This window comes from Typopeltis vanoorti, chromosome 2 (genome assembly GCF_054136105.1).
Source record: "Typopeltis vanoorti isolate ZY-2024b chromosome 2, IOZ_Tvanoo_1.0, whole genome shotgun sequence".
In the NCBI taxonomy this organism is placed as follows: Eukaryota; Metazoa; Arthropoda; class Arachnida; order Uropygi; family Thelyphonidae; genus Typopeltis; species Typopeltis vanoorti.
The window spans coordinates 141,602,995-141,747,173 of NC_143550.1; the positions used below are offsets into that span (position 1 = coordinate 141,602,995).

A 144,179-nucleotide genomic window follows, 5' to 3' on the forward strand; every position below is an offset into this window, starting at 1 on the left:
TGGGCATATTACATCCTAGGCCACCTATAGTATGCCTATAGAGGGCGCACCACATAGATAGGACTTTAATTTCGCTCACTATTGTATATTTTGTGTGTTCATTGTTACAAAAAGTTTTTTGTAATCCCTGAAGATATCTCTGTGACTGATACGAAATATTAGAAGTATAAATTAGTTTTAATCCTTTCTCAATACTGATAATATTCCATTAAACCTCCAACATGAACTATAAATTGCCTAGAAGTGTTTTCGATTACGAGATGTTAATATCTTCTTCTTCTTTTCTTCTCGAGTATTCTGTAATTGAGCAGGTTCTTCTCTTAGTAACAAGGTTGTGTACCTGTCTCCATTCAGCATGCCATCTAGCATTGTTTTCCTTACTCTTCTTCTGGGTCTTTTTCCTTCTATTTTTCCTTCGATGGCATCTCTGATGATTCCATTCCCTCTCAGAATATGTCCGATCCAGTTTCCCATTCTTCTTTTTATCCTCCTTAACAGACTTCTTTCTTCTTCTACTCTTTTTAAGACCTCTTCATTAGTTATTTTATCTGTCCATTTGATTTTTTCCATCCTTCTCCAAATCCACATCTCAAAGCTTTCCAAAATCTTACTTTCTTCTTTCTTTAATGTCAAAGTTTCAGCTGCATAGAGGGCAACATTCCACACATGCCATTTTATTAGTCTTTTCTTTAGGTTTCTATCCATTTTACTTCTGAATAAATTCCATTTTCTATTAAAGGCATTTCATCTCTTCCCATCGCTATTCTTGCTATTATGTCACTTTTACATCTTTTATCAGTGCTAATCTCATTTCCTAGATATTTAAATGTCTTTACTTGATTCAATTTTCCCCCCATTTATTCTGATATCCATATTTGCCTCTTTCCTTGCTAGTTTCATTGCCTTTGTTTTTCTGGTGTTAATTTTCATTCCATAATTAATACAGGATTCCAGTAATCTGTTCAACAGATGTTGTAGTCCAGTTTCAGTATTTGATAATAATGGCTTGTCATGTTAACGCCATATTATTTCATTAATAACAATAGCAATTATCTGGAATAAAAACGTTCGAAGTTAGAAACTTCAACACCAAAATTGAAAACAGAATGAATAAAAATGATATTCAAAGTAAAATGAAATAAAATGAAAACCAATCTAAATCAAATAGTGTTTAAGAGTACTAATTGAGTTTATGACTTCCCTATGGGGACGAGTTATATTGGTTTTCATTTTATTTAATTTTACTTTGAATGTCATATTTATTTATTTTGTTTTCAATTTTGGTCTTTAAGTTCTTAACGTCGAACGTTTTTATTCCAGATTATTGCTATCGTTATTAATGAAATATATGTCTATATGTATCTCTTTTAGTACAACAGACTTCACTGTTTGCACATAAGTAGCGAAATGCATCATAGATGCAGTGTTATGAATCAAAACAATTATTGCTCTCCAGATTATCGATATTACGCCTGTTTTAAATTTGCTTACTCATCTTGACTACTTTACATTGTCCATTTAGCATTACCACGGCACTGTAGATGTTTTGTTAATGGAATTTTATATTTACAATATAATTTGTAGATTTAACTGCTGCTGGAAAAGATGTGAATGACCTAACATGTTATTAGGAATATGGACGCCTCATTATTTGTTGAAATATAAGATTGTTAGGATAAGCAATGTGTGTGTGTGTGTGTATGTGTGTCGGATGAAATGATACGATTATAGGTATAAATATAAGATATTTATATCATATTCGGAAAAGTAGTGAAGACAGGAGAGAAAAAGAAGATGGCTGTCGCTCACTCAGGAATTATGTCCGTCGAATGTGGAGTAATCTTAAAAGAGAAGAGGGTAGCTGCGAATGTGAACCTATTTTTGAGATGGAGACGAACAGGATGAATGACTTGTTTTGTTCTGAGTAAGGACACGTTTTTATATGAGATCATAGACTGGGACAATAACAGCAGATCGGAAAAAATCACACAGTTTGTAGAACTGTTAAGGTCGGGGCAGTTATCTTAATGAACTTCGTGGGATGAAGAGGATAAGGGCAATAAGAGCGTTAATGAAAGCATCAGGGGATTTGATAATAAATGAAGGAATCATTGAAGAGCAATGGTACTGTACTCGGCTAGAGAGTAATAAGTCGTACAGAAGTTTTTTTTCATGTATAGATTATGTAACTGCAATGCAAGTAATTATAAATAATGCTAGGATAAACTTGGAAGAATAATATGGAATGAACAGAAAATCCCAGGGAATTTTCTGTTTATATACACATACCGGCCACTGAATTAGAAACCTTTATGTGTATATCACTTACGCAGCATATGCAAAATACTTGGTCATGCGTCACCACGTCTTCTAGACAACTATTTAAGAATGATGCTGATCAATAATCGTCTATAGTGTTGACCACAATGGGAAAACCAAACTTTAGGAGTTCGATAAAGGACTTATTGTGGGTGCCCGTCTAGCTACAGCCACGATTTTGAAAACAGCAGATCTGAGTGCTTTCTCAAAAGGTGAGATATCCCGAGTGTTTAATCAGTGAAAAAATAACCCACATTGCTTGTCTAAGAGGCGTAATTGTGGTCCTAAGACATTCTTTCAGGAACGAGATCGCCGTTGTCTAGAAGGATTTGTATGGACAAGCAGAACTTCCTGTGTGCAGCAACTGATCAAATTATTTAATGAAGTCCGTTCCTGACCCATATCTCACCGAACTCTGAGCAGGGAATTAAAGAGGGTCGGTATTGGCAGTCGCCTCCCTATACGTAAAATAAAAGTTTCTAGTTCAGTGGCCAACATGTGTACCAATAAAAGAGAGAATGACTATATTGAATAATTTTTATAAGTGGAGATACTAGAAACTTAACTACGAAAACCTAATCTAACGTTTGATAAAGTACGTTGTTTAGACGAAAATAACGAAAAACATCATAGTGCTATGTTTTTTTTTTAATTAATAAAATGCGCTTTTCATAATTGTTCACGACAGTGTTTCTCAAACTTCAGACATCCGCGTACCCCTTCTTAAATTTTCATTATTACCAAGTACCCCCTAATTAATTAAAAATAAATTCATTTATTAATTAAAAATAAATAAATAAATTAATTAAAATTAATAAATTAATTTAAAATATTAATTTAAATTAAATATCTATTTTATTTGAATTGATATGTTAATGCAAACAAAAAATATGATTTATTTTTAAATTTTGGTTCTCTAGAGATGTCAGACGACACACTCATCAATTGCATTTGATCCGGATGCAATATCAACGTTTTCTTGTTGCCTACAGCTACTTGTATTTGCTATATCTCTCTTTGGGGGGTTTTATAAATCCAATCTTTAACCAATGATCCATACGTAAGAATTTGAAAGCTTAAAAAAAAAATACTGTATTTACTCGAATATAACTCTAACTTTTTTCCCAAAATTAAAGCTAAAAAATCGTGTTGCGAGATACGTGCGGGAATTTTCGGAAACTAAAGTTTTCAGAAAAAAACTGAAAATTGTGTGACTTATCAAGAAGCTCCTACTCGCTATCACTACTTTTGGCATCGAGAACAGTTTCTTTTTTTGCATCGTCAAAGTCATCTACCCAAATAGCGTCATCTTCTTTCCCATCATTTCAAGCAAAAATTACCAGTAATTTACAAGACTTGAGATACGTAGAGCAGCGAAGATCTGCACATGATTGGTGTGGTATTAACAAAAGATCACGCGAACCAAAGACAAATTAGCATTTCAACAGTTGAGTTGAAATGCTAATTCCCTTCAACCGAATTCCATAATATCTGAAACACATTCACTATATATTTTTAGTTTTAACACGTTAAAGACGGGGGTGGTGTCAAGCAAAACCATATATTCCACGGGCAACATATGGTTTTGCTTGGTGTATAAAGCAGTTTCTGTTGGGGAAGGGATGTGATTCATTAGTTAGTGCCGTTTTATCCCGGTTGTCTCTAATTGCACTGTTTGTTGAAAAATATAATGACTTCTTTAATTATGCATAGCCTAAAATTGCCACTTTCCCCCTAACGACCTTTCGCGTACCCACGGGGATTCGCGTACCACACTTTGAGAAACACTGGTTTAGGAGAAATGAACACTACCATAATATTACCGAATCAGATGTGGCTTTGGTTCGTTGGAATTGTTGCCAAAAAAATTAAGATAGTGAGACTAGTCTATTATGTATGTTAACTGCATGTTTTCTGAAGCCAGTTTATTTGTTTTGCGGAAAATAAATAAACATGAAAAAAAAAAGAGTTGACCACAGATTGAGGTACTAAATTACTGAACACTTTACATTTGGCGTTAAAATTTAAAGATACCAGTTAGGACTAGAATTTTAAAATTGTTCAATAGGAATATGAACTGGGGTGAAGCAAATTGTTTTAAATAGCATATAGTTGTAAATTAAAGATACCAAGAAATTATATACTTGGTTTAATCCATTATCCAAGCGTAAATAAACAAAGTTTTCGCCGAAGTATCTTTCAGGACTGGGGAAACTCGTGGCAAAGGTGGTATGAGTTCACATCACTTGCCTTAGTATCCCATAATGCAAAGCACATCTCCTTGCGGACATGTATTGTGCTATGCATTATACATACATGTACATGTATGTACATATACGTAAATGTACATTATACATGTACCTGTACCATTTTTACTTGTATCAGGAAAAAGAGGAAAAATTTAGTAGAAAACGATGAATAAAAGGGGAAAAAAGCAGAAAGAGAGAAATTCTGGTTGATGATGTGAGAGTGTGAATAGATTTTGGGGGAATATCATAAGAGTAAAATAAAATGTAACACGAAAACAAAAAATAGTACCAATTTTTGTTTTGCTTTCCCTCAATCTTTATTTTGCTTTAGTTCTTTATTATTTTTAATGCTCATTCTTATTAAAAGCAGAAGCTACCATAAATGGCGGCAGTTAAAGAGTAAATGATTTTGTGCAGGCTGCTGGGGAAAATTATAACTCAGTTATTTTGCATTTGTTTTAACTGTTTCTGAAAAGGCCCAGATGCGTTGGACAAAGGTAATGCATACATAGTGGTATATTTAGAATTTCCTAAAATCTTTGGTAGATTTCCACATGACAAGATGCCAATTAAATTGCAACAGATGGGATTGCATAGAAGATAATGACAGTAGAGTGGAGTTTGGCGGCTGTCTGGTAGGTATCAGCAAGTCGTGTATGGAGTGGTGTGTGTGTGGGGGGGGGTGATTTCCCAGAAGAAAAAAGTTACTGGATCTGTCCAAAGGATCTGTTTTGGGGTGGTGCTGTTTAATTTGTATGTAAATGATGTTAAGATGGATTTGAATGGTGATATAGTTGTATGCCAATGATGTGAAATAGGGAGCAGGCGAGACGGGTTTAGCACTATCTAACTTTTGGAGACTGAGCAGGCAGTTCAATCTCCACTGGTAGTCAATCAGAGATAGCTGGCCCAAGACTACCACTAATTAAGCGGCAGAGACGGCTCAACAAGTGAAGAGACGGCTCAATAAGTGCCGCCATTTCGTGGTCTCTAATCCTAACACAATATATTTAATGTCTAAAATAGTGTGGGTTCTACGGTCCATTTTCTTGAGTTTACGAGATGAAAAACCTGAGTTTCAGGGAGAGAGAAAACCTGCTTGCCTGTGCCTAAAATCGACTAACTCGGGAACCGATCGAAAAAAGGCTTAGAAAAATTCCCTCTAGTCGTTGATTAGATTTGAAACCAAGTCTTCCTTCGTGCTGTCAAGCGCCGTGGTGTGCAGAAGCTACATACACTGAGATACACAGGCTCTATGTAGCAAAGTCTAAAGTTTTAAAATTCGGGAAGAATAGGTGGAATGCAGAGTATAATATTGGTGGGAATACCTTATACCTTTCTAATACATGTGTTGCACAATGCTGAGGGCATTCATTTTTTTAAAATACAGCAATACCTCGCATAGTCCGGGTATTCGGTTTCACCGATATCCCGGACTGTTTGAAACGGGACTAATCGAGGAACTAAATACATACAAAAAATGATAATTGGTTCCAAAAAAAAAAAAAAAAAACCTCTCTGTTTTTCAATAAATAAAACGAGATTAATAAATTCAAATGTCTTTATCAAAAATAATTAAATCAAAAAATGCATGTTTTCGTAATTCATTTTTTATTCTCTAAAAAATTGCAACATCGATGTCTGCACATTTTTATTCTTTGGTTTTTTTCTCTTCATACATTTCTTTGTAGCAACGAACTGCATTGTTTATCGTTCGGCGAATTGATCCCAATATAGAACGTAAGGCTACGTTCTATATTGGGATCGACTTCCATAATATGCTCTGACAAGGTTTCGACCATTACCATAATTTTTCATAGTTGTTCAACTGTTAATTCTCGTGCAGGCACTTCAACACAGTCGTCGTTGTCTTAGTTGTCCTCCCGGTCTTCATAAGCTCGTTGTTCATCCATGTTAATAAGTGTTTAATTATCCAGTTCATTAGTGTTCGATTCAATGCACTCAACTACATTGACGGAATCTAACTCTTTGAAACCAAGTTGCTGTCCAATTTCCACTATGTTATTAGTGCCTTCAGCAAAATGAGTTTCAAACCAATGAACTCATTTGCGCAATGTGGTATGATATGTTTCCATACTGCTCTCATATTGCTTACTGTTAATTCATGCCACGCTTCGCCTATATTTTCGATAACGTTTCTGATGTTGTAGCTCTTCCAAAATTCCGTTAAAGTAGGCGCATTTTCTCCTGTTGTAGCTTTTATGGCTTGCGAAAAAGTGCGGCGCAAATAATAGGACTTAAATGTCGCAATGACACCGTGATCCATTGGTTGGATCACCGACGTTGTATTTGGTGGATGATGAAAAGTTATTTGTACATTTTCGTTTAAACCACAAAGACCAGTCCGAATGACCGGGGGCATTATATAAGATCAATAAAATCTTAAAATCTAATCCTTTTTCTCTGCAATAACGTTCTGTTGCAGGGCAAAAACAGTTGGCGAACCAATTTTCAAATAAAACTTTTGTGACCCATGCTTTGTGAATACCAGTTCGTTGCTTAAAACGAAAAAAACCACTCATGACTTGCCGTAAAATTTTCACTAGTTCCCTCACCTTGCGATTTGTATTGATCTTTTTTTTTTTTTTAATAAGTTTTCGAACTGATGATTCGTCCATTTCTTTTTCACGGCCTGTTTTAGCAAAGGATGCACCTTCTTCATGAAGCTTGATTATGTCGAGCTTTTGTTCTAAAGCGAGCCATTTACGTTTCTTGGTGAGAGAATCACTTTCACATTTTCTTTTTTTTGCACTCATTATGTAGTTTTTTTTTTAAATGGGATTAAAATTTAATTATCAGAAATTCAACATTAAAGTTCACAAACGTCCACTGCTTACTCGTACTATACATAGCTTACATATTAAGACGTTGAACATAATGCAGTTTACATTCTCGCCGAGTCTAGGTACATACACATACAACGGGGAACTCCCGAAAAAAATGAAATATCGTATTAGCTCAGTGGAAGTGGCGCTTGTGTCCTCTGCGCTTGGCTGCTTGAAGTTAGACATAGGTTCTAGTCTAGTCGCTGACTGGAGGAACTTTTTCTAAGTCTATCTTCGACCGGTTCCCGAGTTAGTCGATCTCTGGCACAGGAAAGCGGGTTTTTCCTCCCGGAAACTCGGCTTTTTCGTCCCGTAAACTCAAGAAAATCGTCCGTAGTACCCACATTATTTCAGACAGTGACATATCTTGTTAGGGTTAGGCACCAAGAGATGGCAGCACTTGTTTGCCAGCCTCTTCATCGGTGGCTGCTATAATTAGTGATAGACATGGGCCAGCTCTCTCTGATTGGCTACCGGTGGAGATTGAACTGCTCACTCAGTCTCCAAAAGCTAGATAGGGTATAAAGGCCTCGCCTACTCCCTATTAGGCAATAAAAGGCGTTTAGTTGATTATATATATATATATATATATATATATATATATATATATATATATATATATGTAGAAAGTATTTTACCTTGGGTATAATTAAAGATACCAAGCTATTTTAAACGTGGTTTTACTCCATTTCCCAAGTAAGCAAACAGACAAACAAGTCAAGTTTGCGCTTGCAAGTGTTGCAAGTCTAGCTGACCCTAGACGTAGTGCAAGACCAAGGCAACTCATGGTAAAAGTAGAATAAGCTCTGATCACTAATCTTAATATTTACCCTTAATACAAAGCACATCTCCTGGAGGAGATGTATGATGCTTTTTATTAAAGGCAAGGGGCCACTACCCAGACCGGTTTCGACCTTTATTGAGGTCTCATTAGTGGGAGCCAGTCTTGCACTACATGTAGGGTCCGCTAGACTTGCAACACGTGCAGGCGCAAACTTGACTTGTTTGTCTGTTTGATTACTTGGGAAATGGAGTAAAACCAGGTTTAAAATAGCTTGGTATCTTTAACATTTATTATACCCAAGGTAAAATACTTTCTACATTACATCTCCTCCTGAGATTTTTATTTAATAAGGTTAAAACACCTTATGGTAACGTGTTCTGGTAAAATACTTATAAGTTCTGTATTACTAAAATCTTGGTATTTCTATTTCTAGCCTGGCTCCCACTTATGAGACCACGATAGGGGTCGGAAACTGGTGGGGGCTGGCCTAGAGAGGCTCTGCTTCGGGATAGGCTTTTGTCTGTCTCTGAGTAGGGCCACAGCTGAGATTATGGCTCTGGCTTGTGTGGGGTGAGCCTGCCACTGGGTAGAGCCACCGCTGAGAAGTTCTTCTCGGTGACGGAGTGAGCCTATCACTGAGTGGAACAACGCTGAGTTGGTCTTTCGGCCACTATGGAGTGGTCTAGGGATCGTCCTAATTTTTAGCGAGGTCTTTACTTATTAAATACACCTCAATAAAGGTCGATACCAGTCTGGGTAGTGGTCCCTTGCCTTTATTACAAAGCATTATACATCTCCTCCAGGAGATGTATAATGCTTTGTATTAAAGACACATACATATTGTATTAAAGACACACACATATAATGCTTTGCATTAAGGGTAAATATTAAGATTAGTGATCAGAGCTTATTCTACTTTTACCATGAGTTGCCTTGGTCTTGCACTACGTATGAAGAAGAATGTGTTATTACAGTATATAATTAGACTACTAATAGTTGTTTTGTTGTTTTGGCTACTTTAATATTAGGCATTTTTATTGCTGCGTGTTGATTATAAGTATCACAAAGCACTCTTTAAAGCAGCACATGAAGTTCGGTTCTTTATATTGTATAGAAGTTTATTTTCAGAGGCTTCTATACAATAGAAGGTCTTATAGAAATAAATAAATATACAAAAGAAGCTCTCAGATAGTCTTTATTTATGGCAACTTCAACTATGTTGTCGAAGGCATCAAAATAAGTTGCTTGTTATTCTTCTATGAGAAGCTCTGAGCCCCTACCTCTTTGATCTGGTCATGGATGTACTAGTGAAGGACGTCAAGAAGGTGGCGCCAGGGAGCATGATGTTTGCCGATGATATTGTTCTCTGCGAATCATCCTGATAGAAGTTTGAAAAGACCCTGGAAGAGTGGAGAAAGATATTGGAGGAGAGAGGCATGAAAATTAACCGAGTAAAGACCGAATATATGTCAACGGAGAGTGACGAGGATATGATCATACGACTCCAGGGTGAAAGGTTAACTTCAGTAAAGAAATTCAAGTACCTTGGGTCGGTCGTCGAGAGGAATAGTGACCTGGATGAGGAAATACAGCACCGAATAACATGCGGCTGGATGAACTGGAGGAAGATTAGCGGGGTCCTGTGCGACAAGAGAGTGAGTTGTAAGATGAAAGGAAAGCTGTATAAGATGGTGGTGAGGTCGGCGATACTCCATGGCGCGGAGACGTGGCCTATAACAAAGGCACACGAGAGGAAGATGTGGTGGCGGAGATGCGGATGTTGAGATGGATGAGTGGTGTGACAAAGAAGGACAGGATAAGGAATGACTACATCAGAGGGACGATCAAGGTAGGACCGATCGGTAAGAAGGTACAAGAAAGCAGGCTGAGGTGGTTCGATCATGTAGAGAGAAGGAGTGAGGAGTATGTTGGTAAACGAGTGGAGCGTATGGAGGTGGAGGGAAGAAAGAAAAGAGGCAGGCCCAAACTCAGATGGAGGGATAAGGTGGCAGAGGATCTTAGGGGGAAAGGATGGAGTCGGGAAGATGCCCTGGACCGGAGAATCTGGAAGAAGAAGATTAAACATGCGATCGCCGACCCCGTTTAACATGGGATAAGGCATAGCAAAAGAAGACACTTATTTAATATGTTTGGTGCATAGAACTGACGGGTTGATTTTCCATATGCATTGTTATAATTACTGTAACGTATGTTATATGGTTATATGAGGCCAAATTTTATATGAAATTTTTACTGTTGTTCGGTATTTTTTTGAAAAAGTAGTGTCTTAGCATGATAATGTAATGTCTACGATTTGGCATAGTTAGAAGTCGATTGTTCGTATATGTAGATGGATGAATAAGAGCGGTACTATTTTGGCATTCCTGAGCTGTTGTTGTCATCAGTCTGTTAGTATTTTCATATAACACATGTAATTGCACCTTTTACTAAATTTAGCTTTCAGTCCTTTTAGTCCATGATATGTTTTAACCCAATTTTGTATATTTTAGCTCATCTGGTTATCCATTGACATTTCTGAATATTCATGTATTACACCTTTCTGTTTTTATTTGATTATTCATTTAATAAAACTGATTTATTGGGAACACTAAGTATATTCTGTATAAACTTCTTGACTTCTGAATACAAAGCTATTTATGCTTGGATTGTTGAGATAATTATGGTTTATTCTCATTCACTCCTGTTGCATGTTCTCCGATTTTTTCGTAGATATTCCGCCATCACAGCTATGTGTGGAATGGTGACCTGGATGTCATGTACTGTCATTTGACTCAGGAGAAATCACGGTATGGCTTCCAATCTTGGTTACAGCAGAATAATTCGCAGAGGGGAACCTACTGTTATAGCGGAAGTGAGATATCACGGGAGAAATCTTCATAGTGCAGTCCTCAAGATATTAGGGCTGGCCTCTTATTATCTCAAAATGATTAGTTAAAAATATTTTATAAAGAGCGATATGCTCTGTAATTTCTTTAGTAGAGAAACACTTAGCTTTGGAACTTGCATTATTTTTCTGAATACTTCTGACTTAAAAATTAAGAATACGAGCACGAATCCATTTTGAAATAAGAGTTGCTTAGAATCAAACTTTACATACAAATCAAATTATAATACTACATTCAATAATGTTGGTGCATAATGTGGAAATACGTCTATAAATATGAATGAATCTCATATAAAAAAATAAAAATAAATATGACAAATCTCAGAGCAAACAAACTATCATTTGGGTTTTCTCACATTAAAGGTTTTGCACAATATTTTCAATGAATTTGCCTTGGTTAGTTTAGGTAATTATTTTTCTCTCTATCACATTCAGTTTGGAGACATTAACATATTTTTCAAGATAGGCGCTTTGCTTAAGTTATTAACGTGACCTTTGTTTTCCTGGCAATGGTCAGGCTGTATGGAGGAATTGGTTGAGCTTCACGGAAAAACTGCTTCAGGATATGGTAGCATGGCTACTTTTAATGTAGCCGTACCACCTTATCGTGGTGCTACAACATATTTTCAATTACAGACAAGTATATATATATATATATATATATATATAAATTTTGTGCAAAAGTTGGACATAGAGATGAATAAAAGGTCCGATGGCCAAAGGTTAGTTGTCGATCGATACCAGCAAGTTTTTTGTTTACTTTCCTTTTCTGAAGCAAGCTTTTGTAAAAGGTAAATAACGTCGCATGTCACAGAAGACTATTCTTGGAAGGGCTGCTTAACTTATTTGTTAATCCCATATCATGTAGATTGATAGGGATGTTCAGTTGTCTACTGATGATGCAAAGTTGGTGACATTGAGTTGAAGCATTGCTTCAGCTCAAGATAGAGGAATATTTTGAATAGTTTTAGCTTGGAGGGATTAGTGAAGTTTGTCGTTTTTATATTAATAAGTACAGCTTTGCACTTTGGATTTCAGAGATGTAGGGCTGAGCTGTATTGTGGAAATGTGCATTAGAAGGTGGAAGAATTCGGGATCTAAGACCGACAGAAGCTTGATATTGGAAGTGTTGCAAGGGCTGCGCAGTGCACTGCTGCAGTAATACGAAGAACACTATAAAAAACCTTGAACAGAAAAGTGAAGATATCTGTGAAATGTTGCGCACAGGTTTAGTCATTTACACTGTGAGGATGAAATTCTAAAAAGGATACAGAGTCAAGTAAGGTGATACTGAATGCTTGAGCAATTCAGTCTGAATGCTTGATATAGGATGAAGTTGTAGAAATGTACAGTGTAGTATTTAGTGAATAGACAGAAAAAACAGGTGATATAATCAGACGTTTGCATCACGTAGGGTGCTCATAATTTTTTTGGGAAAAAATCGGGATTTTGTTGAGGCAATCAAGAATTCAATAATAATAATAATAATAATAATAATAATAATAATAATAATCAAAAATTATTTTCAACAATCTAAAATTCACTGTTTTGACTACAAAGAAACTGTTTGGCTACTGTTTTGACTACAAAGAAAATGGAACAAATGTAGCCTATTTAAAAGATACTTTCGTTCGCCTGCTCTGATATTTTAATATTATTATTATTAGGTGACAACTCCAGGGAGTCCAAAGACTCATCGAGGGACGACACCTACTCTACAATTCATTGCCTCCACTACTACAACTACAACGAACAGCTACTACCATTATCTACACCAACGCCATCTACCGCCCACCACTAGTATTTTCAAAATCATAAACATCCATGCCCTTGTCGGGATTCGAACCCGCAACCTTTTGGCAGGAGAGCGGATATGCCAATCACTCGGCCAACCAGACCGGCGATAATATAAAGTAACTGGGTTTGTAGCAGCTAGTAAAGTAATTGTAATTAACAAATAACTAGTAAATAAAACAAAAAATTCAATTGGCATTAATTTTAATAATAATAAGAAGAAAGTGTAAGTGAAACAAGAAAAAAAATACATAACAAATCTTTCAAAATTTACCCGCTTGTTGCACTTGAAGTTCTAGAGCTTTGTTCCTTAGATTCTTTGCAATAGCAGTGCAGTCTAACATGTTTTTGCCTTTTAATATTATTTTCAGGAGAATGTAACTTTTTAAAATATTCTTTCTTTATGCACAAACCTAAAAATATCGCATCTCATTTTTTTAAAATAGATTTTATAATTATAATTGATTTTACTGTCAATATGCCATGGATTACTGTCCTTGCTTCATAATGAACTTCACTATAGTGAAACGCTTTCAATTGAAGGAATTGGGAGCATTTCACAAGTTTTCATATTCTCAATAAAAAAAAATCACTATGAATGTGTTTGAAAATTGTTGGGAAAAAAAGGGTGAAAAAGCCTAACATTTTGATAATAGAAATAAAGCCATATTTGACTTATAAGTTATCAGAATATAATCATATTTCTGCAACAGTTATATATTTTAGAAATGTTAAATGAAAATAAAACTTCATGTTGGAAACGGAAAAATATACATAATGGCACTCCGAAAGCATGTCTAAGGACACTTAACAGTTTTTTTTTTTTTTGAAAATGGGACAGATGAGCATCCTAATATGTGGGAACAGTGTGAGAGAGGAAGAATGATAGGTAAAGCTGAAAATTGTTTAAACATATGAGTACGAAGTTGATTTTTTTTACATGAAGAATAGTGGATGATTAGAATGCATTGTCGAATATGATACGAATGCTAACAGCGGAATGAGATTCAAGTTTCTGTGTGATGGATATATTGCTAGTCGAATTGACCTCTCGCGTGAGTCTATTGACTGCATGTTTTTGTTTTTTTATGTTTAAGTGCAATATAACAATATAAATGCACTATCCTGTTAGGATTAGGTACGAGATGGCAGCAATTTTTTGCCGGTCTCTTCATCGGTGGCTCCTATAATTAGTGATAGACATGAGCCAACTATCTCTGATTAGCTACCGGCGGAGATTAAACTGCCCACTCAGTCTCGAAAAGCTAGATAGGGTTTAATTGGTCTCGCCTACTCCCTATAAGGGAATGTAAAGGTTAGCATAGCTAGCTAGCTTAAAAAGAAAAAAATGCTATTGACTTTTTATTGGCCAAATGAAGTAGACGTTAGCCTTAAGTAAATATTGGAAACTGGGGAAATTATTTAATTATTTATAGTCATAGGATTTCCATATCTAAAAACCCTGTTGATATAGGATTTATAATAAAATAAATAAATCGTTTCTCTGATGCAACTTAAAAGACTGAGAGTGTCAGTAATTTTGTACATTTGTTACATCATTGATAATTAGCATTTATTTTCCTCCATATAAATGTCAGGAATGTTTAATTTCATATTTCTGCACACGCGCTGTAATTCATTATTAGCAACAAAACAGGTAGTAATTTTAGTTTATTCGACTTAAGTATACTAAAATTAGTTATATGGACATTGGCGAAATTGGCTTCTTATTATAACTTGTATCACATAGCGTGCCCGCTAGGTTCTGTATTTCTTAAAATGGCGCTTTCGGTGAATTTGGTGTGTAGGGCTGTGTGTTGTGTTAAGAAATTAAATCCCCATTATGGAACAGTTAAGACAATTAGGTAATTCAAAACTGTTTTATTATTCATGTTAAATTGTATAATAAAGTGTAATTATTTGATTCTCTAGTATATAAGTTTTGTTATTAAAATTAAGTATCCATCCTTAATGCAAGAAAGTACGCTTGTCTATTGCATCATCTGCATCCAGTAGTAAATGTGCTATATTTCATTAAGTGAGAAAAGAAATATTACTTTTAAATACATATTACTACAACGAAGAAAATATCAGGATGTTTGATGGATAACGTGTTGTTTTCATTGTAAAAGATTAGTTGATTAAGCTGCCTAGAGAATAAAAAAAAAAAAATATTTTAATAAATAATTGTGTTTTCAGTATTATTATTTTTACCCTCTACATTTCAGAGTCTCTCTGAGGCCATCTGTAGGAGTATTATTATTATTATTTGACACCTCCAGGGAGTCCAAAGACTCATCGAGGAAGAGTGTGGCAACAGCATCGAACGATTGAATCCCTTCCAACTACTAACCATGCTCAAACTTGCTTAACGTTTTGCGTGAGCCATTAATAGTAAAGGCTCTACCGATCGACCAACCTTTGCTGGCAAGTATATGAGTATATATACAGAAATACACGCTTGATTGTAGCAAAGTAACCAGTAAACTGTGATAATTCTCTTTACTAACTAAGATTGGTCCTGGTTGGGAGGATTGTTTAATTCAGATTCCTTCTATTCCTGTTGGCTGAATAGACAATAAACAAAATAAAAATATTAATTGAATATTATCCTTGAAAAAAAAATGAACATATTCATGACTGATGTTTACACCAGGAATCTAGTTTTAGCAACAAATGAGAAACTTGAGAGCTTGGTAGAGAAGAACATGTTAATGCTACCAGTTCATAAACTGTTAACGTGTATTATTAACAGACCCTAAACTGTTAGGAACCAATTATTTGCTATGTAAAATATATATTAATGGAAGTTTTTTCACTTGGCTATGCTACCAATTATATATTTGGTTTAATCCTTTATTCAAGTGTAAGCAAACAAAGTTTCCACCTGAAGTGTTTTCAGGACTGGGGCAACTCGTGGCAAAGGTGGTATAACTTCTCATCACTTTCCATAGTATCCTATAATGCAAAGCACATCTCCTTGCAGACATGTATAATGCTATTCATTAAGGGAAGGGTCACTACACCCAGACCGGTTTCAATTGAGGTCTCATCAGTGGGAGCCAGACCCAGAGGTGGTGATACTAAGGTGGAAGTAATGGAGACATCATATTTCTATATACCAGTTGTCAAAAGATGTCACACCTTATTATTAAAATTCTCTGATTAGAAATAAGTTGATGGAAGTTTTTTCACTTAGCTATGCTACCAATTATATATTTGGTTTAATTCTTTATATATAATTGGTAGCATAGCTAAGTGAAAAAACTTCCATCAACTTATCTCTAATCCAGAGAATTTATATATAATTGGTAAAATATATATTATTGAAGATGACACTTACCTTGAACACTTCATGAGTTGTCATTATGCTGACTGGAGTCTTGTAATATATGGAGCAGTTGTAAGGGATTGGGTCAGATAGTAGCTGACCAAATTCTTGAGGTCATTGTGTTTATTAAAGTTGGTGAAAATTGAAAATGGCTTTTATATATATATATATATTATTTTATTTAAAAGTTTTTAATGACTAGAACCGAGATTTAAATAAAAAAAACTTTAATTACACACTATAGTTTCGTCTAAATCAAGACTTCATCAGGTTTGAGAAAAAACCAATTCCTTTAGATTGGTTACTGGCATTTATGTTTTTTCTCACACCTAGTGAAGTCTTGATTTAGACGAAACTAGTAGTGTGTAATTGAAGATTTGTATTTAAACCTTGGTTCTAGTCATTAAAAACTTTTAAATATGATATCTTGCTGAGTAAATATTCAATCAAACATATATATATATATATATATATATATATAATAAATTTTCTACAAAACAAGAAAACTGGGTTCAGGAAACGGTCACTTTACTGATTAAACAGATAATTTATATGCTCAGCTTAGCTGACAATATCCCATCATTGGCCTAGATGTTTGTGAATGTATTTGGATGGTGGATGAATTTCATTACCTGATGTTAGGTTGGATGAAAAAATTCCAAGTTTGGTCTTTAGAACAAAAATTTTTAGGTTATCTTCACCTTAGCCCACTGTCAGTACTGACGTATTGACATCAGTACTGACAGTGGGATTATACGATATACGTATAATCCCGTTATACGTACGATATTATAGGCTTACAGCTTTTATTATACGATATTATAGGCTTACAGCTTTTTATAGGTGGGATTTACAATTTTTTTTTAAATGAAGACATAATATGCTTGCCTTATAGCTTAGTTTCTTTAGCCATAAGTCTGATCAAACTAAACCAAATTAAATGTGCCATTGCCTTTTTGTGTGTGGGTGTGTTTGTGTGTAAGTTCTTGATATGATGCTAGATAAGGAGTTGAAGTTCAGGAAACATGTACAAGTGACATGTAAAATACAGATAAAGTACGATGATCAAAATGACTTGCAGAAGCAGAGGTAGACAAATATCAATTTTATAAAGCCTTGGTCAGGTGACTTATGGATAAACTGCCTTGCATAGATTTAGTTGCTTGGATTTTGTGGACAGGAGAAGGCTCAGCAAAATTTCCAGTGGCAAATAATAACAGAGATAATATTGATTCTATGTATGGTTACTTTATCAGAAAATGTCATCTACAATACAGTAATCTGCTATATATCCAACCTTCAAAACAATCACCCTTCATGTTGAAAGTTTTTTCACTTGATTATGTTATAAATTAAAGTTGCCAACAAAGTATATTCTTGGTTTCATCCTTTATCCAAGTATAAGCAAACAAAGTTTGAGCATGAAGTAACTGGACTACTTGTATACTTCATATCAATTGCTAAATACTTCATATCAATTGCCTTTGCATCCCATAATGCAAGGCACATATCCTTATGGACATGTATAATGCTGTGCATTATAGGAAGGGTCACTACCCAGACTAGTTTCGAACTTTATTGAACTCTCATCAGTGGGAGCCAGACCCAGAAAGTTGAAGTAATTTATAATGATACTTCATTTAACTGACTCTTGTATGTCAGCTGCCTTCTGGTAGAACACTGTATAATTGTACTTCAATTATTTTTTTCAATATTGGAATACCATGAATGGGTTTATATAATAACAAAAAACTATAAAATTAATATAGTTTTTATATAGTCTAGTCTATATAGTCTATAAAAAATTAAAATTATAAATAGCAAATTACTGTAGTTGGAAATAGGAGAATAAGGGAATGGGTTTATAGGTTTATCCCTAGAAATAGTATGAAGGCATAGTGAGCAAGGGAATAAGTAGTAAATCTTTTATCATCATCATCAAATTCCTGACATGTACCTCAAAGGGTGTATATAGGATATGATAGTACTACATGAAAAATTTACATCATTGCTAACTTCCTATCTACAATTTTTCTTCAATTTTCCTCCAAATCAGTCTGTTACCTGTCAAGACTCCAACATTATCAGATCTTATATTTCTGTCTTCCTGTTGGTCTTTTTCCTGCTAACCTGGCAGAAAACACTTGTTTTGCTAATCTTTCCTCTCCCATTCTGTTAAGTGACCATATTACCTGAGATTAGCTCTGCTAACGCATTTCTGAATGCTGACAATGTCAAGTTCTAATATTCTCATTTTATTTAATATGATATTGCTATTGATGATCTGTTCATTCCCCTAATCTTTCTCAGGACTCATATCTGCGGTCTCAAGTCTTTGGTCAAGCGTTTTACTTCTGACCCAGTTCTCAGATCCATAAGTTAAAATTGGTTTGAACACTGTGTTGTATAAAACTAATTTAGTGTTTTGACTAATTTCTCTCTTTTATATGGTAAATCCTTTATATGAAGAGTAAAAGTATGACAGGTTTTCTTTTAATGGTGATCCCATACATGAGAGTTTGTCACCCTATAGTAGGTTAGTACCATAAATGGGCAGTTATGTGTAGTTAGATTATATCTTCTTCCTCATGTTTATGCTTTGTAAATTGTTAGGATTTAACTACATTATTGACATCTTATTATTATTAATTATATTATTACCCCATTAATATTATTATATTAATTATTAATATAATCCAATTATATTAATAACAGGAAAAAAAGATATGTTGAATGTAGATATGTAAAACAGCTGGCCATGCTATAGGGTCATGTAAACATCCATATAAAAATTAACCATATCCTAGCAGTCTGCAGAATCAATTCTGTTTTGATTAGGCATGTCACACTTCAGCTGATGCTTTTGCATTCTCTCAAATTTATACTAAATATAAAAATGCTTAGCTTTTTTTCAGCATATAAGAATATATATTTATGCTTTTTTTTTCTTTTTTACAAACTAACTTTGCAATTTGTGCTAAATGTTTACCATGTCACCATAAGAAGTGAGTACTATCATTACCCATTTCTTAACTCTGTACAGATAATATCATACTATTTAACAGTTCCCTCAAATATCCAAGACCTGTTAATTAAAATGAATGATGGCTATAATAATGATTTGATATTAAAATCAGTAGTAAAAGACATGCAGTGAGGAGTGGTGACCCAGCTGCATTAATTAGCTGTAATCCCCCTTCCCTTCATTAGGGGGGGAGAACTCGACCCATCTTAGGTTGGATGGATGATGGGCCTACAATACCCTATATACCAAGTATATACATATGACTTAGATATAAAATCCATATCAGTTAATGTGGAAAAAGTTTTTAGTAAGTTAATTGCTTGATATGGTTATTCTAGTTTACGAAATGTAATGTTTAAGACACAGAAGAAAATGTGGAAGAGGATTTGCCATGCTGATAAAATTGGAGGAGTATGTGGAATCCTCCTCTAATTTTATCAGAGAAAAGTAACACCTATTTCATATTGCAATTAACAGTACATTGCCAGTATATGGAACAAACAGGCATGTCAAAGAGACAAGAATACAAGGTAAATACAACAGTTAGTTGAACATTGAAACAGTAGCCACATGAAAGAGGAATAATGTTAAAATTATTTCTGATATTCGTAAGATGAGAATCTTCCAAACTTGCAGGAAAAGGAAGCAGTCATTCCAATTCAAATTCATTCCAGTGTAAAAGTGTTTCACGGCTTTATTTGAAGAGATGTTCATATCTAAAACTACTTATATTCCTTTCTCTTGGAATTGCTAGTTTGTTTTGCACCCTGATGATATACTATTAATTTGATTACAAAATATTTGTCTATTTTTATTAAAGTTTTTTACTGTGTTTAACATGTTTGTCTCTCCTGGTTGTTATGTTACAAGCGCCTTTTAAAGATCAGTGGAATCGAACTGACTATTTTGATTGGTGACTTGCTTTCATCACGTATTGTTGCTGGGAGAAGGCCTATGTTCAAATTCCATTTGTTATAAAAGTAACTTTAGTAAAGATTTTGCTTTACTAAAGCAAAACAGATAAACCATTCTGTGCATACACACTTTCAGTAAACTTTGTGACATGACTTGTCCACCTTATTCTGTTAATTGGTTGAATGATCTCAACTTCTTGAGTTACATTTAGTATTTACTAATAAGCAGAGGAACATAAATGCACTACACCAGTGGTGGCGAACCTATGGCACTCCCGAGAATTTTGCTGGCACGTCAATGATTTGCATGTGATATCCTTTTATACGCTTATAAATTATTCAGCCCTTTTTTTTTAATTGTTACTATACATACAAGTTAAATTTTGTCTTACAGAAGAGAGCAGCTATGAAGATATGAATTTGATTGGTGCAGTATTAACAAAAGATCACGCGACCCAAAGACAAATGGAACCGACAATTTTTGAGTTGAAATGCTAATTCTCTTCAACCGAATTCCATAACATCTGCAACTGTCATAACAACATTCGCTATATATTTCTTAGTTTTAAGACATTCACGACGGGGTGTCGTTTATCATTCCGACAGAGACAGAACTCTCATTACCGGCAGGCTCAACTCACGCAAAGTTTCAACCCATGATTGGTTTTTATCGCCTTGTTTGTGTTTGAGCTGGAAGGGGAACTCACACAAGCATTATATGGCATGTTTCAATTCGTGGTAGAATTTTATTTGAAGTTAACCTCTGTGATCTGTCATAATGACATCGAGAATTTCAAATGCAATCAGACAAACACTTATTTCATGTAATTGAAAAATTGGACAATAATTTTAGTTAGATACTGTGTTTCCAGTGCAACATATGGTTTTGCTTGACTATTCAGCATAGTTTCTGTGAGAAGGGACATGTGATTCATTAGTTAGGCACCGTTTTTATTCCAGCTGTCTCTAATTGCACTATTTGTTGAGAAATATATTACACAGACTGCAAAAGCCTCTGTACCTTATTCAGGGATACAACAAAACTATTTTTTTTCTTGCATCTACAGTATATAATGGCTGTTAGGGAGGGCATGTTGTTTTTTGTTGGGCAGTATATATGCAAAACCTATATCCAATATCTTCTAAATGAAATGGCGCACCCTTAGCATCCATCATGCTCTGACAGTCCTTTTGAATATGCAGTTATTTGACAATGGATTGGACAAATGGTTCTGTAGCTTGGCCTGCATGGTGACTGTCAGGTGAAAATAAGAAGAGAATAGTGAAGTTTTTTTATTTATAGCAATTCTGCATTTGATAAGTACATATTCATAATTTAGTACACTTCGTAATACTACACTGAATTACATATATATATTCACACTCTTCTTCTCTTGCCTTAGCAGTGTTAACTGATATGTTTGATTATATTAACTTTTTTTGTTATTTACTTTCAGGTTTTACTGTGTCAAGTCACAACATCCAGGTAGTAAATATGTAAAACCACTTCAGGGCATTAAGCAGTATATAGTACAGAAGTATTTGCGAGTTGTTACTGGATATGAAAAAGTCCTACAGACTAAATTTCCAAAAGCATTTCGTATATATCAAGTCTTTTCAGTAGGTAAGTATAATGTATTATTTATTTATTTTGAATAACATTTTTTTTTTCTTTAGCAAAATTATACCAAGTTTTGCAGTAATATTTTGATTCTCTAGGGAGAAAAAAAAAGCTGATGTTTCTTGAGAATTCCTATAAAGATAATGAATTGTTCACTTTTTGGAGACTATTGTGAATGTTGCAAGTTTTGTTTGACGATCCTCTAGTTTGTTATGGTTTCATTATCATTGCTTTTATGATAAGACTACTTTAGGATAAATGTTTCAGAAAGCAAAAATTCATTTTAACAGTCTGTAAACATTTATTTATTTTTTCAACAGCTTACTTTCTTAATCAGAATTACAATTAGAACTACCTTATTTTGATTGAAAAGATAAGTTTGTATTTGCTTGTTTTAATTGCTTTTACACACTTACATGCTGAAAAAAAATGCGTAGAAAGAGAGAGAATGTTTTGCAGATTATCTTGATCATTATATTCAGATAAAATTTGACTGATAGTTACATAATAATTATTATTATTATTAGCATCATCATCCCAGACATATAACACCTTGGATTTTTCCTCAGCAGTTTGCACAGCACTATAAAATCAATATAATATAATCTTAATATAATATATTAAGATATATACAATATAGTAAATCCTATCTCATCCATCCATCCAAGGACAGGTTGAGTCCCCCCTCTCTCTAATGAGGAGGCTTATGACTAGTTATTGCAGTTAGGTCATCACTCCTTGCTGTATTCCCTAAGGGCAGTATTTCTGGCTGTAATATGTGTGTGTTCATGGGGCTGGTTTTCCTGCTCTGGGGGACAAAAAAAAACATTACCTTATTTTAAAGAAATCTCAGAACAAATAGTAAGTATTCTTCATAAATTCAATCTATATGCTTCCTTCAAACCACTTTGGAAACCGTCTTCCTTCTTACCATCTACAAATGAGGGGAGAAAACGTGCATGCATGCTATTAAACTTTGAAGTTAGCAAATTGAAACTATAATAATTATATGAAGAGCCAAAGGCTTCAATTCTATACAGCTACAGGTTTTATTGAAGAGGTCTGGCCTTGCTTCTTGTGCTGTTGACACTAGGCACACAGTTCTTTGGAACCAGATAAAACTTTATTCCATCAAGTTCAAATTTGATTGTCTTTTCCTTGAAATGTGAAATGCTATGAAATCATCTGAACCTGAATCTATCAGACTGCATTCCAATAATCCAAGTTTTGGAAAATGATCACTATTAATTGTTCATAATTATTTTTTTTTTAATTTGATCTACACAACTTTCTACAACTGTTTCTTTGAACTGTATAGTATAATATATACTTCAGCTATGAATCATTGTGATTCATGTTTTGAATGTAGTTAATGGTTTGTCTTCCTGAAGAAGTCCATGTAACGTTGAATGAAATATGTGGGCGTTTTTGAATAAAATTCTATATAATTTTTGTTACATGTGTAAACCGTGAAAGTTATTTAAAAAAATATTCTTGTTGGTAGTTCACATATTGTTCATCATTTATTAACTTAAAATTGGCCTTGGAATTTCACTAGATTGTGTTGACTCACTGCTTGTTCCAGTATTTGTAGGTTATTTCTATTTATAGGTGTGTTTCCCAAGCTACAAATTTTGTTGATAGACATCAGCTTGTTTTTTATACAAATTAAAGAAGTATAAAGTTTGCTTTTCCAGAAACAAAATTGTTAATTTTGGCTAATTCTTATATTTCCTCAGCTTATACATCATAAGTGATCATCTGTTGTATGATGATGACAGCTTTTCTCAAGAGAAAATTTTTTTTGTTAAAGATATCAGATAGATTATATACAGCTGATATTCATTATATAGCAAATTTGTTAGGGATCACAGAAATACAGGTGGTTCCTGGGTTACAAACAACCCGACTTATGGCGTTCCATACTTACAAACATACTCCCCATGATAATTAATAATTCAGGAACTAGTTTCTTTCATGCATGTAAACAAACCCACACTTTGCTGCATTATTAAAGCAACTCTTCTTGTTATTTGGAAGTCAAATTTAAGAGTCTGGGTCACACTTGCCATGTTTGAAGATTGGTTCTTAAACTATTTTATTCTTGCAGTGGAACATTATTGTTCGTAAAAGAAAATTTTATTTAAAATTCTGCTTGTGCTGGAGAATGCTCCTGGACATCCAATCTTTAGATGACCTTCACCCTAATGTAAAGGTCATATTTTTACCACCCAACACTACATCGTTACTACAGCCAATGGACCAGGGAGTCATTTCTGCATTTAAGGCTTGTTACTTACAGCGTACATTCCCACAAGCATTCAGGGCTACGGAAGATGATGTGATGATCTTGGAGAGTTCTGAAAGAATTATAACATGATTCCATCAAAAACATTGCTGATTCTTGGGAGGAAGTAAAGCAATCAACAATTAAAGGGGTGTGTAACAAACTGTGCCTTTAATTCTGTGATGATTTTCATGGCTTCTCAGAAGATATCGCCGAAGCCAAAAAAACTGTGGTAGATAGTGGCAATGCACTGCAATTGGACATCAATGAAAATGATGTCATTGACTTACTAGAGTCCCATTCACAAGAATTAATAAAATTCTTGTGAATTTTATTAATTCTTGAAAAGAAAAAATAAAAGGAGAATCCATTTCGACAATAAGGTAATCAATCCGTCTTCTGGGATGAGTTTGTTTATTATTACCCGTCAGAAAATCTAGCTTTTCTTTTACGTACATTGTAGTTTTTAAAGTGTAACTATTTTGCTTGTATAACAGTTGGAAAATTGTACATAGAGTATTAACAAAATTAAAAAAAAGGTATAGCATAAAACAAAAATTTAACGAAATTTATTTTTAAGAGTCTTCTATGAAATAAAAATAATTATACAGAAAAACAGAAATTTTTTTCAAATGAACTTAGATATTCTAAACTTACAGTTGAGAGAACTGAGACACTTTAATGTCCTAAACAGATTAATTATTTATGACTTGTGACTCTTTTAACAAACACATGCAAAAAAAAAGTTGGAAAAAAATACCATTATCGAATCTTTTAATCTTCATAGTCATCTGAATCGGTTTCTGAATCGCCATCACTTGCACTTAAACTGATCACCAAAGGTTCGCATAATTCTCTGATAATTCTGTCTCTGTCCCAATACATATTTTCCAATGAGGTGACATGAGAGAAATATTTTCCTCAGTTTTGAACTGTAATACTTTCAATCACCTGTTCTGAAAGCTTAAAAAGTTTCGACATGACAATATCCCCAGTTAAGTTGCGATGGCGAATGAAACTTTCACTTCTGCCCAAACATATTCAATAGCATTAATATAGCAATAGCATTAAAACTACTCAATAGCATGAAAACAAAATCCTATTTCATGAAATATTTTCCTTAAAGTTTCTCTTTTTAAAGGAAAGTTAATTTTTTTCTTTAAGCACAGGAATCAACTTCAGAACAGTTGGCACTCTTTTCTCGACCACTTAAAATTCGTGAATAGTTCTTCTTATAACATCAAAATCATTATCATTCAAATCTACGGTTTCGATGGTTTTCTTTCTCTGACGCTTTTTTTAGGAGATTTAAATTTTGGCTTACCTTCACCTTTCGATTCTCTACGAATTCTTTTAACAGTCGACCCCAGTACGCCCGCAATTGCACTTACACGTTTTATGACTTGAGAAAGGGGAACAAGGAAACTGCCTTTTAACAATTCTTTTTCGCATAATGTCAGCGCATTATTTAATATTGTTTTGCAAGAGCTACTGAAACGTTTAACAATAGAACTTGTTGACTGTACTGGATCCATCATACAAATTAATAATAAAAAAATAATGCAAAAAAGCGACAACAAAAATCAAGTTAGCAATAGACAAGAAAGCACGTGATTTTGCATTGACGATCAATTCGTACATCCTTCATTTCTTTCTCCCCTTCAGCATGAATCGACTATTCTTGACAAAACGCCAAGCAGAGATCTACAAACGGTGGGCTTACTATATCATGAGCGTGCAGTTTTCTGTGCCAATCTGGCAAGTGGCATCATCCTGTATGAACTGGTTCGTTGTTCTGGCTGCTTTTTTGTTATACTTGCAAGCAATTTTTTTGATTTTGTGATGGCTGACCAAAAGAAACAGAGAGTATGCGTGTTATTCTCATGGATAAAGAAAACCATGAAAGTACAGCGATTTTTTGATGTGGACAAAGTGAAAGAAAAGTTGCTGTAGGTCATAAACAGTACCGTTCAACTGTTTCCAGTTGAACAGTTTCAGAACTGTTTCCAGCAGTGCAAAAAAACATTGGGACAAGTGCATTGACTCACATGGAGAGTACTTGGAAGGAGACTAGAAATGGTATTATAAACTTTAATAAAAAAAATAATTCTGGTAATTTTTGGGAACCCCTTTGTGTGTGTGTGTGTGTGTGTGTGTGTGTGTGTGTGTGTGTGTGTGTGTGTGTGTGTGTGTGTGTGTGTGTGTTAAAGATACCAAGAAATTTTATATTCTTAGCTTTAATCCTTTTTTCCCAAGCAAGCAAGCCAAGTTTGCGCCTGAAATATTTTCGAATCTGAGGCAACTCGTGGTAAAGCTCTGATCACCTGCCTAAGTATCGCATAATACAAATCACATATCTTTATGGACATGTATAATGTTAAGCATTATGGGACGGATCACTACCTAGACTGGTTTCAACCTTTATTGAGGTCTTGTCAGTGGGAGCCAGACCCAAAGGTGGTGATACCAAGGTTGAAGTAATGCAGAACTTATACGAGTCGCCACAAGGTGCTTTGACATTATTAAATAAAAATCTCAGGATGAGAGAAAGAGATTAAAACCAAGTGTATAAAATTTCTTGGTATCTTGAACTTTCTACATCTTTCTCTCATCCTGAGATTTTTATTTAATAAGGTCAAAGCACCTTGTGGCAACTCGTATAGGTAAATATAAGTTCTGCATTACTTCAACCTTGGTATCACTACCTCTGGGTCAGGCTCCCACTAATGAGACCTCTTGGTCGAAACTGGTTGGATGCTGGGTGGTGGATAGCAATGCTATAGCCAATGAAGTTTACTGAGGTACGGCTGTTGCTGCTACCCAGGTGGGGGGATAATAAATGGCAATTCTGGTAGCCCATAAAGCTAACTGAGGCACAGCTGTTGCTGTTACCCCTCAGATGAAATATGAGCAGCTCTGCTCGGTGGTGGGGTGAGCCTGCCACAGGGTAGAGCCAATGCTGAGAGTTCTTCTCGGTGACAGGGTGAGCCTGTTACTGAGGGGAACAATGCAGAGTTTTTGATCTTGCAGGTCACTCATTATTGGGTGATCCGGGGATCCCACGAGTTTTTGGAGAGGTAACCCTGCACTTATTACAGGGAAACCGGTCTGGGTAGTGACCCTTCCCATAATACAAAGCATTATACATGTCCGTAAGGATATGTGCTTTGTGTTATGGGATGCTTAGGCAAGTGATCAGAACTTATGCCACCTTTACCACGAGTTGCCTCATACCTGAAAATACTTCAGGCGCAAACTTGGCTTGCTTACTTGGGAAAAAAAAGGATTAAAACCAAGTATATAAAATTCTTGCTATCTTTAACGTATAGTACACCCAAGGTAAAAAACTTTCTACATATATATATATATATATATATATAAAGCAAGATATTTTTATCCACTAAGATAATGTAATGAATAATTATATGCATCTAACAGATACACATAATGGTTTAGACCTTTGTTTTCCAAACTAAGAAGTTTTATTCTTGGAGGATGGGGGGTGGGGGGTCAAGGAGGAAACAAAGTATTACCAAATACTAACACTTTGCAGAACAGTACTTGTTGCAGTACACAGTGTACATCAGTCATTCATTCATTTCGTATGGTGATTCAACGGCCGTGAGCCCCGTTTTACGGGGAGGTACGGCACCACCTCAGTACCTGCCTATTTTTATCTCGGCTCGGGATTGCCATAGCTGACAATTCAGACCTATGGCTGGAGGGATTGTCTTAAGTATTCCTGACTGTATCCGTGTGTGTGTGTTCACTGGGCCGGTTTGCCTGCTTGAGGGATGAAAAACCCCAGATAAACTGGGGGAAAAACCCTGCTGTCCATCCCCAAGACTGGCTAACTTGGCTATGGCTGAGAAAGATGCTCAAGTTCCTCACGTCGTCGACGGGAATCGAACCTCGGACACTCCTTCCCCAGGCATATGGTTGCGAAGCGCACAGCCACTAGGCTAACCGCACGGACTATACATCACTTGAAATGTTTAAATATTTATTCATGAATGTCATTTACATTAAACAACTATTTAAGTTAAAAGCAGGCAAACTCTAAGTACATTAAGTACTATAAATTGACATATAAGTTGTAAATATATTATTTTTGATGCAGTTTTTATACAACAGAATTGCTGCAAATCATTATTTTGATTTGAAAGATATAGATTGAAATTTCAAATCCTGACTGTGATGCTATGAATCTTTTGTAGTGCTTTTCAACTAAAGGTGAGTTGATTTCATTCAGAGGTGATAATTTATTCTCTCACTGCAAAACAGCCAAACCGGTAGAGAAATGTGCAAATAACAAACATAAAACATTGGTTTTGTATCCTTAATTACCCAAAACAATTTCATATGACAGATTTCTTTAATCTACAAGCTAAGCGATTACCTCACACTAACTTTTGCTGAATGATATACTCCCCTCATATGAATCTGATTACTGTTAGCATTACATTCCAATCTTTATTCCCTAGCTAGGACTTGACAAATTAGGCTAATCCTACTTATCACACAAAAGATGTACTTTCCTAAGACCCATTTTTTAAATGATTTCTCAATAAATCAATAGGTGTTCCATAAAGTGTTTAATGGCATTGCATTGTTATCAATGTTGTTTCCTTATTTTATTATGATTTATTAAGCATTATTTAGGTAGGGGACATTATTCTCTGGTTTCCTCTTTATATGCCCTTTCGATACTCAAACTACCAATCAATTCTGTGGCCGTCACTTAGATTGCTCATGTGTGCAAATTCGATAAACAAAGAAACTGCCCCTGGATAGAGCCAATTCCTTTATTGAAAATCTGGAGTTGTCTCCTCGTTGGGTTCTGGAAAATTTGTTTGTTAATGCAGCGCCATCCAGAACCCTTAGATCAGAAAAAGCTTCTTAATCAAGGAGTGAACTCCCAGAGTAACACACTGTTATACAATTTATATAATAACAGTTCCCAAGTTAGCTAAATCCCTTATTTTAAACTCTCGTTGCAGTTATGGTCTTCCCCAGTTAATTACTTTCGCTCAGGTTCTACTTGATGAATGGTGCATTGGATTCATACATCAGGCAATTTGTTAGATAAAAGAAAAAGGGTTTATTCATCAAACTATCACAATACAAATTTACAAGACTTGTCATATGACTAAAGTAAAACTTTCTCCTAAGTTAACAGACTTAACTACACAATACTTCAGTATTCCTAGTTGAATTCTACCACGAGACAATATTAATTATAAATCAATTCACTGATTTCTAACAATCGGATCTACAATTTCTCTCAATGTTTAACTTATCAAACTTCAAGCATTACTAAACTATAACATTCTATATACAAATTATCACCACACTATATCAGAATTCACTCTCAGAGATAAAACATTCTGCTATCAGACTAAGCCCTAAAGTCCTGTTTCATATCTTATATAGGTCTCACTAATATTTCTTGCACATTGATACACACAAAGGAAAATAAAAGATTCGTACGTTACCAGGACCTTCGGACTTCGTCGGGTCTATCTCTCAATCCTTACAATTCTTTCCACAGCTCATTCTTCTTCCTTACAGTTATCTTTCCGATGGGCCGGCCTGGAACTCGCAATCATGAATTATCCTCTCCGATGTAGACGAGAACAGCTCTGCTTACGTTGGTCCACATGGTCTAGCATGACGGTCAGCTTGCGTTGATTTTCCTGCTTTACCGACGAAATGCCCACACTTGGCTGTGTAACTGCATCTAGACATCGTTCTGTTGACCACTCTCACCTATTCATCTCGGGGAATAACTCGAGCTGGGTCCCTCGAGTGACCTACGCCAAAGTTGAGAGAGAAGCAACCAAACTGAAGAGCATTGAGAGTAAGAGCCTACGAGAGAGAGAGAGCGCAAGCTAGTGGTTTCAAGCTTTTTATATCGTACCTTGAGTGGCACTCCTACAGCATCATACCTTTCCGCTTAGTACTACTTCTTTGCATGCGGTTCCGGTCCTTCTCCTCGCATCTCCCAGGAAACTCCTGTACGCAACTTACTCCATACGTACGTGACTGCCATGGGGCATATTACTAATCCGAATGTCTCATTTACGAACTTTGAACTCACCTTTACATACTAACATAATTCTCATCAATTTTTCTTCCATTGTTAAATTTACAAGAACAGGTAATATTATCTTACATAGAACAGTCCAATATTAAAAGTGTTTATTTAAAAAATTTTCAAGCAATTAACATCTCCATTTATATACAAGTCTTTCTCTCAGTGATTGATGCTTGTTAAATTCTGAATGAGATTTTTCACAATGAAATCTCTTCATGCTAGATTTAACAGCATCTGTAATTTTTAAATTAATAAAAATGTTTAAAAAGTTATATTTTTATCAAATAAAAATATTCAGTTTTGTCCATTCTGTAGCTACTTATGGGTGAGTGGACAAGCATATTTGTTGAGCTCTACTGATTGCATACTTCTGATCTCAAATAATATTTCTCAGTTCCTTATCATTAACAGCTATAGAAAATAAACAGAATTGCTGTTTGATATGTTTAATTTTGCTTCAACATGAATTTAAGTTCTGTTACTATAAGGCTTCCATTCTCTCACTTTATCACTGCTAACTTGCCACTATATATCAGGCAATGAAGTGAGAAGAAACCATTTCTTCTTTGTGCATATGAACTGAGATACCAAACATACTGGGTGCATTTGGTTTTGCCAATTCAGCAGATGATGTAATCATTTTGTATATATTTAGATTTTGAAATTTGTTACAAACAATTATTCTGTTTGCCTATAATGATAATTTGTAACATCATGCTACAGCCAGTTGGAATACCCAGGTGTAATAATTTTATATATATTATGATTTTGTTGTCATTTCATTATAGATGATAATTCAGCAACCAAATGTTCTCTCTTCAAAGTACCATATTCACTTTTAAAACTGAGCAATTTTCTGCAAAATAATCAGTTTGTTCCTTTAAATTTCATCTGATGTATATTAGAGTATCAAGAATTAAACTTTTTTACTCTCTAATGACACAATTGTGTGTGTTTTAAATTAATTAAATTTCCAGTAACCAAAAATAAAATCAAGCATTAAATTTGCAAAATAAAATCAATAACTTTTTTTTTATTGCATGAGCACCGATGTGCAAAAACTATCACATGCAAAATTAGTGTTACATAATTGCATTACTTTCAGACAAAAAAGAAATAATGTGGTTACATCACTCAGTTTCTTTAGGAACTAGGACTCTGTGTATGTGTGTGTGTGAAAATTTGAAGTCTTAAATATAATATATTTGTTTAAAACAGTAACACTTGAATTTGGCATATTTAGAAATCTATACAAATCTGGCCTTGTATACATCTTCGCCATTTTACATTTTTAATGGAAACTTGTGTATTTAACATATTTTTGCAGTACATTTCATTTAGGTAATAATGCATTTCTTATACCTGTAGAATTATATAATAATTATATTATAATAACTTGTTTCCTTTATCAGGAATCGTTGAATTATATCGTGATATCAGAGAATATTTGAGAATATCACAGGAACTGATGTTCAGTAAATCTGTAGGGGATCTGACAAGGAAGGAACTGGAAAAATATTTTCTGGTATGTTTTAATCAGTATACTTTTGACCATCTTTAATTAATTGCTGAGGGAATGGTGCCTTCTAATCAGAAATTTGCAATGGCCATTTGAGTTCATAAAGCATGGTTCATCACATAGATGAGAGAGAATTGCAGATAGTCTTATTAGTGTTACAGAAAAAGCAATGGAAAAAATAATTACAAATCATATCTAGCATAGCGTTCATAAGGGTCACTTATTGAGCAAGGTACAGCATGATTTCATTAAGGAAAGTTGATGGATTATAATAAATCTGCTTGCTTTTCGTGAATGGGGTCAGAAGAAATAGTCCATAACTAGAATGTGATTTATTTGAATTTCAATAAAGCCTTTGAGAGTGTTTCATATATATTCCTGCGCATTAAAATGTGCCAAATGGATATTGACTCACATATTTCACTAAATACACATCACTATCCAGGAAGTACAGGAAATGAGTGTTAAGAGGAGGTAGTGTTTAGTGGACTTTTCTAACAGTCAGATGGTTAGGAGTGGAGTACTCCACTCCAGCGTTCACTATTAGAACTCTGTTGTTTATTCATTATCATCAAATTCCTGACATATACTTATTAGGGTAGGGCAGGTGCAGGAGCTTTATGATAGTACTACATGAAAAGTTGCATCATTACTAACTTTCTATCAACAATTTTCCTTGAGATTAGCCTGCTATCTGTCAATATTTGAATATTATCAGATCTTATATTTCTGTCTTCTAAGGCACTTTTTACTGTATTACCTACATCTTAGTCTTCCTCTGGTGGCAAGAACACTTGTTTAGATAATCTCTTCCATTCTATTTAAAGTGGCCATACCACCTGAGATTAGCTCTGCTAACACATTCCTGAATGCCTAACAATCAAGTTCTATCCTAATACCCTCATTTTTAATATGATACTGCCATTGAAGACATCTGTTCAGTCCCTTAATCTTTCTCAGGACTCATATCTGTGGTCTGTGATCGAGAGTTTTATTTCTAACTCAGCTCTGAGATCTGTAAATTAAAATTAGTTTGAACACTGTCTTGTATACAGCTTATTTAATGTTTTGACTAATCTCTCTCTCTTATATGGAATAAAAGAGAGATTAGTCAAATTTATTCAGTTGACTTCTTATCATACCAGCTTTGCTACTTGTGCTGTCTATTTCCAAATTTAATTTGCTCTTCACTAAAAATTGTGCCTAAATAGCTGAAATATTTTACTTGTTTTATAGGTTCTCCATTCAGGATGCAGTTGGTGTTTTCAAAATGCAAACTTTTATTACAACAGTTATTCAATTTAGTAAAAATCTTGCAAACTTGTTCTGGATTTATTTAGGAGGATTTATTTAGGAATAAAGAGCTGAGATTAACATCTCCAATTTTTATGTCAGTTTGTTAATATTGTTATTAGGTATACTCTTTCATCTTCTAATCTTTTACTGCTTAACCATTTATGATATGCTTCTTTTTTTCATTTTAATTCTTTCTTTCATAGAGTCATCCCATATCTTCAGTTTTTTTTTTCATTTTATTGAATTTTTTTGCTCTTTCCTAAACTTTCATTTGCTGCTGTATTTAGTATCGTTTTTATATTAAGCCTTTCTATTTCTTCATTTCATTTTATCTAAATATTGGTTAATTCTTTGTTCATATAAATCATTGTATATTTGTCATTTAATAAACTAGTTTTATAAAAAAAAATTTCTTTCTGTTCTTGTTATTTGTAGCCATTTAGATAGTAATCTTAATTATATTTTAACAAGGAAGTGGGCACTATTTATTTCATACTTTCTGTGCACTGTTAATCCATGGAAAACTTTGAAAAGATGTTGAAAGTTTATTTTTCACTTGGTTAGACTATAATAAATTTAGTTTAATCCTTTATCCAAGTGTGAGCAAACAAAGTTTGCGCCTGAAAGTATCTTCAGGACTGGAGTAAGGTGGTCCAACACCGGACAACTCGTTGCAAAGGTGGAGCAAGCTAACATCACTCCTATCTCAGTATCTCCCATAATGCAAAACACATCTCCTTGCAGATATGTATAATGTTATATATTAAAGGAAGGGCCACTACCCAGACTAGTTTCAACCTTTATTGAGGTCTCTTCAGTAGGAGCCAGGCCCGAGTGAAGATACCAGGCAGAAGCATTAGCAAGTTCATCTCTACCTATAGGAGTTGCCAAACGGTGTGCCACCTTTTTATTAAATTACTCTGGATTTAGAGAAATATGTTGAAAGTTTATTTTTCACTTGGTTAGACTATAATAAATTTAGTTTAATCCTTTATCCAAGTGTGAGCAACAAAGTTTGTGCCTGAAAGTATCTTCAGGACTGGGGTAAGGTGGTACAAGTCCTGAAGATACGAGTCACCCACGTGTTTCACTTAGTGTTGTGTTGTATTTACTGTGTGTTACAAGAGTTTGTAATCCCTGAAGATGTCTCAGTGATGACTGAGATGAAATATTGGAAGCATTAAAATTAGTGTTTAATCCTTTCCTAGTGCTGTAAATATTCCATTAAATCTCCAACATACTGTAATAGACTATTGAGCTTAATACATTTAAGGTGTGTTCCAAAGTGTAGAGCACATTCTCCTCAACAGAAGATTGCACAGTGAAAATATGGTAATGTCAATAACATAATTTTCAACACAGTATAGTATACATTCTTATGCTTCATCAGCCATTTTCTGTCTATGGCTAGATGAAAGCATCCCCTAAAATCCTCCATTCAATCCTATCTTGCACTTTTCTATACCACTGAGTTCCAGCCATCTCTTTAATTTCATCCTCTTACCATTTCTTTGGTCTTCTTGTAGCTCTTTTTCTGTCTCTGTGATACCATTCTGATATCAACTTTTGTCCATTTTTGAATGTTACTTCTTGCAACAGGATCTGCCTATTGCAATTTGGATCTTTTAATGGCCTATAATGTCTCTCACTCTAGTCTGAGCTCTGACTCAAGTATTGCACTTTATATCCAGAATGGTAATACTGAATGATGATCTTTCCATTTTCTTCTGAGTAATCCTCAACTTGTTGATCAATTTTTCAGTCCATGTTTCACTTTGATATGTCATGACTGGAAGTATACAACTGTCGAATATTTTTCTTTTTAGGCAGATTAGGATGTTTTCTTTGAGTGCTTCACAGTGTTTTACAAAGGCTATCTGATAAGTTGAATTCTCATATAATTTCTTCTTCACAGCTGCTCTCTCTCTTTCTCTCGATCTTTTGTCCTAGGTAAACATAAGAGGTTATTATATCAATCTCCTAGTGTTCTATTTGTACTGGCTCTTTGGCAATGTATTTATCATGCATTATTTTTGTTTTGTCTTTGTTTATATATAGTCCTTTCTTTTTACTTTCTGCATTCAATTCATTGATTACACTGTCCAACACAATTTTTGCTGACTTTTATATGAGACTTGTTTTTTACTAATTTGGGTGCGCTGATTTCAAATATCAAACCCATTTTTCTCTATCACGTCAAGTTTTTCCTCTATGGCATTTTCTTTTTGCTAATTTGTAATTTTTTGATAGTTTTAAGGAGGCAGTACTATTTAGAGGATCAAAAAAATCGATTTTTTAATATTATTTTCTGAAAATATGTACTTTTAAAAATCTGTTCCTAACTTTTTATCAAGAAATTTGAAAAATTCCCGAAGATATAGCTTATTATTCAAAGTGGTGCGCAGATCAGAATCGGAGCGCTCACCGCTCTCGCTTGTTAGTAAACGAATAAATGCGTAAGAACCTGCAACGGCATGTGCTGGCGCTTTGAATGCGAGAGAGGCTGATAATTAGATACATAACTACTTAACAATGTTCATTAAAAATTACAGGAATATTTATAAAAAAATAACAATTTTACTTATTCCCTGAAACATGAGTTTCAGGGAATAAATTTTTGTTTGTAGCAATTTCTGCTGTGTGTTCTGTTTTGGCAATCCCTTTGAATACTCCAACAGTAGTCGGCCATCATGTGAGAATCCCATCTTCCTTGGTACCGATCTTCCATAGTTTTTAAGTCTTAATGAAATCTTTTGCCTTGTTCATCACTTACAGCACCTAAATTCTCGGGAAATCTATCAAGATGACTGTATAGGAAATGAAGCTTTATGCTCATGTTGCAACCTAGGCGCTGGAAATTTTCAAGCATTGTTTCCACTAGATCTTTGTAATTGCACGCTTTTTTGTTTCCAAGAAAATTATTCGCAACCATCGTAAATGAAGTCCAGGCCTCTTTCTCAATTTCGTTCATAGTTGATGAAATTTGGGTCTCTCATTAAAGTTCTAATTTGCAGTCCATCAAATACACCGGCTTTAATCTTTTCATAACTAAGTCGTGGAAATTTTTCCCATATGTATTGGAAACAGTCACCTTGTAAATCTAAAACTTTAACATACTGCTTCATAAGACCTAGTTTGATGTGTAGAGGTGGAAAAATGATTTTTTTCTCTGTCGATTAAAGGTTGATTTATAACATTCTGTTCTCCAACATTTAAGGATATTCTAAGAGGCCAATGTTTCTGACTCCAGTGTTGGTTTCTAGCTTGACTATCCCAGAAGCATAGAAAACATGGAAACTTTGTATATCCTCTTTGAAAGCCAAGTAAAAAGTTCACAATTTTAAAATCCACACAGATGATCCAGTTATGGTCTGTATATTTTAATAACTTCAGAACCTTTTTAATGTCCTCATATGTTTCCTTTAAGTGGACTGAATAGCCAATTGGAATTGATCCATATACATTCCCATTGTGTAGTAAGACACACTTGAGACTTCTGCTTGAACTGTCGATAAATAAACGCCACTCATTTGGATGACATTGTACAACACTCATTTCAGTTAGTAAACCTGACACATTGTTACAGTAAACCAACCCACACTCGTTTTAAAATATTGTACAAGATTACTTTCCCTGCTACGATAAAAAGTTATCTTCGTATCTTGCTCCAGTAAGTTTTTTTCATTTAATCTTGAAGCTAACAATTCCGATGATTTCTTTGATAGGCCCAAATCTCTTACTAAGTCATTCAATTCCGCTTGAGTAAAACGTTGCAGTCCAGAACTAGAAATTAAATTTTCATTGTCTAAATCAACATCGGGTCTTGCTCCTCAAGAACATCTGGCATATCCCGATCATGCTTGTTCTCAAGTAAAGGAAGTCCTTTATAAATTGGCACGGCTATTTCATTGGAATGAGCAACTGGCTGAATTGCTGAGTCGAGATTTGGATACACAATTTTTTTCTTATTCTTCTTATTATAACCAGAAGTCTGAACTAAACAAAAATAGCAATCATCTAAGTGATTTTTCGGTTCATGCCAAATCATTGGAATGCCAAAAGCTAATTTTTGGCGTTTTTCCTTGCTCCACTGTCGTAAATTTTCTGCAAATGACTTGCACACTTTATTTGGAGCCCATGAATTGTCCTGATCTGCAAGTTTTATGTCAAAGTATGCAAAGTACACTTTCTTAACGAAATCAGTGATATTTGTCCTTTGACTGGGAACAGTAAAGCTGCCACAAATGTAGCAGAAGGAATCTACACTATTGACAATTTCGAGTAGTAGACATGATGTATTTTCTTCACTGCCGACTAACATGCAATTAATAAGACAAAAAAAACCAGAGACTTTATTGAAACGTTATAAGCGCTCATCATACTTTCACGATCGATTAATGATTGACTGATTTCGATCATTCTTTGTCCGCTATGACGCATATAGCATTCATTTGTTTTAGGCAGTTGTCATCGCCTAAATGTATTAGGTCGGTTATCGGCCTCTCTCGCATTCAAAGCGCCAGTACATGCTGTTGCAGGTTCTTACGCATTTATTCGTTTACTAACAAGCGAGAGCGGTGAGCGCTCCGATTCTGATCTGCACACCGCTTTGAATAATAGGCTATATCTTCAGGAATTTTTCGAATTTCTTGATAAAAAGTTAGGAACAGATTTTTAAAAGTACATACTTTCAGAAAATAATATTAAAATATCGATTTTTTTGATCCTCTAAATAGTACTGCCTCCTTAAAACTATCAAAAACTTACAAATTAGCAAAAAGAAAATGCCATAGAGGAAAACCCTGACGTGATAGAGAAAAATGGGTTTGATATTTAAAATCAGCGCACCCAAATTAGTAAAAAACAAGTGTCAGATCATAATCAGCAGAAGAAAAAAAATTTTTTTGTTGGCCAGTGTTATTTGTTGAAGTTTTTCTTCAGTTTCTTATAAGAATAGTTTAATCATCAATTCATAGATGATGTAGTTCCTTCCCTTTTACTATAATTCCTCTTTTTCCAATCCAGATTTTTAAAAATTTCTTCTATGGTTGCTATAAATAATTTAGGTAAATGGTATATTTCAGTTTAACTCTTTTTTTTTTAATAGGAAATTTCATATTTCTTCCTGATTTTATAGGTGCAGTTGAATTTTTATATATATGACTTAAATATATCAATGTAAGTTTCTTCAATTCCTTGATTTCTTTTTTGAAATAGCTATCATTGAAATTGAATCAAATGCCTTTTCAAAATCAATAAATGTCAGATCTGAGTGTTAGGTATTCTTTTGTATTTTCATCCCCCCCCTGTCTTATTACATATATGTGATCAGTAGTGCTGTAGTTTTTTCTGAATCCTGCTTATTCTGGAGGTTGGCAATAATAACTGTAATAATCACAATCACTTGCTTTGTATTTAAACATTTTCTTGTATAATGACACTTGTCAAGTATCCATACCACAGTAAAATTAAATTTATTATGTAGCTATTTTGTATTACATATCGTAAGATAACATCAGTTCAAACAGTGAACAACACTAAGGAATTGAATAAAGAAATAGTAGAGAGCATGTATTAAATTGGAATCCCTCTCGAATACAGTTGCGTGTTCATGGGTTAAAACTATTGGGGTGAGAATAATTAAAATAGATTAGTTAAAATAAAATATACAGGATTACAAATTTCCCACACTTTTCGAACAGTGAGGCATTCATTATGATTGGGGTTAGGTCAATTAGGTACTTTCTTTGTATGAACGTTCATGTTTTTATATGGATCTATGCAGCAGCTTGGTATTTTTCCATTGGATCTGCGGCTAGTGTTTTCAATTCCATGTTATGCAAGGCCAAATTTGTGATATTTGATAAGTTAAATGTGGTTTTGTTGTTGTTCAGAGTTATGTTTATTTACAGATCTTCCTGTTTATCTATAGTAAGACAAGTTGCATGAACATGGTACTTGATATATGCCAGGTAGCATCAGTGGTGAGAGTTTTTTAGAAAAGTTAGTGGGTTATGAATTTGGTTGATGGGTTTATAGGTAGTGATGAGTTGATGTTTTTTCATAATTTTTACCACACATTCAGAGATGCTTTTAACCTCCCAGCTGACCATGACGTCTATAGACGTCAAGCTAAATCTGGATACGATTCTATAACATCCATTGAATAACATGGATAAGATGTGCAATTTGGTCTCATTATTTCATCCACCTCGCCAGTAGGGAGGTTAATACATGGTATAGGAGTCCTGTGGGCCTCTTCTTGTCTGGGTTGCTGTGTAGGCAGAGGCGTAGCTAGGAGGGGGGGGGTCCACCCCAGGCAGCACTTTGAACCTTTTTGAACTTTTGCTGTTAATTCTAAAATACAGTCTGGAGAACTCAGTTCCAAATATTATAATACTGTGAATTTTCTTCACAATTGCTGTAAGTGTTGCTAGTTGTGAGAGGAGTTTTTCTAAATAAAATTGATTAAGAATTGCCTGCATTACTATACAATAGACTTCGCCAATATTATTGATTTTGCTAACAGAAAAGCAAGAAAAATAGCATTTTAGAATGTTGAAATTAAAGTTTTACTTCAAAAATAAACATAGTGTTTAAATTTATTTCCCTATACGTTTGACTTTTTGTAGTATTTTTGGTGTATTGAGAGGGCGGCAAAAGCTCTAGCTACACCACTATGTGTAGGACAGTGGTTAATTATTTTTTGAGTTATTCGTGGATTATATCTATTTAGAAATTCTTCAGAAATTTAGATTTATTAAATTCTTTCTTACTAAATAGCTTAACGAAATTACAGTGGTATCTCACTAATCCGAACTAATAAATACTGTGCTCGTTCGGATTAGCAAAAAGTTGGGATTGGCAAATTTTTCCCCAAAGAGACAACAATAACTAGCTTTTAAGACAAAAATAATGAGATTCTAATGGTATATCAATTCAATTTATTTACTATAAATAAATGAAATATCTGATAGAAAAAAAAGCTACTATGCTGTAATGTAAAACTTAAAAAATAATTCAGTACACAAGTTTATTTTAGAAAAAAATTTAGTTTGTATGTACCTGTATTGTTGAGGATTCTGATTTAATAAAATTGCATAGTTCACTTCCTTGTACACAACACAAAAAAAGTTTCACAAAATAACACACAAAAAAAGTTTTTTATTTCTTTGTAAAAAAGTCACTGATTTTCTTTTGCTTCTTGGAAGCTAAACTTTTCAAATGTGTCTTCTTGGAGCTGCATTAGCAATAAAATTTTGTGGAATGGTGTATCATTCTGCTTAGCCCATTCTATACACACATTAAAACTGTCAACTGCCTCTTGATGTTTTACTTTTTTTTTTTTTCGAGTTCTTTATCGTCATAATCATCTTCTAATTCATTCTGTAGCGTCATATTTATAATTTCGGCATTTGATTTGATTTCGAATTCACTTTTGGGTTCTACCTGTAATTGATTCCATGATATCTGTTTGTGAAATTTCAACATGTAGATTTATAATTTTAACCAAATTATGCACATTTTGAATTTCCTCTTTTTGTGTATCACCGTAGTTATTATTATTATTATTATTACCACGGGCTACTCCAGGAGTCCTTAGACTCATCGAGGGAGGCCCTAAACATCATGTTCACACAGCTGTTCAACATTCTCACAGTATCTATCATACCTTGCCTTGAACTCGCTCACTGTCATAGCACCCACAACAGACTCTGGCAGCTTATTCCACTCATTTACCACTCTAAAAGTAAAGAACCCAGCTCTAACACCCCTGCTAACCACGCTCTTGCCCAGCTTCCATGGGTGTCCCCTAGTTCTCCCACCACCAGTCCTGATCTCAAAAATATCATCTGAATTAATCCTATAGAATCCTTTTAGCAATTTGAATGTCTCAATCATATCTCCCCTTTTTCGCCTATCAACTAGTTTCTGCAACCCACAAATCTTCAACCTGTTCTCATATGGTGCATTCCATAGACCTGCTATCATCTTAGTCACTCGCCTCTGGATCCTCTCAACCTCCTCCCCATCAAGAAGGAACCGAGGTGACCAAATCTGGGCACAGTAGTCGAGATGAGGTCTTATCAGGGCTCGGTACAGAGGTACAATAACTTGTTTTTCTCTGCTCGTCAAGGTATTTTTCAACAACCAAGTGAGTTGATGAGCTGATTTAGCTACTTTCGCAATGTGCCCCCTAAACTTCATCTCCCTATCCACCAACACTCCCAAGTCCCTGGCCTCATCAATCTCTTGGAGTACAGTTCCACCAATGTGGTATACTGCTGCTAATCTTTTCACTCCGAAATGCATAACCTTACATTTTGTCACATTAAATTGACATCCATTCTCCTTAGTCCAGAACTCCAATCTATCTAAGTCATCTTGCAAGACTTTGACATCTTCTGCATTCACTATCGCCCTACCCAACTTTGCATCATCAGCGAACAAATGAACTGTCCCACTTAGACCATTCCCTATATCGTTAATGAACAGATTAAACAGCAGTGGTCCAAGAACAGAACCTTGTGGCACACCACTAGTCACAGGCCGTTTTTTGGACTCTACTCCTGAATAAACTACTCTTTGATATCTCTCCATCAACCACCCAGCTATCCATCTCACCAACCCTATATCCATTCCCATATGTTGTAGTTTACGGATTAGAATTCCATGTGGTATCCTGTCAAACGCCTTTGCCTTGCAGTATCACTGTAAACCCATTTCCCTTATCCAGTTCAGCCGTCACCCTGTTATAAAACTTGAGCAAGTTACTGAGGCATGATCTACCCTTCACAAAGCCATGCTGTCCTCTGTACAGTATCTCATTTTCATCAATCCATTCCTGTATTTTTCCCTTGACTACTTTCTCCAAGAACTTGACAACGACTCCTGATATGCTGATCGGTCGGTAATTTGCAACCATAATCTTGGATCCTCCTTTATGCAGTGGAACTATTTTCCCCTCTTTCCACGCCTTCGGGACTAAGCCAGACCTGAGACTCAGATTAAACAACATGGTCAAGGGCACTGATAATTCATTAGCCGCTTCATGCAAGACCCGTGCCGGTATACCATCCAATCCCACAGATGTATTCACATTAAGGTTCTGTAATAGACTATTCACCTCCACTTCATTCATCACAATTCCCATATAAACTAATGGTTCCTTCATTTTTTCAACGTCACCACCTGGATGATATACTTTTGCAAAGTGCGCGCTCAGTAACTCCACTATATCGACTGGTTCAGTGAACTCTTTACCATCGTCATTCCTTAAAATCATTTTGCCATGTACAGTTTTTTTCTTGCTTGCAGCATATTGAAAGAACTGTTTGGGATTCTCTTTTGCTTGCATAGCTAGTTTCCTTTCATAATCGGCTTTTGCTGTTTTTACCACACTTGTTACCGTTCGTGTGCCTGCAGGTCACCCCTTTCTTTAAATTCCCTCCATAGTTGTTTCTTTTTTTTGCAGCTCAAGCTTAATGGTGTTATTCATCCATTTAACCCCTACTTGTTTCACTATTCGGACCTTAGGTATACAATCAGCCATAACCTCTTGTAAATGCTCTTTGATCACTTCCCATGCTCTATCGACGTCCAGCCCTTGCAGTTGTACATGCCATGGCACTGATCCAAGCAATCTCCTAAGCTTGTCATACTTGCCAGCACGGTAATTCCACATATACCCTGTCTTAATCACAAATTTCACACCTTTAGCCACCTCCCAGGTCAAGACCTTATGATCACTCTCACCAATAGGTGGCAACATGGTCATATTCATTACAGTCAAATTCTCAGATACTATTACCAGGTCAAGTCTCACACCCCTAGTATTTTCAATTACATGCTGTTTCAGATAGTTATCCCTTAATAATTGAATAAAATCCATTTCCTTCCTCACATGTGTCCTCTCCTCCTTCCAATCAATGTTACCATAGTTGAAATCCCCCATAATAATTACCCTCCTTCCACTCATTTCATCAATTTGTTTATGCATACCATCTCCACCATCTATTCCATCACCTGGTCTATAGCAGCACCCAACTGTATATTTTATTCTGCCAGTATCAATCTCACACCAAATAGCCTCAAATGAGCTCCTTTCACTATCCTGCAATACTTCAATTCTCCTTGGCTGCAGTTCATCAGCTATCATCAATAACACCCCTCCCCCAATTTTATTCTCTCTGTCCCTCCTAAACATACTATAACCTACACATTCTATCCCACTAACTATATCATCTTCCGTCAGCCATGTTTCACTAATGCCAATAACCTGTGGCCAGGAAGAGCCAATCAAGGCCAAAAATTCTTCCTTCTTGTTCCTAATACTCCTGGCATTAGTATACATGAATTGCAGTGTTACCTTTGTCCCACCCCTATCTTGATGCGTTATTCTAAATATCCCATTCCCATTTTTTGTCCTTATTGCTGGCTCAGGTACATTATATACATTTTTACACTCAACTGTCTCAATGATGTCTGGATATCCACTTCCCCCCTCCTTGGTAGTTCTAGTTTCCCTGGTTCCGCACACCAAGTCCATTCAAATGCAGTCCATCCATCTTGTATAAGTCCTTTCGCCCATCAAACTCATTCCACATGTCCATAAATTCCACACCACACCGTCCGCATAACCTGCGCATAATATCATTTGCGATTATGGCCCTCCTTCTAACCTCCTCTCTGTCATACCGCAGTAACAGACTCACCATTCTAACTCTGTCACTCTTTTCTTTCGCTACCTTTAACAATACTTTCAAGTCCTCTCTCATAAAAAATTTCCCACCCCCCCCCCCCCCCACCCCCCCCCCCCCCCACCCCCCCCCCCCCCCACCCCCCCCCCCCCCCACCCCCCCCCCCCCCCACCCCCCCCCCCCCCCACCCCCCCCCCCCCCCACCCCCCCCCCCCCCCACCCCCCCCCCCCCCCACCCCCCCCCCCCCCCACCCCCCCCCCCCCCCACCCCCCCCCCCCCCCACCCCCCCCCCCCCCCACCCCCCCCCCCCCCCACCCCCCCCCCCCCCCACCCCCCCCCCCCCCCACCCCCCCCCCCCCCCACCCCCCCCCCCCCCCACCCCCCCCCCCCCCCACCCCCCCCCCCCCCCACCCCCCCCCCCCCCCACCCCCCCCCCCCCCCACCCCCCCCCCCCCCCACCCCCCCCCCCCCCCACCCCCCCCCCCCCCCACCCCCCCCCCCCCCCACCCCCCCCCCCCCCCACCCCCCCCCCCCCCCACCCCCCCCCCCCCCCACCCCCCCCCCCCCCCACCCCCCCCCCCCCCCAACTAAGAAACAATCCAAACCTCAACAAATTTGGTTGCATGAGACTGCCCCAAATTTGGGAAACCTACATCAGAAGACCTTCAGCCCAATCAGCCAAGAATACTAACATTGCCCGTTAGGGGTGGGGGGGGGGGCACCATCAGGACTTTTAGGAGAAAGAATAGCCTCCTGCTTCGTTCCTCATTTACTGTGTGTGTTGTGCTTGCATGCACGTGTTTTGTATTTAAGTTCCTGTGATAATGGCAACGTGACGTTGCCAAAATATTGGAAGTGTATTAAAATTTATTTTAATGTATATTCTATTGTACATTGTAATTTCCTTAAGCTATTTAGTAAGAATGTATAAACAATATCTAAGCTTTTCTGCAAGAATTTATTAAATTCATTTAGGACTTTTATAAAACGAAAACAATGGCATTTTGTGACAAACTCCAGTTAGAAGTAAAATAGTTAATAATAAAATAATAGAACAGATAATTACTTTCAGTTATCTTGGATGTGAAATATCATATGAAGGAGAAAAAAGACATAAAATTAAGCACTTCAAAATTTTTACAGATTATAGGCCTGATAAATAGAACACTCAATCCAAATATAGTACAAAAAGAAACACGCTTGAAAATATACGATACTTTAGCAGTGCTCACATTATTATATGGATTATTCATTATTATTCGAAATTTGGGCAATAAACAAAGAATAAAAACAAGTGAAATGAGATTTATGAGAAGAACTGTTAAATACACATTATTATACCAAAAAAGAACCAAAGATATTTTAAAAGAACTAGAAACTTACAACAAAATCAATACAAATAAAACTAAACAATTATAAACAAAAATGGATTGAACATGTAAACCAAATGGCCAACACCCGATATCCTAAATAAATAATAAAATATAAACCAATCAGAAAGAGAAGGCCGGTAGACCTCAGAAAAGGATATTATATGGATAACAAGACTGGAACAAACCAATATGGTCTATATCTGTAATTAGCATTATGATGATGAAATTCTTCAGAGGAATAAATCTGGTGCACTCTTAATACTAGGGATTTTATTATGCCATATTTTTGAGATGGATGGTGGGCTGAGGTATTGTGGATATAATGAGCTGAAAAAGTTTGTTTTCAGTAAACAGAAGTGGAAATAGATCCATCTTGCTTTTGCTGGGAAGTTAAAAAAAATAAATAAATAAATCCCTCTATATACCGTATTTTCCGGTGTATAAGACGCACTTTTTTGCCTTAAAAATTCATCTTAAAAAGATGGGGTATGTGTTATATAATGAAGGTAAAGATTGTTTCCTCTTTTCAAAGTCATGCGCACTCCCTTTTATATTCCAAGATCTTTGTAGGCGGTTAATGGTGCAATCAAATTGATGCGTGACCTTCACGTGACTTCTAACGCGTCATTGGCTAAGAACGGGGAGTCCCTATTCAAGTTTCATAATATCTTATCCGAGTAATCAGTTACCGATGTTTATCAGTATTGAGTTGACGTGTTGAGATATTGTGTGTTAGGTTTTAGGTTTTTTCCTGAAAATTGTATTAAATTTCTTGAGTGCGTCTTATACACCGGAAAATACGGTATATAAGATGCATGAACATGCATCTGTATATATAGAGTCCTTCCAATTTAACAGATGCTCTCTACTATTTCTTTATTCAATTCCTTAGTGTTGTTTGCTGTTTAAACTGATGATGTCTTATGAAAAGTAAGACAAAATAGCTACATAATAAATTTCATTTTTACTGTGGTATGGATACTCCAAAAGTGTTATTATACAAAAAAAATGTTGAATTACAAAGCAAATGATTATGACAAGCTACGGAGTCAGCTTTCAACAGTGCCATGGCATAAGAATTTAGAGAGGAGAGATGTTGATAGTGCATAGGAGGTGGTCAAGGGTTATGATGCTAACAATGTCAAGTTCTTTCCTAATATCCTCTTTTTTAATATAATATTATCACTGATGCCATCTGTTCATGCCCCTCATATCTGTGGTGTCTAGTGTTTTATTTCTAACCCAGCTCTCAGATCCATAAGTTAAAATTAGTTTGAATACTGTCTCGTACACAGCTAATTTAGTGTTTTGACAAATTTCTCTCTTATTCCATATAAATTTATTAAATTTACTTCCTATCATACTAGATTTGTTGATTCTGTTGTCTATTTCCATATTTAATTTACCATCTTCACTAAAAACTATGCCTAGCTAGCTGAATGAGGTAAAATATTTTACTTGTCCTATAGGTTCTCCAATCACAATGCAGTTGATATTTTCAATGCATCTGCCTATTTTCATTTGTCTTTCTTTTGTTATTGCTTACTTTCATACCAAATCTATTATAACAGTTATTCAATTAAGTCGGAGAATTTTGCAGACTTTTACCAGATTTATTTAAAAGTATAACATCATCTGCATAAAGTAAAGAGCTAAGATTAACATCTCCAATTTTGATATCAGGTTTAACACCACTTGCCTTCATTACGTGATCCATATAGATAATAATAGAGGGGATAATGTACATCCTTATGTGACTCCAGATTTAACATTAAACCATCTTCTTGTACTTCCTTCAATTTTAACTGCTGACTTACACTCAAATAAAGACTAAGCATTGCTTGATATAATGCCCCATTGACATCATATAATTTTAGCGTTTTGAATAGCTTTTATCTTGACACCTTGTCATATGTGTTCTCCAGATCTATAAAACTTAAATACATATCTTTGTTATATTTTCATGATTTCTCAACTATTTGTCATAAAGTGAAAATCTGATCCTGACAGCCTCTTATTTAGACTGAATCCAGCATGCTCTTCACCAAGCTTCAATTCCACAATCCTTCTCCAATCTTTTCTCAAGTATACTTGCAATAAATCTTACCAGAAAGTAGGAAAATACCTCTGTAACTCTCACATTCAGTTTTATTTACCTTTTTTTATATATGGGTACTATGAGAGCTCTACTCTAATCATCAGGAATTCGTCCCTCTGTCCAGGCCTTCTGAACTATGCAGTACCTCCATACTTGAGCATTTCTGGTTGAATATCATCTACTCCTGCTGCCTTTCCACATTTCAGGCTTTTGATCGATTTTTCTACTTCAAGTATGGATATGTATTCCTGACTGCATGCCTGGTCAGTGTTTTCTTACCACTGTGCTTTCATCACTGCTTGTTTCGTTTAGCAATTTTTCGGAGTAATTACTCCATATTTCAAGGATATCTTTTTATCCGATTCTCATGTCACCTTTATCATCTCTAATTCCTTTTACAGCACTATTTCCTCTATTCCTGAGCTTTTTCAACAGTCTCTAGAATATCTTGCCACCTTCCTGATATTTATTTTTTATGTTCTTACCAAAGTCTTCTCATGACTTTTGTTTAGCTAGTTTTACACAGTGTTTAGCTTTATTACATTTGTCTCTGTATTCTCTAAGTGCGCAAGCTGACTTATTGGCCAGAAAATTTTGATATGCTTTCTTCTTTTCCTTCACTGCCTCTTTAACTTCCTGTGTCCACATTGGAGTTCTGATTTTTCTATCCTTTCAGACAATCTCACCACATGCCTCTCTGGCTGAATCAATCAATGTTTTCTTCAGGGCTTGCCACTGAATCTCCAAGGGTTGGTTCCTCTTCTCAAACTCTTTCATTTTTTTATTCAATAACGTTTGTGTATTTTAGTCTACAGTTCACATCTGAGAGCTGCTCAACTTTTATTTACTTTAAAACTTTCTTACATGTTATTCTTTACAATATGAAATTCAATTTTATCTTACTCAAATCTCTGTACACTCTTGTGCCTGCACCATGAGAAAACATCACTATCAACAATAACATAGTCAATGAGACTTTCTTATTCCTTGCATCTTATGTGAATTTATGCAAATTTTTATGTTGGAACATTGTGTTAGTAATAACCAGTCCATGTCCTGAGCAGAAATCCAACAGGTATTTGCCATTATTATTAGCTTTGCGCTTTTCTCAAAATTTTCCCAAAATATTTTTGTATGTCTGACAATCATTTCCTACTCTGCTATTTAGATCCCCAACAAAGACCAACTTTTCCTTTTTCATTGTGTCAGTTGCTTTTTCTAAAGCATCAAAAACTTCTTCCACTTCTACCTTAGTAGAAACTTCTGTGGGACCATAGGCACAAATAAGTCTCATTGTCCAGTTCCTCATTTTGATATTTGCCCAGATCACTCTACCTGCCATTCAAGATTATCCTTGTATTTAGGGTTGAATACTATAGCTACTTCTTCTTTTCCCTGACGGTTATTGCCTGAATATAACATTTTGTATTTATTGCTTAGAAAGATCTCACCAATTTTTTTCTTTTTTGTTTCAGTTACCCATATTATACTGATCTGGTACTTTATCGAATTCCTCAGCTAGCTCCATTTCTTTGCCATTCAAGCTTCTTATGTTGATATTACCGATCTTGAACTCTGGTGATGGTGAATTGGGGTGTGTTTTAGGATTTGTTCCAGTAGCTGACTTTTAGCTGTTTGACCTTGTTCCCTGGCAAAAACAATGGGGGTCTTGTTTAACTGGGTGATGCCCTAACCGGCATGAAATTCTGTCATGTTGTTACCATCATTTTACATTGTGGTTTAAGCCAATAAGAATACTTTTTGGTAGGCTAAATCGCAAATTTCCAGCCCATCCTCATTCATTCAGTATCCAGGTAGTTACTGAATGAATGAGGTGAGGATTATCATCAATCAGAGATCTTCAGTAAGTCAGAAGCCCTGTTCTGTTTTCTGAAGGCTATGTGGAGGTCTCCTCTCAGTTACAACTTTGACTCTTAAGCCCCCCCCCCCCCCCCACACACACACAGAGGCTTCATTGTATTAATTTTTGCTTAGATAAATGCATCATAATTTTTCAGTTTATAAAGTAAATGTCAAGTCATTCACTTCGGCATGATTAGATATTCAATGTCGTATTATATTGGTGGGATTAGGCTAGAAGAAACTGATGAGGCTAGGGATCTTAGAGTGTTAATAGATAGGAAGTTGAAATTTAGGGGCCTTGTGGCAAAGATTGCAAATACAACTCAAAAGATAATTGCAATGCTGAAATGAATGTTCACATGTAAAGATAAGGATGTTATTTTGCCTCTTCACAAGGCATTGATAACACCTCACTTGGACTATAGTGTGCAGGTCTGGTCTCCTGGTTTCCATTGTGATTCTGATGTATTGGAGAGAGAGTACAAAGGAGAATGTTAAAAATGATATCAGGATTGTGGAATACTGATTATGAAGACAGATTGAGAATTTGTAAACTGCAGACAGGAGAAAGAGGGGTGATATGGTTGAGACCTACAAATTTCTGAAAGAGTCATACAGGATTTCAATTTATGGGGGGTGGTGAAAGGACAAGAGGGCATCCTTGGAAGCTGAGAATGAAGGCCGCCAAGAAGGGTGTGACAGCTAGATTTTTTTCTCAGAGGGTGGTGCGTGATTGGAATGGATTTCCATTGGATGTTGAGTGCAAGCAGTGTGAATGAATTCAAGAATAAGTATGATAGCTGGTATGTGTAGTATGTGGCCTCCCTTGATGAGTCTCTGATTCCCTGGAGATCTCTCTTAATAATAATAATAATAACACTCATAATATAACACTCCGATATATATAAAATTTAAAGTTTTAAATTTTATATATATGGACTATATAAGGATATATGTTGAATTTATGATATTTGATTGATATTCTAGACTCCAAAGGAAATGAGGAAAGTTGCACCTGTTCTTCTAATAGCAATACTTCCTTTTGCTAACTATGTGATATTTCCCTTAGCGTAAGTATTAAATTGTTAGTTTTTGAGTTATTTTTCTGTGCATTTTGTATGTCGGAAAAATCAAGATACTTTATAACACACAAAAGCATACAAAAGCATCTCAGATGTTAAAAAAAAAATGCTATTACCAAAGAAACAGAAGGCTGGCTGCAGTTTAGAAATAGTTATCCACAGAATTCATTTATAGTCAAAGCTATAATTGGGAGAAAGCTTTACATAGCCCTCAAGGAGGAGAGAACTGACTGGATCTTTTAACCCACTAGTTCCCAACCTTTTTTTGGATCATGCCCCACCTCAATACCTCAAAGTTTTGATGCCCCCCCCCCCTCTAAAATAATACTCAACCAAGTTCTGAAAAAGTATAATATAAATAGGTGCTTCAAATAAAAAAGGAAACATAGGTAAAACTTTTTAATTTGACTTTCTTCAATGAATATAAAATTTATATTACACTTTGTATATTATAAAACATAAAATAAAAGCTTCATGTCTGCTGCAAAGAGATTTTATTTGAGGTACTAATTTAGTCTTCAATCTCAAATCCCCACAGTTTGTGATATCCAGACGATTTCTTTTTTTCAGTAACAAGTCATTTGCAGCACTAAAGCCACATTGAACTAAATATGATGAATGACAGGGAAAGGCAACAGTAATTTTCTTGCAAAACTAGTTGAATTTGGGTATTTTGTTTCTTTCTCACCACAAAGCCATGCCATTGTTCCTTTTATGTTCTAATAGACTCATCATTTTGCATTTCTGGGAGTTCTTGATACTGCATGGCTATAACAGTTAAGTCCACTAGCATTGGCTGAGTTACCCAAGATGGAAAATCAATTTCTTTTAAATCAGCAAATCTGTCATTTGAATCGCATGCCATTTTGCTCAGGTGACTGCAGTAACAAGTACAGCAGCATCAGTTACCTCACACTTATTTAGCCAATAAAATTGGTCAAATTTTTTGGCTAAAACATTCTTTTGACATAATTGCAGAAATTCAGTGAAGCCAAATATCTTAGCTTTTGCATCAACAAATGTCTTATTTGCTCCTTGCAGTTGCTTATTTAACATATTCAGCTTTTCAAAGATATCTGTCAAATAACTCACAAATGCTTGACCATCAGCTGTTTGTAGGAGTTTCATTTCAAGTTTATCATTCAAAAATTCACTAAGAATATCAAATAGTTCCATGAATCTTCTCAGGCAATTCCCCTGTGACAACCATCTCACCTCGGTGTGAAGCAATAATCTTACATGGTCAGCAGTTTTATCCTCTTAAAATTGTTAAGAGATGCTCACATTTGGCATTAGCTTTGATAGTGTTGATACATTTTATAATTGAATTCAATATCTCATTTAGAATGAGTGAAAGTTTTTTTGGAAACTAAATTTTTTCTATGAATAACAATGCACAAGCAACATTTCAGGATTGTCATCCTTCATTAATTTTAAACAGCCACATTTCTTGTCCATCATAACAGGAGCACCACATGTAGCACAAAATGTAATATTTTTCACTGATATTTGAGCTTCATCTTTTTTGATTTTTTGGTTTTTTGAATTTTTGAGTTTATTGTATATATCAGTCGTAGTAGTGGTGGTTTTCAATGCTTCACAGAACAACATCTCTTCAGTAAATTCAGCATTGTCAATATATCTTACATAGGCCATCAATACAGCCTCACTGTCTCTTACAGTTGATTCATCCATCTATATTGAGAATTTCCTTGAGCTAAACTTTTCAGGAAGTTGTGTTTCCGCATCTTTAGCCATCTCATCTATTCTTTTGCTAACAGTTATTGCTCAGTGGCATTCCTTTGTCAGCTTTCTCCAGAACTGTTTTGAGAAAGAGAAACAACGAAATATGAGAGATTATGTTTTCAACTGTCAAACGAACCTATACAATTGTGATAAAGGTGTTCATTTTGCTTAAATTGATAGTAGCGCAACTTTTGGGTAACCAGAAAACTAACAACATGTAAAAATGTTACCAAAAAAATGCCTGCTAGAATAAGAAACATGCATTAAAAAAAAAAAAGTAAACAAGCTTACCTTGTTGTTTCTACAATGAAAACTGCACAAAGTTAAATTGGCACCATTTACTTTTCAGAAGTGACAGATGTTATGATCTAACCTTAATACGCTTATGCCACCAAGTATTTATGTTCACTGCTGTACTAGTGTTGCCAGCTTTTTTTTTTCTTGGAAACCCAGGGTTGCAACATCGATAATTTATCGCCAACAATGGTGATGTTTTGACTATATCGGTGATGAGGTGACGAATGCAACATTTCCTAATTGCTCCCCAAAATATTCGTATTGCCCCACATTGGGAAACACTGTTTTAACCTAAATTCCCAAATCCTGGCTGCAGTTTAGAAGTAGTTATCCACAGAAGTGAATAACTACTGGTTTTTCATTAGTAGGTATCCACTGAATACTGAACAATGATGAGCTGGCAGTTAGGAACCTTTTCCAACTGAATTGTATTATGTATTATCTTAAATAGAAACAAATTATGATACAACAAAATGAAATGTCATGCCAGCTGAGGCATTGCCCTGTTATTTCCCTTCCACCTGCTATTTTCATATGGGAACCAAGGCAAAAAAAATGAAAGTTGGCTAATGAAACAAAATTAGCAGAATTCAAGATAGGCACCACCATCACATAAGAAGTATCAATAGAAAACAAACATCCTGAACTGGATATAATTGATGTTACTTAGATGAAGAGTGATACAGGTGAGATTCTGCTAAATAATAAATATATAATGTTATATATTCAGGCAATAGTGATCAGAAAAAGGAATGAGTAGTGATATCATTCAGCATTAAACACAAAGATAAACTTCTTGATTGGCAGGCAGTTTCAAGTAGGCATGTGGACATATTTCAAAATCAGAAATTGGATAATAAAACTTAGTGATCACACAGAAGGAGGAATGAAGTGGAGAAATAAAGAAATGGAAGAATTTTTTAAATCAACAGGCAGGGCTAATAATAATGGTAAACATGTTCTGGATTCCTATTCAGGACATGTCAGTCATCACTGACACCATGTTTCAGCATAAAGATTGTACAAATTCACATGGGGAAGAGACAAGAAAGAAGAAAGTCTTATGGACTGTATTGATAATGAGATATTCAGGATATATATATACATATATTAGAATATACTAGAAATGTGAATCAATTTAAGAAAAATGTTAAAGAGTTCAATTGATAGATTTCTGTTGTTTAATTTGGTTATTTTACAAAAGAAAATATTATAATGGTTGATCAAATTCTAAATCGTATTTCATTTTTCAGCACTCCAATGTTGTCATATCTCTCCTATAGGACATTTCTGATTTCATCAATCCACCTATGTTTTGGTCTTCTTGTGGGTCTTTTTTTCCTACCAACTTGACATCAAACATCTGTTTTGCTTGCTTTTCCATTCTGTTTAAGTGACCATACTACCTTAGATTAGCTCTGCTCGCACATTCTTGAATGATAACAGTATTAAGTTCCTTCTTAATATCTTCATTTTTATTTTGATTTTGCCATTAAAGCGTTTTGTTCCTAATTTTTCTCAGAACTGAACTCTCATATTTGTGGTCTAAAGTCTTTGATCAGCTGTTTTATTTCTTAATCAACATTCAGATTCATAAGTTAAAACTGGTTTTAACTTATGATAAAGCAATGAGCATACAGCAACAAGCAAAGACTGGTGTGTCTCATTTTGATATCAGGTATGTATCACACAGCAAAAAAGAACTTTTGGGATTCATGCTCTGAAGTCAGTTTTTATCAATGAATTGATTGAGAATGTTCTAATGAATTGATTGAGAATTTTAATGGTATGCAGTCTTGAATAATAAGTGAATTAAAAAGTAAATTTTGATTTTCACTCTAAATCTAGACATGAGACACACCATGCAATTTTAAATGCTTTATAAATGGAAAATGATATTTATTTTTAGATTATAAAGAAATCAGGAGATGTCACTTGATGCTGCAAGAGAAATTGTGCAGACAAAAATATTCTGGCCATGTATACTTTATTAGGGCATCTGTGTTATAAGGAAACTATGTACATAGTACAAAGAAAATATGAGACTATTTGAAGTCTGAGTTCTTGTTGAAAAAAGCAGTTAAGCAGGTGTAGATTAATGTTTTGAGTAGTAGCTCTTACTATTCATTTATTCAAGAGTTCATTCTGGGTTTCTTTACATTTTTCACACCCGAAGCTTATGAGTAGTGGTATGATTATTACCTTTCCTCTTTATCTTTTGAGCAGCCATATTTAAAGTTAAGTGCTTGGTGAGGATCATTTAATATCTCTGTATCTTAAATCAGACATCTTTGCAAAGTTTGCATCATTGAAAAATCATTCGATGGAATGGTAGATATCCCTGTAGACTAATCGTATGATTTTCTGACACTTGCAAATGTTAAGGTAATGTCTAGCCAGTACTATGCAGATGTTAATATGACCATCCTCTCAAAAGCATTAGATTTAACTTTAGAGATGACTGTTGGAATTGTATGGAATTTAAATCTATTGCTTGATTGTGGGTGATAATTTAGTTGATAGGTAACAGATATGAGGAAAAAGAAAGGATATTTAAACTAGGGAAATTTTGGGATAGCCTCTCCCATCATCATTTAAAATGCAGTATTCCTAGGATTAAAAGCCCTTTTCCATGTTCCCAATAAAAACTTGTGGTGTTTATAATTTTTATGTATTTTTATTTTGAAATGTAAAAGAAGTGAGGGTAACAATTAGTAAGAAGGTTACAGAATGTAACAAACAGATTATTCGGCAGAGATAAATATTGCATTGTTTAGACTTATAAGTAGCGTGTGTAGTCTGAATATTTCTGTCTGAGAGTGTCCTTCTTTTTCTTGAGTGTGCTTAAGTTTTCACACTCCCTATCGTCTGTGTTGCATTCACTTCATGATTTCATGATCGAGGTTATTTTGTTTGTGTTTTCTATTTGTGCTCTTTGTGTAAAATTTTAACTTATATTTGTGTGTGAATATTTGGAATGATTTCAAACAGAAAGCAAAAAAAGGATAAATTTCATTGTGAATTGGGGCATGACTACTTTTATTTTTATTGAAGTGAATGGGAAATGTGAGGACTTACTGTGCCAGACAACCATCACTTTTTTCATGAATGGTAATTTTAAGAGAGGTTTTAAAACTGTGCATTCTAAAATTGATACCGACTTACCTAACTTTGATTTGAGTAAACAGTTAAATCAGCTCTCTGTTGATCATCAGTCTTTAGAAGGCTCAATGTTTTTAGACTAGCTAGTTTCCTGCAGCTTCTGGATACCTACCCCTGCTCTAGATGATATTAAATTTTAAAGGACTCTTCATTTTAACACTATGAAAGAACATAGTGTATATTCATGATTTTTTAAATGAGTGGTTTTCCAAAATATCTAATATATCTGAATTGTTTTCCTTCATAAAATTAATTAGTATGTGATTGCCTTGATTTATATTATGTGTTACCTGTTTTTGATTTTTTTTAGCCATGTTGATCCATCAATAAATTAGCTGATAGTATGCCTAGGATTTCATGTAAAGTGGAAACTTCACATAGTGTTATTATTATTATAGTTTTATAAGCTAATTCAAAGGAGACCAGTGTCGCTCAGTGGAAGTGGCGCATGCATCCTCTGCACTTGACCGCATGAAGATAGACTTATAGGTTCGAGTCTAGTTGCTGGAGGAACTTTTTCTAAGCCTTTCTTTGACCAGTTCCCGAGTTAGTCGATCTGTGGCATGGGCAAGCAGTTTTTTCTCATGGAAATTCGAATTTTTTATCCCGTAAACTCAAGAAAATAAACTGTAGAACTTACATTATTTCAGACAGTAACATATCCTGTTAGGGTGAGGTACCAAGAGATGGCAGCATTTGTTTGCTTGTCTCTTCATCAGTGCACCTATAATTAGTGATAGACAGAGAGCTGATTTAACTGTTTTATTTTTTAATTGTTTACTCAAATCAAAGTTAGGTGGTAAGTGAGTATCAATTTTAGAATGCACAGTTTTAAAATCTCTCTTAAAATTACCATTCATGAAAAAAAAGTTATCTCCACTGGTAGCCAGCTATCTCTGATTGGCTACCAGTGGAGATAACTGCCAACTCAGTCTCCAAAAGTTAAATGGATTTAAAGGCCTCATCTACTCCATATAAGGGAATAAAAGACATTAGCTTATAGCATAGCTTAGCTGAGATAACTCAAATCCATTATTTTGAAATTTTATGTTTTTTTTTTTTTTTTTTTTTAGTTATATCTTTCCTCGACATCTGCTCTCTTCTCACTTCTGGAGTCTACAACAAAAAGTGGACTTTGCAGTGGATTACCAACGCAAAAAGCTCTATAACTATAGACCAGTGTTTCGACATTTACAAGCTAAACTTTCTTTAGTAGAAAGTGAAGAACTAAAAGAAGCTTGTTCCAAGATCCTGTACAAGGTGGGAGGATGACTCCTCTGAGGGTCAGTAAATGCATAATTCAAGCTGTATATACTTGTGTAAGACTTAACTCTTTTATAATTTGTACTGTATATAATTATGACTGTGACCATTTCAATTTTTTTTTTTTTTTAACTATTCCTTGTAATGTGATTGAAAAGAGCTTGGTGTGAATTTCAGAACCAAAAAATTTTATTGCGCCAAGTTAGTTACACATGCAAGTAGCAAGGTGTTCCCCTTTTACTAGATAAGTTTTATACTGAATAATCATCAAGCCTGTTCAGAGAAAATCTGATACACATATATATGCTAGAGATCTTTAAACTAAAATGTTTAATCTGAACCTAAGTTTGAGCATATCCAGGGTCCATAGAAAATTGAGCCCAGTTTTATGCCAAATGTAATCTAACTAGATTTAGAGAAAGTGTCATTTTCAAATTAAAAAAATTGAAGAATGTATGTATTCTGTGTGTACACACACACACACACACACACACACACAAATTATAATAAACCCAAGATTTAATAAAGTTAACAAAAATAAATAAAAAAAATAGTGGAAGTGCACTTGAATCAAAACTTTAATGAAAAGTGTTTACATGTTTTCATGCAAAAGCATAATTGAATTTTTAATTTTATTATCCAAATTCTTTCTCCTCACACTTTTAATCAAATCTGCCATACTGAAATTCTTGTTTCACATGCTGCAGGAAAGCAAGAAGTATTTTAGTCATGATAAAAGGATGGGGGGAAATATAATTTTTCCACTATGTACTCAAATATTCTTTTAGAATAGAGATCATCTCTAGATGGGATATTTGTGTCCTGAAACCAAGGATTTTGGAATCTCTTAGAAGCTGCATGTTTATTCCGACTATACCTTCATTAGTTACGTGTCATGTTCCTGAAGTATTGTTTTGATTGGATGGAGAGAGAGAGAAAATAATCTTAGTTCACAGGCATTAGCATTTTCTTATTTTGACAATTATGAATGCTTTTCAGAAATTTCCTAATATCAATGATAATGACTTTTTGCTCTTTACTGCAAGCATTCAAAGCAGTCTGAATGTTGATTACTGTATGTTAATTGACTGTGAATAATAAATTCCTGATTATTCAAAATTAAGTAGATATTGAATACCACATTATTTCTTAGCCGAATAAGAAACTCAAAGATAGGAAATCTAATCTAAGAGTTTCATGCCGAATATAGAAAATTATATAAAGATCGGCGAGTCCAAGCGTAAGCCAACACTTTGGATGGATGCATTTTGGGTGGACAGTGTACTGATAACTGAATTGAGTGCTTAAAGAAACTTAGCTATTCTGTAAAGTGGTAAATGTGCCAATGTGAGAATTTTCCTGAATATTGTGATATAATTAGTAAGGCATATACTCAGATCTCAATGCTCAATCCTTACAGGTCTCTGCTGCATTACATGTGCACGTGTGTGTGTAAGCTTGTTCATATTCACACTTAAAATTAATTTCTCCATTTTTTTCTCTTATCATTTTTTTGTACACACAAGTAATACTGACATGTCAACAGTGTTAATTGCATGTAATTGTCTCTACATCAGTTGATATTAATTAAACTTATCTTTCCCACCATCACACATTACATTTGTATTATTTAAATTCTTGGCTTCTGTAACTGATTGCTGAAGGTTGTTCCACATATTTTCATCTCTAACAGTAAAATATGCAAAACTCTTTCATTTTGATAAATTATGGAGACTACAACTGTGTTAGGAATTACTTTAATTTTGCGACATTTTGATCTTCATATTAAGGTCATGATCTGGAGTACACACACACATATATAATACAAAGACAAGCTGTATTACATTTCAAACATATGACATACTCACCAAAGTTAGTTTATAAAGTATGTACTCCAGATGAAGACTTTAATATGAAGGTTGAAACATCGGGAAATTAAAGTAATTATTCCTGACATCGTTGTAGTCACCATAATTTACTGAAATGAATGCTGATCACCATGTAACACTGAAAAGAAAATGAAGAACTCCTGTCACTTTTCTTCACAAACTTTTTATTATTCTCCCCAATCTTCTTGCTATCTCTTGTTATGGTCAACTCTTATGTTAGCAAAAAATAACACAAACATCGCATACTGGCTTCATATTCTTAGTTGCTTTGGCCATAATTTTAGATAATAACACCAATAACAACAGCAAGAATTATTTACTATAGCAAAGCTCCTTTAGGGCTCTAGGACTTTGATCAGAATTTATTGGCATTTTGTTATGGAGTTTGTTATAGTGAGAATCGATTGTAGTTCAATTGAATTAATTACAGATAACAACCAATATTGTAAGTTAATAAGATACATACATCTGTATACTCAGTATATAGTCAACTGTCACTTTAGCAAACACTACTATATGCAATGAATTCACTCACTAATAACCAAAAAGTACAAGCTGAGCAGTACAGAATCAATGATATACTAAAGAAAATTCATTATGACAAACCTTCTGCAGTAACAAACTATTTCTGGTCCCTACAAGCTCTCAACTAAGTCTTCTTGGAGTGCTCTTGAAATCTGAATGACCAAAGTTATTAGATATAATCCGATATATTTCCTGAACAGAAGCTTATATTAACAATATCATTTTGTCTTTCTACTGCAAGTGCAGTTTCTTTTTATTTTCTGTGCTTTACTAGTTTCATTTCTTGAAGTAGGTCTTCAAGGGGAGTGCAGAATATTATGTTAGAAGTAGGGATGTGTCAACCATGATTTGGCAGAATAACTGAATATTCAGTTGAAGCTTGCTGAATTAAATTTTATAAACAAATATTTTGAGAAAAAAAATACTCATAAAAAACTGGTAAAAAGTTTTGATATGTATATATTTTTGTTCAAAACACTTGTTTATAAAATTTAATTCAGCATACTTGGGTTGAATCTTTGGCCAAATTGCAGAATGAAAAAAAGATTGAAAAAGATGTGTAATAATACTTCACTTAACCATGTAACTACATGAAAATGTGAAAATAAAAAAAGTCAACGTTCTTTTTTGGCCAGAGTGCTTATGAGAATGCAACCCATAGCATCAGAGCTTCTATAGCTTGCACTGCTTAAAAGACACAGGTGCTACCCAGGTACCCATATATTCACCTTCTATTAAGGATTTTTTTTTTTTAAATTAAAGTTTCACTGGTCAGACCTGTTTTCAAATAGTTGGTTCTCATCAGAAATCAGACAGGAAAAATTTTAAGAGTACAAAAACTTTCATTTAGTACTAAAGCAATCCTGTGTGTGTGTGTGTCAGAGTGTTGTATTTTTCATAAGTAAACCACCATTAGTGCATAAGAGAAGAGCCTAAAATGTCTCCATTTTGTCATTGTAAAATAAACAGATCAATCCACATCTCATAGCTAAATTGGCACGCAGACATACATGCATTGCTTGATAATTATGCCAACCCTACTCGCCACACAAAAAATTTACTCACCCAAGACATAATTTTTTATGATATATATAGACTGAATTTGCAAAGAAGTCATGCAATTTTTCTGCTTTAGCCAGCCGAATATCAAATCTTCGTGCTGATTTGACCGAAGAAAAACCAAATATTTGGTGGACACCTAGTCAGAAACACACATTACATTTTTACTAGCTATCAACAGAACTGTTTCAACTTAATCTGTTATTTGTTCTGAGCTATCTACTGTAGGGTCTGACAAAGAACAGATTAATTTGGAATGCATTGCTAACATTTCTTCCTTCAATTCTGTTTAAGTGACTTATCTTAAAATGACTAAACTTTCTTGAACACAGATAATGCTAAGCTGTTTTCTGATAGCATCAGTTTTAATATGATTGTACTATTGATGTCATCTGTTCACTCCAATATTTTAAGTTTACCATTCAAAATACCTAATTTCAGAATAGGATCAGATCCTTGGGCCACCTTTTACCTCTAACCTTTACTGACACAAATACATCATATCCATGTCCTAATTATTATTATCATTATCTGAATTTCTGTGGAGTCAAGGATTCATTGAGAGAGACTATAAATCACACAAACCAACTGTCATACCTTCTCTTAAATTCATTCACACTATATGTGCTCACTACCCCTAAAGGGAAACTATTCCACTCACTCACTGGTCTACGAGAGAAAAACCTAGCTCTTACTCCCTTCTTGACTGCGAACAAACTTAACTTCCATGGATGCCCCCATGTTCTTTCCCAATCCATATAACGAAAGATTTTATTAGACAATATTCTATAACACAAATTTACAGGGTGTTCGGGATAAATTTGACAGTTTCGTAAGGAAAAAGAAAATCTTCTTTGTATCTATTAAATTTAATGAATTGACAAAAAAACATTACAGGCAGAGTTAATTACAATACTATCAACAAGATTTACTCAAAATAACCACCATTAGCATCGATCACAGCTTCAATTCTGCTTCGGAACCTCGAACAAGCTGATGCTACAGTCTCCCTGGGAAGGGCTGCAAAAACTGTTTTAATTTTATCCATTAACTGGGCTTTTGTATTACTGGAAGTGCGATTGGTGTCTTTTTCAACTGCGCCCCATACAAAATAATCCATGGGGTTAAGGTCTGGGGAGTTTGGAGGCCAAACATTTGGACTGGTGAAGTCGTAGAAATTTTCAGACAACCATTTTTGACTTTTCCCAGAGGTGTGGCAAGGGGCCGAATCCTGCTGCCATACATACGGCCTACCATTGGCTACCCTTGTTATCCAGGGCTTGACTACAGTTAGCAACTCCACGAACAAAGCCCGAATTCCAATGCCAGGGTTCTTCAACACCTGTTCCTGCAGATTTGCGAGGAATTCTGCTGTACGAACGCAATCAGATCGTCTGCTAGGGATCTTTCTTCTTGCTACATCCTCGTAGTCACCATTGCAAGTCTCTAGTTCATGCCTGATTGTTTTTACTGTATTCAGGGAGCATTGGGCAGCAGTCGTAATATCCTTATTTTGATGGCGGGCACGAATCATCATGATACAAGTTATTCTCTTCCATGATTCAGGTGGGTTCCAGCTATCCATCCTTTCTGACATCTTGTATATGAATGAAGAAGGGTCCAAACTTTTAAATGAAGAGAAGTGTGTGTTAATACATGTAACTTACGGAAAAATATAATTAATTATAAATATGTCAAATTTATCCCGAACACCCTGTATATACTTCTACATGAGCTATTGCACACTATCATATCACTTCTCTTTCTCCTGTTAATCAGAGTCTGTAATCCACATTATCTAAATCCCATAATCCATACATTATCATTTGTAACTCTTCTATGCATCCTTTCCACAGCTTCTTTATCCACCCAGGAGACCAAATCTGCGCACAATAATCCAGGTGTGGTCATATCAGGACCTTATAAAGAATAATCCTGCTAATATAATATGCAACTGGAAATCTCATCATGCCAAAGTGCATAACTTTACACTTACTAACATTAAACTGACAACCGTTTTTTTTTTTTTTTTTTCCAAATTTCCCACCTATTCAAATAATTTTGTAAGTGCTGGGTATCAGTAACATCCCTGATTGTCCTGCCTATCTTAGCATCATTAGCAAACAATTGTGCATCTCCTGTTAGATGCTTCCTAATGTCATTAATTATAGATTGAACAATGATCCAAGGACTGAACCCTGCGGTACACCACTGGTCACCTTAAATATGGCAGATTCACACCTACCGTATACCACTTTTTGATATCTGTCTGTCAACCATCCATTGATTCAGGTCATGCAACAGCCTTTCCTGTAGTATCCTATCAAATGCCTTGGCATAATCCAACATTATCATAGTGTAGCCATTTTCCTTATCCTACTCGGCTATAATTGTTATAAAATATTCGGCAAATTGCTAAAACATGATTTTCCTTTAGTAAACTCATGCTGTTTCTTGCAGAGTATAGCTTGTTTGTCTACCCATTTCTGTACGTGCGTTCCTACCAACTTTGCTAAAATCTTCACTACCATACCAGAGATATTGTGAGGTCAGTAGTTAGACTCATCAGTTTTTGCACCACCCTTGTATGATGGAACTATCGTGCATTCCTTCTATTCCTGTGGTATGATTTCTGAACTGTGACTGGTATTACTTTAGCAAATGTGCTAATATTCCGTCTGTTCCTATTGACAAATTCTTATCCAGATTATGCAACAGCTCTTCAACCTCATTTTTATGCACCTCTAACTCTTCATCCAATGTAGCAGTAGCACTATGCACCATGTTACATACACCTGGTTGATATGTCTTAGAAAATGAGCACTCATTAATTGAACAATCTCATTAGTAGCATACCATCTGCATTCAATAAAGTTATCTTTTACATTTATTCTTTCTTGTGCTTGCGGCATAATGATAAAATTATTTTGGATTGCCTTTAGCTTGCATAGCCAGTTTCTTTTTATACTCCGATTTAGCTTTTCACACAATACTCGTTACCTTTCTGAGCTTTATATATTTCATAACTCCTCTCACTCTTATTCTCATGTTATTCTTTCCACATCTTCTTGTGGATCTCTTGCTTAATAATGTTGCATATCCATTTCACTCCCAACCTATTTATTCTTCAAACACTAGGGATACATTCAGATACCACCTCATTTAAGCACTTTTTCAAAGATTCCCATGCAGTGCTGACATTTTTCCTATTCAGTAACTGATACCATGGGACCAAAGATAGTATTCTCCTGAGTTGATCATAATTTCCAGCTTTGTAGTTCAGCATATAACCTGTTCTAATTGGAACATCAATATAATTAGATACTTCCCAAGAAAGCACAGCATGATCACTGCCACCAACTGGTTGTAAAATAATTGTATTCTTAACAGAGACCCATTCTGATCCTATGAACAAATCCAACTCTTTCATCTCGAGTTCCTTCTTTCACATGCTGCTTGAGAAACTTGTCTCACAACAATTCAATAAATTCCTCTTCATTCGTATCTTGAGATTTCTCTTCTACCCAATCAATGTTTAGATAATTAAAGTCACCCATAATGATCACTTGTTTAGTACCCATAAGGCTAAATTGATGATGCATTTCTTCATCCCCTGCAACTGAGCTGCCAGGTCTGGAGCAACATCCCACGATATATTTCATTCTGTTAGCTTCCACTTCACATCAGATAGCCTCAAACTTACTGCTATATGGGACATTGTGGCTATCATTGTTTTCTTTCATTCCTACCCTAACTGAACTTAAGTCATCTGATATCATTAGTACCCCCTCCCCCTCCTTTCCTATCTTGAGGGGACATTCAGTCTACTGTAACATCACTGTATGATTAAGTTTACATTATTAATCTCCTATCAACAATATTCCTCCAAATTAGTCTGTTATATTGTCTGCACTCCAATATTGTCATATCTAGCATTTCATTCTAAGTTGCTTCTGACTGAATTACTCCACCTAGACCTTGGTTCTTCCTCTGGGTGTTTTTCCTGTCTTAGCATCAAACATCTGTTTTGCTAACCTTTCCTCCTCCATTCAATTTAAGTGACAATACCACCTTAGATTAGCCCTGTTCACACATTCTTGGATGCAAACATTGTCTAAAGTTCCTTTCTAATGTCTTCATTTTTAATGATTCTGCCATTACTCCTCTCATTGATCTCAGAACTGAACTCTCATATTTGTGATCCCAAGTCTTTGATCAGCTGTTTTATTTCTTACCCAACATTCAGATCTATAAGTACTGGCTTGTATACTGCTGGTTTAGTGTTTTCACTAATTTCTCTCTTTTTCCATATAAATTTATTCACCTAGCTCCCTGCCATAACAGCTTTGTTTATCCTGTTGTCAATTTCCAGATTTAACTTGCCATCTTCACTAAAAACTGCACTTAAATAGCTGAAATATTTTACTTGTTCTATAGGTCCTCCATTCAGAACACAGCTGAAATTTTCTGTGTTCCTGCCTATTTTCATAGTTTTGGTCTTTTTATTGCCGATTTTCATGCCAAATTTACATAAAGCAAAGAACTAAGTTTCATTTCACCAATTCTAATATCAGGTTTAGGGCCACTTTCTTTCATTATGTGATCTATATAGATGATGAATAAGAGAGGATATAATGTGCATCCTCTTATACCTGATTTTACATCAAATCATATTCCTGTCTTCCCTTCAATTCTAATTGCTGACAACTTAAATATAGACTGTATTTACCTGTATAATATTTCATTTATCCAATATAATTGTAATATTTCTAAAAGCTTTTTCCTGGGCACCTTGTCATATGCCTTTTCCAGATCTACAGAACTTAAGTAATATCCTTGTCATCAAGAGTTGTTTGAAAAGTTTGGTAAATTTCCAATAGACGGTGACACAATTTGTTCATTCATACTGGTGTTGGCATGTATCATCTTTTTCATGACCCCTGGCAAAATTTTAGCCACGTACGACACATAGTTCTCATTATATATATTAATATATTATATATATTAAATAAATAAATGAAATATCGAACATTTCATTTTATTGCTAGGTAGGTAGTGGTGTCCATCCCAGTGTTGACAACATCTTGAGGGTGAAACCATTATTTAGGGACAAACCATATAGTCTTTCAGAAATTTCTGGAAGTCATCTAGTAAGTAAATAATTCATGATAGTATTATATCAAATTAGCTTCCTGAAATCCTAACTGTAACTATTTATTTTGAAGAAATATGTATGTCAAAAATAAAATTTTTTATTAATATCTTTTTTATTTAAAGAATACAATATGAATGACTTGTAATGAATATTTTTTTCTTATAAATTTTATATAATAGATGAGTTAAGCAGTAGTGTTCATTGATCATAGTGTTCACTGATTTCCTCTACTCCAAATTTTCTTTGGTATATCTTGTGAATCTATTTGTTCCTGTCACCTTCAAATTGCATCTAGGATATGAAGAACCTTTTATTAGGCTTTTCAGTTGAAAGTGAGTTATCTGATCTTATGTTTAGGTGGGAGTAATTTCCTCATGGAAAATCAGATTTTTCATTCTGCAAAACAAGCATACCATTCAGAAGAAAACACACAAAATTAACAGATGTAATATATATATGCCCCATGGCTTAGTTGCTTTGGTTGTAATTCAAAATTATTCAGCTTTCTAATATAAGTTAACTTTGGCCCTACCTGAAAAGGTTTAGTAAAATTTCTCTCATCACAGGTGGATATGAAATTAGGGCTTTTCTCTTGGCAAGCAGACATGTATATATATAAATGTGTGTGTGTGTGTGTGTGTGTGTGTGTGTGTGAGAGAGACTCTTTCTCCTGGTCATTACAATTCTTATCCTTCTTTTCATTTTCATTTTTTATAATGAATGTTGAAATTCCAGCCCTGTTCTCATTAAAATTTGTGGAAACTGATTCCTCATATGCCAGATTCATCACAATACCTCACAACAGTCATTTGATGCTTTCTACTGGTGGAGTGGAGAAAAAAAATTCAATTTCATGTATTTGAACAGTCCAAATGTCAATTAAAATTATACACCAGCCTAATTTTGATTTATGTATATTAATGAAATAAATGAATTTTTTGTCACAATCTTACAGGATAAAGTACATTGGCAAAGTGAATAATAAACAGTTAAAAATAGCATATATGTAAACCCAGTTCAAAATAGCTATATTTTGAACTATAAACACAATTCAAAAGTCTCTAACATGACTGCAGGTCGTAAAGAGTCCAGCTATTCCTGTCTTACCTTTCTTCTCTATTTTCTTCCGACTTTCTTAATCATTGGGTCTTTCCACCCTAAGGCTGTCTTCCAGGTTTTCTTTTGGTATCTCTCGGATACCAGTTTGTAACTCTGACTGTCCATCTGTTGTCTCTCATTCTGGCAAGATGTCCTGCTCATCTTCTTTTGCTCTTGTAGATTGCTTTTATTAGGTCCGTGAGTCAAGACTTCTTCCTGATTTCTGTGCGTCTTACGAGGTCTGTTTTGTTTATATTGCATATTCTTCTTTCTATTGTACGTTGAGTTGTTATTAAGCTTTGTTTTTCTTTTAAAGTTGTGTTCCATGTTTCACTGCCATAAATTAATGCTGGTAAGATGTGACTATTGAAAAGATGGACTCTTATTTCTATGTCTATGTTTTGGTTGGTAATTGTTGATTTTATTTTGTTGAAGGCTAACCAAGCAGCTCTTTTTTTCCTTGCTATTTCATTCGATATATCATTATTCATTTTTATGGACTGGCCAAGGTAGATGTATTCTTCAACTTTTTCAATGGTGTGAGATTCTAGAGTGATTGTATGATCTTTAAAGTATTTGTTTTTCATCTCTTGTTTTTGTCTGGGTGTATTTCCAATCCAATTTTTTGACAGTTTTGGCTTATGTTATTCAGCATTGATTCTAAGAGTTTGGGTGAGTGAGATATCAATACCACATCATCGGCGAATAATAGGATATTTACCATTTCACCATCAATGTTTATTCCATCTTTCATGTCAATTTTTCGAATGATGCTGTCCAGAGTAGATGTGAAGAGATTAGGTGATAAGACATCACCCTGACGTACTCCTCTACTTAAGTTAATTTTAATTGGGTGATTTGAAAAGGGTGATATTTGTTGTGCCTTCTTTGTAGATATCTTTTAAGAGTTGGATGTATGCTTTTTCTACGCCTTGTTCTATGAAAGCTTGGAATACTGCGGTATGCTAAACATTGTCAAATGCCTTTTTAAAATCTGTAAAAAGAAGACAAAGTGGGATCTGGTATTCTCTGCATCTTTCTGTTAGCTGAGTAATAGTTTGAATGTGATCTATTGTTGAAAAGCCTTTTTTGAAACCAGCCTGTTCTTTGCAGCTATTTTCATTGATGAAGGTTTGTATTCGGTTTAGGACGACTCTGGCGAATATTTTGTGTGTGTGCTAATAGACAGATGGGTCTATAGTTACTGATGTCTTCTTTATTACCTTTTTTATGCAGAATTATGGTCTTTGATGTTTTCCATTCAGTAGGTACCTTCCTTAATTGTATATATCGAGTAAAACTTTCTGCTAAAGCTTTAAAGTATTTGTCCACCCATTTTTAATTCATCAGATTTTATACCGTCAATTCCTGGTGATCGATCATTTTTCATATGGTGGATAGCCATTTTTACTTCTTCAGGTAGGACAGATGGTATTTCCAAATTTTCGTCTGGTACTGGAGCAGTGATTACTTGTTTAGATGAGTAAAGTTTCTCATAAAACGATTTTACTATTTTTTCCATTTCACCTCTATTTGTGTGTCTGTTTCCTTGATTGTCTATGAAGGCTGACGGTAGTGGTTGCTTGAGATTTATTTCTTTTTCTACTTTTTTTTAGGCTACTGCACAGCCTAGCTGCTTCTGCCAGTTTTGTTGTTCTATATATGTTATAGTCATCTTTGATATTCTGCCTCAATTGTTTACAAATAATTTTTATATTCTAGACAGTCTTTTCCTGTATCTTTCAGTATTCTTCTTTTCTTCAATAGTTCTATTGTTCTTGCCGATAGGCGTTCCTTGGTCTTAGGAGGAAGTTCCTACGAGGTTCTTTCTTTGCAGTTCATTAATTGATTGCTAAAGTTTGTTAAATCTTCATCAATGTCATTTTTTAATTTCCAGTCAGTTTCTTCCATATTTTTTCTAAATTCTTATGGGTTTATCTGTTTCGAGCGTTTTTTATGGTTGGACTGTGCTCGTATGCGTTCTTCATTTTTTTTGTGTGTGTGTATTTTGAGGGCGACTCTTATTGGATGGTGGTCTGAATGAATGTCGCAGTAGGTTTTCCCAATGACTTTGACATTTTTTATTATTCTTTTACAATCTGTTAGGACGAAATCAATTTCATTTCTTGTCTCTCAATTTGGAGACTGCCAAGTCCATCTTTTTCCAGTTCTTTTTTTAAAGAAACTATTCATAATGTAGAGCCTTCCTGCTTCTACAAATTCTGCCAGGAGTTCACCTCGTTCATTTCTTTCCTCTTTCCCCCACGGTCCAATGTATTTTTCTTCAATAAATCTTGTATTAATCTTTGCTTTGAAATCTCCACACACTATTGTGTATGTTGTTTTTTTCAGTAATGTTTCTCGTAGGTGTTCATAGAAATTTTCTATTTCTTCTTTGTCAGCTGTTGAGATGGGTGTGTAGGCTACTATTATTTTTATTGTTATGGATTCTCCAAGTTTTAATTTTAGTGTTCCTGGTCGTTCAGAATGGATTGTGCAAGAAATAATATTTTTAGTTAGCTTTTCATTTATGATGAAGCCAACTCCTCCAGCCCTTGTAGCATTATCTGAAACTCCCAGGAAAATTTGGTTTCCATTGTTCCATTTTGCTGTTAATTTAGAGCTTCTTTGGGTTTCACAAATAGCAAGGACATCAAACTTTACATTTTGCAGTTCTTGAAGCAGGAAATCAATATAGGAGTCGGAAGACAGCGTTCGAGTGTTGAAGGAACCAATAAATAGGGTCGGATTTCCAGATGGTGGTCTACCTTCCTCTGCAAGATTCTTAGCAACCCCCTGCTCTTGCAGATTTCTCACCGCCACCTTGGTGGGATTGCAAAGGGCTGTGCAGGACCTGGGGGGGCTTTTTTTCCCTTCTACTTGCTGGCATCTTTACAGTGGTCTACAGCACTTCTCCTGACCATGGTTCTGAAGTGTGCCTTTGGTCCACTTTGGTACAATGAAATATGCTAAAAGAAAATCACTGTATATACTGTCCATTACGACAACTGTTCCTGTGGTCCCTACAAGTTTGTTTGAAGATTGAACAGCTAAATTAAACATTGTTTTTGTCCTGTTTGCTAATATTTATATTTTATTATATTACAAGCATTAATAATTACATACTGAAATCTAATTATAGTGTGCATCCTATAGTGTCCTATAGAATCGTATAGTGTGCATCCTATATGAATGAAACTAACAGAAATAACCTTTAAAACATTTTAATGAACTACCACATACATGTGCTGCAATCAGGTAGCTACAGAATGTGATTAACAGGTAGGGTGGGGAGGGATAAATTCTAGGTACGTAAAGTTTGCAAAATGCAATTCTTATATAAGCTGGGGATTGTATTTTCTATATGGTAATCTACCATTAATCTGACCTTCAAAACAGTGACCCCTCGCTTAACTGAACCTTGCATGTCAGCTGACATCTGCTAGAACACAATGTAATTGTACTTCAATTATTTTACCTTTCAGTTATCAGAATGGCAAATTTCCTTCCTGAGGCAGTCAGAAAAACAGTAGATTACTTATGTGTAGGATTCAAAAACTGTTAGGTTAGTTTTTTTAACTTTGGTTCTTAATTTGCTAGTGTAACCCTAGAGGAAAAATTAGCAGTAAGGGTATTGATAAACTTTTTTGTCATGTCTAATCTATTAAATTTAATCTGTGCTCTGCTGTGCCTCTTGTGGGTGTAAGCCTATTTCAGTGCAACTTATACTCCCCCCCCCCCCCCCCCAGAGTGCTTGAACTGGTCATAGAGGATCCATTACTTGGCTCTCCTCAATCCTCTGATTTTAACCCAGCAGATTTTTTTCCAATGGGAAAACTGCATAAAAGATGGACAAGATTTACTTCCCCTGCCATAATGGTTTGAGAAACTTCAAGCAGAAGTTATTGGTCTCTGTGATGACTGATGTATGTGTGGTTATAAGAATAGGAGATTATTATAAATAATAAAAATTATAAGAAAATGATAATTAATTTTTGTATAATGAATTAATAATAAAGATGGACATTTACTAGGTGATATTAAATATCATCACATCAAAAAAAGCAAAAACGAAAGTGTCAGCATGTGTTTTTTCCATACCTGGGGATGAAATTCATCTAGCACCTTAAAGACATTTACAAACATCCATTCCTGTAATGGGATTTGAACCCACAGCCTGTTGGTTGGAGAAGAGAAGATACATTATCCAGGCCTGCTGTTTAATGATGTTACTGAAGTTTTTTGGAATTCCCCTTGTAAAAGGGATCTTGACTCATCTTCCCTTGCCTTCAGTAATACACAAGTCACCAGGCAAGGTCAGATCTCTCTTCTTGGACTGAAATTTTGTATCTATTCTCTAAAAAACTGGGCATCTTTTCTGTTCAAGATGCTATTTTACATCCACCCAGCTACCAATCCTCTACAAATCTCTAAATCGATCCATTCTTAGAATATTGTTCACACATTTGTAGTGCACCTAAAACCTCTAAAAAATTATTGTTGCTGTCCAGGGGATAGAAATTTGGCTCATAGATGACCTTTCCCTCACAGACTCACTTCAGCCCTATCTCACAGCACTGTTTCAGTTCTGTGTCTCTTCATCAGATATTTCCATGGTTACTGCTCCAGTGAAGTGGCAAACATTATTCCTCTCCTTTCTCTTGTATCTGTTAAGAGAGGAAGCTGCTCAACATTCCTTTTCAGTATGACTATAAACATATTCGACCTGCTTCTTCTCTTCTCTTCCTCATTCATTCCATCCACCTCTGTCCTCTGGAACAGCCTTCCATATATGTTTCCCAACAACTACAACCTCTAGCTCTTCAAAAAAATGTCAATAGATTTCTTCTTTCTCAATCCTTATCTACACCCTGAACGTGGTACTGATATGTTATAGGTTCTTCTACTTCTTGTGTATGGGTTTAAATATATATATATAAATTCTAGTTGGGATGCTTTTCAAGCGAATGCTACTGCTCTGAAGCATATAATATCTTTAATAAGAATAAAGCAAGATTTTTAGAAGAATTGTTGTAATGAAATGGAATAGCGAGAGAATTTTTTTTTAATATGAATCCTACCCATGATAGTCTGTAAGCCTACAGGACAGTATTACTACTGCAGATAGGCTTAAAATTAGATAATTTATAACTCTTTCTCTAAAGACTAAATATAGAAACTTTCTAAGCCATTTCAGTCTTCTAAATAAGTATAGTGGTGGTCTCACAGTAGGTGATGAAATTCATGTACCATCTGAAGGCATTCGCATAATATCCATGCAAAGGTGGGATTTTGAACCCATTTTGGTTGAAGAGCAGATATGCTATATGCCTTGGAGATAGAGCTAGTAAATTCTTTTGCTGGTCTGATTTGTTATTCATTTAATTATAGTCTTTTTGTCACTTAAATGATTAGATTATGATAGTGTGTGTGTTGGGATATTACCACATAAAAATAAGAAATTGATGTTAAAACTAAATAGCGATAAAAAAAAGTTTAATATCCGTAATTTAAACATTCAGATGATATTTTCTGACATTTCAATTATAGAGAAGTCTGTGTCGTATGCATGGCCTTTCAGCTCTTCCAGGAAAACGTGGTCGTCTGTGGTCACATGCAGGATTTGTTAGAGAAATGGACCTTGCTTTAGATAGAGAGGGCCTAAGCTCTATGACAATGGATGAATTGCGATGGGTATTGTATTTTAGTGAACATGAATAAAAAAAATTGAAATTTGATTACTATTTGTATTGATTTATTTATGTATCCCATCCATAAAAGGCTGTAAACATGTAGTAACTAAGTACTCTGGGTGGCTAAAGATTTTTTTTTAATCATATACAGTATTATTTTATGTATTTGTGTTTTTTATTTATTTTTTACATAATCTGGAAATCTTGCCCTAGAGACCAAACATGAACTTTCTTAAGAAACTTCAGACCTCCAGTAAGTGGGGCAGAGGTATCACATTGGAAGATGAAATTTATCTCCTATCTTTAATTAATTTTATTTAGTGGTTTTAAATACTTTTCTCCTCTTTATTTCAAAGTTTTAGTTCAACACAATCGATGGTAAGAAAGATGAAAGTGACGCAAATGTAGCGAAAGTTAAAAAACAAAGTACAATTAAAGATGAGGTGGCGAGCAGCATTGACTGTGAACAGACATGTACAGCTTGCAACAAAATTGAGAGAATGAATGAGAGTGAAAATGTGATGCATGATTCGAAAGTTGAGTTGATTGAGATGAGGCAAGAGATGAATGGATGTGGAATGAAGTTAAGAGAATTCGAGATATGTATAGAAAATGATGAAAAGGATAATATTGATATAAAAGAGTGGTGTTGTATGGTGATTCAATTATTAAAGGTGTGCTGGACAAGAGGATTCACAAAGTTTGTTTTACTGGAGGTAGAATGAGCAAACTGATTGAGGCATTAGATATGAGAAGTAAGTGAGCAGAAGAATTGGTAGTTGTAATAGGTACAAATGACTTGACTGCAAACAAAGAGCACGTCAGATTGGATATCAGGAGGTTGTTGAGACAGATAAAAAAAAGAATAGTGTGATAGAAAAGGTAGTAAGCATGTTGCAAAGGTATGACAGTAGTGAGATGGGGCAGAGAGCGAGGAATATGAATGATATGTTAGCGGAAATGTGTGAGGAGAAAGGAGTGCAGCTTGTTAATGCATGGAATGAGTTTGAAGGATGAAGTGAACTGTATAGGAGCGATGGACTGTATGTGAGTGGTTTTGGTGAGAGTCGCTTGGAGAGACTACTGCTGGAAGGTAGAGAAATGAGTGCAGAGAATGAATCTGATCAAGTGGGAAGTGATGTGGAAGAACAGGAGAGATTGAAGAGGTGGTTACGAATGAAGAAGTGAGTGGCATAAATATAGAGAATGAGAGAACAGGTGTGTGCAAGACAGACAGGGAAACAGAGAGGTTCAGAGTGGACAGAGGAACACAGTGTGTTCCTCTGTCCATTCGAGAAAGATAGATGTGCCAAGAAAATGTGAATGCATATGTAAACAAAAAGGCAAGGGGATGACCTGGGATCATGGAAAAACAGTTGGATATGAAGAAAGTTCGAAGATGATTAAGGAGGAAAAAGAAATGGCTCAAGTGCATGGAGAAGTCACATTAAATAAGTGGTATCAGTGGAACTAGCTATAGATCCAGGAATAAGCTACTGTGTTTGCATACAAATGCTAGGAGTGTAAGAAACAAGACAAATGAAATGGTTGCATTAATTGGTTCACCCAAAAATTGCTGGAATAAGTGAGATACTGTGTGATGAGGATGGCATCCTGGCAGGAATAGAGATGGAAGGGTATGATGTGTTTCATGAGGATAGAAATGGTAAAAAGGGAGGACAAATGCTATTGATGATAAAGAATTATGTCCGTACAAAGTAGAGATGCAAGAGGGAAATAGTGCCAGTGGTTTTGAGGCAATATGGTGTGAGATAGAGGTGAATAGAATGAAATACTTAGTTGGATGTTGTTATAGATCTGGTAATGTGGATGGTAGTGACTATGAAATGTGTAATCAAATTAGCCAAGCAAATAAGAAAAAGATGATCATTATGGGTAATTTCAATTATGTCAGTATAGACTGGGATGATGCGATATCAACTGGAAGTAAAGAAAATGAGTTTTTGAGGGGCACCTACCTCAGACAGTATGTAACAGAGGGCATACAAGGATTTAAGGGTCTTGGATTTGATCATCTCATCAGAGGATGTAATTATAAATGAGATGTCAAATCGCCCTCCAGTTGGTGAGAGTGACCATGAACTGATTACCTGGGTGGTTGCCAGAAGTGTGAGGACCTCTGTGAGAAAAGGGTGTATGTGGAACTACAAGGCTGGTGATTATGAGGAGCTCAGGAGACAGCTTGCAAGTGTAGTTTAAATTCTCTCCCGAAAAATTAAATTAAAATTTTTCGAGTTCGATTTTACAGAGATTTCCACATATATAAAATAGAATTTGTTGTAAAAAAATGAATGTTAAATTTGACTGTAAAAGTGCATAAAAAATAAGCTTTATTAAGTTGTATTTAAAACAAAGGAAAGAGAATTAGCAGAGATTATAACGATGACCATGCATAAACAAAGAATCGCAAGATCTTGCGAACATAAAAATATGCACCTACGATATAGTGTCTTGCACGGAGCCTGTCGATGTGATGTCACTGTGTCAGCAGGTGATCCCGGCACAATTATGTGGTTACATAGAATGAGACAAGATATTTAAGAGGACTGAGAGACTCTCAAAAATATAGAGGATTTAGAAGACTTTCACTGGTCACTTTATCGCTCTCCTTCCTGAGTTTTGGAGGTTTCTGGCACTGGTGGTGAAGGCAAGGCCATATTTTGATGGAACTCCAGCCAGATTGCAACAACGTTCTTGGAGCGTACAGCTAGCCGTGGGCATATCAGAAGACATCTGCAGTTCATTTCCTGTTTCCGATGGAAAAAATCTACCTAAATTTCCTGGCAGCTGCAAGAGTGAAGAACCGCCATATCATCCAATCAACAGTTGTATTCCAGGAAAAGGTCACAAGGTTAAGCAAACCTAGCTGAAGAATTGTTCATGTTAACTGGACTTCTGTAAAGGCTATTGTAAGTAAGCATAAATTTTGTTAATGTTTTAAAAGCTTATTGTTGGAATTTATGTATGTAATGAAAGTTAGATCAACTAAGATCAAAATAAAATGTTTTGTTTGTATAACTATCTTGCCTGATCTATTGCCAATGCACTGCCTGGCAATAAATTAGCGAACCTGCGAGCTTGTTTGATTTGATCTTGCCTATGTTTCATACTTTAATTCTTAAGCCATATATACAAATTGGAATGGCACAGTCGATAAAAAAATAAATTTTTCTAATTGCATAGTTTGAAAGTTGGTAACCTGTTTATTGTGGATAGACTAATAACAAAGGCCATTCTGTCAGTGGGAACATAAAAAAGATTATAAGTAATTAATAGAGAGGTCCGTCTTAAGCAGATTATAGTTATGACTGAGTAAAGTAGAAGTAAGTCAGCCATAAGGTGCACATGTAAAAGAATAACAAAGGCGCGGTTGATAGAAATACAAAGTTGATAATTGACGTAGAATATTAGAATGGTACAGTCAACATCAATTAACAATTAAATTATAAACCAATAATATAATTTAACAGTAGCATGGAATGATACACTTGCAAGCTGTCTTGGGGGATATTCAAGAACTATCTAGTAAAAGTAATGCTTAAATTTATTCTAAGGGTCAGAAGATTAAATAAGGTAGGTGTGAAATGGATGAATGATAAGCATGATACAGAGGAGAAAAGCATTATGGAGGCAGCATAAGAGAAGTGGCAATAACCAATTTCATGAGGATTACAAAGACCAGGCAAGGAGGGTGACTTGGTTGGTAAGAGTCGCAAAAGTGAAGTATGAGCAGCAGCTTGCTAATGAAGCCAAAAATAATCCTAGGGAGTTCTTTAGATATGTAGCCAGTAAAAAAAGAATGATTATGGAAGGATGACAAATGATTGGAGAAAATGATGGTATAAAGACAACTGATGCAGAAGATATAGCAGAGATACTTAATGAGCAGTTCATAATGGTCTTTCATTCTTGTGAATGTGACGTCATGGAGAGTTTGAGAACAGTTGATGATGGGGAGGAGAGACTGACTGTAAGTAAGCAAGACGTGTATGGGGAATTGAGCAAACTTGATATTAATAAGGCTGTGGGACTTGATATCATATCACGACATATTCTGAAGGAATGTGCCAGGGAGTTGGCATCTGCCTTAACGTATCAAAAAAAAAATTTTTTTTTAATATGCCTCTTGCACTGGATCAAGTTCCAAAGGAGTGGAAGGAGGGCAAGATTGTGCCACTTCATTAGGGAGGTGATAGAACTCAAGCAACAAATTATAGGCCTATCTTTGTGTCAGGGTTGTGGTTAAGTTGTTGTAGAAGCTGGTGAGAACTAGGATCCAGAATTGGGTTGACAACAATGGTATTATTTTTGATGGACAGCATGAATTTGCTAAAGGGAGATCATGTTTTAGTAAACTACTTACTTATTACTATAAGGTGATGGCTTCCTTGGACAGAGGAGAGAGATACACAGTATTATATATTTAGATTTTGCAAAGGCTTTTGATAGATTACTGCATGATAAGTTGATAGTCAAACTAGAGTGGATAAGGTTGGATGTTAGATTATTGCATTCGATCGAGGACTGGCTATCTGATAGGTGTCAGCATCTGTATGGGGGAGCAATATCCCAGAAGAGGAAAGTCACTAGTGGTGTGTCTCAGGGTTCTGTTTAAGGGCCATTGCTGTTTAACCTGTATGTTAATGATATTGCAAAAGCTTTGGATGGGGATATTCAGTTGTTAGCAGATGATGCAGAGTTGGGATGAACTATGAAGAGTAGAAAAGTTGTTGTTGTGGCCTTACAAGAAGACTTGAATAGATTGAGTGAATGGGCACAGGAATGGGGGATGAAAGTTCAATGCTGCAAAATGTAAGGTTTTAAAATGTGGGGAACAAAGATGGGATATAGAATTTATGCTTGGTGGATATATTGTTAGAGGTGGAGGAAATAAGAGATCTTGGGGAGATAGTGGATAAGGATCTGAAATTTAGGTGTACATTGCCAAAATTGTGAGCACAACACATCATCATCAAATTCCTGACATATACCCTCAAGGGGTGTACAGGATATGGTACTACATGAAAAATTTACATCATTACTAAGTTCTTATCTACAATTTTCTGCCAAATCAGTCTGTTACTTGTCAAGACTCCAATATTATCATTATCAGATCTTATATTTCTATCGTCTAAGGACATTGTACCTTATCAATCCACCTATATCTTGGACTTCCTCTGGGTTGTTTTCCTGACAACCTGGCAGAGAACATTTGTTTTGCTAATCTTTCCTTGCCCATTCTGTTCAAGTGACCATATCACCAGAGATTAGCTCAGCTAATGCATTCCTGGATGCTGACAATGTCAAGTTCTTTCCTAATATCCACGTTTTTAATATGATATTGCCATTGATGCCATCTGTTTACGCCTCTAATCTTTCTCAGGACTCTCATATCTGCAGCCTCTAGTCTTTGGTCAAGTGTTTTACTTCTGACCCAGCTCTCAGATCCATAAGTTAAAACTGGTTTGAACACTGTCTTGTATACAGCTAATTTAGTGTTCTGACTAATTTCTCTCTTATTCCATAAGAATTTATTCAGTTGACTTCCCACCATACCAGCTTTGTTGATTCCGTTGTCTATTTCCATATTTAATTTACCATCTTCACTAAAAATCGTGCCTAAGTAGCTGAAATGTTTTACTTGTTCCACAGGTTCTCCATTCACAACATAGTTGACATTTTCAATGATTCTGCCTATTTTCATTGTCTTTGTCTTTTTATTGCTGACCTTCATACCATATCTATTACAACAGTTATTCAATTTAGTCAGGGAATCTTGCAAGCTTGTAGCGGATTTATTTAGAAGTATAACATCATCCGCATAAAGCAAAAAGCTGACATTAACATCTCCGATTCTGATATCATGTTTAATACCACTTTCCTTCATAATGTGATCCATATTGATAATGAATAACAGAGGGGATAATGTACATCCTTGTCTCACACCAGAATTAGCATTAAACCATCTTCCTGTACTTCCTTCAATTCTAACTACTGACTTGCAACTCAAATAAAGACTAAGTATTGCTTGATATAATGCCCCATTGACACCTAACTGCAGCGTATTGAATAGCTTCTCTCTTGGCACCTTGTCATACGCCTTTTCCAGATCTACAAAACTTAAATACAGATCTTTGTTATATTCCCATGCTTTCTCAACTAATTGTTGTAAAGTGAAGATCTGATCCTGACAGCCTCTATTTGGCCTGAATCCAGCTTGTTCTTTCACAATTCTTCTCAACCGTTTCTCAAGTATACTGGCATAAATCTTGCCCGGGACACTCAGTAGGGAAATACCTCTGTAATTCTCACATTCAATTTTATTTCCCTTTTTATATATGAGTACTATTAGAGCTCTACTCCAAACATCAGGGAATTCGTCCCTCTGTCCAGGCCTTCTGAAATATGCAGTGCAGCACTGTAAGACTTCAGCATTTCTGGTCGAATATCATCTACTCCTGCTGCCTTTCCATATTTCAAGCCTTTGATGGTACAGCATGACAAAATAAAAATGGTGGTATAATTTTGTTTTTGTTATTAATAATTTTATTTTAACAAATATATATGTATGTGTTATCAAAGCCTTAAATATAATAATGTTACACATACTTCATGTGCATATTTTTTGACTGCGTGGAACATAACTTTGTATCTCAAATTGAGTTAGTTTTACGCCAATTCGGTTTATGCCTGTGTTTTCAGAAACGGAAGTGAGGCGAAACCGAGGACTGCCTGTACTTTGATTCATGTAAGTATAAGCCTGGAGATGAAGGTTGTGAATGCCTCACGTCTTCTAGTCGAGCACTATCAAGACATTTTTAACTGTACATATCTTACATTTCCACTTCTAGGGTATCCTATTTTGTCTAATGTAGGGTTTTCAATACAATTACAATCTCCAGCTGCTATGATGTAGTGGGCACAGTATAACTATGGCTACAATACCTAGAAGAATTTTCTTCTGATTGTTCCACTGGATGGAGCCTAAACATTTATAAACCTTATAACACATCATATTTCTAGTCTATTGCCAAGTTTCATCCTTCTGCATTCCTTTGGATATTACAGAATGATCCAAGGAGGGGATGGGGACAAGAATAAGAATCTTGATTCCAGTCCTTTGCAGAAGTATGTTTCTTGGAGAAACAAAAACCTGATATTATGGCATAGCATAAGTTTCTTTAAAGCCTCTTGTTTAAATGGCGTGTGGAATCCTCGTACATTCGAGGCAATGCAGAATAGATCTGGATATGATTATTGAGGTGTAACTGGGAAGTCTTTAACTCCCAGATTTTGAATGAACTTCAGATTGATGATGTTGTGAATCTGTGAATAAGCAATGTGAATGTAGCCTGCTTCTTTTCCAGTTTTATACAGTTGCTTGCCTTTATTTCAATTTCATGGCTAATATTCTTGATTTGGAAGATAGTTATTTTCTTTTCATGTACATGGTAATCATACTGAGAACACTTTGCATCCATGAACTTTATTTCTTCTCCTTTTACATTTTGTTTATTTAGTTTGCCTTTTAATTTTTTTTTTGTTTATCCTCAAATTTTTTTTGATGAATTCTTTCTGATCAATCAAGTTTTTTTACTTGCTTTTCTGTTTCCTCTTTTTTGATTTTTTTTAAAATCTGTTCAGTTGTTATACTAGATTCATTATTATTAATGAATATAGTATAACAAGATTCATCATTTTTAATTTCAACTAATTAATGTTCCATCTGTATTTGGCAGGGAAAGTGGCTCCTGCTGTTCTGGAATTTTTGGGCTAATTTCTGGGATGATGCACATTTTATGATTTTACCAAATACAGGAATACCTTGTACAGCGTGGTTAATTGGTTCCAAGAAGCATCTGCACTATGCAAAACCACGTTGTTCAAGGTCTATTTATAAAGGTTTTCAATTTAATTTATTTATTACAAAAATTTAGGATAATAAAAATGTTTAAAAATGAAAAAAAAAAAAATGTTATTTTTATTAACTAAATAAAAATAAAATCCTTTTAAACTGATATAAAAGTTGTAGAAAACAAAACAAATATTGCTTCAATTTCAGCATACAGTAATTTACTTTTTACTAAAGTAGTCTTTTAGTGTTCGTTGAACCATCCTTGTCTTCTTTGTCTCTTCAAGTACTAGATCTCTGTAGCATTTGATGGCATTATTGAGACTTTGTCTCACTTTGATGCTTCTTTCCAAATTCGGGTCGGCATTTATGAGAAAGTCGGAAGCTTCATCGATTTTTCTCACAAAAGTTGAAAGGTCAGCAAAGAAAAATTCTTCAATCATGACATCAGTGGGGTCATCTTCGTCTTCTTCTGCTTCATAGACTCGTTGTTCCAACTCCAAAAGGGTTTCATCATCCAGATCATTTGAATGAGAATCAATACATTCGTTCACATTGTTACAATCTAAACTTGTAAAACCAAGATCTTTGCCCATCTGCACAATTTACGTTGAGATTTCCTCTTTCTGTGTTGCAAAGGCAACAAAGTCCTTTGAACATTGCGGCAAGATATTATGCCATATGGCTCTCATGTTGCTTTGAGTCACCTCTTGCCAAGATTCATAAATATTTTGAACGGCATCTTTTATGTTAAATTTCTTCCAAAATTCACTCAAAGTTCAAGAATCTTCTTCAGCTGCAGCTTTAATAGCTTGAGCAAAAGTTCGTCTTAAATAATAAGCCTTGAAAGTGGAGATAACGCCTTGATCCATCGGCTGCAGAATTGATGTTGTGTTTGGAGGGAAAAAATGAATCTTGACATTTTCATCTAAGTTAGTCAATAGAGTTGGATGGCCTGGTGCAGTGTCTAATAAAAGCAAAATTTTGAAAGGAATATCATTTTTTTACAATAGCTTTTAACTTCAAGGCAAAAACAAGTTTTAAACCAGTCTTCGAAAATTGAACGAGTCACCCACGCTTTTTTATTCGAATGCCAACGAACAGGTAAATTGTTCTTTGTAAAGCCCTTAAGAGTGCTTGGGTTTTCTGCTCTGTACACTAATAGTGGCTTCAATTTTAAATCACTTGATGCATTACCTCCTAGTAAAAGTGTCAATCGGGCTTTTGACACTTTATACCCAACTTGTGTTTTTTTCCTTCTCTGCTAGAAATGTGCGCAATGGCATTCTTTTCCAGAACAAGCCAGTCTCGTCAGCGTTAAAAATTTGATCATCTGTGTAGCCTTCCTTCTCAATAAGCTCCTTCAATTCATTGGGAAATAATTCTGCAGTTTTAGTGTCAGCACTTGTGCTTTCACCTTGGATTCTTACGTTATGAAGTCCCATACACTTTTTGAAATTGTAGAATCACCCGCGACTTGCTATGAAATTTTCACTGGTTGTGCATCCTTCATTTTCGCTTTTATTTTGTCATATAGACTTGTTGCTTTTACCTGGATTATCATTTGACTCAAAGGAATCTTTTTCTGATTACAATCTTCAATCCAGATCATTAGAAGGCATTCCATATTTTCCATTGTAGAAGATCGATTTCTCTTGATCACTTTTGACATATAAGAAGCAGTGGTGAGCACAACACAAAGAATGCAAATAATTCTTGGAAGATGCAGAGGACACTGACTTGTAGAAGCAAGGAGATTCTTGTTTCATTGTATAAGGCTCTGATTAGGACACACGTGGATTACTGTGCACAGATTTGGTCTCCTGATTTTCAAAAGGATGAAGAAATGTTAGAAAGGGTCCAGAGGCAACTGCCTAAGGTAGTTTCTGATCTCTGGAATGTTGAATACGAGGAAAAATTGACAAGATGCAGTTTACAGTCTAGTGGATAGGAGGAAAAGGTGTGATATGATAAAGTCCTACAAGTTAGTGAGGGGTTGTTATAGGATCAGTGTTGGAGAGGTTTTACAAAAAATGGTGGGAGTTTAGGGGAGAACCAGAGGTCATCCCTGGAAGCTGTATAAGGAGGGTGTGAGCAGGAGAGTGAGAAGGTTTTTTTGCATGCAAAGTTGTGAATGATTAGAATGCCTTGCCTGAGAGGGCGGGTCTTGCAGAGAATTTGAGTGTGTTTAAGGTGTGGTATGATAAGCTGTGTGTGACAAAAGAACCTCCTAGATGAGTCTTTGACTCTGTGGGGTTTTGGAATAATAATAATGAAGTTACAATTTTAAATTTGACATTTTTTTTTTAAAGACAGACAATAGAATCATGTATAGTGATATGGAGTTAGAAAGAACATGTAAAACAGAAATGATGCTATAATAGTTGCATCATTAATGATTCTAATTGCCTCTCACTACAGTAAACCTTTATTAATAACTCAACAACTGTGGTCTTTTTTTATGAGTTTGTTATAAGTGAATGTCAGGTGTATATGGCATTTCTCTGATATGATGTTCTCTCTTTCTCTCTGCTGAGATAGCCATAACTGCTTTAAAATAGTTATATTTGATCTTCATCTCAGCCTTTTTCTTGCCATTTTGCTTTGAATATTTCTTGTTAACTTTCATCTCCTGTTTTGAATGCTAAATGATGCTACATTTCTTTCTAATATTTTCATTTTTAATAAGCTACTGTTAATGTCCTAATTGTTTTTTGAACTTTCATATTTGGGATTTCTCTTGATTGATAGTCTAATTATCATATCTGTATATATACCTGCCATTTCTCTTGATTAGTACAATTTGGCTCTGCTTTTTCAAGATATTTTTAATGGAAATTCCACATTACTTGTGATGCTATTTAACTGGTAGTGCGTAAGTACCATAGATGGACAGAAAGTTGAGAAAAAATGAAAAATAAAAACTTGTTAGCATTGGATTTGAAGACATGCAGATTATGCTTATTTGGAAAGGAGAGACGTTCAAAATAATAGCTGAAGAGGATGAAATATTTGTTTTGTGAGATTGAACTTTTGAATGGGTGTTAAATAACTGCTGCACATATTTAGTAGATTTGGAAAAGTTGATAAAACCTACCAATGGTAATTCTGATAAATAGCAACCACAAGAATACTTGTAGAAAATGAGAGCAGCAAGTGAACACACACATATATGAAAGAGTGTAGTCAGTTGATGAGAGATGGGTCATTAGTCATCCTGATTGCTGTCTTCTGTACTGAGTCAGGAATCTTTAGAGCTTTTAGGGACATCACTCCAAATATGAGAACAGTGTTCAAAGATATGACATGTTGCAATTTGTTTACGAGTTAACTTGTAGAGTTAATAGTTTTTCAGAAGTAAATTAATGTCTGTAGTGTAAGATCAAATCAATTTCTTACTTAGAAGGCAATATTTGTAAAATATATTTATGCTAAGAAAGATTAGGGAATAAAAAAAAAAATTACTCTAATAAGAGAGATCTCATCTTTCCTGGAGATTTGAGCATTATTTAAACATAACATTTGAAGAAAAGTATTTTCTTTTGTGAGAAATATGATTGTTTTGCAGTCATGGAAATCATGCAGAATCCCATTGAAGATTAGAATTTAATGTTGCAAAAGTAAATATTCTGGAAGTTTTGGGTGCACACACACACACACACACACACACATATATATATATATATATATATATATATATATATGGCACAGGGTTTGTCAGATGAGTAAGAGGAGTGCAGTTCACTGTCATTAACAAAATTATGGACTTAGTCAACTATAGAAGGTCATTGTGTGTGTGTGGAGAGAGAGAGAGGTGAGTAGACAAAAGATTAGAGCCCTGCTGCAGGGTGTGGATAAAGATCTATCTGCCGTCACACATGATTTTCACTCTGACTGCACACATAATGTGCAGTCAGAGTGAAAGCCAACAACTGAGTGGCAGAAGTCAAAACACAGACCATAAGATGGGCACTTACTGAAATAGAACTTTGTCACACATCATCACAACACCTTAGAGATATCAAGCACAACTACCTGAGATTCTCATATTTTCAGTGATATTTGTCCATAGGTGGGAAACATAAGCGAGAAGATCCTTTGTTGATCAATATTGACCGAATGCATACTGGCAGTCATTTATTAGTTAATGATTCTAGGTATTGTATTGTGGGAATGGGGGGTCTGGAAAGTTCTGATCAATGCCTAGAACAAAAATGATATAAAAGCAATGATATAACGACAAGAATGAACATACTAATAGTAAAGTTATGAAGGTAACTTATATTCTTATATCCTTGTATGTTCTTTCTTGCAGTAATATCAATTGCTTTAATATCATTTTTGTTCTAGATCAGAACTTTCCTCCCCCCCATAGTTGAGTGTTAATAGTTTTCTCCATTACTTCAGAAAAAAATAGATCGAAAATTAATTTCATCATTGGTCTGAGAACATCACCCTCTTATTGGAGGTCTGAAGTGGCTTCAGAAAGCTCCATGTTTGGTCTCTAGAACAAGGTTTCCAGACTGTGCAAAAAATAAAATATGCAATTAATAAAATAGGAAAAAATCCTTAACCTACCTACAGTACAAATGTATGTTATATGTATATGTCTTTCATGAGTACTAGTCACAAACAAAAGAAAAAAAAGTGATGAGACAATTTTGATATAATTTCACAATATTAAGGGATCGTTAATTATATTGATTTATTTTAACATATGATTGTGTAAAATTATTTTAAAACTGAAATCATCATTTTAAGAAAAAATCCTTTTTTATTTTATATAATATATATAAAAAATAACACTACACCAACTGAATTATTGTTTGTGATTGATTGTTTATTAATAGCATACCACTTTTTTAAAATTTTATTTTAAATTATCATGTACTTTTGAAATGAAGTTTATATGCAAACAAGTATTAACATTTCTGTTATAGTCATTTTCAAACATCAGCAATGTAACAGTATTTTTTCTTGCTTTTTTTTTTTTATCACTTACTGAAAATTATCTTGTGAAATATCAGAAGTAAAATAATAATTAAAACAAATTCACTTAGAGCATATATTGCAAACCAAATCAGCAGGCACTCTAGTAGCTCAAAATAGTTCCTTTATAATACAATTTGTATATCATTTGAAAATATATTTTTCATGTATCATTTTTTGGTGAGGTGAGTTGTCTTCACCTCACAGATGAATAACAAGGAGATTTGTTTAAGACTGGTTATGGAAAATTTTGTTATGTCAATTATTTGAACACTTCAAGGTTTTACAAATAAAAAAAAAGGAATGAAGTGTATTGTCATCAACAAAACCACGGATAAAATTTGTGCTTAGTGAGAGACAGTCATTAATATATAGGAGGAAGAGAATGAATGGAAATGCAGAGCTCTCAGATATTTCTAGCATCACAGAAAATTCTGAAGAGAGTCAGCTGTCTACCATGACATGTAGCTAATAACAAGAGAGGAAACGGTAAATATCTATGATGTGATCAGGTGCCCTGAAAAAGTCAAGCATGAACATGAGTTTCTCTAGACCTTTCCAGGCATTGTTCTGAAGGTTGGTAATGCTAACTAGATATGCTGTGAAATGAGCCCATGTCTTGGTAATCAGTGAACCTCCAAGATAGTGAAGAGTTTGCTTTTGTTAATATTTTCTGTTGTTTTTAAGGGAAATGAAGTGACAGCAGTGTGATGCTGGTTTGACTACTGACTTTGATCTCTTTTTTTTTTTTTTTTTTTTTTTTTTTTTGGAATAGGCTAAGTATAGGTTTGTTTCTATGCTGTAGCAGAGTGCATGTTTTGAGCACAGTTGGGGAGGTAGAGGAGAAGATGTGTGTGTGTGTGTGTGTGTGTGTATTTCCATGCTATAGCAGATTGCAGATTTTGTTTGAGTAGAGTTGGGAGCTGGGGGGGGGGGGGTTGGAGAGAGAGAGAGAGAGAGAGATCAGCACTAGAAGACTTGTTGAAATACAACTATTCGGGATTCTTTTTAGATATCTTTCTGGCAAAAGAACCAGAGGAGGTATACGGTGGAGTATATTCTTTGTGTAGTAGGAAATCATGCTTTTGTTGTTTTTGCATGAGTTGGAGGACAATATTGATGTCAGGAGAGAGAGAGAGAGAGAACATATGTCTTTGGATGATATTATGACATCATCTGGATGCAAGAGAGAAAGAGGGATGGAAGCAGGCTGAACAAAAGATAGAAGACAAGTTTTTTCTATTTTGCCCTTTCAGTTTTGGATTTGTGAATGTTTTTTTTTTTGCACAGATTTTGCAGGTTCCATCATAGGCTCTGAGTGTAAAGCTGGAATGTTTGACTTCATCTGCTTGGGATGTGCCTAGTTTTTATTTTGGACTGTTTTGCCACACTACTTAGAGAACCAAGGCTTTATGTCATGAGTTTGTGGTGGAATTGAGAATGAGAACAATAGCCTTCATTCCAGCAAAGATTATTTCAGTTATGCAGTTGGAGCAGGTGTTTGCATTGGAAGATCAGAAACAGTAATCTGACTATGGAAAGGAGTAGAACTCACAAAGGCATTTCCACATGGAACCATTGAAAGGACACAGGTTCTTTCATGGCAGTGGGAATGGTTAGGTGAAAACTAAGTGTGACAAAAAAATTTTAAGCAAAGGTTATAAAGAGGAGATCCTAGGTTTGGCATTTTCTGACATGGATATCAGGTGTACTACATGCTTCTAACAGAATCATGCAGATCATAGTTCAGATAGTTGAGCACAGGATAGTTGTTGGTACTGCCAGTTGAGGTTTTTAAAAATAACAACTCTGGTTTTTATGCCTATAAGTGATTGTGTATATCCTTTAGATTTGTAACATGGCTACGAGTGTTTAACTGGATGCAGAAGTGGATGGACAGGAATCAAACCAAAGGTAGGTAGACAGCACTATGGTCCTCTGTAGAGACACCATGGATTTCGTTGCATAAACTTGCAACTTGGATAGGAAAATGGCTGAATGACAGGTATCAGAAAGTGATGGTTTTGGAAATGCTGAGTGTAAGAGGAGGGTGATCAGTAATATATCACAGAGTTCTGTTTGGAATATTGTTATTTAACTTGTATATTAATGATAATGGAGATAGTCCAGATGATGATATCCAGTTATTTGCTGATGATGCTGAGTTTGGGAGAGAGATAAAGGACATAAGCAATGCAGAATTCCTGCAGGTTGATTTTGAACAGCCTGATTATATTTGTGAATAAAAACAAATGTCAGTTCATCGTTGCAAAGTGTAAGGTTATGCATTTTATATGGGGGTGGAGGGACATTGCAAAGGAGATGTTAGAAATATACAAGTTAGTAAGGGGAACTTATGTTATAGATACACATGATATTTTGCAGCTTTGGGATTATAGTGGACAGATAGTTAAATAACTATGTAGGCTGTTCAATAAGTAATAAGACTATATTTATACAGAAAACAGATTACCTTTAATCGTCATCATTTACATGGTCTTTTTCGAAGTAACTACCATGAGACGCGATGCATTTGTCCCAACGTTGCATCCACTTCTTAAACACATGTGAAAGTCCGTTTTTTGAGAGTTCTTTCAAAACTGCCTCCGCAGCTTTTACACATGCTTTGTTGCTTTCGAAATGGCGGCCTCTTAGTGGTTTATTGAGCTGAGGAAACAGCCAGAAATCGCACGGTGCAAGATCAGGACTGTATGGAGGGTGTGGTAGGATATCTGTGTTGTTCTTCTGCAAAATGTCCACTACGCAACCAGCAATATGTGGCCTTGCATTATCATGGTGCAATAAGAAGCCATTCTTCAGCAATGGACGCTTCCTTTTGACGTGCTTGATGATAATCACTGCTGTGTTGATCATTGTCTCTGTGATGGACGTTGAAGGTCTTCCCTCACGTTCAAGATCTTCCACATTTTGCCTTCCTTCCTTAAAAGTTTTATGCCAGCGAAAAACACTTGCCTTCGACATTGTTTCATCATAGAAAGCTTCGCGTATCATGGTTAAAAGTGTCCGATGCCGATTTTTGCAAATGCACACAAAATTTAATCGCATAACGCTGTTCCAAAGACTCTTCCATGTCGAAGACTGGTCGCGCCTTGTAGGCGCGCTGAAACAAGCTTGCGTTTAGTCATGTGACGCTCTGGCACATCAGCCCGTATACGCCATCTATCAACCTCTTTTGTTAATACAGACAGCAACATTTCTTTATTCCACAGAAATTAATATTGTGATGAGTGATATTGCCACAGTAAAATTAGTCTTATTACTTATTGAACAGCACACGTACATTGCTAAGGTGGAGAAGTTATCGCATTGGATAATTGCACTGTTGAAGTGAATGCTATCATATAAGATAAAGGAAGTTATTTTCCCACTTTACATGGCATTGATAGAACCACATCTGTACACACATTGTCATCTAGGCTCTGATGTGATGGGGAGACAGTTGAAAAGTCCAGTGCCAAGTAGTGATGGACGTTGAATTCCATAGGTCAGTTATCAACCAAGTTGATAACTGACCTATGGAATTGTACGAGAAGATTCTTTAAATGAGAGGAAGTATTATAGAAATGTATAAGTTAATAAGGGTATCTTATAGTATAAACATAACTGAAATTTTGCAGCTTATGGCTAATTGAAGTAGAACTTGGTTATTTCTGAAATTTGGCTTAGGGTTTAGTTAGGAAGCAGAAATCCAAGTTCTTTCAAAGCATAGCAAGTGTGTGGAATGGAATGGAGTACCATTAGATGTGAAGTTATCTTTGAATCTATTCAGAGAAAGAGAGATATGATAGGTATTTAAGTATGAGTGACTAAAGATCCTCCCTATGTGAGTTCTTAGACTTCTTAGAGTAGACCTGCATAATAGTTATAATAGTAGAGATTCTGATTTACTTCCATGATTTCACAACTCTTTATCTTCAGGTAAAAATCATCATCATCAAATTCCTGCCATGTACCCTCAAGGGGAGTACAGGATATCACAGTACTATATGAAAAAATTACATCATTACTAACTTCCTATCTACAATTTTCCTCCAAATCAGTCTGTTACTTGTCAACTCCAACATTATCAGATCTTATGTTTCTATCATCTAAGGCACTTTGTACCGGTCTTCCTCTGGGTCGTTTTCCTGCCAACCCAGAGAACACTTGTTTTGCTAATCTTTCCTCTCCCATTCTATTTAAGTGACCATACCACCTGAGATTAGCTCTGCTAACGCATTCCTGGATGCTGACAATGTCAAGTTCTTTCCTAATATCCTCATTTTTAATATGATATTGCCATTGATGCCATCTGTTCACGCCTCTAATCTTTCTCAGGACTCTCATATCTGCAGCCTCTAGTCTTTGGTCAAGTGTTTTACTTCTGACCCAGCTCTCAGATCCATAAGTTAAAACTGGTTTGAACACTGTCTTGTATACAGCTAATTTAGTGTTCCGACTAATTTCTTTCTTATTCCATATGAATTTATTCAATTGACTTCCCACCATACCAGCTTTGCTGATTCTGTTGTCTATTTCTATATTTAATTTACCATCTTCAGTAAAAATTGTGCCTAAGTAGTTGAAATGTTTTACTTGTTCCACAGGTTCTCCATTCACAACATAGTTGACATTTTCAATGATTCTGCCTATTTTCATTGTCTTTGTCTTTTTATTGCTGACCTTCATACCATATCTATTACAACAGCTATTCAATTTAGTCAGAGAATCTGGCAGACTTGTAGCAGATTTATTTAGAAGTATAACATCATCCGCATAAAGCAAAGAGCTGACATTAACATCTCCAATTTTAATATCAGGTTTAATACCACATTCCTTCATAATGTGATCCATATAGATAATGAATAACAGAGGGGATAATGTACATCCTTGTCTCACACCAGATTTAACATTAAACCATCTTCCTGTACTTCCTTCAATTCTAACTGCTGACTTACAACTCAAATAAAGACTAAGTATTGCTTGATATAATGCCCCATTGACACCATATAACTGCACCGTATTGAATAGCTTCTCTCTTGGCACCTTGTCATATGCCTTTTCCAAATCGACAAAACTTAAATACAGATCTTTGTTATATTCCCATGCTTTCTCGACTATTTGTCGTAAAGTGAAGATCTGATCCTGACAGCCTCTATTTGGCCTGAATCCAGCTTGTTCTTCACCAGGCTTTTCTTCCACAATTCTTCTCAACCGTTTCTCAAGTATACTTGCATAGATCTTGCCAGGAACACTCAGTAGGGAAATACCTCTGTAATTCTCACATTCAGTTTTATTTCCCTTTTTATATATGGGTACTATGAGAGCTCTACTCCAATCATCGGGAATTCGTCCCTCTGTCCAGGCTTTCTGAACTATGCAGTGCAGCCACTGTAAGACTTTTATACCACCATACTTCAGCATTTTTCTGGTCAAATATCATCTACTCCTGCTGCCTTTCCACATTTCAAGCCATTGATGGGTTTTTCTACTTCAAGTATGGATATGTATTCCTGACTGCATGCCTGGTCAGTGTTTTTTATCACTGTGCTGTCATCACTGCTTGTTTCATTTAGCAATTTTTCAAAGTAATTACTCCATACTTCAAGGATATCTTTTTCTCCTGTTTTCATGTCACCTTTATCATCTCTAACTCCTTTTACAGCACTCTTTCCTCCATTCCTAAGCTTCTTCAACAACCTCCAGAATATTTTGCCACCTTCTTGATATTTATTTTCTATATTCTTGCCAAAGTCCTCCCATGACTTTTGTTTAGCTAGTTTTACACACTGTTTAGCTTTCTTACATTTGTTTCTGTATTCTGTAAGAGTAAAAGCTGAATTATTTGCCAGGAACTTTTGATATGCTTTCTTCTTTTCCTTCACTGCCTCTTTAACTTCCTGTGTCCACCAGGGAGTTCTGATTTTTTTATCCTTGCACAGAACCTCACCACATGCCTCTGGCAGAATCAATCAATGTTTTCTTCAGAGTTTGCCACTGAATCTCCAAGGTTTGATTCCTGTTCTCAAACTCTTTCATTTTCTTTTCAATAATCTTTCTGTATTTTAGTCTACAGTTCACATCTGAGAGCTGCTCAACTTTTATTCGCTTTAAAACTTTCTTACATGTTATTCTTTTCAATATGAAATTCAATTTTATCCTGCTCAAGACTAAATAGTGATCACTTCCAATTTCAAATCCGCTGTACACTCTGGTGTTCCTGCACCAGGGAGAAAATATCACTATCAACAATAACATAGTCAATGAGGCTTTTCTTATTCCTAGCCTCTTCTCTCCATGTGAATTTGTGCACATTTTTATGTTGCAACATGGTGTTAGTAATAACCAGTCCATGTCCTGAGCAGAAATCCAACAGATATTTGCCATTATTATTAGCTTTGCTCTTTTCTCCAAATTTTCCCAAAATATTTTTGTATGTCTCACAATCATTTCCTACTCTGCTATTTAGATCCCCAACAAGGACCAACTTTTCCTTTTTCATTGTGTCAGTTGCTTTTTCTAGAGCGTCAAAAAATTCCTCCACTTCTACCTTAGTAGAACCTTCTGTGGGACCATAGGCACAAATAAGTCTCATTGTCCAGTTCCCCATTCTCATATTTGCCCACATTACTCTACTTGAGACTGACTGCCATTCAAGAAGATTAGCCTCGTATTTTGTGTTGAATACTATGGCTACTCCTTCTTTTCCTTGATTGTCATTGCCTGAATATAACATTTTGTATTTATTGCTCAGAACGATCTCACCAGTTTTGGTCTTTTTTGTTTCAGTCACCCCTATTATATCGAACTGGTACTTATCTAATTCCTCAGCTAGCTACATTTCTTTGCCATTCAGGCTTCTTACGTTGATAGTACCAATCTTTAACTCTGGTGATGTTGATTTGGGGTTTGTTTTCAGATTTGTTCCAGTAGGTGACTTTTCGCTGTTCGCCCTGGTTCCCTGGTGAAAACAACGGGGGCCTTGTTTAACCGGGCGACGCCCCAGCCGGCATGAAATTTTGTCATGTTGTACCGTCATTTTTTATTTTGGTTTAACCAATAAGAATACAATTTGGTCGGCTAAATCACAAATTGCCAGCCCATCCTCATTCGTTCAGTATCAAAGTAGATACCCAACAGGGTGCACCATGAGAAGGTGAGGATTGGACATTAGGTCAGAAGCCCTGGTCGGTTCTCCGCATTCCTTTAAAGGCTATGTGGAGGTCTCCTCTCAGTTATACAGCTTTGACCCTTAAGCACCCCTCAGGTAAAAATCTTATCTTGATAATGCCTGTTTGGTCTAACTCCATTATTCTTTAACAGTTCTCCTTTCAACAATTTTCTTAGTCTTTTTTTACATTATTCTTGCCTAAATCTTCCCTTGAACTAGTTTGTAGTTCAAATGTCAAATTGAAAAGTAACCTCAAGCTTAAAATACTATTACAATCCTTATTAAGAAAGTAGCTTCACTGTTCTTACCAGTAATAATAATAATAATGAATATGGATGTGATTCATCATTATGTTATTTATGTCATATTAAGACCTAATTTTCAACTCCTTTTCTTTCTTTTATTACAGGCTTGTTTTTTAAGAGGCCTGAATCCATTAGGGTTACCAAAAGAAGAATTGACCAAATGGCTGCAGAATTGGGTTGCAGTGTCAAAAGATATAGATAGTAAGATTATGGCAGTTATTATTTTTAAGTCATTGTTTCCATTCATGAGTTCTTTTTACTTTGTCATGCAAGACTGAAATGATAAGTTATTATCCAATATCCACAAATTACTGGTTTGGGAAAAAAAAAGTAATATAGTCTGTTAGGGCATATTAATCATATTCCCTGAATAATATGGGGCATATGATTAATAAAGAATATTAAGCAAGTAGTAGGTTTTTTAAAAAACTTTTTAATAACAATATCTTGTTGAATAAAAGTAAATGGAAAAGCTGTAGGACTTTTTTTTTCTTTTCTTTTCAAAACATATTAAATAAATCCATACTTATTAATCATTATAAAATTCTGTAAAACATATTTTGATCATGTAGTCAGAATGCACATCATTGCATGGGCTCCTTCACAGAGTCTAAAGTCTTTGTGGCAGATTCAAACTACTCACACAATGTCTATTGTCTCTCTCTTTAAACCCATTAACAGATAAAGCACTCACAACTTACTCTAGCAACCATTCCAATCATTCATGGCTCTCCAAGTGAAAAATATAGGCCTCACACCTTTGCTAACAACACTCTTACTTAACTTCTGGGAATGACCTCTTGGTCTGCTCTCTTTGAAGCAAGTGCACTACTTCCTCATCCCAAGAAACCTAAGTGACTAGACCCAAGGAATGATAACTTCCTTATCTCTGTTTGTGTGTTTTTCACTAAACTAATAGTAATACTATGAACAACCTTAGCAATATGTCCTATAAACTTCAATTCTATTACCACCCCAAATCTAGCATCATTATCAGTCACCTGGAGTATAATTCCATCAGTGTGGTACACAGCTCAAAATGCATTACTTTCACTTTTCTACATTAAACTGATAACATTATCTTTTGCCCATAGTGCCAGCCTGTTTAAATCATCCTGCAAGCTCTCTGCATCTCCTCGATTAACTGTTACCTACCTACCCAATTTTGCATTATCAGCAAGTAACTGAATATTTCCCTTCAAATTATTTCCTGTATCATTTATGTACAAGTTAAACAGTAGCAGTCCAAGCCCAGAACTGTGTGGCACACTGCTAATTACCTGGATTCTACTCCTTTGTTTATCTTTTTTGGTATCTGTCCATCAGCTACCTTCATATTGCTATCACCAGCTTCATATCAATCCCCAGTTTGTTCTAATTTGCATTACAGAGTTCTGTGTGGTATCCTTCATTGCCTTTGTAAAATCCATCGGTATCATCACGGACTGCTCTACTCACTCACTACTCTGTGGAAGTTAGAGCTAGTAGTAAGAACCAGAAAAATCTATCTCTTGGCCCTTTCTTAGTTGTGCACAATGTGTTCTCTCCTCCACCTTTCATATAATGAAAAATTTCATCAGACAGTATCCTATAACATCCATTCAGAAGTTTATAGACATTTATCTTATCACCGGGGCAAATTCTTCGAAAAAAAACGCAAAGAACAATTATTGGCGCACAAGCATTAGGCTTTTATTTTTGTAGACAGACGACGTCTTATGCTTGTGCGCCAATAATTGTTCTTTGCGTATTTTTTCGAAGGCTGATGCTTGATCGTCAATCAAAGCTACCTAGGCTTGCTTGGTTGTATGGGCTTCCAGGTCCTCGCTGCAGCACTATGATTTCATGCGCGTGCATAGCCATTTCCACTTCCTTCACGTCGTCTTAAACACAGGCCATACACAGTCGAAGTAGCTCTAGCCAGTGAGCTTCAGCCAGCCTTTACAAGTGTACATGTTGCTTGGGAAAATTAAGTTACAACCAACTTTTTATGATGATGTTATTGACCAGTTCATAAAGAAGAACGATAGGGTAGAATTTGTATTCAAGTAGCTAAATTGAAAAAGATAGAATATCATTTATAAAATAAATGTTGTATTTGTATGATTAAATGTACATAAATTTCTAAATATATAGTTTTAAATGGTCAGTAATTCATTATTCTGCTAATCGGACTTCAATCACACCGCTCACCCCCTGAATGATAACAAGAGCAAGCGTGAATTTCAAGACCAGCATTCGCCCCTGCTTATCACCCCCTTTTTTCCTGTGTATCTGCAGTCCATGTACTCTCAATAAATTCCATGATCTCGATATAATCTTTCTCGCTCTGTTTGCACTCTGTCTACAGCCTGTTCCGCTCTGAATTCAGGAGACAAAATCTAAGCATAGTAGTCCAGTTGTGGTTGTATCAAGTCCTCACAAAGAGGCAGAATGACTTCTTTTTCCATATCAATATTTGCTTCAACATTGCAGTTATCCTCTGGGTTGTATTTGCAATTTTTGCTGTGTGACCTTTGAACTTCAAATTCCCACCCACCAAGATCCCTAGCCTCCTCAATTTTTGTAGCACAACCCTACCAATATAATATGGCAATGGAAATCTCATCATGCCAAAGTGCATAACTTTGCACTTATTAACATTGAATTGAAAGCCATTATCAATTGCCCACTTTTCCAGATTATTCAAATCATTCTGCAAGTGCTACATATCAATAGTATCCCTGATTGCCTTTCTATATTTGTATTATCAGCAAACAGTTGAAGATCTATTTCCTGTCAGATCCTTCCCAATATCACTAATGTGTAAATTGAACAACAGTGTTCCAAAGATTGATCCCTGGGATCAGTCCTAGACTGATCTATTGAACAGCCTACTGGTCACCTTAAAGCTGGCAGATTCACACCCACCATATACTGTTTTCTGCTGTGTCTGTCAACCATCTACTCATCCAATCCCATATAATTTTTTAGTTTATACAATAGCTTTTCAAATGGCATCTTATCAAATGCCTTAGCAAAGCCCAACAGTGCCATATTGTATCCATTTCTTTTATCCAATTCAGCCATAACAGTATAAAATATGAGCAGATTGCTAAAATGTGACTTCTCTTTAGTAAACCCATGCTGTTCTTTGCAAAGTAAAGCTTACCTGTCAATCCATCTCTGTATGCAAGTTCTTACCAATTTCTCTAAAATCTTCACCACCACCACTCCAGAGATACTGATAGGTCTGTAGTAAGGCACATTGATTTTTACACCACCCTTGTACAACAGAACTATCTTACATTTTTCCATTCATGCAGCATTTTTCTTGAGCTGAGACTATACAAACATGTCAAGAGCCTAGCCAGTTCATTTCAACATTGCTTTAGTATATGTGCAGATATTCTTCTGTCTCTATTTCTGAATTCCTATCAGGACTATGCAATAGCTCTTAAACTTCATTCTTGTGCACCTGGTAGATAGATCTTATTGAAGTGCATGCATTATTCAAAAAACCTCATCAGGTTCTGAAACAAGGGTACCATCTGCATTCACTAAAGTTATTCTGCCACGTTCATTATTTCTTTTACTTACAGCATAACAATAAAATTATTTTGGATTGACTTTAGCCTGCACAGACATTTTCTGTTCATAATCCAATTTAACTTTCCATACAATACTTGTAATTTTTCTTGCCTGTGATTTATTCATATATATTTCATAATTCTTCTCATTCTTATTTTCATGATATTCCTTCCACATCATCTTCTTCTTATGGATGGCTTGCTTAATAAGATAGAAAATTCATTTCACTTCCAGTCTGTTCTTCAAACTCTATCTAGGGTCACATTCAGTTACTGCTAATTTAAGCAATTTTCAAAGCTTCTCATGCATTGCTGAATCTTTCCTGTTCAGCACGTATTGAATTTCACACACACACACACAACTTTACACTCTAAAGTATGTAAAATAAAAGCAAAAATAATTGCTAAAATTACTAGTGTTCACTAAAATAAAAGACTTATTTGTAAGTCACATGCAGCACTGCTTCTAATTCATGATACACTCAAGATGTCTCTCTAACATCTGCAACCTTTTGCAGATGCAGTTGTTATAACAATGAATATGTTAGGTATTCCAGATTTCTACCTGTGATGCAAACCAAAAGAACTTTTGAAACATTATCTCTCATGCCAAGCAAAACAAATGAAAAGTGAAATAAATATGGCTTTTTGTTTATTTAAATAGTCTTATTGACTGACTAGGTCTGATTAAGAAATCCATACCCTCTACACTTAAGAAATCAAGAATGTATTCTTAACACAGATTTTACTGTAACACAATAAGATGTGTTACAGTAAAACACCGATTATCTGGGGCTCAATTATCCATGGGGTTGGATTAACCATAGTCTTCTGTAATACATAGAAATTTAATTTTTTTTAAAAATTCTCAGTGCAATGTGGATTCGTAAAATAACAGAAATCATTACTGCATATTTTAAATAACATTGCATCATTTGTGGATGTATAAGGAAAAAAAAATTAGAATAATAATGCTACAAAAAAAACAACCAAAATCCATAGATTTCCTAACTAAATAAGTTTAAAAGTGTTCACTTTTGTATTTACATACTACAAGAATGTTTATCTTATGTTTTTATAGTTATAGTTTTTTTTTAATGTATTTAATATGGTAAAACATAATTTGGATTAACCGTATTTTCAATTATTTGGGCTCTAGCATACCCCATTACCATGGACAATAGATGCTTTACTGTATTTAAGATTTCCCACTCTGTAAGTTTCAAAAGAAATTTCGAGAAAATTAACATTCTCGCTATGCTTTATACATAAGGGTATACAAATGAAGCTGAATTAGAAATTTTCAATAAGTAATTCATCAACAATTATAGTGCCTTAAACTACATAAATGAGAAATGCATTAATTTCACATAATTCCTGAAACATTCCTGAAACCTCAGCAATTATGGCTGTGTTGATATATCTAAGATTTGGGAGATAATCATTTTAAGATCAACTTAATACTTGTAAACTTCTTGTTTATCCAACAACAGATAGTAGCAAATTAGAACTTCTTTGTTTTTGTTCAGTTTTATTTATTTATTTATTTTATTTTTTTTTTTTTGGTGCTTGGTACTATGACAAATTGTTTATGCTTTTAAGATGCTCAATATAAAACCAATGAAACATTAGCAGCTAAATTTTTTTTTTCTCTTTTAGTGTTTTGAATTAAATACGTTATTTTTTACAAAATTACAGATGAATAATTGCTAATATCTAAGCTTATGTTTTATGTAAAAAAAAAAAAAATCAGCTAACGCCTTTTTATTCCCGTATATACGGGAGTAGGCGAGGCCATTTAGCCCTATCTAACTTTTGGAGACTGAGTGGGCAGTTCAATCTCCACTGGTACCCAATCAGAGACAGATGGCCCAAGGCTATCACTAATTAAGCGGTACGCAGTGAAGAGAGACGGCTCAAATGTGCCGCCATCTCGTGGTCTCTAACCCTAACACAATATATTTAATGTCTGAAATAATGTGGGTTCTACGGTTGATTTTCTTGAGTTTACAGGACGAAAAACCCGAGTTTCCGGGAGGAAAAACCTGCTTGCCCGTGCCAGAGATCGACTAACTCGGGAACCGGTCGAAAAAAGGCTTAGAAAAATTTCCTCTAGTCGCCGACTAGACTCGAAACCAAGACTTCCTTCGTGCGGCCTAGCGCGATGGTGTGCAAACGCCACATCCACTGAGCTACACAGGCTCTTATGTTTTATGTTGCTGTTGATATTTTAACATTTGTGTTTGAAAGAATAAAAATTCCTCTGTAGTTTTATGGTTTTCTTTTATCCTTTATATATTATAAAGTTCTCGAGTGCTTTTCTTCTTCCCATATTTTAATAATATATTTATATTACTGTTTCTTAGCAACTTAGTACTTTTTTTTTGTTTGTTTGTATCTTTTTAATTGCATTTACTGTTTTCTAGTGATATTTCATCATCTGGTATTTGTTCTGTGTACAATTTTGTGTACATAGTCATATATTTTATGATTTCTATCCACAAAAATGTTGCAATTTCAAGAAGTCTAAGATACATCGATACCATCGGTAGTTTAAAGATTAGATTAACCAAGTAGCTTTTCTGGAAATCAAAAATGAAAATTTTCAAACCACTTCAGGCTTTTGCTAAGCCACATGGTGGTCTAACATTGGGCAGTGAAATTCATCTAACACACGCACAAGCATCCATTGTCTGATAGTGGAATTTAAATATTCTGGTTCGAGAGCAGATAGTCTCTTGGCCAAATCAGGCTAGCTGTTCTCTGTCAGTATGGTTTTGTGTCTTCTACTTTCAAATATATTTTGTTTCCTTTATTAGTGAATTTTTGTGACTTCATTACAAGACATAGCATTTTTTAAAATTAAAAAAAAAAATTTTTTTATAGCCTGCATTATATTATCTTTCTGCTTTTTAATAGATTTTTGCTGTCTATTTAATTCTGTTAGCGTTTTCTGATTTCTCTAACGCTGTCTTGCAGTAATTTTCTTTCAAAATTTCTTTATTTCCATTTTTGCTTTGGGAGATTTTGTATTATTATTACCAACAACCTCCAGGGACTCATTGAGGGAGCCCACATACCCACATCAGCTGTCATACCTTTTCTTGAATTCATTCGTGCTGCCTGCCCTCACTATCTCTCCAGAGGAAAGTCATTCCAATTATGCACTGCTCTTTGAGAGGAAAAATCTAGCTCTCACCCCTTTCTTAACTACAGGTAACCCTCGTATAATGCGGATGTTAGGTTCCATAGAAATGCCACGTTATATAAATCGTGTTATGCAAGAATCAGATCGCATAGAAAAGTAGAGTTATTTCTGATATAATTTTTTTTTTAAATTATATAAACAACAATGACATATCCCACAAAAATATATTTTATTTACTTCAGGTAATTCATGTAAGTTAAGAAAACAAACTATGAAACAAATATATAGTATAAACTTATCAAAATTATTAGTTGTATGTAAACTTCATTGCACATAATGCATAAATTTTTAGGCAAAATAAAATAAAGCACATATTTTGATCATCATCACTGTCTTCGAAACTAAAAGAGCATAGATGTTCTTTATTTACAAGTGGCCGGATATCATCATCACTTGAAATCTCCTCAACATCATTTGTATAATTCTCATTGCATACTTCGGCTCGTTTAGTTATCAAGAAGTCAAGGTAAGACCTTGCTTACCGCTATGCTGCAATTTTTTTATTAAGTTCATAATATGGAGCTAAACAAATATCCAATTATCTCATAAATTTTCCAGAGCTCTCCACTGAGAGTGTTCATTATCCGTAAAATAACTCGCTAACTTTCTTGCCAAGTCCAATCCTTCTGCTAATTTCTTTAAACTGAATTCTTTAACGGATTCATCACAATCAGAATTTCGGCAGAATTTTCCCCGCCATTTGGTTTGATGTCATCTATTAATTGCACCAGTTCCTCATTTAAATCTATTTCCCCATCAATTAATTTGCTAATTTCATTTTCGACCATCGCAAAAGCTCTCTACGTGGCCATTACTATAAACATTTTTTTTTTACATAAAAAACAAAGCATTACATATTGTATGTAACCCATCAGAAAATAAAGTGCTCAGCTTGAGATTAACATACATGATTTTTAATGCGCTTTCCTGGCAGAAAATGAAGATAATTTTCAACAATAAACACTTTATACAGTAAACAATTGACATATATGCATACTAAAGGGTATTTTCCCAAATATAAATTCGCTTCTTATAACTGCATGCACGATATGGGCAGATGCAAATTTAATGAAGATAAAATTTGATAACAGAGACTTGTCTTTGTTATTCTGTTTCAATCATACATTATGTAGTGGCTGCATGCACATGTCAATTTGTTCTTTGTTTTGTGATGAAGACAATTTGAATTTACTGAAATATTGGAAGTATTAATTAAAAGTTATTCTAATTAATATATAGTGTGTGTGTTGTAACTTCCTTAATTAATATCATTATAACCCTCCCTAGAACCAGTAAGATGCAAATTAGCTAAGAAAAATATAAGAATTAAGTAACAATTCATAGCCTTTAAATTTATTTGGTTGGCCAACCGAATGGATAGCACCATCTTACAGACTATATATTCAACTATGACAAAGATGTGTGAGACATGGTCTTACTTATTGGAGGTCTGAGGTGAGCTTGAAAAAGTTCCATTTTGGTTTCTATAGCACTAATGACCATATTTACGAAATTATATAGATGATGTAGCCTGCCCATGATACTAAATTTTATAAGATTATAACTTTCTGTAGGTGAAATTGATATAAAATAAGTAAATCAGTTATATGTAATTAAATTTGGGCATCATTGCAATTAGTATAATACTTAATGCATTTCCATTTTTTTAGTTTTGTTTTGTAATTGCAGACCATTGAGCTCAGTGTGTTAAAGGAGAAAATAAAGAGCGAGTGTATTGTAATAGACTGTTGAATATTTTTGAATATTTAAAATGCATACGGTGAGTAAAGTTTAAGTTGTAAGCAAAATGGGTTACAAAATACATTGTACTGAATCATGTTATTGCTATAAGGTATCTAACTCTCAGCAAGGAACAACCCATCATTAATCCATAACATTACTAAAAGAAAATGAGCTTACTGTAAAATGTGCATTATCAGATAACTGAGGATTGCCTGTAATTGCCATTGGAACTGAATATTCCATTAGATGTTATTTCAATAACATTTTTATTTCTTTTCCAAATTGCAAAATTTTGCAAGTATGAAGTGCTTATCAAATATTCCAATATATTTTCAGGTCACGGACTCTCCCTTCTTCTTCATTGCCCTGTTTTGTTGGCTTACAATTACTCAAGCAACTGGCGATTGATTCATTGACATGAAGCCCTACGGTTTACCTGTAAAAGTTGTATCTAGTCCATGTCTATTGTGATCATACCGTTGAAGTCCTGTACAAATATGTATACCGAACTATAGTCTGTAAAATAAATATCAGCCTGAATTTCAATAAATAATTTTATTTATTTATTTACTTTTTTGCAGCATGTTTTGTAATATTTTAATATTGTCAGCATGTGTTGATATAAGATTTCATTTTTGTAAACAAAACAACAACAAAAAAAATTGATTGGATGCCCTATAATTTCTTCATGCAAAAACAAGATCATATTGCCATTCTAACTCAACTCTACACTTTATTTTGCCCATGTAGGATGAAATCCAAATACACTAGCTACATAAGTCTGACTGCTTAAATTTTCATCATCATCATCATCAAATTCCTGCCATGTACCCTCAAGGGGTGTACAGGATATGACAGTACTACATGAAAAAATTACAGCATTACTAACTTCCTATCTACAATTTTCCTCCAAATCAATCTGTTACTTGTCAAGACTACAACATTATCAGATCTTATATTTCTATCGTCTAAGGCACTTTGTACCGTATCAATCCACCTATATCTTGGTCTTCCTCTGGGTCGTTTTGATGCCAACCTGGCAGAGAACACTTGTTTCGCTAATCTTTTCTCTCCCATTCTATTTAAGTGACCATACCACCTGAGATTAGCTCTGCTAACGCATTCCTGGATGCTGACAATGTCAAGTTCTTTCCTAATATCCTCATTTTTAATATGATATTGCCATTGATGCCATCTGTTCACGCCTCTAATCTTTCTCAGGACTCTCATATCTGCGGTCTCTAGACTTTGGTCAAGTGTTTTACTTCTGACCCAGCTCTCAGATCTATAAGTTAAAACTGGTTTGAACACTGTCTTGTATACAGCTAATTTAGTGTTCCAACTAATTTCTCTCTTATTCCATATGAATTTATTCAATTGACTTCCCACCATACCAGCTTTGCTGATTCTGTTGTCTATTTCAATATTTAATTTACCATCTTCAGTAAAAATTGCGCCTAATTAGCTGAAATGTTTTACTTGTTCCACAGGTTCTCCATTCACAACACAGTTGATATTTTCAATGATTTTGCCAATTTTCATTGTCTTTGTCTTTTTATTGCTGACCTTCATACCATATCTATTACAACAGCTATTCAATTTAGTCAGAGAATCTTGCAGACTTGTAGCAGATTTATTTAGAAGTATAACATCATCCGCATAAAGCAAAGAGCTGACATTAACATCTCCAATTTTGATATCAGGTTTAATACCACTTTCCTTCATAATGTGATCCATATAGATAATGAATAACAGAGGGGATAATGTACATCCTTGTCTCACACCAGATTTAACATTAAACCATCTTCCTGTACTTCCATCAATTCTAACTGCTGACTTACAACTCAAATACAGACTATGTATTGCTTGATATAATGCCCCATTGACACCATATAACTGCACCGTATTGAATAGCTTCTCTCTTGGTACCTTGTCATATGCCTTTTCCAAATCGACAAAACTTAAATACAGATCTTTGTTATATTCCCATGCTTTCTCGACTATTTGTCGTAAAGTGAAGATCTGATCCTGACAGCCTCTATTTGGCCAGAATCCAGCTTGTTCTTCACCAAGCTTTTCTTCCACAATTCTTCTCAACCGTTTCTCAAGTATACTTGCATAGATCTTGCCAGGAACACTCAGTAGGGAAATACCTCTGTAATTCTCACATTCAGTTTTATTTCCCTTTTTATATATGGGTGCTATGAGAGCTCTACTCCAATCATCGGGAATGCGTCCCTCTGTCCAGGCTTTCTGAACTATGCAGTGCAGCCACTGTAAGACTCTTATACCACCATACTTCAGCATTTCTGGTCGAATATCATCTACTCCTGCTGCCTTTCCACATTTCAAGACTTTGATGGCTTTTTCTACTTCAAGTATGGATATGTATTCCTGACTGCATGCCTGGTCAGTGTTTTTTATCACTGTGCTGTCATCACTGCTTGTTTCATTTAGCAATTTTTCAAAGTAATTACTCCGTACTTCAAGGATATCTTTTTCTCCTGTTTTCATGTCACCTTTATCATCTCTAACTCCTTTTACAGCACTCTTTCCTCCATTCCTAAGCTTCTTCAACAACCTCCAGAATATTTTGCTACCTTCTTGATATTTATTTTCTATATTCTTGCCAAAGTCCTCCCATGACTTTTGTTTAGCTAGTTTTACACACTGTTTAGCTTTCTTACATTTGTCTCTGTATTCTGTAAGAGTAAAAGCTGACTTATTTGCCAGAAACTTTTGATATGTTTTCTTCTTTTCCTTCACTGCCTCTTTAACTTCCTGTGTCCACCAGGGAGTTCTGATTTTTTTATTCTTGCACACAACCTCACCACATGCCTCTCTGGCAGAATCAATCAATGTTTTCTTCAGAGTTTGCCACTGAATCTCCAAGGTTTGATTCCTGTTTTCAAACTCTTTCATTTTCTTTTCAATAATCTTTCTGTATTTTAGTCTACAGTTAACATCTGAGAGCTGCTCAACTTTTATTCTCTTTAAAACTTTCTTACATGTTATTCTTTTCAATATGAAATTCAATTTTATCCTGCTCAAGACTAAATAGTGATCACTTCCAATTTCAAATCCTCTGTACACTCTGGTGTCCTGCACCAGGGAGAAAACATCACTATCAACAATAACATAGTCAATGAGACTTTTCTTATTCCTTGCCTCTTCTCTCCTTGTGAATTTGTGCACATTTTTATGTTGGAACATGGTGTTAGTAATAACCAGTCCATGTCCTGAGCAGAAATCCAACAGATATTTGCCATTATTATTAGCTTTGCTCTTTTCTCCAAATTTTCCCAAAATATTTTTGTATGTCTCACAATCATTTCCTACTCTGCTATTTAGATCCCCAACAAGGACCAACTTTTCCTTTTTCATTGTGTCAGTTGCTTTTTCTAAAGCGTCAAAAAATTCCTCCACTTCTACCTTAGTAGAACCTTCTGTGGGACCATAGGCACAAATAAGTCTCATTGTCCAGTTCCCCATTCTCATATTTGCCCACATTACTCTACTTGAGACTGACTGCCATTCAAGAAGATTAGCCTCATATTTTGTGTTCAATACTATGGCTACTCCTTCTTTTCCTTGATTGTCATTGCCTGAATATAACATTTTGTATTTATTGCTCAGAAAGATCTCACCAGTTTTGGTCTTTTTTGTTTCAGTCACCCCTATTATGTCGATCTGGTACTTATCTAATTCCTCAGCTAGCTCCATTTCTTTGCCATTCAGGCTTCTTACATTGATAGTACCGATCTTTAACTCTGGTGATGTAGAGTTGGGGTTTGTTTTCAGATTTGTTCCAGTAGCTGACTTTTCGCTGTTCGCACTGGTTCCCATGGGGCATTATATCAAGCAATACTTTGTCTTTATTTGAGTTGTAAGTCAGCAGTTAGAATTGAAGAAAGTACAGGAAGATGGTTTTAATATTAAATCTGGTGTGAGACAAGGATGTACATTATCCCCTCTGTTATTCATTATCTATATGGATCACATTATGAAGGAAAGTGGTATTATGATATCAAAATTGGAGATGTTAATGTCAGCTGTTTTTATGAGGATGATGTTATACTTCTAAATAAATCTTCTACAAGTCTGCAAGATTCTTTGACTAAATTGAATAACTGTTGTAATAGATATGGTATGAAGGTCAGCAATAAAAAGACAAAGACAATGAAATAGGCAGAATCATTGAAAATGTCAACTGAGTTGTGAATGGAGAACCTGTGGAACAAGTAAAACATTTCAGCTACTTAGGCACGATTTTTAGTGAAGATAGTAAATTAAATATAGAAATAGACAACAGAATCAGCAAAGCTGGTATGGTGGGAAGTCAATTGAATAAATTCATATGGAATAAGAGAGAAATTAGTCGGAATACTAAATTAGTTGTATACAAGACAGTGTTCAAACCAATTTTAACTTATGGATCTGAGAGCTGAGTCAGAAGTAAAACACTTGACCAAAGACTAGAGACCACAGATATGAGAGTCCTGAGAAAGATGAGAGGCGTGAACAGATGGCATCAATGGCAATATCATATTTAAAACGAGAATATTAGGAAAGAACTTGACATTGTCAGCATCCAGGAATGCATTAGCAGAGCTAATCTCAGGTGGTATAGTCACTTTAACAGAATGTCTGGTAATTAGTTTACAGAATTAACATCGCATATAAAGTATATTTATTAAAGGTAACTTTAATCAATAACTTCTATATTTCGGCAACGTCATGTTGCCATCTTCAGGAACATAAAGATATGGTATGTGCATGCAGGCACTAACAAAAGCAAATGAGGAAGAGAGCAAGAAACTAATATTGTTCCTAAAGTCTTAATGGTGCCATCTGGTGGGCTAATTTGGTTGTCTTGGCAGTTGGGCTGAAGTTCTCATAATGTAAGTCTCCCAAATTTGGGGTAGTTTCATGCACCCAAATTTGTTGAGATTAGGAACTTTTTTTTAGAGCTGCTGATGATTCCTTGAATAATCTTTCGTATTTAAACTTGCTGCGGTGTATTATTTTGTTTTCTTCCAAAGAATTCTATGGTGGGTATCTAAGGCATGGTCTGCCAGCCCAGAGTGGCTGTAGAAATATAGAAGTTATTCATTAAAGTTACCTTTAATTAATATACTTTATATGCGTTGTTAATTCGTAAACTAATTACCAGTTATGTATGACCAGCGTATAAGCCTTGCTACTAGAATTAAACAGAATGGGTGAAGAAAGATTAGCAAAACAAGTGTTCTCTGCCACTAGCAAAACGACCAAGAGGAAGACCAAGATATAGGTGGATAGATACGGTACAAAGTGCCTTAGACGATAGAAATATAAGATCTGATGATGTTGAAGTCTTGACAAGTAACAGACTGATTTGGAGGAAAATTGTAGATAGGAAATTAATAATGATGTAATTTTTTCTTGTAGTACTATCATATCCTGTACACCCCTTGAGGGTACATGGCAGGAATTTGATAATGATGGATTCCAGTAACACTGAAACATTTAGCTTTTTTTCCCCTTTAAATTATGCATATATTTATACTCATATAGGTTATTTTATTTATTTTTTTTTTTTTAAGCACCATCTTGGTACATGTGGTTGATCTGTCATATAACTAATGCTGATAGTTTTATATAACTTAAGTCTTTCTTAGAATCTAAAGCATCTGTTTCAGTGTTATTGGAATTTTACTTTTGTAATTTTACCTGATCTTAATTACATTAAGAACTTCAAATAGAATGAAAACTTTAAATTTTTAAAATGAAAAGGAAGTAGCTGATTCAAGGCAATTAATTGCCGGCCGTTTGCAGTTTTGGAGGCTGTAGCCATTGGGTAAGAAAGTATTGAAAACATGGTAAGTTCAGTAGTTAATGCACTGCTGTCAGAACTGATTAATTTTCGCCCTATTATATAGGGTTTTTATAATCCCATATTATTAGATATGGGATGACTACTGGTGAATATATCTGCCAGTATGTGTTTTCTGTAAATAGAAAATCCCAGGGATCAGAATATCAGGGTGTCTGGGAATGGGAGACTATTGTTATTTTCCTTTTCCATTGTAAACTGGATTCTTGGATGTAGACTATCAAGGTGACTGAGGAAGGAATCTAATGTGTCTGGGCCATGAGGCCAAATAGAGAACATATCATCTACATATCTTAACCAGATAGAGGGTTTTAGAGGAGAAGAGTCTATGACTTGTTTTTCAAAATTTTCCATGTAAAGATTGGTGAGAGGGGGGAACCAATGGTAGTTTCCTCTATCTGTTTGTAGATTTTGTTCTTTCAAGAAAAATAACCAGATTAGATGGCAAAGGAAAAGAGCTCTAAGAAAGCAGAAGGAAAAACTTTTTTTAAGAGTGTTAAGGTGTCATTTAGGGGAATATTGGTACAATGAGATGATGTCAAAGCTGACCAATATGTCTGTATTAGTAAGATTTTCAATTAACTTTTTAAAGTGGGTAGAGTTTTTTACACGAGATGTGGTAAGACCAGTGAGGGGAGTCAAAGAGTTAGCTAGCTGTTTGACAGTTTGTAGCAAGGAGCATTGGTGGCGTCTACTATAGGTCTTAGGGGAGAATTAGGTTTGTGGATTTTCGGTAAACCATATATACGGGGGGGAGGGTGAGAACCAAATGGTTTGAGTTTTTTTGTAATGTCAGGAGGCCAAGAGGACACTTTTTTTAAGTAGGTTTTTTAACTTGAGTTTTTGTGGGATCATGTTCAAGTGGTATGTGGGTAACATGATCAAGGATAATAATATCCATTTTCCGATTATATTCTATGGCGTTAAGAATGACTGTGGCATTACCATTATCAGCTCTGGTGATGACAGTACTTTTTTCTTTCCATAATTTTCTGAGGGCAGAGAGTTGTCTGGAAGATAAATTAATTTTTGGAGGTGATGACCAGGAGAGAATGTTAGCTACATCAAGTCTGATGTTATTGGCTGTTTCTGGAGCCAAGTGACAAATTCCATGTTCGATGTTGTACATAATATCCAATACCGGAACTTCTTAAGGCGAGACGGCAAAATTGTGTCCGAGGCTTAGGGCACTAACGGTATTTTCGCTGAGTCTTTTGGACGATAGGTTGACTACTGTATGAAGCGGTTGAACTTGAGGTAGTGGTTTAGATTTACACAGGTTATTAAACTTTTTGATGTGCTTATTTTTTATTTTTTGGAATTCTTTCTGAGATGCCAAAGAGAATGGACCGAAGTTCAGGATTGAGTATAGTGGAGAGCTCTGACTGTAACGAGCCAATGTGCGGCGTTTAATCCAGTTTACGATGGAAAAGGAAAATAACAATTGTTTACCCTTCCTAGACACGCCTTCCTAATGGTAACCTTTCTTTCTCTGTATATAGAAAACCTACTCGTACAGGCAGATACATTCACAAACTCTCCCACCACCACCCCTCTCAGCAATATGGCATTATTAAAACTTATCAATAGAGCCCACAATCTTTGTTCCAGTGAAACTGCCCTTTCAACCGAACTCAAACACATACACAACACCTTCCTTTCCAATAGCTACAATGACTACAGAATTCAAAAAATAATCAAGTCCTTCTCCATTCCCCAACCATCTCTTCAGAAATGCCATCACCATATCTTATATCCATGGTACATCAGAAAAAATAGCCAGATCATTAAAAAAAAAGTACAACCACCATGCAGCTTTTAAGCCCCACCATAAATTTGCTACCCTTATCCATTCCACCAAAGACTAGCTCCTTCCACTCTCAGTGCCTGGAGTATATAGAGTACCTTGTGCCTTTAAACTGGCTTACTTAGGACAGACAGGCAGATCAGCAACAATCTGGTTAGAAGAACACAAGTCATACATCTGCAATCACAATTATGGTCAATCTGGCCTTGCAGACCATCTTTTGGATATAACACAGGATCTCCTGGAAAAAACCACCATGCTCCACCATAGTAAATTCAAAAAAGAAAGACTTTTCTTTGAATCTGCATCTGCACTCAGGAATCAACCGAATTTAATACGGTTGCATTAAACTTCCCAAAATTTGGGAAGCTTTAATTATCAGAGATCCCTCTTCGCATCCTAGGCCACCTGCAAATGCCCATAGAGAGTGCACCACCTAGATAGGACTTTAGTTTCACTCACTGTTGTATTATATTTGTGTGTTGTTACAAAAGGTTTTTTGTAATCCCTGAAGATGTCTCTGTTAGCCAAGAAATAAGAAAAAAAAAATCTTAATGAGTAGGATTTAAAGCTCCGTAGGCAGAAGTATATATATAATAAAAATAGGAGTAGTAAACAAGATGTAAGGAAATTATTTTCACATGCGAGACAAATAGAATATAGAAATCCAGATAATCTTAACTGAAAGTGGAACACAGTTTTTCCCCTCAGCCTTACTACATTCCCATCCATATTAATAAACAATTTTACAGTAAAAACAAAAATACTATAACTATATAATTTATAAGTTTGCATATCATAGATTACCCATTCTTCTTTCCTGCTCAAATTTTTCCAATTCACCTCTTTCGAACTTCTTAATCATAAAGGCATTCTACAGGCATAAAGAAACAAAATACACACACACAAATACAGTGGAAAGATATTTAAATATTTGTAATTAATTACATATTTCAGTTTAAGTTTCTTAAACCATTAACAGTGTAACAAAGTAAAATTGGTAATTCAACAATATGTGTACATTATTTATAATCTTAAAATTATAAATAGGGAAACCAATCAAAACAAATAAGTAATCTGTGTACACTAAGATAGGACTTGGAGGTTATGACGTGAAGGAAAACCAGGCTTCTCTGTCATATGCTAATTGATGGATCTCTGATTCAGAGAGTTGGTAGGAAACGGGGAGAATATTGCTGATGTATTTCTAATATGGAGTTCGGGGTCTGCCTCTTTTTCTTTTTCCATCTGTAGGGGCGTAAAAACCAGAGCATCAAAGGGCAGAAGGTGGATGTCTGAGTTGGTGACCGAGCCATTTTATTTGGTTTCTTTAAACAATGCTGACTAGAGGATCTTGCTGGGTTTCATCTAATATAGTAGAGTTGGGAATGCGGTCTTCCCAGGAGTAATCCAGGATATTTCTTAGACAAGTAATTCCAAAACTATTTATAATATTGGTTGCTGCTTTTGTTGAGATGTTCTAGATCTGGGAGCTGTTCAGAAAGATAGACTGGCTGGTGCATTTGTAAAGATGAATCTTCGTCTCCTTTGAGATGAGGCTTGACTTCCATACGTTATTAAGATTTCTATGTAACTGTGCTTTCTGTTTTCTTGTTTTAATGTCTGTTAAGGAATCTGAGATGTGCACTCCAAGGTCTACTTCTTCAAGGTGATCATTTTGATTTATATATAGATGTGCCCATCTATCTGATGTTTTAGTGATATCTATGTAGGTACATAAAAGTGGTATATTTTTTCATTTTCAGCTGTCAGAGAGAGAGAGAGAGCCAAGTAAATATAATACTATTAGGATCTGAAATAGGTGTGTGAGTGTAATTATATTAAATAAATAAAAAATACAATTACTGATAATTTCCAGAGGATTTGGGTGATAGAGAAAGACCTCAGCACTTTCCGTAAAAAGATATTCCAATTTGTGGGAGCAACAGTGCAATGATTTAGCATCATCTCAAAGGATCCTGTGGTAAGAATTAGTAACTGCATGTTCAGCAAGGCCAGATTTGTGATATTTTTTGGATTCAGTAAGGAATAGTATTCAGAAAAGCATTTAGTAATGAATTGACCTGTTTGACTAAAGTAAATTAACTTGCAATTACATGAAACTGAATAGACAACAGGTAGCAACAAAGGTTGTACTCGATCCTTAGAAGACAACAAAGAGCTCATTTGATTAATAAATTTAAACTTGGCTGAAATGAAATTTCACAAGTAAACAAGAATCATGTTCAGAAGTACCTCTTCTTGTGGAAGTAGCAGAAAAATGGCTTGGTGGTAACTACCTCCATAATTTTTTCAAAAATGTTAAATTACTGCACAGTTGTTATCACAATTTGAACGACTTTTTAAACAAATTGGTCCTCCAATATCCAAACCTCAACTTCAATGATGAATTGTCTATGCCCAAAATTTGAGAAATTATCTGCAATGGTAATTTTTTTTTAAATATAGTTATGCAAACACTAATTTAAATTTCTGATTGTAATTATATTTGCATGCTTATCTCATGACTGCACATGAAGAAAATACCATTGCGCTTACACATACATTGTTTGAATATCCCAGTTCACTTTGTGATACTGATGATGGTTTAAGCAACTTAAACCAAAATATGTCCATAATTAATTACATTTAATTAAATATCTTTCCACTGCATTCACGTGTGTATTTTTGTTTGTTTATGGATTCACAGTTACCTCTATATTGAAGAATTCCACTGGTATCTGCTGCAACATTTACTGTGGATGAGCTGAGGATTTTTTCCCCCATTTTTATCAATTTTATATACTATTTTTTTAATCTATTTTTGCATAATTCCGAAACCCTGCTCTAGAGACCAAACATGGAACTTTTTCGACCACTTCAAACCTCCCATAAGCAGGGCAGTGGTCTCACACTGGGCAATGAAATTCATCTTCCACCTAAAGACAATCATAAACATCCATATCCATGGCAGGATTAGAACCTGCGACCTGTTGGTTGGAGAGTGAGTGTGCTAACCACTTGGCCAATCAGGCTGACATATTAAGCTATCACCTTCACATTTTTACCTCTTCGACTAAACTTCATAATCATAAGGCGGCATTCCCCAGGCAACTGCTGCAATTATATTTTGATGTTAGCTTCCTGGTTCTTTTTTGCATATTTTATGGCTGAGATGTCATCTTTACATTTCCACCTGCTAGTAATATTACTGACAATTTATTCTGAGTGATGCAATCCATTTTCCAATGTCACGAATGGATAGGCCAGTGATATGGCATCCTATGCTAACACTTCTTTTGAAACCATAAATTTTTCTCCATGTAAAATAATAGGTTATATGTGTTTCTTTCTAAAATAATTTCTCTATATTTATGTGAACATGATGTAAATCACAAAATATTCAGGAAAACACAATGCCAACAAAAAGATATAGGATATATCCCAGATCTTATTGTACAATAAATATATGCAGTAAGATCAAGGGACAGATAATTTAGAAATTCCTGCTCTATAATCCAAATATGGTACTTATTTTTAAAAGTCACCTCATGTCTCTTCTCCAATCCTGTGTCCTCTGGAACAGCCTCTCTTGTAATGTGTTTCCCAACAACTACAACCTCCAGATTGTCAAGAAAAATATCAATAGAGTTCTTTCTCAGTCCTTTCCTGCATTCCATGTATGGAACTGATATGCTATAGGTTCCTTAATGATTAGGTCATTAAGAGTAAGTTATTGTAATGCAGTGGACGTGTCCATCCCTCCCATTCTAATATCTGTTACAGAATTCTCTTATTACAGGTAGCAATGTCATCCTTGAAACATTTCCAAACTTTTCTTTTTTTAATAGCCCTCGTTTAGTTTTTATTTAGTATTTTCTGAGTTATATTTTATTATTCGGGTAATATAATGTTAATTTATGGATGTATTGTACGTCCACGGTTCATAGAACCGTGGCTGGCAATGTGCCAAGAATAGAAAATTCAGCATGAATTTTCTTGGCAATGTGCCAAGAAAATTCATGCTGAAGGGGAAAAAGAAATAAAGGATGTACGAATTGGTCATCAACATGCGAAATCACATGCATTATACTTAAATTTTCCAACTGTTGCACAAGCAAAATAGTTACCACTTTAAGAACTAGAATTTTCATACGAGAAAAGCTCATTTTTCGACGTATAATAATAAAAAACACTCATCTCACGAAACTCATCGATTATCCTCATATCGGAATGGATTCTCCTTCTTCTGGCATGCACAGAAGTGTCGAAGAGTCTCGCATCTGTGGGCGTACAGTATATACTTATTTTTTTACGTATTTATGCGCCTATCTTGGCTACATCATGAGAAATGGCGAATACTAACTTCTACAAACTATTTTGATGGAATTGATGGCAAAGGAACTAGAAGAAGAAAAAGAATATCATGGTTTGACAACATCAAGACGTGGACAGGAAAGCGCAGCGTACAACTGCTCAGATTAACGCAAGAACACAGTTTGTTCGCCATGATGGTCGTTGACCTTCGATAGAAGATGGCACCATATCTTAACTTTTGAGAGCATTAAAAATTGAACTGAGGGGTGGGGGGGGATTGGATAGAAGAGATTTGAAGTATATATCTGCATCTAAAAAAAAAAAAACAAGAAAAACATGCCAAAGAAATTAGCGAAGAAAATATTTACTAAGAAATTAGTGATAAAAAGGGAATACCAAACCGACTGGTAAGAAACTAAACATTCAGGTATTGAACGAAATATTTCACATATTTGGGAAATTTTTCTTTTACCAATGTCACTTTCGTTAAGTATACTTGATGAGAATTAGTGCATGAAGTATCTGGAAATTTATATCATAAGAAATTAGTGTTTTTTGGCGTGATGTTTTTTTTTTATCAATATTTGAAGAAAACGAATATTATAACTATTTGTGAAGAAAATTATATTGTTGATACACGTCATATTGTAACTACAATGAAATGAAAATCTCATAGTAAATTCTCGACGAAGATAAGTATCACACTTAAAGAAAGCAGACTGTTTACAATAACCGAAACACACTCTCTCTCTTCACGTCATTCTAGCTTTAGGAGAAAGCTATTTATACAGTACTTTACTCGAAGCATTGCTAACTACACGGATGCAAATATTAGTGATTGTTAAGACGACTTATACACACAGTTCAAAGTACAAACTCTCATTCCTAGGCCCAGAACATTTGCTGACTTGTACTAAGCCTTGGCCTTCCTCCCTCCTTGCGTGTATATGTGAGGGAGGGAAGAATAGGCAGGCGGACTACGAGTACTTTCAGGGATTCATCTTAAATTCATATCCACAATTGTTTCTGAATCTGATTAACTGGTTGACCGGATGATTAGCGCATCCACTCTCCAACAAACAGGCTACGGATTCGAATCTTGTCGTGGACCTGAATTTATTATTGCCCTTAGGTGGTAGAGGAATTTCATTTCCCGTCGTGCGAGGACCATCTCCGCCTATTGGCGGAGATGGTCCTCGCACGGAGGAGGCCTAAAGTGACTTGAAAAAGTTCCGTTTGGTGTCTAGAACAGCGTTTCCGGATCAGGTAAAAATTAATAAAAAAATACAAAAAAAAGAAAAAATCTCAAAATAGAAAGAAAAAAATCTTTAGCCCATTCACGTACTAATGTACTATAAGTTTGCAGCCGTTCTTGGGTGGGAGTAACAAAACAAAATTAGAAGAATTATTTTAACCGATCGGCACACCGAGCGTGTGTGCTCAATTCCTCCATTTTAAAGTCTAAGACTTCAAAATGGAGGAAGAATTTGAAGTATCGTGCAAAATAAAGCGATATCCGACCCGATCTGAAGTTGGATACCATAAAATTAGCATTTACACAGAGGATCTTCTGATCCATTATGTGTATCGGAAGATCCTCAGAAGTATACACACATACATACATATATATAAATATATAATGAACTTAGCATGACTGACTTGATTTAAATCGCTTAAAAATGCATATATGTTTAAAAAAAGCTCGTTTCTGAACTCAGAAATGTGAAAGCAAAATTTTTCATAATTAAATTCATTTTAATTCTTATGGAGAATGCCCAATGAAGCAATCGGCAGCTCAGTAATTGCTTTTAGAAACGTAGTTTGCTGGCTATATTTGCAAATACATTTTTACGAGATTGTTTTTAAGGCGCTCTCACTTTACAATGCTAAATATAGGAAGAGGTTTTTTTCTTTTTAAGTAATAGCGAGATCGCTTTTTTTTTTTTTTTTTTGTCATTCTTAGATTCGAAGATCCTCTGTATAAATGCTAACGTTAAGGTAGCCTCAATCACAAAAGAAATGTACATTTAAATTGCAAAATTTCAAACATGCTTAAACTTAGCTTAGTTTTTAAACAAAAATAGGCGGATGATTACCATATATTAAATGGGAGAGTGAGGGGGGGGGATTATACTCATTTTGCTGGAGAGTAAAACTATAAGAGCAATTTTAAGCAAAGCTGCTGAATAGAAAGAGAAAGGTAAGACTGCTTCAAGTTCATCGTGCATGCAGACCACTCGAAATCAAAGTATTATAATGATTGAATTAGAGAAACTTCTTTCTACACGGATCGAAGATTGTAACCAAAAACGGATCCCGCTAAACACTGACTTTATTAAATCAAAAGCATTAAGTCTTTTTGCAACCTGGAAAGAAAGAGCTATCAATGATGGAAAAGAAGAAGAAGAATTCCACACTAGTGCTGGGTGGTTTCAGCGTTTCAAAAAAGAGAAATAACCTACATAATGTTTGAATCACAGGCGAAGATGCAAGTGCAGATAACGAGGTGGCCACAAATTATCCAGAGATTTTGAAGAAAATTGTAGAAGAAGGGAGAGGGGGACTATTGTGACTAACAAATATTTAATGTCAATGAAACCAGCCGTTTTTGGAAGCGAATGCCTTCCAAGACTTTTCTTGCCAAATCAGAGCAATCTCAGCATGGTAATAAAGTCTCAAAGTCGAATGACATTTCTGCTGGCAATACGCAAGCCATTTGGAATCCCATACTTCTACATTGTGCAAAATTATTTTAGAGGCTTTTCAAATGAATCTAAGTTAATTAAATCTCATTCTGAGAAATTGGGTGATTCCGCCCTATAAAATTTAGATGCGCAGCGGGAAGATCCTGAAGAATATGAAGGAAATTTAATTGCTGACAATTGCTGAAAATGTTCGTACAATCGAAGTTTTTAAGCAGCAATGCTTAGGCTGACCCTTATGAGGAGAGAAGCAGTAAAATTTGCAGATGAGTAGAAAAGGCAATGGGGGCCATACCGTCGGTTGTATGCAAAAAACAGAATCCCCGCCAAACTACGTTAGCCCAATTCTTTGTTAAGAAGTAGAATAATAAATTGATATTCTGAATATGTTTTATGTCTATCAGCTTCATGGTTTTCCTTTAATTAGGCCCTGAGATATACCCTAATTCTTTTATAAAAAATAAGGGTCAAAAAAGAAATTTGAGGAACGAACTCTTCCCCATAGGTTACTATATTCAATTAGTGCGTTTTCGATTAATGCGCTTGTTTTAAGGAACGCATTAGGCGCACTAATCGAGGGATTGCTGTATTTCATATAATATTAGGATAGGATGATTGTTTTAAATTATTAAAAATGGCATTTAAGAGATAGTTTTGTGAAATATGCAGCAACTGTTATTCGTTTTATTGTTCTTCAGGAAACAATAACCTTGGACGTAATTAATTGAAAATTGGTATCTTGAATACGATTTTAGAACCGTCCCACTTCTGGTTTTTCATACCGAATTGTTTTTAGTTTTAAAATCTGACAAACCGATGCAAAATATGTTACAACTTACAAACCAATATATATATATATGAATAAGCTTTAATGACTGATACCGAGAGATAAAAAGATGACATGATATATTTGAAAAGATACTACTAGTTTACTAGTTTCGTTGAATAGATCAACATCCTCAGGTATCACAATCAAAGAAATATATAAAAAATTACAGAGACTTCAAATTGTAATAACAGAACAAGTATAAAAAGACAGTAGCGTGTTATACTTGTTCTGTTATTACAATTTTAAGTCTGTAATTTTTTATATATTTCTTTGATTGTGATACCTGAGGATGTTGATCTATTCAACGAAACTAGTAAACTAGTAGTATCTTTTTAAATATATCTTGTCATCTTTTTATCTCTCGGTAACAGTCATTAAAGCTTTTTTATAATATTCCAACCGAGTAAAAATGAATTCTGAAGAAAAAAAAAAAAAAAAAATATATATATATATATATTAAAATAAAATCAACTTCTAACCAAATATATATTTCACAGGATTCATGCAAATCTATACATTAAAAATCAAGAAATCCACTTTCGTTTTCTTTCTCTTCAATGTTAGATTTTATTGAACTACTGCAATTGTTTTCCAGTTACGCAACACACAAGACCCAGTAGCGCTTAGCTACACCGACTGCAAAGCTGTGATGATATCGAATATTAAAGAATCAGAGATAGCTGGCCAAACTATCAATGATTATTAAACGGCATCTGGTAAAGAGAGTACTTCTGACAACTGCCACCATCGCTTGGTTCATGACTGGTTCGGGAACCGCTCGAAGAAAGGCTTAGAAAACGTTCCTCCAATCGGCAACTAGAATCAAACTTCGAACGCTCTTTGTTCAGCTAGCCTAGTGTGCTATAGATGCAACCGCCATTTCCATAGGGCTACATAGGCCTATATTGACAATTCCCTTTGACTGGAACTTTGAATCGAATCCCGTCTAGGATATTTTAACAATACAATTCCTTAAAAAGAAAAAAAAAAAATTTTCTGTTTTCTAAGATTCTTTAAGGAAGGTGATCAAATCTTTAAGAAATTGAAATTGGTAATTCGTGTCAAACAAACCAAAGCTCTCTTCCAATCCGAGAGAGGGAGTTATTTTAACCGCAGTTAGTGTTTTAAATGAATTAGTTGTTGAGATGGACATTGGGGCAGTTATTTTACAAGATCGAATGTACAACTGGGACGAGCCTGGGCTCTCGTTTTGGGTAACTGAAATGCGTTCTAGAATGAACTATAAAAAATGGCGATCAGTCATCCTTTCTTAATTTAAACGAAACAACACAAACTGATTTACTCATAAATACGTACGCATCATTTCCATGAAACAGTTTATTTGTTGTATAATATTCTACAGAAAGACTATTATTTACATATAGGCAAGTGGAATGGTAACACTGCGAGCAGCAGTGTTACCATTCCACAACATTCCATAACATTCTTCCTTTCGCAAGAACTTAGGGGAAGGCATTCAGCAATAGGAACAATCAGAGTGAGTATTCAGTCTCGAGGCTGTCGCATAAGAGTTCTTGTTTAATAGTGACCATAGCCTGCTCCATATCCACCACCATAACCAGCTCCACCGTAACCGGCTCCTCCATGTCCACCCCCGTAGCCAGCTCCTCCATATCCACCACCGTAACCGGCTCCTCCATGTCCACCCCCGTAGCCAGCACCAACTCCGTAGCCAACTGCAACTGGAACAGCATGCACAAGCTTTACGGAATAACCTCCTGCGAAGTTTCCATGGTAAGGAGAGTTGATAGCGGCTGCTGCTGGAAGACTGTGGGCGGTACCGGGTTCGTTGGTCTTGACCACTGCACGGAAACCTGCTTTATCGGCCACGTAGTCAACACGACGAGCCCGACCGTCGATGTCGCCAAGGTTGTAAGATCCGACAACACCGTGAGCATTGCCGCTTTCTGCACGTCCGTTGGTTGCTCCGTGACCATCCTTGATCTGATAGGCGAAGGCGTAGTTTCCGTGGTCGTCTTGCTTCCTAGAGGACTGGCTGACTCCACCGAGATGGGCGACTGCGGCAGCTGCCACAGCAAACAGGACAACAAGCTTAGCGATCATGGTTGGGATACGAATCGGTTCGCTGAGGAGAAGGAACTGATACACCCTCAAGAGTGCGAGCGTATTATATACCCTACACCCAAGGATAATAGCGGGCAAAAAGCTCCCTTTGTAACACATAAAAAATCTAGTTTTTTTTTTTAATCGAACCAGTTTTCCACCTTTCGTAGCTAAAAGTCGATAAACTGTATCGATTATCGACATTCAGGTCAACATGTGGACAGTGACCTCTTAGCGGAAATGACAACTTACCTGGTGATACCCCGTCCGGAAATCGAAGGTCTTTTGAAAGTTGCTCATTTCCGTGTATTGTAGAAACCATACACTGCCACAGCAGGAGATCGGCCTTCACCCAATTTAAATACTGTGGCAGTGTATGGTTTCTACAAATTTGTGCTCCCTCCCACACCCTCCGGGGTCCGTTATTTGACCTTTTCTTACTTCGAACATGTTTCCAGATGACTTTATCTCTGGTATTTGTCTCGGGGTGTCTCTTTATGCCAAGTACAATATTTCAACGCAAAACACAACGTCATACATGCAAGTCATACTGAGAAAAAAAAGAAAAAAAATGAGGCAGAACAAAATATGTCAAAGAATGTTAACTGTTTCAGTAAGTGTTTTATGGTGTTGTAGAATGACTGGGTGGAGTTTTATAAACATTTTTGTACAGCAATCCATTCTTTATGTGTTGGTAAATAACTGAAAAATAGCTGTGAAGTGAGTTGTTAACAAGACAGAGCTTTGTGCAACGAAATGATATTTTTAATTAAATATATTATTTATTTACTTACCTATAAATTCAAAATATTCATAATACATATATTTATTTACTTATTTTAATATTCTTAACATTAAAATATATTTCCTAATAATATTAAAATTCATAATATTCGTACATAAATTCATATTAAATGTTTTTAATATTAAAATAAACAATCCATAAAGTTCATATAATAAATAATAAATTCATAATATCAAATTAAAAATATGCAGCACATTTAAAATCCAATGTGCATCATGAGTTCATAATATTCATTTTAATTTACTTATTTTGTTTATTTGACAACGATAATTACAGTTATATGACTTCAATCTTATTATAATGAAAGAGTCAAAAAACTTAAGAAAAAAGAATATATATATATATATATATATATATATATATATATTGTAAATATTTAATTCAGTTTGTCTTATTTAATATTGAGTAGATACATATTCAATATTTATTTAGACACCTAATTTTATATTTAACTGTACGAATATATATTTTGTATAGGTGTGGTGACCGGGATAAGAATTGCCCCAATGTAGCTCATGCATGTCGTATGAGGCGACTAAAATAGGTATCCTGGGAGGGTAATGGATGACAATGCCGTAGCCAATGAAGTTCCAACTGAGGCTTGGCTATTGCTGTTACCCTCCTGCCATGATCAGAGTTTTATATAGCTTAATAACACCCTATCCTTCACTGGCCTCTTCAGATAACGGGGAATATGAAAAGCATTCTTGCTTCGCCCATCTGGTCAATCCTTTTAAGGACTCAGTCCTTTTAAGTTACACCATATTACTCATCTAAAATTCCGTAGATGGGTAATATCCCCGTGTGGTTGCCAGGATAAGAATTGCTCCAGTCCATGTCGTACGAGGCGACTAAAATGAGTACTCAGGGAGCGTGATGGATGGCAGTGCTGTAGCCAATGAAGTTTTAACTGAGGCTCGGCTATTGCCGTTACTCTCCTGCCACGATCAGAGCTTATAACTCGATAATGCCATATCCATAAACTTTTCTTCTACAGATAACGGGGATTATGAAAAGCATTCTTGCTTAACCCATCTAGCCAAATAAATATAGACGGGTAATAAATTTCTTAAGTGAGATGCCCAGTTTAGCCATTTTTTTTTTACTTCAGCTTTGATAGTTTTATTTTGTTTGATTATTTTAGATATGAAAGTAGAAGTAATTTTACTTCTATTCGTGAATAAAATAGATACACGAGGTGTTGAAAAAGAAATGCACGAGAAAATGGAATTACAATAGAAATTATGAAAGCAGGTGGAGAATTGTTATTATATGAACTAAGAAGTCTATTAATAATGCCTAAAAAGTTATAACAACTGGAACAATACTTTTATTGAATATGGTTAACAAGAGAAAAAAAAAAGATTGAAAATTACAGGCTATCAGCCTACTATAACAGGTATATAAGCAACCATTAAAATACTAACAGAAGCACGAGATTATTACATGAAATTTAGGGCTGAATTTTTTAACAAGCATGTCACTCCGTTAATGACATGTGGATAAGAAGTCAAAAACATATACTGCACAAAATGAGAAAAGCCAAGTGTAAAATTAAGAGAGAATCATGTAAATCGTAACTATAAGGCAAAATAAAGAATGAATATATGGGGAAAAAAATTTAAATTAAATGACAATGGTAAAAAATATCACACGAATGGTAGGTGAGCAATGGACAAAGACAGTCATCCAGTTGCAAAACGCCTTGATGACCATGGAGAAGACGAAAGATGAACTAGTGGTGATGGTTGGAGAATGTCACATCGGGAAGCATTCAGCAGAGAAAGATGGTGATCAATGAGGAGACATACAATCAAAACATGGATATAACAAGCTCTTAGAAGAAGATTTATTTTTTCATTTAAACTGTAAATTAAGTAAACTAATTCAAATAATCAAACAAATGAATTAAAATAAATAAATAACCAAGTAATTATTTATTTTAATGAATTAATTAACTTCTATTTGAACTAAATTTACGAATCTTTTTTTTAGCGCGCGTTTGTAGTATGTATAGGACGAAATATTTTTTGTTGTATTTCCATATTGTGAAAGCAACCAATGCCATGATGGCACGAGATTCTGTCTGTTGATTGCGTATATTCTTTCTTCTGGGAAGTTTCCTGTTCTGAGAGATGAAAAATAATCTGAGTGTTTTTTTTATTCGGGAATCCTCAATAAGACTAGTTAACTCATTTTCAGTTGAAAACCACTCGAAAAGGTGGAGAAGTAAATAACATTACCAGCACTAAACGAGAAAAGAACGATACAACGCATTACAGCGATCCATAACAAGGATTATGGCTTTGTATTCTTGCTTCTCACTCTCTTCATTCTCTACATAAATGACTCACATTATTCATTTGTAAAACTTTGTAGTATCTAGTCATTTCCCGATCTTACATAACCATTACCTTCAATTTAGATCTCTTTGCTGTTCATCGATGGAAATTGTTCTGTTGAATTAGTCACCATCAGTTTCTCCACTTCCTTAACAGTTGATAAACATCTATTTCTATCCAGCTACAAATCTACCAAGCCAATTCTCCCATCTCTTTCATTCCAGCTACTTCTGTTCTACGGAACAGACGTCATCATTCTATCTTTCCAAAAATAAATAAATAATAAATAAAATAAAATAACAAATAAAAATACAACCCTCAGCTGTCAGCTGTTCATGAACGACAAGGTTCCTCTTTTTCCTTAAACTTTGTCCAACTTCACTAATACATTGGACTTTGTTCGATGTCATGTGAGGGGTTAATATTTAAAAAAAAAAAAAGATATCTAAACTTTCTTAGGCACACCTAACTAATAATGTCTATTTCTCCAATGGACTATCCTGTGTTATTTTAAGAAATCTGAAGTCTCTTCTTAGTGTAAATATTTTGAGAATCATTCCAAAGGTTAACAAATTCGGAAAAAACCAACCAAACAAACAAACAAAAAACAGTTCTCAAATCTATTTGCCAAAACGAATCTATTGCGGTATTCCAAATATCCAAATAAATAGAATATTTATTTTAAAATATCTTAGTCATTAAAATCAGATTTTATTTATTCATATCGAAGTTTATGGAAGAGAAACTACGTAGACACTAGAATGCAAATAAATAAATAATTGACCAGCTAAAATTAATTATTTAGAGCTGAAGTTTCGCTAGCTTAAAACTGGTATTATCAGAGGCAATTTACCACTACACACTCAGTGAAGACACAAACTAAAATGAAATGGATAACAAAGGCAATCACGTGCATGTAGGACAACAGTAGCCTTCTTTGTGGTGATTACTGTTGTTAATGCTGATGAGTAGATTGGGCAGTGCGTCAAATCGATTTAAAATCATACCGCCCGTTCTGTTACAGTTATCATAGTGCCCATTCCAGGAACAGTCTCTCCAGTTTAAACTAGGATTTGTAAAATAGCCTCGCTTTCTTCCATTTCATAAGACCACTTCATAAGATGAAAGAAAGTCTTTCCAGTTTAAATCGGAAAGACCATTCCTGTAAGCGGCACAAGTTCTACAGAACCCGATTCCATGAAACATGTGTTCAGTATTTGATAATGAATGACAATGTAGACTGATTTTACAGTAATCAATTGATTATATAATACAATCTAACTGAGAAAGAGAACTCCTATTTAGTCTTTTGGTGTCGAGGGTGTGTGTGTGTGTGTGTGTGTGTTTATGAAAGAGAAAATAGCTATAAAATTACAACTTCAGTTTCTCGATTAAAAAAAAAGTGTAAAGCGCTAAAATGACTCGAGAAAGAAGCAAAGGGAAATCATTTGACCTCCCCCCCCACACACACACAGAGAGAGAGAGAGAGAGAGAAGATAACACAGTAAAATCTAATAATGTTTTTTATGTTAAACCCCCCCCCCTAATAAATGTTGGAAACCCACATCTTTTAGAAAACTATGATACATGAAATACCAGCAGCAGAAATAATAACCGAAATATTTTCCAAATAGTAACCAATAATAAATAAAAATGCGAACACAAAATAGATAACTTCGTTGCTTACAAGGTTGTATACAAACAAAATAATAAATATTACAAGTAATAACATTATAAGCTCATGTAAATAAATAAATAAAAACTCACATTAAAATGCACTAATTACGCTTTCACTTTCAATTTATTAATTTAATAATAAAAATATAAAGTTCCTGTCGAACGAGATACTTATAGTACAGTTACTTTAAACAGCACATTCATGAACCTTGAGATTGAGTCTAGTACATTCATCGACATTTTTTCATCGTACAGTTATAATTAGCTTAATTCTTAATCGAAGCACTGGCCATGAAAATTGCACTGCCGTACTGTAGATAACTACATCTAAGTAGTCAGTGTTTTAGGTGCGCATAATCCATGGTTTCGTTAGGGCAGGGATGCACAAACTTGTTAAGGCTGAGGGCAGCATAGTTCCACTGTTACTTATGGGAGGACCGCCAAAAAAAAAAACTTGAACGTTATCTACCATATATTGTTTATTTTATTTATACCTATCATAATTGTTACAAAAAAAGGTAATAAAAAGTACGTGAATTTAATTTGATACGTGACATTGCATTGATTTGACAATTGTTTTGATATTTGGTTCGAGTTTTGTAGTAGCCAACCCCAAAATTGATTCTAAATTTTCATCACTCAAGCGGTTCCTATTTTTCGATTTGTTAATATTCATGACTGAAAAAGTTTGTTCACAAATATATGTTGACCAAAGAGGCTTGCACATTTTAATGCATTATCTAGCAACCATTTATAATTGTTTTTATCGACACAACGATAGAAGGTTAATAAATTGCCTTCGTTAAATTTATTTCGCAGGCTCTCATCGTTTTGAATGTCGATGAGTTCAAGCTGTGCTGATTCGGATGCATTTTCGGGAAGAATGGCAAAAGGATTGCTAAATAAATCTAGCAACGGTTTCCCTTTTTTAAAATCAGAAAACCGATCCTTGAAGGCTGATATCAAGTTATCAATCTTTTCAACATACACAATTTTGAAGTTGACATTGAACTTTTTAGAAACTTTCTCATAATTAGGAAAATGGATGTAATTCCCTGACTTCAGTTGGATTTGAAATAGATTTAACTTGCACTGAAAAGACAAAATATAGCCGTAAAGTTGAGTAACCAATTGGTCTTTGCCCTGAAGTCGCGTATTTAACGTATTTAAATAATTAGTAATGTCAACCAGAAAGGCTAAGTCACATAACCAATCCGGATTTTTTTATGTCAGGGACGTTTTTGTTTTTTTCAGTCATGAAGATTTCAATTTCATCAATTAAATTTAGGAGCCGCTCCAATGTTTGTCCACGACTTAGCCACCTCACTTCTGTGTAAAAAGTTAAGTCACCATATTCACTTTCATCAATGTCTTCAAGAAACTTTTTAAATTGTTGGTGATTAAGGCCACGGGATTTTATAAAATTAATCGTTGAAACCACAACTTTCATGACATGTTCAAATCCAAGTTTCTTAGGGCACAAGCTCTCCTGGTGGATTATACAGTGGAACTGTATCAACTCATCGTCGTGCCGTCCCAAATGCTGTTTCAATAATGTTACCAATCCAGAATTAGCTCCTATCATGAAAGGAACTCCGTCAGTCGTGATATCTGATAATTTTGTCAGATCTAAATCAATTTTGGAACACTGTTCCAAAAGTCCAGTGAAGATGTCATTACCTTGGAATGAGTTCTGACAATGAACTCATTCCAATCAGTTCCTCACTTACCTCAAACTCTTGCGTTATTCCATGTGCAAATATTAACAACTAGGCTGTGGAAGTAATGTCAGTTGATTCATCAATAGCTAATGAAAAATAGGCAAATTTCTTTGAATAAGATGTTAATTGGTCCTTTACATTTTCCGACATTGCAATAATTCTTCTTTGCACAATCTTCCTGTTTAACTGAATTTTGTCAACATTTTTGGCTGATTCAGGATAAATTTTTTAGCAGCTACCTCAAGGCAATCTTTAACGAAATCTCCGTCTGTAAATGGTCGGCACCTTTTTGCTATAAGGTGAGATATTTCAAAACTTATTTCTGTTGCGATTTCCGAATCTTGAATAAGTTTTGTAAACATCACTTGCTGACCTGTCAATTCTCCTTTCAAAAATGAAATCTTTTGTTTACGTAGTTCTTCGGGTAGATTTGAAAATGTAGAATGCAGACTTTCATAGTGTCTCCTTATATTGTATTCTTTTGGTATGGCTACAGCACTTTTGCAAATCAAGTACGCCTTATTATTAAACGACTGCACAAAACCATATTTTTCGGTCCAGCTATCCTGAAACTGCCGTTTGTCATCCTGTAGTTTGCGTTTCCTACTTGGCCCTGCTTTATCCATTCCAGAATTTATTTTTTATCGTTTCCTAGGGGTGATAATTAATTGTAGCAACCTACGAAAAAAAAATATTCATATGACAAGTAGACGAATTATAAAATTTGTTAACATTATTACTAACCGATTATCGCAAATAGACAGGCAATTGACGTCACAGCTCCTTTGCTTTGCGCATGTACCATTTTTAAAAATTACATATCGTGTAACTTATTAAAGTTAAAATAATACACGGTGAGGCGGGCAGCCAGCAAATCAACAGAGGGCCATGGTCTGTGCATGCCTACGTTAGAGCAATGAGCCATCACATCAGTTGTACGTCATAAAAAGCAAGTGAACAATTAAATAGATATCATGTGTGTGTGTGTGTGTGTGTGTGTGTGTGTGTGTGTGTGTGTGTGTGTGTGTGTGTATTTGCGCGCTATATACTTAAGCTGAGATTTTAATATTGAAAAGCTGCAAGAGCGGCTTCAAACACGAAACTGCTTTTTTTTCTTTCCCTCAGCTATCCTGTGTATGAATTAAAATATTTTCGGCATGAATGAACTGTAGACACTCTTTAAATTGTCTGAACACGGCCTGGTAACTTCCATATAAACATTGAATATCAAAAACAACCAAAGAATGACACATGGTTTGCTGTGTTTGCACTCTCGTGATATACTGGCATGCGTGGGAAGTGTAGGGAAAGCTTAAAATGGTGTCCAGTGATCACCTGATTTGTTTTGTTGCCAAATGGCTATCTAACCTTTATTTCTTTCCTCCTTTTTTTTTCAAGAACTAGTTCTTGGAAATCAGCGGGATGGACATTTCGGTTATATTTACTTAGCATATTTCTTTACAGTACTTTTTAGGTAGGATTATAACGATTTCTCCAAACATACTCCTAGGAATTTGATTGTGCAAGAATCGTACTTCTGAAATCAAGTTGCATGCCTCATCTTGTAGCAGGATCAAGATCTGAAACAGAATAATCAAACGCAATTTGATGCCATCCAGCTATTTTTATTTTATTTTATCATTTTTTTTGGGGGGGGAGGGGAAGATGGACTGAGTCCTTAACTCTTTATCCCTTCCTCGATTGAGGAAAATGTGTGGACGGGGTGTTATTGAGCTATAAGCTCTGGTCATGGCTGAGTAACGGCAATAGCCGAGCCTCAGTTAAAGCTTCATTGGCTACAGCATTACCATCCGTTACCATCGCTATCCAGCTACAGTGCCGTAACGAGGGCGTGGCGAAAGAGGCGCCAGCCACGGGCGCAAAACGTAACAAATAAAAATAAATAATTAGATATAAAAGTCCGCTATTTTATATTGTATTTTTAAATTTCGGCAATACGCCGCTTTAGACACGCAAATTCTGCGACTCATTTTGATGGGGTTAATTGTAAGTATTTAACATATTGCATTTAGCAAAATGTAACTTATTACATTTAAATTTTTCAAGCTTTTTGTCATTTTTGGGTTGGGGGGGGGCACAAGTTAGACACTTGACACAGGCGCTTTGTACCCTCGTTACTGTACTGTCCAGCTATTAAAAAAATAAATAAAAAAAATTCAACAAAAAAATACATATAATTATAAAGTTATAATCAAAAGGTGTTCTTTTAAATTTACTTTTTTTCAAAAATTTAATGCAATAAATTATCTTTAAAATTATATAATCGAATGGTTTTAATGCATATCACTATATTTATTTTAATCAAAAATCAGCTAACGCCTTTTTATTCCCGTATACGGGGAGTAGGCGAGGCCATTTAGCCCTATCTAACTTTTGGAGACTGAGTGGGCAGTTCAATCTCCACTGGTACCAATCAGAGATAGATGGCCCAAGGCTATCACTAATTAAGCGGTACTCAGTGAAGAGAGACGGCTCAAATGTGCCGCCATCTCGTGGTCCCTAACCCTAACACAATATATTTAATGTCTGAAATAATGTGGGTTCTACGGTCGATTTTCTTGCGTTTACAGGACGAAAAACCTGCTTGCCCGTGCCAGAGATCAACTAACTCGGGAACCGGTCGTAAAAAGGCTTCGAAAAATTTCCTCTAGTCGCCGACTAGACTCGAAACCAAGTCTTCCTTCGTGCGGCTAAGCGCCGTGGTTGGCAAACGCCACATCCACTGAGCTACACAGGCTCTATATTTATTTTATGTTAGCATTTTTACTATCTTCACCAAAGAGATTTTGGTGTAATATATATATACTAATATCCAAAATATTAGTATACATGTTAGAGTGTACATATTCTATAATCTATATTTTGTAATCATCATTACAAAAGAATTATGAAAGTTTCAAAAGTAGAAATGAATTTTCCCGGAATTTTAATGTAAACATTTCATGTATTTATACGGTAATATTTTTAAAATCAAGAATTAAAAAAAGGTGATGACAGTTGTGACACGGAAGGATGTCTTGGAGCTTTGTGAAGAGGGGAAGATTGATAAGAAAAGGAACAAGTTCGCTCCAGAAATGGGATATCATTTAACGATAATTCCTTTAATATATTTAATAGTATCGAATGCATGTTATTTCAAGTAAGTAGGTTTTTACGTAGTCCCGGAACCCTGCTCTCGAGACCAAACATGGAATTTTCCAAGCCACTTCAGGCCTCCAATAAGTGGGACCATGGTCTCACACCGGGCAATGAGATTCATCTCCCGCCTAAAGGCAATTGCAAACATCCATCCAAGTCCGTAGAGAATCAAATTCACAGCTTGCTGGTTGGCGAGCGATCAATTGTATTACTGCTCGGCGAATCAGGCTCGGCGGGAATTTTAAGTTCGAAACAAAAGCTGATGCTCTTTGGTCTTTCTCATCACTCGTTCCAAAATCGCTAAAGAATAAACAACCAAGCGACTAAACTGCTTTTGCATTAATAATAATAATAATAATAATAATAATAATAATAAAGCTGTGATCTATAATGTAGTACTGCAATACTGTATGTAGTGATGTCATTGTATTGCCACTTGTATATGCTGATCTCTAGTGGCAACTCCAGAAACTTTCAGCTGTCCCTTCTATTCTGATAAATTTAAAAATATTTCAGAAATATTCAGAAAGATAAATGAGAGGACACAGTTACACCAGTCATGAAGATCATGTTGAATATCAGTCAATGAAACCATTTTAAGCAATAACAGCATTTGCAACAGGAACTGAAATTTGAAACTTGGATATTAAAGATTGCGCCAGCTCCACCATGAACGTATATATAGCGATCCTTTTACTTCTTCCAAACATCCGAAAGCAACCCACGATGTGAAGAACTTCATTTGAGTAGAAGCAACGCTGAGGCTAAAGTAGCAATGCTTCAAATACAAATTCATACGAACCAAACAAAAAAACCTTTTGTTGAATTTCATTTCCTGATGTAGCTACGAGGGTGGTCTAAAAAGTTCTCGGCCTAACAATGAAAAAACGAATTTATAATTTGAAAATTATTTTATTTTTCAACATAATCTCCCTTAAGACTAATACATTTATTCCAGCGCCATTCTCCTGTCCTTGTAGTGGTTCTCAGTAAGATCTACAAAATACCCCTCTACAGCTACAATCATGATTCGAAGAAAAACGCTGAAGCGAGGAAGAGTTTTAGTTTTGGAAAGAGATAGGGAGCCAAATCTGGGGAATAGGGCGGATGTTCCAACAATTCACAGTGCAGATCCCTTAATTTTCCCATTGCCCAAACACCTTTGTGGGCAGGTGCATTGTTCTGATGAAAGATGATTTTTTTCTTCTGCAAACAGGGTCTTTTCTCGCGAATTTTTCGTCTAATCTGGTTAAAAGATCGGAACAATATTCACCGGATATTGATTTACTCTCTTCAAGATAATTAATAAACATACCAAACATCCGGATTCCATGACATTTCCTGCTAATGGAACCGACTTTGTCTTCTTTAGCTTCTGAACAACCGTCTTCTGTCCAGTGTTTTGACTGCTGTTTGGATTCTGGTGTGTAATGGTAAATCCAAGTCTCATCCATAGTAATGAATCGACACACAAAATCAGTTTTATTCTTGTTAAAACGTTCCAAGCACTGCTCAGAGATTTTCATGCGAGTGCGTTTTTGATCTGCTGTGAGCAAGCGAGGCACCCATCTTGTGCAAAGCTTTTTCATTTGCAATTCTTCATGCAAAATATATCCTACACGTTCTTTTGAAATGCCTATAGTCTCATCAATTTCACGCACTTTGACTCGCCGGTCATCCAATACCATATCGTGCACTTGATCAATGATTTCTGGTGTTGTAACACTTTTTTGGACGTCCTTCACGTGGATCATCTTCAAGGCTGGTACGGTCACGTTTAAACTCGGCAGCCTATTTCTTAATTGTGGAAAAAGAAGAAGAAGAGTGCTCATAAACTTTTATGAACTTCGAATGAATTTCTTTTGGCGTTAAACCTTCTTTTACAAAGAATTTTATAACCGCACGATACTCAATTTTATCCGTTTCAATGGATGTAGACAATACTTTTGCTTCAGACAGCTGTATAAAACAAAATTTTCTTCAGACAGCTGTATAAAAGAAACTATTTGATAGAATAACTTGCAATTTCACATGGATGCTTATGACAGCTGTACCAACTTAGAAAAAAATCTTACCGATAGTGTTGCCATCTATGGTCGAGGCGGGGAACTTTTCAGACCACCCTCGTGTGTGCACATTGCTAAAGATGGCCGCTCCAAAATGCACTTTAGAAAGGAGGGAAATCACAACACGTGACCAAAATATCGCTTATTTTTACACGAATTATCTAAGTTGTTTTGGCTTGTCTAAATGCTGGAGCCTGTTAGACATCATCTGCAAAACAGAAATTGCTTACATTTTATTTATCAATTTGTTCTGATTTCCTCTCGTTCCACGTAGTTTCCGTTTTATTTATATTGTAATGGCTCCTGCTTGTTCTTTATTTTAGTAATGTTTATATGATTATGTGTATGTATCAAAAACTCTCCCAAGGGCGTTTATTTTCTTCTCACAAGATGGCAATATGAGCTCAGTTTAGTGGATTTTAGTGTATTCTACATGGCCTTCACTCTTTTTCTGTCCTCCACGATTCTTTAGACTCGTTAGCCGAGTCTAAAGAATAGTGGAGGCCAGAACTGGCTTGAAAGCGTAATCTTGAATAAGGCTTGGTGATTGATTGGGTTACTCAAGCTTCTAAATGTACAATGGATTTACAATCATTCTTGGACAGAATTCGTTTTAAAAAAGTACTATAAGGCTATCTGTACAAAAATCAGTTTACTGAAATTTTTTGCCTACCAAATTGAGGATTAAAATATGACTAATAAATATTCACAGAGAACAGATGGTTATATTGATATTGCCAACTTTGGTTTCATGAAATGAAAATGCAAATCGAGAAGTAACTAACTGATTCAATTCTTACATAGAGAGAGAGAGAGAAGGCCGATTTCAAACAATAATCCCAGAATTATAAAAATTATTACTGATCTGATTGGCTGAGAAGTTAGCCTATCCTCTCTCCAACCAACAGACTGCTGGTTCAAATCCCGTTCGTGGGCAAGAATGTTTATGATTGTGATTTAGGTCGGAGAGAACTTTCGTCGCCCGGTGGGTGCAAAATCACCACCACCCCACTCATTGCAGGCCTGAGGTGGCGTGAAAAAGTCCCATGTTTGATAAAAAGTGAACAAAAAATATAAGAAAATACTAAAGATAGAAAAATATCCATAGCCCATCTATTGTATCAATGTATTATATGTTTACGATGACATTCGGTGGGTGGGAATCGCATAAAAAGATGGGGGGGGGGAAACGACGTGCTTCCAAACATGTGTAAGTAAAGTGTCCAGTTAACATAAAGGTGTATTCTTTTCAAGATTTTATCTTTGAGTGAAACCCTACCACTAGGTTTCAATCCTGCTAAAACATACACACGTGTTGTGTTCTCTCAACAAGTAATACATTGAAATCACATAGGACTGTTAATATGATTAACATAATCGTTATTTTAAAATAATGGATTCTTAGAAACTATGAGATCCATCTGATATAATCGTGCTCGTGGTTTCCATAGGCTAGCTAAGAAGCCACCTGTAGCGGGTATTTCTTGTCCGGTTTTCATAACTTTGCGATAAGAACTGAAATATATATTTAAACATTTATTTACGAATAAAAGAAATTAATAATTTAAGTAAATTAATTAATTTCTATTAAAAGTTTATGAACATTTTGAATATATAAAGTTTAATAAAAAAAAGTTTTTAAGATATTTTCATTTGGTTTCTTAAAAATTCAATAATTTTTGACACCTTATATTTCTTTAAATACTTAAATTGAAATAATGAAATACAGTAGTTTCATTTAAATTCTGAATTAAATTCTAATTCAGAATTTATAATTCAGAATTTATACGGAATTTAATTGAGAACTAGAGCACTCTCTAATCACATTCTTAATTCTGCTCGCCCTAACTACGGCGATTCTGTCATTCATCCAGTGATCTGGAACAAATCAGAAACATTTTTAGATACTACAATGAACTGGACAGAAGAACTGTGAAATCAGCAGAAGCTGTCCTCAACTCAGTCTATCTTAACATTAAACCTTAGCTATAACCTATCTGAAAGTCACTCTTCAGCTATCCAAGTTGGGCGTGAACGTGATGAACAATACTATGGCCTTCAAATGTCAGCAATACGTTTGCAAGTTAATTTATTGCTGATCTTTCTCCTTTAAGGTATATTTTATATTAAACAACTTTGTGCAAAGAAAATATGCTATATTATAGAATTAATTCTGAAAAATATGATATTATTTTATCAATTGTGATTATTTTTTATCAGCTTTTCCACTTTACCTTCTGATCTTCGAAAAATAATAACACAGTAGAAAAGCTTTGAACAAAGATGTGGAAAGCAATAAACTTAGAACCACAAATCTTCACAGACGATGTAATTGCATCGATTAGATTTAATTACCCTCCATCGCACAGTGAACTTGTTAGCAATAATACACCGAGTGAAATTAATTAATGCAGAAATGAAAATGGATTCCTTAGCCAGCCTTTCAGAACATTTGGATTCGTAAACCACTATCTCAGAATTAATCGATCTAAATATATTTTAATGTTTTTGAAATTATGAAATTAACCTTAATTATATTTGAAAAATTAATGAGTGAGACACTAAAATCAGCATATTCTCATGAAAACAGGTTATGATTGACAATCTAGTCATGATCAAACACAAAAAAAGGTTCTCGTAAAACATAATTTATTTCACTCAACAACGCATTACACAAAATCAATGCACTATTTACAAAAGCAATGAAAATGCCAACCACAAGCCATTCTTCCCACTCAAGATCACCAAAGCAGTTTCATGAATAACTTGAAAATTTTCCATTACTCAAAACACAAGCATGCTGACGGGGGAACCATTCTTTCTAGAATTCACATCGTACTTGCTTGACACGAAAACCCGTATTTAATAATGGTCGCCGTAGCCTACTCCATTCCCGTAACCAGCTCCAAGTCCATATCCATTGCCATAACCTGCTCCATTCGCATAGCCTGCTTCGACTCCAGCGCCACCATAGCCTGCTTCGACTCCAGCGCCACCATATCCAGCTCCATGTCCATTGCCGATCCCGTAGCCAACTGCAACTGGAACAGCATGCACAAGCTTTACGGAATAACCTCCTGCGAAGTTTCCATGGTAAGGAGAGTTGATAGCGGCTGCTGCTGGAAGACTGTGGGCGGTACCGGGTTCGTTGGTCTTGACCACTGCACGGAAACCCGCTTTATCGGCTACGTAGTCAACATGACGAGCCCGACCGTCGATGTCGCCAAGGTTGTAAGATCCGACAACAACACCGTGAGCATTGCCGCTTTCTGCACGTCCGTTGGTGGCTCCGTGACCATCCTTGATCTGATAGGCGAAGGCGTAGTTTCCGTGGTCGTCTTGCTTCCGAGAGGACTGGCTGACTCCACCGAGATGGGCGACTGCGGCAGCCACTAAGGCACACAACACGACAAACTTGGCGATCATGGTTGGGATGGGAATCGGTTCGCAGAGGAGAAGGAACTGATACGGACTCCAAGCAGCAGCGTGTTATATACCCCTTTCTCCAAGGACAGCTGGGGATTAGGCACATTGCTTCTTGTTAAGTCTTATAATAAATAAATAAATAAAGCATGATAAAACTCGCGCGAATAGACCTGTTCTCTCTAATCGCGAATGTCAGTAATCAGATCAATATCTAGACCGCAACCTTTCATCGGAAAGGCCCTTGGTGACATACCATTTCAGTAGGTCTTTTGAAGGTCACGTGAAAAGTGTCGCTTTACTTCTGCTCTCTGGTCTACCAAGCAATTAACCTTAACCCATTTTAAATATGTGAGAAGCTTATCGTTCTTCTAAATCTGCCCCCCCCTCAAGCACAAGCTTACCGGTCGGCTACTTAACACCCACCTTCCTTTCTTTCAATATTTTTTTATTAATGATTTTACCTCGTGGCGAGTGTCTATGCCAAGTACTGAAGCAAACAACACACGAAAACTTTACGGGTATCCAATGACGACACAAGGTAAAAAAAAGTCTATCAGATTGTGGGGTCTGTAATTAATTTAGTATTTGAGTAGTTACAATGAGGACAAATAAGGAAAAAAATTCTAATCCCCAACTGTTAGCGTGACTATAGTTTTATTCAGTGTAAAGTATATATTCATATTTTATATAAAATATATACTTTAATATAAAGTATATATTAAATTTTAGATTATTTTTTAGATTATATATTTTAGAATATGTATTTTAGATTATATGCACAATATAAATATGATGGTTTCAAGGTTTTAATTCATTTATTTATAATTCGATATGAATATAAATATCCTTTTTTAATTTAATTTTACAAAATTATATTTATGCTACAAATATAGACATTTTTACAAAAATATCTGAATCAGCTTATCTGATATATATTAACTTCAAATAGGCATATATAAATAGTAATCTAAACTGATCCCTGATTGTATTAAGAATAAATCTTAGACTGAGGTAAGTGGGTGATTTCTTCCGATGCTGATTTTGCATAAGCGAAATTTTATTTATTTATTTATTCGTATGGAATTCCCCCCCTTTTCTCCCCTTTCCCTATTGGGACGAGTTGATCCCCCTCATGGGGGGGGGGTTAAGTATTTTATGGCTGTAGATCCGTGTGTGTTCACGGGGCCGGTTGCCTGCTTGCGGGATGAAAAACGCCAGATAAACTGGCGGAAAAAACCCTACTGCCCGCACCCAAGACCGGCTAACTTGGCTATGGCTGAGGAAGACCCTCAAATTCCTCACGTCTTCGACGGGAATCGAACCTGGGACACTCCTTCCCCAGTGTTGTGTCCTAATTTACGATTTCTACTCTAATCTTACAAATTCCTTTTATCTATATTCTTCTAACTTCTATGCCCGAGATTTTACCAAAACTTATACCAATATCTAAGTTATTGCTCCCCGTAGTACCCCTAATATTTGTATTCATACTGCGCCTTTTGGGATATTTAGTTTAGGATATTACATACATAAACAAGGAGAAAGAACTCAAATATATCTGAAAGTGTAACTATTGCAGTCGTGACACTTAACTCGATTCTCAACTTAAATTTTCCGCGTGACTAAGTACAATATTTTCAAGTGGTTATCAACTGCGCCATTTATGTTGTCATAAATAGGGAGAAAGTCAATCTCGAATATATCTCTTAGTATTTAAATATTATTGCAGTCGTGACTCTTAATCTCTTTCCTCAACATTAAATTTTCCCGCGTGATTAGGTACGATGATTTTAAGCGGTGCATTGGATTAGCAACATCAGACTACTCTTTTATCATTGAACAAAAGGTTTATTAAGTTTCTAAACATGGTACAATTCAAATACTAAACTAAAATACTTATAGACTAACATTAAATCATTACAAGCAATATGGCTATTTGTGATTATGCCGCCATACACATTAATTCATAAATTCACCTGATGTGAACAAATTAGATCAATTCACACTATCTGATTATTCATACTGAAGTAGATTAACAAATTATTCACTGCTAACACATACTTGTGACATTTCAATTATTTTATACATTACATTAGGCATTCAATTCTTAGGATATGTAATTACTTAATTCACACTATTCCGTTATACCGTTAATTGCACTAACACACAATTATGTCATTTAAATATCTTGTGCAATATAATAGACATGCAAAAATACCTTAGGACTCTTAACCATTCATAAATCTTTAACACTAGTCAATCTACACATAACACATTCTATCATATACTAAAGTCCTAGTATAACTTCAACAGTTCTGTATTGGAATCACGATACTTTTCACAGACAAATTTCTAGTTAACATAGGTTATGATTTACAGTACCTTTCTTGAGCTTTTCGTATGGGCCCTTATTCTTTTCCAAACGAACCTCTGGTATAACTTCTCATAACTCTGGAATACTTTAACACACATATATTTGTTCTACTATTAGCAACGAGGACATCGATCTCTTTACAGCTTTCTGCTTCGTGTAGTTATCACTAGCGTCGAAACGAAGAAGATCCCTCCTTTTATAGGACTCTATGGCAATTTTTTCTTTGCTTCCTACTCGGGAAACGGGAATCGAAATCCCGCTCACTTTCGTTTCCGTGTTGTGACGAGGAGATATCACCCCTGTCGCCACTCAGGAAAACCCCGTGAACTCCACTGGAACCAAAACCAAACTCCAAGGCCAAAAGTGACTATCCAAAAAAAGTCCCCCCCCAGGGGATTACCAACCCTTTTATAGCTGCATCCCTAACGGCACCTTTTCTTACTTCCTTTCTCCTCCTTCTACTTGTTTTTTAATCATCGACCAATTAGGGTGGCGTTTTCTCGCCAAACGTCATTTGATCGGCAAGCCTGTTCTCAATGTTTCAATCCGGGGATCGGCCCTAAGCGATAGCTTTGCTTTTCTTGTGCTAGCCTGACTTAATCCCCTTTCAAACTTTTTCTATGAATTCTACTTAATAACTTAATCTATCACATAACGTATTTTATGACTCACCCCTTTCTACTTATTTACTTAACTCTCTCATTTTTAATCGTATTACAATATTAATCTATACTTTCCTTTGTTAGCTACGTATTTAGTTAGAATTCCTTATTTTAAGTCATATTACAATATTAATACATTCCTTCCTTTATCAGCTACTTTAACAACAACCCTTACGTTTTATACATTTTACTGGATGCAAGAAATTTTCCATTAAATAATTCATTTTTTTTATGCAGGGGTTTTAATTTATGATATTTATTCTTCATGTTACACCATGATGGCTGAGAATACTATATTCCTAAGATATCAGGTGTAACACCAGTCATATGGTTGCGAAGCGCACAGCCACTAGGCTAACCGCGCAGACATAAGCGAAATGAAAACTCGTAAATCGAAATTTGAACTAAATAGAATTTAAACAATTTAAGATCTGAATACGAAGAAAGCCAAAGAACACAGAAATTTGAAATGAAATTTAAGATTAAACTACTCTATAAAATCAAAAATAAACTTTTGAGGTTAATCGCATCCACCAATGGTTGTAAATCCCGTATTACAGTACTGTCGTTCAGTACTAAAGAACTTGAAATGTCAGAGAGATGTATTTTTCGTAAGCGAACTCTCGGCGGGAGAGTTCTTGAACGAGAGTTTTTGCTCTCTTAAGGTTTCTGCCTGGTCTCCGAAGAGAACCGACCAGTTCGAAACAGCTGTCAGATCAGTGAAACCTTATCAAAATGAGTAAATAAAAGGCGAATGTATAGACGCTTGGGCGGGGCCTATGTCTTCTATGTAGTCCATACTAAAGTAACTCGTAAATGCCGAGGAGTGTATTCCCGTAAGCTTACTGGTCAAATTACCTTACGAAATGTTCATAGTTTCTACATTCGGCTTTGAAATAATGCTGGATCTAATATCCACTTTACTTATATAAGTTTGCGTCGCCGAACATTTGGCTCTTTATTTTAGTAGTTAAAATTTATTTTTCCAAACTTGTTTTATTCTTAGAGAAAAATTAACTAATAATAAAACAGTATTGTATTAATAAAATAATAACAAACAACTCTTTTTAAAAAATATATATTTTGATAATATTAAAATAATAATTAGAAATAGTTAATATACCAAATATAGAATATGATATAATTTTATCATTAAGACATTTTTTCATATCTGTAGGTGTCTATACTGTGAAGGAACAGAAGAATAAACAAAAGAATAAATATATATATATAACAGATAACATAACATATATATATATATATATATTATATATATATATATATATATATATATTATATATATATATATATATATATATATATATATATATATATATATATATATATATATATATATATATATATATATATATATATATATATATATATATATATATATATATATATAATAACATAACATACAGTTCCTAGTTTTATCTTTTGCGTCTGGTAACATTTCTTTTTTCTTCCATTGATAACATTTGTTCTTTTGGGTTGTTGTTTCCTGGGAATGAGGGTAGAGAGTCTCTGCTTGGTGGAGGATTTTTGCTTGTGGCTGATTAAATCTACAACTGAGTTTCTTGTCCTGATGTGATGAGCTTATTAGTGAGATTTAGAGTGATCTTATAGATCATTTCGAGTTTTTGTACAGCTACCCCTGCACTTTCACATACCCAACTTTGTCATGTGCATCTTACTACAGAAATTATTAAATAATGTTATAACAAAAAAGGTTTATACTAAATCGAATAAGGTAGCATGTTACTTTTTTTCAGAATAGATTCATCAAAGAGTGAGAGAAGGAAATCTCATCATGCAGTGTGTTATGGAGAGAACGAACAATTGAAGTTCTAATAATAACTTCGGATGATGTGCTGTGGACAAGATGTCAAATTTATTACTGGATAATAATGTGGTCCTGATGGCGGTATCAGAGAAAAAGACGTGTGTTATACGTGTGTGTGTGTGTGTAGGAAGGGGGATTGTTGAGGATTTAGAAAACATTGAAGAAGCCTATGGGATAAGGAAATATTGACAAAAAAGACACAGAAAACAGTCAAGAAATATTTCAGTATGTCAATAATATATCTGGAATCTGAAAGAATAGAAAATTAAGCAAGAACTGTGGGCAAAACGAAGATGATGGGAATATGGGAGTAGTGCTTAACACTTACAACTGGAGCAGACTTTTAAAATTCAATAATGATATTAGTTAAGATATTTCATACAGAGAAACGATGTTCTTCTGAGGAAAGTAGACAGCTGTAGGACCAAAGGTAAATGAACTTTTATTACATAATAGTTCATTATTAATTAATCTTGAGAAGAAAAAATGTTGGACCATGTGGTTTCGCCGCATGCTGTCAAAAGTTGATCTAAAGAAATGGCGGCATTCTCTATTCGATGGTTCAACTTGAATCAGGAAGGATCCCGAAAAAGTGTAAAGAAGCTAAGATCATTGCATATGCGTGGAAACAATGCAATCTGATCGAAATGGAATGTTTTTTGCAAGACACATCCTATGCAACTCCTGGGTGAACAGAACCAACACATTCTCCATGCAGCGTTCTCTATTCAAGGTCACGGTTACACCACCCTTTTCAATGAAGTAGGCCCAATTATACCATGGTCCAAGTTTTCTTCCAACATCAACGCCTTTGCTACAGCTAAATGTAATGGCGTAGACCAGTGATTCTCAACCTGTGGAGGCGCGCCCCTTTTGGGGAGCACGAAATACCTGAAATGGGGGCGCGAAGAAAGTAGAAATCAAAGGAAAAACTACTTTATTGAAACAAAAGCATTTAATGAAACTGTTTATTGACACAAAAACGATATAAAAACAAAAACATAAAATACACTCTGAAAATGAAATAATAAAATGTATAAAATCCACTATATTGAATAAACTAGTTACGCTTACGGGAACATATCAATATTGCAAAATATACCGAGCAACTAATTACAACTAAACAATAACAATGAATCTAAAAATTAATGGCTTCCTTGGGCCTTTGTTGCGGAGCAAAGCTTTTCATATGATGGTGATACATTGGAAATCGACGCTCTTAGTTATATTTAACTGAGATCTATATTTTGCTTTTTAAAGCAGCCACTGCAGAAACCCCGATTTCACAAAAATGTTGGAAATGGCAAAAGTGCACGAAAAGCTTTTGAATTTAGTGCAGAAAATTCATCATCAACATCTGCCCAAAAATTCAAACAGCGATTTAGATGTAAATTGTCTTTTGATTTCGCCCCTTGACGTGAAGTTTATAAATTCTTCTTCAATTGAGAAACCTTCAGGGATAATATGCAATGGGTTTCTAAACCACTCGTACAGTGCCATTATGTACGAGTGGTTTAGAATGGTCTCTAAACTTCTCTGCTTCTTCTTGATTTTCCTCTTCCAAGAAAATTGCTATTTCGTCTCTTAATTCGTAAACATGTTGTAAACATTTTCCCTGTGATAATCATCTTGTCTCGCAGTAAAATAGTAACGATGGTGTTCCGCTCCAGTCATGTCTTTGCAAATTTCAGAAAACAGTCTTGATTTTAAGGGTCTCATTTTTATATAATTCGCCGCAGTTATAACTGTTGTTAACACAATGTTTACACCAGGTCTCATTTTCTTTGCAGCAAGAGCTTCTCTATGAATCATGCAATATGTCCAAATACACTGTGGGGATTTTTCCCCTCACAAGGGCTTGTAAACTTTTAAACCTTCCAGACATAACTCGAGCACTACCAGTGCAAATTCCAACACAATTTTTCCTCTGTATGTTTGCTTTGCATATAAAATCGCCCAATATTTTGAACAATTCAGGTGCTGTGACTCTTCTTTCTATTGGTTTACAAAACAATAACTCTTCAACTGCTGATAATCCATCTCAAAATCGAACATAAGCAATTAAACGACAATCCTTGTTGCTATATGTTGCCTCGTCAAGCTGAATTGAGAATAATTGGTCACAAAGCTCAGACAAAAGTTGTTGATGCATATCTTCACATATATCATCAATTCGCCAAGCAACAGTATCCTTTGATAGAGTTATTTGTTTAGTAAAACTTTCTCCAAGCATAGTTTCCACAACATCAATCGCAGCTGGCGGAATTAGATCTTCTCCGATAGTGTATGGATTTTTGCACCTAACTATTTTATATGCAACTTTGTAAGAAGCTAGTAAAGTTTTTTAATTCACATACAAAGCTTTTTAATGCTAGATTTTTGCTTTTCAAAACATTTCAGTTTGGCAGCAAAGACTTCTCGAGGTTTGTTAACATGCCCCTTATGAAGTGTTTCCAAATGTCTTTTAAGTTTATTCGGTTTCATTCTATCAGCCACCAAATTTTTCGAACAAATAACACATAGCAGTCTTTCTTCACTTACTGCAGTCTCTGTAAAAGCCGAAATCTAAATATTCTGCTGTATACTTTCTTGATTTTACTTTCGGAGTGATATTCTGTGAACCTGAATTTGTTGACATCGACGCTCCACAGTCTTGGGATGCCCGCTTACGCCCAATTAAAAATGTATAAATTTTTCTACACTAGAAAAGATTGTTTTTATACTGTGTATCACAGTTGTTACGAATAGAAGTAAAATAACGCCTACCATCGACTTCTCACTATTGGTCACTGTTGCAATATTACTGTCATGCCATTTCAAGCCTTATTTATACTCGCAGAAACATTTCCAGAACATTCGAGACTTCCCGTGATGAAATCGCGAATGTTTCCGAAAGGCTCATACGATTCAATGGTCTGTGCATGCTGCCAGATCTATACCATTTTCGAAATATTTGATGATGTATTTAAATGTGTATGAATATTTAAAATGTTTAATTAATTCCTAGTTTTATTTGTTAACTTTTGTGGGATTTGTGAGTGTTTCAACACAAGAATTGCAAAGGGGAAGGTGGGGACACAAACACTAATATTAAAAAATGAGGCACACATGAAATAAGGTTGAGAAACACTGTAGTAGACTCTACACGTGCTCTTTTATTAATGCGCATGAAGTCAAACTGCATATCTCATAGCGCGTGTAGTGAAGACGTTTGTTCATGTTCAGTTCTGTTTTTTGAGCCATACCTTATCTTCACCAAATAATACAACGAAGAAGGATTAAACAAAGTTATGGAAAGCAATGAATTCCGTAACACTGTGAAAGGCATCAGAGCCGATGGAATAGCATCGGTTGGGCTGCAATTGCACTCCCTCACGCAATACTCTCATTAGTAATAAAATGTGCATTAAATTAATTAATACATATGTTAAACATATTTAAGCACAATACATATTTTAAATCTTCACTCTAGGATTTTACAGGCAGGTTATACATTCATAAACCGAACCATTATGACCACCCCAGACTGTTTTTCGGTCAATCAGACTCCCTGGTTGGCCGGAAAGGGGGAAAAAAACATGCAGGAGTGGCTATCCTGGTATTGGAATTGTTTTCATCTACATTATTGGTTCATCTCCACTGGATACAATTCAACCTTCTATTTCTTACCGGGGATTGTTCCCGACCATGCATTGTCTTACATAGTGACAACGTGGTCCGATAGATTTGGAGTCCAGTAAGGAAGACTTATGTGTGGTACGCATGCAGCCTAATTCTCCTGATTTCAATCCCATTGAGACAGTTGTGGGATCACTGAGAACGCAGAATCCACTGATCAATGCCAGAGCTTCGTTCGGTGACTGACCAACAGGTCAATCATATTCTATCTGGTTTGTCCATAACACATCAGGACATTTTCTGTTTCTGTTAGAGACAATGCCAGGACGATTGCAAATATTTATATCATCCAAAGGTGGCTCGACAAACTACTAAGTCTGTAAGTGATAATGTTTCCGCTCATGAGTGTAATAGTTTAAATATATTAACTTTAAATACATTTTAATAAATGTTTAGTTTACATTTAGATAGTTATTAATTTAATTTAATTAATCCCCAAAATTAGTTTACGAATAAAGAATAGATAATTACCAATTTATTAATATATTCAATTCATCGATTGACTTTTATCCTATTAAATTATGAAATTGGGTATTAATTTATATTTAAAAGAAATGTATGAAGGGGTACTTGACCTTAAATGAGCATATCTCACCACAAGATTATAATTTAGGCGTTTCCTCATAAACGAACACAAACACAAAACGTTCTCATGAAACATAATTTATTTCATGCAAAGAGGCAATTCGCTATTTACATAAAACAACAAAAATACCAAGCCATCCTTCTAAACACACATCGAACAAATATTTTCAGGAATATCGTGAAAATGTACCCTTACTTATTTCTTAACACAAGAAATCTTAGTTGATCGAACATAAATATCCTGATTTAATAGTGGCCACCATAACCTACTCCATTCCCGTTACCAACTCCAAGTCCATATCCTTTTCCATAACCTGCTGTATTCGAGTATCCTGCTCTGACTCCAGCACCACCATATCCTGCTCCATATCCATCGCCATAACCTGCTCCATTCGCATAGCCTGCTCCGACTCCACCACCATATCCTGCTCCATATCCATCGCCATAACCTGCTCCATTCGCATAGCCTGCACCGACTCCAGCATCACCATATCCTGCCCCATGACCATTGCCGACCCCGTAGGCAACTACAACTGGAACTGCATGCACAAGTTTTACTGAGTAACCCCCTGCAAAGTGGCCGTGGTAAGGAGAGTTGATAGTGGCTGCTGCTGGAAGACTGTGGGCGGTACCGGGTTCGTTGGTCCTGACCACTGCACGGAAACCTGCTTTGTCCGCTAAGTAGTCCACTCGGCGAGCCCGACCATCGATGTCGCCAAGATTGTAAGATCCAACAACAACACCGTGGGCACTGCCGCTTTCAGCACGTCCGTTGGTGGCTCCGTGACCATCCTTGATCTGATAGGCGAAGGCGTAGTTTCCGTGGTCGTCTTGCTTCCGAGAGGACTGGCTGACTCCACCGAGATGGGCGACTGCGGCAGCCACTAAGGCACACAACACAACCAACTTGGCGATCATGGCTTTGATGAGAATCGGTTCGAAGAGCAGAAGGAACTAATACGCACTGCAAGCAGCAGCGTGTTATATACCCCTTTCTGCAAGGTCAGCTGGAGATTACACATTGCTTCTTGTTAAGTATTATAATAAATGAATAAATAAAATATGACAAAACTCGCGCGAATAGAAGACCAGTTCTTTCTAATCGCGATTGAATGTCACTAATCAGGTCCATATCTGGACAGCAACCTTTCATTGGAAAGGCAGAGCCCTTCGTGACATACCATTTCAGTAATCGAAGGTCTCTTGAATTTAGGGTGTCGCTTTTCAGGTGCTATGTGGGCTGTCATGCTATTAGCCTTAACCCATTTTCAATACGGGAGAAAAATATGGTTTTCTTAAATCTACACCTTCCGCCTCACACACACACACACACACACACACACACACACACACACACACACACACACACACACA

At 35.2% G+C, this 144,179-nt stretch overlaps 2 protein-coding genes across 2 annotated transcripts; one reads left to right on the plus strand and one right to left on the minus strand.

Annotated features, from left to right (window-relative positions):
- The first annotated feature begins 14,676 nt into the window (after positions 1 to 14,676).
- On the plus strand, positions 14,677 to 101,351 carry LOC150109478 (LETM1 domain-containing protein 1). Its single transcript, XM_090402443.1, has 9 exons — positions 14,677 to 14,762; positions 21,625 to 21,791; positions 31,585 to 31,697; positions 50,010 to 50,092; positions 56,383 to 56,569; positions 65,094 to 65,195; positions 71,849 to 71,992; positions 92,434 to 92,530; positions 101,186 to 101,351. Exons 1-9 carry the CDS (start codon positions 14,677 to 14,679, stop codon positions 101,263 to 101,265), a joined length of 1,059 nt encoding a protein of 352 aa, XP_090258569.1. The 3' UTR covers positions 101,266 to 101,351.
- A 16,567-nt stretch (positions 101,352 to 117,918) lies between these two features.
- Positions 117,919 to 118,464, minus strand: LOC150109479 (cuticle protein 14-like). The gene has a single exon (XM_090408539.1). The coding sequence runs from the start codon at positions 118,462 to 118,464 to the stop codon at positions 117,919 to 117,921; it is 546 nt and encodes a 181-aa protein (XP_090264665.1).
- Between the last annotated feature and the right edge of the window lie 25,715 nt (positions 118,465 to 144,179).

Bases quoted from the DNA above. Each gene is read 5' to 3' on its own strand.
- LOC150109478 (XM_090402443.1), top strand. From the start codon at position 14,677: ATGGCGCTTTCGGTGAATTTGGTGTGTAGGGCTGTGTGTTGTGTTAAG. The intron at 50,093-56,382 runs GTAAGTATTAAA...TTTTTTTTTTAG, and splicing joins TATGTGATATTTCCCTTAGC to TTATATCTTTCCTCGACATC. The intron at 71,993-92,433 runs GTATTGTATTTT...CTTTTATTACAG, and splicing joins CAATGGATGAATTGCGATGG to GCTTGTTTTTTAAGAGGCCT.
- LOC150109479 (XM_090408539.1), bottom strand. From the start codon at position 118,464: ATGATCGCTAAGCTTGTTGTCCTGTTTGCTGTGGCAGCTGCCGCAGTC.